The 144,179-nt window shown below is 38.1% G+C and overlaps 4 protein-coding genes, 2 long non-coding RNA genes and 4 pseudogenes across 6 annotated transcripts; 7 read left to right on the forward strand and 3 right to left on the reverse strand.

Moving 5' to 3' along the window:
* The first annotated feature begins 8,079 nt into the window (after positions 1-8,079).
* On the forward strand, positions 8,080-10,690 carry LOC138306235 (uncharacterized; annotated as a pseudogene).
* Positions 10,691-17,580: 6,890 nt separating this feature from the next.
* On the reverse strand, positions 17,581-23,595 carry LOC138306213 (uncharacterized; annotated as a pseudogene).
* A 6,981-nt stretch (positions 23,596-30,576) lies between these two features.
* On the forward strand, positions 30,577-31,571 carry LOC138306558 (THAP domain-containing protein 2-like). Its single transcript, XM_069247003.1, has 2 exons — positions 30,577-30,852; positions 31,395-31,571. The coding sequence occupies exons 1-2, from the start codon at positions 30,577-30,579 to the stop codon at positions 31,569-31,571; spliced, it is 453 nt and encodes a 150-aa protein (XP_069103104.1).
* A 16,096-nt stretch (positions 31,572-47,667) lies between these two features.
* On the forward strand, positions 47,668-48,691 carry LOC138306560 (uncharacterized; annotated as a pseudogene).
* Positions 48,692-55,120: 6,429 nt separating this feature from the next.
* Positions 55,121-56,047, reverse strand: LOC138306561 (uncharacterized). Its single transcript, XM_069247004.1, has 2 exons — positions 55,779-56,047; positions 55,121-55,421 (listed from the first exon to the last, which is right to left on the reverse strand). The coding sequence occupies exons 1-2, from the start codon at positions 56,045-56,047 to the stop codon at positions 55,121-55,123; spliced, it is 570 nt and encodes a 189-aa protein (XP_069103105.1).
* Positions 56,048-72,215: 16,168 nt separating this feature from the next.
* LOC138306563 (hepatitis A virus cellular receptor 1-like) lies at positions 72,216-75,638 on the forward strand. The gene is made up of 3 exons (XM_069247006.1): positions 72,216-72,488; positions 74,672-74,750; positions 75,349-75,638. Exons 1-3 carry the CDS (start codon positions 72,216-72,218, stop codon positions 75,636-75,638), a joined length of 642 nt encoding a protein of 213 aa, XP_069103107.1.
* Positions 75,639-75,752: 114 nt separating this feature from the next.
* On the forward strand, positions 75,753-76,387 carry LOC138306564 (uncharacterized; annotated as a pseudogene).
* Positions 76,388-89,038: 12,651 nt separating this feature from the next.
* On the forward strand, positions 89,039-92,751 carry LOC138306231 (uncharacterized). The gene is made up of 3 exons (XR_011205814.1): positions 89,039-89,311; positions 90,436-90,636; positions 91,278-92,751. It is a non-coding gene; the product is annotated as an uncharacterized lncRNA (long non-coding RNA).
* Positions 92,752-94,212: 1,461 nt separating this feature from the next.
* LOC138305973 (uncharacterized) lies at positions 94,213-102,762 on the reverse strand. Its single transcript, XR_011205746.1, has 2 exons — positions 102,096-102,762; positions 94,213-96,436 (listed from the first exon to the last, which is right to left on the reverse strand). It is a non-coding gene; the product is annotated as an uncharacterized lncRNA (long non-coding RNA).
* Positions 102,763-115,511: 12,749 nt separating this feature from the next.
* LOC138306566 (angiopoietin-related protein 7-like) lies at positions 115,512-128,822 on the forward strand. Its single transcript, XM_069247007.1, has 3 exons — positions 115,512-115,572; positions 127,231-127,395; positions 128,566-128,822. The coding sequence occupies exons 1-3, from the start codon at positions 115,512-115,514 to the stop codon at positions 128,820-128,822; spliced, it is 483 nt and encodes a 160-aa protein (XP_069103108.1).
* Positions 128,823-144,179: the final 15,357 nt, after the last annotated feature.

The following is a 144,179-nucleotide window of genomic DNA, read 5'->3' on the forward strand; positions in this document are numbered from 1 at the left end:
CTAAATACCCATCTTCATTTTGCTGTAAATCAGTTCTGAAAAAAAGAAAATATAAAGTCATTCATTCTTGAAAATAGGGATTGCTTGAAATAACCAAAGAAACTGTCTACAATTTTTAGTAAGAACAGCAGCTACATATTATGAAAAGTCAATATATTCTTATGTTCCTGTTTTCATATGTGAAACACATATAGAAATATATATCAGACATCTATTGTCTCCTTCAGATTTCATTTAAGAGTTTTCCGATTCAGTAGTACTACTGAATCTTCATTCCTGCTCAATATCAGTAGTACTACTGAATCTTCATTCCTGCTCAATATAAAATAAAATTTGTCTTATGAATTTTGGAGAAATAAAAACTAGCAGCTGAAGGCAAGTTTGATGTTTTGTTGTTATGAACTACATAGAGAGAAATCCTACCCAATTATTTTCGAACTTAGCTGTTTAGCTAGTTGCTGAACTTCCCCATTGGTTCCATCACAAAAATCTCGCACCATGGAAGAAATCTGTTTTGCCATTCCAACAGCAAAGCAAACCTAAATTTGATTGAAAAGACAACCTTTATTCAAGTGGCCAAAAATTCCACACAACAATTTCCAAGATTTGTTTGTTTGTTTGAATATTATTACCGCCTATTAACAGCTATTGGCCATGGTTAATGACGGCCTCCATATAAGTGGGTGGTTGCGTGTAAGATTTGCGAGGTTGAAGTGTACGGGAGACTGCGAATGTTCGTGATGTGTCTTCTATGATATAGTGGAACTGTTGCCCATTTAATATTGCTATAACACTGAAGCATGCCGCGAAGACACCAAGCAACCCCAGTCACATTAACTGACAACGGGCCCCACCCCTCAGCCACTAGGGTTTCGGACCATGCTCATTATAAAAAAAATTATGATTGTTCCTTTCCCAAATGAAAGTTTCACTAAAGACACACCAAATATGGAAGTAATTCCTCTTAATGGGGATTAAGGAGGAGTAGGCTATGTATTAATATACTTGCGTCATGGCATGACGTATACGGCGCAGCACGACGAGGGACGAAACATCAATGACAATAGGCATATCCTTACCTTCGGTCAGAATACCTTAAAGATATATTTAATCTTAATAAAAATGAATACCTTTCAATGTGATTATCATGAGTACAAGTTGAAAATATAACAAAATATTTTTATTGTATTTAACTACAAGTATGAAGATACCACCAACATCTTCGAAAAGAATTACATGGATTTGATTATGGGCACTTTTAGGCCCCTCAAATAATGGATTCTGAAAGTGCGGAAATTTTAAAATATCGTACAAATAAATTTAAGACACATGTCGAATGAAACCATACAAGTACGATCTATTAAACAGCAAACTACTATATTTACTGGAGCATAATATGTAAGCACTTCTAAAAAATTTGATATCATGGATACAGGTTTATACTGATTTTCAAGCAAATGTCTAATTGAAAACATCCCCCCACTAACAACTACATCTTCCAATATAAGTTATATATTTAACTTACAGCAACAGCATTTCTTGAGGCTTCTTTAGCATCATTTGAAAATGAATCCTTAGTTTCTCATTACTGAATCATTTTTATAAGGGAAATAGCGATGGAGTGGATTTCCAATGGGAGTTTCACCCTCATCACAACATACAATACATGCATGTTTCCCCGTTAAACTGCTTCATATTGGATACCATAGCTCTTGCTGGTAAATCTAAACATGAAGCAATAAGATGGGCTTTGACTAGCATATTCCCATCACTTGTTTCAACCTGTATTCCTGAAAATATAAAATAAATTTATTATATTACACATAAATATCCTAACATATATTATTTGTTGATCAGCATAATCTTCTATGTTGAACAAGTACATAAACAATGATAACACATAATTATTGGTCTCTCTATTACTGCTATGAATAGTGAATACATAGTATATTAAGTCTGACTGACAAAAGTAAAAGAAAGAACACAAAAACTATAATACATTTTGAAAAAAAAAATATTTGCAAAAAAACAGTTGTTTTTTTTTCTTCTTCAAATTTTATATAGAACAAGAGGCCCAGAGGGCCTGTATCGCTCACCTGGTTGGTAATGCCAAGTAATGTTCTGAATACAAGTTCATTGTTTATTTTCTGAAGGAATTTGAATATTAACCTCTAATTCCCCTATTGGGCCCCACTTTTTTCTGCTCCAGGGGGTCAAAGCCAAAATTTATACGAATTCTGTTAACCCCAAGGATATTTCTGGCCAAATTTGGGTGGTACAATCCATGCAGAACTCTAGGACAAGTAGCGATTTTTAGGTCATCTGACCCGAAGGGTCAGGATGACCTATTGTCATCATGCACCGTCCGTCGTCGTGCGCCGTGCGTAAACTTTTTATTCAAACGACTTCTTCTCAATAACCAGAAGGCCCAGGGTACTCATATTTGGCCTGTAGGTTGCTGGGATGGAGGGCTACCAAGTTTGTTCAAATGAATGACCTTGACCTTCATTCAAGGTCACAGGGGTCAAAAAGGCTAAAATCTTTAAACAACTTCTTCTCAAGAACCAGAAGGCCCAGGGTACTGATATTTGGCCTGTAGGATGCTGGGATGAAGGGCTACCAAGTTTGTTCAAATAAATGACCTTGACCTTCATTCAAGGTCACAGGGGTCAAATAGGCTAAAATCCTTTAAACAACTTCTTGTGAATAACTAAGAGGCCTAGAGACCTGATATTAGGCCTGTGGCATGCTGGGATGAAGGGCTACCAAGTTTGTTCAAATAAATTACCTTGACCTTCATTCAAGGTCACGGGGGTCAAATAGGCTAAAATCTTTAAACAACTTCTTCTCAAGAACCAGAAGGCCCAGGGTACTGATATTTGGCCTGTAGGATGCTGGGATGAAGGGCTACCAAGTTTGTTCAAATAAATGACCTTGACCTTCATTCAAGGTCACCGGGGTCAAATAGGCTAAAATCCTTTAAACAACTTCTTGTGAATAACTAAGAGGCCTAGAGACCTGATATTAGGCCTGTGGCAAGCTGGGATGAAGGGCTACCAAGTTTGTTCAAATAAATGACCTTGACCTTCATTCAAGGTCACGAGGGTCAAAAAGGCTAAAATCCTTTAAACAACTTCTTGTGAATAACTAAGAGGCCTAGAGACCTGATATTAGGCCTGTGGCATGCTGGGATAAAGGGCTACCAAGTTTGTTCAAATGAATGACCTTGATCTTCATTCAAGGTCACAGGGGTCAAATAGGCTAAAATCTTTAAACAACTTCTTCTCAAGAACCAGAAGGCCCAGGGTACTGATATTTGGCCTGTAGGATGCTGGGATGAAGGGCTACCAAGTTTGTTCAAATAAATGACCTTGACCTTCATTCAAGGTCACAGGGGTCAAATAGGCTAAAATCCTTTAAACAACTTCTTGTGAATAACTAAGAGGCCTAGAGACCTGATATTAGGCCTGTGGCATGCTGGGATAAAGGGCTACCAAGTTTGTTCAAATGAATGACCTTGATCTTCATTCAAGGTCACAGGGGTCAAATAGGCTAAAATCTTTAAACAACTTCTTCTCAAGAACCAGAAGGCCCAGGGTACTGATATTTGGCCTGTAGGATGCTGGGATGAAGGGCTACCAAGTTTGTTCAAATAAATGACCTTGACCTTCATTCAAGGTCACAGGGGTCAAAAAGGCTAAAATCTTTAAACAACTTCTTCTCAAGAACCAGAAGGCCCAGGGTACTGATATTTGGCCTGTAGGATGCTGGGATGAAGGGCTACCAAGTTTGTTCAAATAAATGACCTTGACCTTCATTCAAGGTCACCGGGGTCAAATAGGCTAAAATCCTTTAAACAACTTCTTGTGAATAACTAAGAGGCCTAGAGACCTGATATTAGGCCTGTGGCATGCTGGGATGAAGGGCTACCAAGTTTGTTCAAATAAATGACCTTGACCTTCATTCAAGGTCACGAGGGTCAAAAAGGCTAAAATCTTTAAACAACTTCTTCTCAAGAACCAGAAGGCCCAGGGTACTGATATTTGGCCTGTAGGATGCTGGGATGAAGGGCTACCAAGTTTGTTCAAATAAATGACCTTGACCTTCATTCAAGGTCACAGGGGTCAAATAGGCTAAAATCCTTTAAACAACTTCTTGTGAATAACTAAGAGGCCTAGAGACCTGATATTAGGCCTGTGGCATGCTGGGATGAAGGGCTACCAAGTTTGTTCAAATAAATGACCTTAACCTTCATTCAAGGTCACGAGGGTCAGAAAGGCTAAAATATTTAAACAACTTCTTCTCAAGAACCAGAAGGCCCAGGGTACTGATATTTGGCCTGTAGGATGCTGGGATGAAGGTTTGTTCAAATAAATGATCTTGACCTTCATTCAAGGTCACAGGGGTCAAATAGGCTAAAATCCTTTAAACAACTTCTTGTGAATAACTAAGAGGCCTAGAGACCTGATATTAGGCCTGTGGCATGCTGGGATGAAGGGCTACCAAGTTTGTTCAAATAAATGACCTTGACCTTCATTCAAGGTCACGAGGGTCAAATAGGCTAAAATCTTTAAACGACTTCTTCTGAAGAACCAGAAGGCCCAGGGTACTTATATTGGGCCTGTGACATGCTTGGATGAAGGGCTACCAAGTTTGTTCAAATGAATGACCTTAACCTTCATTCAAGGTCACGGGGGTCAAAAAGGCTAAAATATTTAAATGACTTTTTCTCAAGAACGAGAAGGCCCAGGGTACTGATATTTGGCCTGTAGGATGCTGGGATGAAGGGCTACCAAGTTTGTTCAAATAAATGACCTTGACCTTCATTCAAGGTCACAGGGGTCAAATAAGGCTAAAATCATTTAATCAAATTCTTGTGAATAACGAAGAGGCCTAGAGACCTGATATTAGGCCTGTGGCATGCTGGGATAAAGGGCTACCAAGTTTGTTCAAATGAATGACCTTGATCTTCATTCAAGGTCACAGGGGTCAAATAGGCTAAAATCTTTAAATGACTTCTTCTTAAGAACCAGAAGGCCCAGGGTACTGATATTGGGCATGTAGCATGCTTGGATGAAGGGCTATCAAGTTTATTCAAATGAATGACCTTGATCTTCATTTAAGGTCACGGGCGGCAAATAGACTAAAATCTTTAAATGACGTCTTCTCAAGAACCAGAAGGCCCAGGGTACTGATATTGAGCATGTGGCATGCTGGTAGCATGCTGGGATGAAGGGCTACCAAGTTTGTTCAAATGAATTACCTTGACCTTCAATCAAGGTCACAGAGGTCAAATAGGCTAAAATCTTTAAACGACTATGTTGTATTGTACTAATAGTCAGATGACCGTTAAGGCCCATGGGCCTCTTGTTAGGACTTACCTCTATTTCCCTTATCGGGCCCCGCCCCTCCTGCCCTCCGGGGGTCAGATCCAAAATTTATACAAGTTCTGGTCCCCTTCCCCCAAGGATGTTTCTGGCCAAATTTGGTTACAATCCATGCAGAACTCTAGGACAAGTAGCGATTTATAGGATTTACCTCTATTTCCCCTATTGGGCCCCGCGCCTCCTGCCCCCGGGGGGGTCAGAGCCAAAATTTTATACAAGTTCTGTTCCCCTTCCCCCAAGGATGTTTCTGGCCAAATTTGGTTACAATCCATGCAGAACTCTAGGACAAGTAGCGATTTATAGAATTTACCTCTATTTCCCCTATTGGGCCCTGCCCCTCCTGCCCCCTTGGGGTCAGAGCCAAAATTTATACAAGTTCTGTTCCTTTCCTCCAAGGATGTTTCTGGCCAAATTTGGTTACAATCCATGCAGAACTCTAGGACAAGTAGCGATTTATAGGATTTACCTCTATTTCCCCTATTGGGCCCCGCCCCTCCTGCCCCCGGGGGGGTCAGAGCCAAAATTTATACAAGTTCTGGTCCCCTTCCCCCAAGGATGTTTCTGGCCAAATTTGGTTACAATCCATGCAGAACTCTAGGACAAGTAGCGATTTATAGGATTTACCTTTATTTCCCCTATTGGGCCCCGCCCCTCCTGCCCCCTTGGGGTCAGAGCCAAAATTTATTACAAGTTCTGTTCCCCTTCCCCCAAGGATGTTTCTGGCCAAATTTGGTTACAATCCATGCAGAACTCTAGGACAAGTAGCGATTTATAGGATTTACCTCCATTTCCCCTATTGGGCCCCGCCCCTCCTGCCCCCGAGGGGTCAGAGCCAAAATTTATACAAGTTCTGTTCCCCTTCCCCCAAGGATGTTTCTGGCCAAAATTTGGTTACAATCCATGCAGAACTCTAGGACAAGTAGCGATTTATAGGATTTACCTCTATTTCCCCTATTGGGCCCCCACCCCTCCTGCCCCCGGGGGGTCAGAGCCAAAATTTATACAAGTTCTGTTGCCCTTCCCCCAAGGATGTTTCTGGCCAAAATTGGTTTACAATCCATGCAGAACTCTAGGACAAGTAGCGATTTATAGGATTTACCTCCATTTCCCCTATTGGGCCCCGCCCCTCCTGCCCCTTGGGGTCAGAGCCAAAATTTATACAAGTTCTGTTCCCCTTCCCCCAAGGATGTTTCCGGCCAAATTTGGTTACAATCCATGCAGAACTCTAGGACAAGTAGCGATTTATAGGATTTACCTTTATTTCCCCTATTGGGCCCCACCCCTCCTGCCCCCGGGGGGTCAGAGCCAAAATTTATACAAGTTCTGTTCCCCTTCCCCCAAGGATGTTTCTGGCCAAATTTGGTTACAATGCATGCAGAACTCTAGGACAAGTAGCGATTTATAGGATTTACCTTTATTTCCCCTATTGGGCCCCGCCCCTCCTGCCCCCTTGGGGTCAGAGCCAAAATTTATACAAGTTCTGTTCCCCTTCCCCCAAGGATGTTTCTGGCCAAATTTGGTTACAATCCATGCAGAACTCTAGGACAAGTAGCGATTTATAGGATTTACCTCTATTTCCCCTATTGGGCCCGGCCCCTCCTGCCCCCGGGGGGTCAGAGCCAAAATTTATACAAGTTCTGTTCCCCTTCCCCCAAGGATGTTTGTGGCCAAATTTGGTTACAATCCATCCAGAACTCTATGACTAGTAGCAATTTAAAGGAAATGTTGACGGACGGACGGACAGACGGACGACGGACGCCGCGCCATGACATAAGCTCACCGGCCCTTCGGGCCAGGTGAGCTAAAAATTGTATCATACTTTTCAGTGGAAATACATTTCATTAATTCAACAGAAAAATACTTTCCTTGAATTTGAATTAAAGGAACCAATCCATGAACAAAACATGCATCTACAATTTTCAATAAAAGGGAAACAAAATATTACCACAAGAATGTAACATCTGTAAAATCTTCACTAGAGGATTCAAATAGGTGTTCATATTTGGTTATTCAACTTGGCAATGCAGATAGCACGGTATCAAGTATTTGCGACTGAACCTGAAATTCAATTGAAATTCATTACTGATGATCATTGATCAATATAATACCATGAAAAAAAATCTTTCAAAGAAATCAAAAGAAATAATATAAACTACAAAAACTTTAATATATACCAGGTAAGTATATAATGAAAGCAACAATGTTTGATGACACTGTTTATTTCACATCAATCGAATACCTATAACTAGAAAGAGGTGGTGTCAACTGTAATTTGCAGCTGATGTGTCAATTGAATGTCATACATGTAAATTTACTGCCACATTCCAGTAATAGCAATTATAGACAGGAAACAAGTTTTAAAAATAATCTGTTATACATAAGGTTTCCTGCAGAGCATACTACATATATATAAAACACACACTCCAGGTATATAGGTGTCAAGGAGGGTGCCAACCCTCCCCTCTGGGGCTAAAGGGAAGTTTGAACTCCCACTGTGACCATATGACACATATACACACTCCAGGTATTAAGATGTCAAGGAAGGTGCCACCCCCTGAAGCTGAAGGTGAAGTTTGAACCCTCACTGTGCACATACAGGAAGTCTGCCCAATCGGATCCCCTCGGAGAAATTTCCGGTAATCTTCGGAAATATAACACCTCGGGAGTGTGTGCCGAAGCCGCCATGCCGTGAATCACGACATAGTTCGAAAACCCTCGGACTTTATTAATCTAGATGTTCCGAAAAGACAAATATGGCTGCCTTTAATCAATGTTTAGAATTTGCGAAAGGACAGCTTGGAATAACTTATGAATTGAAGGAAAAGCAGATTGAGACACTGAAATATGCTTTTGATTTGAGAGACTGTATATCTGTCCTGCCAACTGGGTATGGGAAAAGTCTTATTTTTCAACTTTTGCCAGCATTTATGCAGAAAAAACATGGCATGGGACAGCGCTATGATTACTTTCATTGTAACGCCGCTTAACTCTATTATGGAAGACCAAGTGATGAGCCTTCAGAAAGTGGGAATCAATGCATGTTTCTTAGATTATGATGGAAAGAAGGGGACTCGATATAATTTTAGTTCACAAGTAAGTGATGATGAGGAAGGACCTGATGATGTTGATGATAACGAAGGTTCTATTATTGCAAAGGATGTGAACATAATGGATGTATTGAAGGGGAAATACCAGCTGATTTATGCCCACCCAGAGACCCTTGTTAAGAGTAAGAGAGTTACCAGCATGTTGAGGTCAAAACTTTACCAGGAGAAGACTGGTGCAGTTGTTATTGATGAAGTCCACATGGTGACAGAATGGTATGTACCCTTTACTATACATAGGCCTATATGTTAGAAATTATTAATTTATTAGTCAAAACTTATATGTTGTGTAGCTACATGTATAAAGGTGCAGCACTGCTGAAGTAATGTCAAGGAGAAATTTGAAAAATATCATTTGATAATCATATGAAAAGTATTCAATTTGATTGAAAATATTTTACATATATTTCCTCAAGATTGTATGGGTTTATAATTATCATATAAATGGAAGCAGAGTTACTTGTTACTTATGTAATGCATCATTGATTACTGTTAACTTACCTTATAAAAATAGTACAAAAATAAGTCACAGGAGCATAAATATATATTTAGTGGTTGTTGTTAATTATTATTTAGATTATTGTCAATCTCAAAATATCAATCATTGAAATTAAAGGGACAATTCACTCAGGCTAATTCTTTTACAAAAGCGTGAAGCAAAATATGGCATAAATGTATTGTCCTACATTTCTTATGAAACATATAACATGAAATATTGACAAATTCCACGTCATTGTTTAGTATTTTGATTACTATCGTTGAAATATCAAATCGTTGATCAATACGATTAAGCAGGTACAATATGGACGCTGTACCCATACCCAAGCCAAAGTCACACACGTTAAACAAATAAACTACATAACCACTGAGAAGGTGTTAAAATGATTTTTATGCAAGACAATTCACCTAATAAGGTAAACACACTACTCTCAGAGCAATTTGAGCAGTTCTCGACAAAAGTTGCATTACTCTACGAGCAAGGGACTGGGTTCGGCATACAAGAAGTTCGACCACAATGTGTAATGGCGGACAGCGAGCGAGTTTGAACATCTACACACATGTCACAACCATGGGGTTTTCAGGCATATTACAGTAAAACCGACTGATCTGATTTACATTAGAACTGGATTTTTCCCGATATATGTACACATTTTAATGTTCTCTTAGACTGAATTGTCCCTTTAAGTTTTAAGTGGCCATGGGTAGAATGACTCAGTGATACATATCTTTTTTTACTTTTAGTTTCTGATTTATTTTTCAGATTCCAAAATATAGCTATTATTTTTTCTTTCCAGGGGTGAAGGATTCAGACCTGCATTTAAAGAGTTGGGAGAGCTGACATGTATCCTTCCCCATGTAGCACACTTAGCATTGACAGCAACAGCAACTTCTTCTAGAATAGCAGCATTAAGTGAAATTCTGATGTACAAGAACCTTGCAGTAGTGAAGGTAAACCCAGATCGACCAAATATTTACATAGGTATTCAAACAAGACTCCCCAATAACAGGAAATTTGAGAAATATGATGAGATCTTAAAACCAACAATTGCAGAATTAGAACAAAAGCTGGATAAGTTTTCATTGACTATTATGTATGTGGAAAACCTGGAAGCCCTGGGATATTTCTACAGATACAGCTCACATCACCTAGGAGAAAAGCAATATTCACCTGTTGGAGCTACATTGCCAGAAAATAGGATCATAGCACAGTACCACAAAGACTACACAAAAGACATGAAGAAATTTATAGTGAGTGAGCTTTCCAAGGAAACTTCAAAAATCAGACTTGTTTTCGCAACTGTTGCATTAGGAATGGGATTAAATGCACCATCCATTGAACGTATTGTTCACTGCAGACCACCAACAACATTGGAAAGCTACTTTCAGGAGATAGGGAGAGCAGGCAGAAAAGGTCAACCTGCAGAAGCAATACTACACTACAATAATAATGATCTTGCAAAGTCTCGAAAAGGCTTAACTCAAGAAATGATAGATTTTTGTCGAAATGAGAGCACCTGTCTGAGACATCAACTAATTAAATACTTTGGTTATGATGAAGTTTTGTGCAATGACAGAAACAATTGTTGTAGTAATTGTAGGTGGAATTAAAACTAAAATATAAACCATTGCAGATATTCTGTTAAATTTAAGCTTCAAAATGGTCATCATGTCAGTGTGGTAGGTGGCGTGCTCACCCGTGATAGTCTTCTGTATGTACTGTCATTTCGTGTCATTTGTCATCATGTCCCTGTGTCAGTGTGGTATGGAGTACTGCCGCTCACCCATGATATAGTCTTCTGTATGTGTTGTCATTTCCATGTCCCTGTGTCAGTGTGGTAGGTGGCGTGCTGCCGCTCACCCCTAATATAGTCTTCTGTGCTGTCATTCCATGTCACTTTTGCTCGGATTGTGTCAAGAATACTTTGTTTTTGAGGGTTATTTTCTCTACTACATTTGACTTGTGTACTTATGGACAGGTATGGTTATTCAGTGATTGATAATGTAGCTGATATATATAAACAAGAAGCATCTGAAATGTAGATATACATGGCTTTTTCTCACTGCTTTGGGAATGGGGCCTGTGGCTTTGAATTTGGGGAAATGGTGCACAAAAACCAAGATTTGGGAAAACTATAAAATATGAAATCAAGCATTACAATTAAAAATTTTTATTTCCAGTGTAGTTTATATACTTTTTGAAGCCAATTTACAAATATTTAAAGCCTTAACCAACTAAGTTCATGCAATATTTTGGACAGTTTTCAAGAAACTTTGATTTTGGGAAATTTTAGGGTTGAATTGGAAAAAATTAACAGGTTTTGCCATGGGGAATGGGGCTGATTTTCGGCCCCAAATCATGCTGGAAAAAAGCCCTGATATAGGTCAAAAGATGAAATAAAGGTCAAATTGACCTTGTCTTGATCCGCAAAAGGCCATGTCACCTGACTTAACTTATATTCCATGTGCATCTGTCAAGAGCATACATGGCCAGAAATTACTCCGGGATGTCGCATTTGTGTATGTAATATGATTAATTTTCTCAAAATTTACGTTTTCTTATTTGATGCATTTTTAAAATTTGTGGTACATATATATTAAACCATACAGTACAACTGCACAAGTTTGTTCAGTCCCGAGACTCTTTGTGTATTATTAATTATACTATTCTCTTTTACCACATAATCCGCCTGATGTCCAGTGATTTTGCCCGTGTAATATTTTTGCATATGTCACTAGAGTAACATGACCTAGAGCGATTTTCATTGGCTGGAAATTCATTGTGATGTCAGACAGAAACAATAAAATGACGTCAAGATTACAAGGACGTGGAACAAAATGGCAGCCTCTGCTGGATTTTCGGGGTACATTTTGACTTGAAATTCTTTGTTATGTAGGTATTTGTAGATATGTGATGAAAAGAATCTTAAATTTGTCTTCCTTTCATATGATACCGATACTCTTGCCAAGGCTTGCAAAAATAAAAACTTCTTAGACTCGTTTCTGAAAATCTCATGAAATGAATACTCATGTAAGGTCCTATATATATTTATATACTTTTTTGTCACATATAATGAAATTCTGAAAATATAAGTCTTTTCATTCTCTAAATTTTTGTTAAATCTTGAATATTTGAGCGTGCCAGTGCACAAGCTATTAGAAGCTATCTAGGTATAGCGATTGTAATGTCATGTTTTTTTTTTTAGTAATTTGTACCCATAAAATAATGACATAACAATTGATACATAGAGGTACCGGCTGTATCCCTGAATGCCTATACATTTTAAAAACATATACCAGCAAGTATGTTATTACAACGATTATAGTCTGTTACCCATTAAGGTAACTTTACCTGTATGAGATCTACCTATACCTGCAAGGGAAATCAGGAATGAAATTGGGATTTTTTCTAAAATGATTTTTGTGTTATCAAGGAAAATTATGACAAATGAAAAGATTTGAACCGGGCCATACTTTCAATTTATGAATAAACATGACATTAGTTATACTTTTTTTAATCTGAATTTAAGGATAATCGGAACCTGGAAACTGCCCCACATGGGATTTGAACTTGCAAAACCAGAGGTGAAGGACTTGTGAATATATATAGAGAAATCTTGACAACTCATATCAGTTAAATGTTGTATGGTGTAAACCAAAACAATGGTCAAATCTCTTTTTTTCCCCCACTGAATTTCATTAAGGTATGGAAATGTTATTTTTACATGACACTATGCAAAGAAGCATATTCTTTGAATGAATCACTAGAAATAGGAAAGTTATATTTCAGTCCGACGACTGTCAAGGCACATCAACTTTTTTTCCTAGTCAATTCAATGCACCGGTTGCCGGTTTGCACAAACTTTTCATTGTAAGAAACTTGTTTTCAATAAGTAATTGGCTCATGATCAGGGTATTGGTATTGAGTCTGTAGCATGCTGGTGTAAAGGACTACAAATTAAGTTTGTTCAAATCCATGACCTTAGCTTTAATTCAAGGTCTTAGGGATCAAATAGACTAAATTGTTATGTAACGTCTTGTCAGTCCTTGAGACCAAATATAGGGTACATTGTTTGTGTATTTAATATGTTGGATTAAAGGACTACTCTATGTCTCTGAGGTCAAATACATGTATAGAAAATAATCTTTGTATTCGGACATTGGGACTTAAGCATGCTGGATGAAGCACTTCAAATTTGTTCACTAGAATGACCTTGACCAACTTGGTTAAATATATTGTATGCAACAAGTTCACCTGAAAAGTTCTTAAGCATACACTGTCATAATTAAAGAAAAGGAGAGCATTTTTAGTCAATTTATTTTTAGTGTTTTGTATTTAATCATTTTTTTTTTCTATTACTGTGTGGTACTTCTACTTGTTTTGTGGTCAGATTACTGCTTAGGCCCATTGGACCTATTGTTTTGATTGACTGTTACATACGTAACTAGTTCAATAATTTATTAAAAGTAATAACATTTCTCAAATTTGGAGTCTTCATACTGATTATACTGGCAAAATAAAAGCAGTTGAAATGGACATTTGATATTTTCAATGTCTGTAGGAGTAGTATTCAACTGTTCTTCTCCAGGAACTCTCAAAATATCACAAGAATACATTTTGTACATGATAACTGTTCATGTTTTAAAGATAATGATATAGCTTTAAAGGCACACTACCATTCCTAAACAGGTTTTTAGTTTTAAATTTATAGGAATGTAAAGCGAGATTGTTGTAGAGTCACAAAATTTATCAGCTTACTGTTAATATAAAAATATACTTATCATCACCTTCTGAACAACTTAACTAAAATAGATTAAATATTAATTTTCATAACGCGAGTCGTCTTATGTTTCCCGTTGTGTTTCCTAATGTGTTAGTTGACTATCACTGTGCCAGAATGCAACACAGCGAAATGAATCTTCACTGATTATGCAGGTGTGTGTGTGTTTTTATGAAGCTATAGAGAAATGTTTATCCTCAAGCACAGTTTTCAGACACTTTTCATTTATCTGTTTACTTGGAGTGATATAAAGCGAATGGTTTTGGAATTAGCTTCAGTTTCCTATTTTCTTAACATTCTATCTGTAATATACCCCCAAAAGCATAAATTAGTCTTTTAATATCATTACACTATACGACAACCTCAAAATTATTTATATGAAATGCAAATGTATAACATAGGCTTATATTGACACTTATTTCATGTAGTAAAAAAGAAAAGGAAAAAATAAACAAAGTTGTCAGTGCATAACTGTATTTCACTTTGTTGGTCATAGAATGAGATAGCACAAATTAATTTTATTCTCATTAATCATAAGCCAATCGATTTGAGAAATCGGGCCAGCTGCATTCTTAAATGAAGGGTTCTACATTAACTCAATGGAATTACCTTGAATTTCATTGAAGGTCAAATACATGTGTATGTGGCTTCTTTCTATTAATTAAGAAGTACACAAAATACTGATACTAATGCGCCTGTGGAATGTTGGGATGATATATGCTTCATTCAAAGTCACCAGAGTCAAATATACATGTTCCCAGGCTATGTATACGTATTGGTAATTGGATTGCAGGCACTTCAGTTTAATTGAAAAGTTATGCTAAGATCTACAAAAATGACTTTTGCAATGACCAAGAGACATAATACTTAGTATTCAGTGGAATATTTATCATAATGACATTAACCTCATTCACATGAAGGTTACATATATAGGATTACAAATGATGTAAATCATCATGCAATCAGCAGACCTTGTTCAAGGGTTAGAAAAAGCATACATGTACAAATGTTATTTAATGACTCCACAGAAGATTATATCAGGGGTGAGCGGCAGCACGCCACCTACCACACTGACACAGGGACATGATGACAAATGACATGGAAATGACAGCACAGAAGACTATATCAGGGGTGAGCGGCAGCACGCCACCTACCACACTGACACAGGGACATAGAAATGACAACACATACAGAAGACTATAATCAGGGGTGAGCGGCAGTACTCCACCTACCACACTGACACAGGGACATGGAAATGACAACACATACAGAAGACTATATCAGGGGTGAGCGGCAGCACGCCACCTACCACACTGACACAGGGACATGGAAATGACAACACATACAGAAGACTATATCAGGGGTGAGCGGCAGCACGCCACCTACCACACTGACACAGGGACATGGAAATGACAACACATACAGAAGACTATATCAGGGGTGAGCGGCAGCACGCCACCTACCACACTGACACAGGGACATAGAAATGACAACACATACAGAAGACTATATCAGGGGTGAGCGGCAGCACGCCACCTACCACACTGACACAGGGACATGGAAATGACAACACATACAGAAGACTATATCAGGGGTGAGCGGCAGCACGCCACCTACCACACTGACACAGGGACATGGAAATGACAACACATACAGAAGACTATATCAGGGGTGAGCGGCAGCACGCCACCTACCACACTGACACAGGGACATGGAAATGACAACACATACAGAAGACTATATCAGGGGTGAGCGGCAGCACGCCACCTACCACACTGACACAGGGACATGGAAATGACAACACATACAGAAGACTATATCAGGGGTGAGCGGCAGCACGCCACCTACCACACTGACACAGGGACATGGAAATGACAACACATACAGAAGACTATATCAGGGGTGAGCGGCAGCACGCCACCTACCACACTGACACAGGGACATGGAAATGACAACACATACAGAAGACTATATCAGGGGTGAGCGGCAGCACGCCACCTACCACACTGACACAGGGACATGGAAATGACAACACATACAGAAGACTATCAGGGGTGAGCGGCAGCACGCCACCTACCACACTGACACAGGGACATAGAAATGACAACTCATACAGAAGACTATATCAGGGGTGAGCGGCAGCACGCCACCTACCACACTGACACAGGGACATGATGACAAATGACATGGAAATGACAGCACAGAAGACTATATCAGGGGTGAGCGGCAGCACGCCACCTACCACACTGACACAGGGACATAGAAATGACAACACATACAGAAGACTATATCAGGGGTGAGCGGCAGTACTCCACCTACCACACTGACACAGGGACATGGAAATGACAAACACATACAGAAGACTATATCAGGGGTGAGCGGCAGCACGCCACCTACCACACTGACACAGGGACATGATGACAAATGACATGGAAATGACAGCACAGAAGACTATATCAGGGGTGAGCGGCAGCACGCCACCTACCACACTGACACAGGGACATAGAAATGACAACACATACAGAAGACTATATCAGGGGTGAGCGGCAGTACTCCACCTACCACACTGACACAGGGACATGGAAATGACAACACATACAGAAGACTATATCAGGGGTGAGCGGCAGCACGCCACCTACCACACTGACACAGGGACATAGAAATGACAACACATACAGAAGACTATATCAGGGGTGAGCGGCAGTACTCCACCTACCACACTGACACAGGGACATGGAAATGACAACACATACAGAAGACTATATCAGGGGTGAGCGGCAGCACGCCACCTACCACACTGACACAGGGACATAGAAATGACAACACATACAGAAGACTATATCAGGGGTGAGCGGCAGCACGCCACCTACCACACTGACACAGGGACATAGAAATGACAACACATACAGAAGACTATATCAGGGGTGAGCGGCAGCACGCCACCTACCACACTGACACAGGGACATGGAAATGACAACACATACAGAAGACTATATCAGGGGTGAGCGGCAGCACGCCACCTACCACACTGACACAGGGACATGGAAATGACAACACATACAGAAGACTATATCAGGGGTGAGCGGCAGCACGCCACCTACCACACTGACACAGGGACATGGAAATGACAACACATACTGAAGACTATATCAGGGGTGAGCGGCAGCACGCCACCTACCACACTGACACAGGGACATGGAAATGACAACACATACAGAAGACTATATCAGGGGTGAGCGGCAGCACGCCACCTACCACACTGACACAGGGACATGGAAATGACAACACATACAGAAGACTATATCAGGGGTGAGCGGCAGCACGCCACCTACCACACTGACACAGGGACATGGAAATGACAACACATACAGAAGACTATATCAGGGGTGAGCGGCAGCACGCCACCTACCACACTGACACAGGGACATGGAAATGACAACACATACAGAAGACTATCAGGGGTGAGCGGCAGCACGCCACCTACCACACTGACACAGGGACATAGAAATGACAACACATACAGAAGACTATATCAGGGGTGAGCGGCAGCACGCCACCTACCACACTGACACAGGGACATGGAAATGACAACACATACTGAAGACTATATCAGGGGTGAGCGGCAGCACACCACCTACCACACTGACACAAGGACATGGAAATGACAACACATACAGAAGACTATCAGGGGTGAGCGGCAGCACGCCACCTACCACACTGACACAGGGACATGGAAATGACAACACATACAGAAGACTATATCAGGGGTGAGCGCGGCAGCACGCCACCTACCACACTGACACAGGGACATGGAAATGACAACACATACAGAAGACTATCAGGGGTGAGCGGCAGCACGCCACCTACCACACTGACACAGGGACATAGAAATGACAACACATACAGAAGACTATATCAGGGGTGAGCGGCAGCACGCCACCTACCACACTGACACAGGGACATAGAAATGACAACACATACAGAAGACTATATCAGGGGTGAGCGGCAGCACGCCACCTACCACACTGACACAGGGACATGGAGATGACAGCACAGAAGACTATATCAGGGGTGAGCGGCAGCACGCCACCTACCACTCTATTTACTGTTCATTGTTATCACTATCTTCAGCTTCATTGTTGTCTACAGGCAAATCCTGCATTAAGCGTTCCACTGTATTAGTGACAGTATTTAAAAGCCTAGCTGTGTCAAAGGAGAAAGGTGTAGGCAGCACCTTTACAGATATTTCCCTTTTCTGTTGAATCCATGCTTTGTTTTTCTGAAGATATTTCACGACAGTCGACACATAATCTTCATCACTTTTTACTTTATGAGTTGTTCTGATATGTTTGAATTCAGTCATGTGATCAAAGTTATCAATGACTTGCTGAACAACTGGTGCTGCTTTGGTAAGATTTACAATGGCATGTTCTGTTTTATTTGCTCCCAAAGACTTGATCAGAGACTTAAGGAATTTAACTTGGTTTTCCTTCTCTAGGTCCGCTGCTTTGTTTCGACCAACTCCACCAAAGGGATTGACAAATGATGCAGCTCGCACTTTTAATGCGAGTTGTGGAGATAGTGTGTGTTCTGTCTTCATGATGTAGTCAATTAATTCAGTTAGGTACTTTGATAGGACGGAGTGGCTGTAGAAGAAAGGGATCATGTGCTTCAAAATACAGTTCAGGCGAAAAATATCTCCTTCATGCACAATATCCTTAAACTGTATGATGACAAAATACCACTGAAGGTAGTTGTACATGTAATCCTGAAGTTGGTCCTGTGGTACCGCTACTTTTTCAAAAAGAACACGCATTGGGGGATTAATGAGTTGGAGAGAGCAAGGTCGTTCAAGAGATGACAAGGGGATCTTGATGACCATGTCTTTTCCATCTACAGTTAGTGGGACTGTTGCTGCACCTTCTTTAATGTTTGCTGTTATTGAGCAGGACACTCCCATACCAACTGTCACTTTAATGGGGACCTTTTTTGAAACTCTTTCCTGCAAAAAGAAATGCAAACTGACCTATAGTAATTAAAAGCATTTTCCGTTATTTATAGTGAATACTGGCATAGTACAATTCATGATGAAAACATTTAAATTGGCTTTTTCTCAAACTCTTTGATATTGCTTTCTCAAGTTGTTTAAATTAATTAATACTACCTAAGAGCCAAGTCAAGACAATACTTCAATGGAACAGTTTTCTTTTTATATTACAAAATCACAGGCAGGAGTCTTCCACTGTATACTATAGTGAGTCATAATATATGAGAGGGTATCTTCCTGTGACAGTTCCCTGTGTAAGAAATTGACAACAGAAATACTATTTTCTATGGCTGCTTTTCTCTTACAAGACATTTAAAAGAATCACACACCTTTTCTGGAAATCCAATTAGTAGCTCATCCAGAATTTCATCCATTATTAGATGAAACACACGCTGCTTCTCTGTTAGCACTGAATTGGGCAATGTCTCCTGTATACTTGGATGGCATGGGGCATCTTTGACATCTTGCATCTTGAAGTGCTTAAAGATAAATGCCAAAAAGTAAGCCTTCCCACATGTTAAAGAAAAATCTTCATGGGCCTGGAAAACACAAACACATTTACATGATAGCAGTAAGTTAGGGGACAGAGATTTAGGTCAAATATCAAACATAGGTCACAGTAATTTACTTTTGGTAAACCTATACATTAACCTATGACCAACAAAATAAGTACATATGTGTATGAAAGATCCAGACAGAATAAACATACCATACAAGAAAATGTAAATACTCAAAAGCTCTTTGTACTGTTTAATTTTAATCTATGACAGAAATTAAGATTAATATGAAATAAATATTTACATTTCACTAATTTTAATTGCATCTTAGGGATAATTAATTAAAGATATACCTCAATATCTTAAGATTTATCTATAAACATAAAGAGTTGGAAATGTACAAGTATATTAAAACAATTACATTTACCTTAAACCTGGATTTGACATTTCCATTCACATTAATCCTTTTGATGTGGTGCTTAATGTGTGCCATTGTTCCAATCTCTCTGCCTTTCTTTGAAAAGTACAGTCTCTTATACATCTTCTAAAAATTAAAATATCCTGATTTAGCTACATTTGAATTATTTTAAATAAATAGGCTTATTTTACAAAATCAAAAATATCTGTAATGCTGAAAATACTCATAAAAGCAAAGTCTGAATGCCAAAATCACTTTTTTACCTCAAGAAAGTCCTGAATTGTATGGAACATCTCGATGATGACTGGATATAGCACATCAAATCTCTCAGTCCGAGTGTGTGCACCATCTCGCAATGCCTTAGCCCCTTCCAGACGTACTCTTGTCAGTTGGTCACCTCCGAATGGTACATACATGTCTTCAAGATCACCAGCTGTTGTATAAGAACATTCAATTCAATAATCATTAACATTAATTACTGTCTATATTAGTAATGGTTACAGCCTCTACTTATTTATGTGATTGATTTCTCGATATCCTTACTAACTTGATGAATGTTTGGGTTCTGGGTTTTATTAGTTTAAAATCCTATTAACAGCCAGGTATCGTGTAAGGACATGCCAGATTTGTTGGTGGAGGAAAGCCGGAGTTCCTGGAAAACCACTGACCAGCGGTCAGTACCTGGTAACTGCCCAACTTGGGATTCGAACTCTCGACCCAGAGGTGGAGGGCATGTGGTAATATGTCAAGACATCTTAAACGGGGCAGCGGTGGCCGTTAAAGTACACAAATTAACATGACATAATGTACATTCTATGGATGAGCATTAAATGCTCTACTTGCATCATGGTATTACATTTAATGCAAATCTATATAATTTATCATTTGACAGATGTTAATAAATGTATGAGTACAAATCTATATATTTACCTCTGCCTGCTTTTGTATACCACTGACCCAGTTGTTGAGTTGCATCTTCCATAATGTGAATGCAATCAGCATAGGAGGCCTCATTATGAAGAGATACCGGTAGGATATGAATGTTGGAAGCCTTTGCCATCTCATCTTGCAACTCATGTGGAATATGGTCAGGCAGAACACTTTTCATCCATGAGAAACCATTCAAACCACAGAGTATTCTTCCCAATATAATTTTCAAACTGCTTCTGTATTGTGTTTGGTCCATCTGGCTGGGAAGGAAGACTTCAGCTGGTATCTTATCAATGACAGGTTTCTTTGGTGACAAATCCTTCGTTAAAACTCTGTCCATAGTGAAGTCTGTTGCAAAGAAGTGGTAGTCCTTGTTTTGACTGTCCATACGCATGTCATTTGTTGTCACACGAATATCTAAATTGTCACCATTAAATTTCCCATCTCTACCCTCAGAAATATCCTTGACAATGCGATCCTCCGCTTCCTCTCCAAATCCGCTGATGATGTCTCTTTTCGAGCTTTCAGTTAAAGTTAAATGTATGTCATTTAGCTTTGTCAGGAGCTGAAAAAAATATAATATATATATATATTAAGCATCTGGTTAATTTTCATGCACAAATAATTGTATATCAAATTACATACAGTTTAGAAAATTAATATTAAAATGTTTAACATAAAATCCAACCACCAACATATAATAATTATATTGGCAGATACACATGTATATTAGAAATGTTAAATATAGACAAGCATGTAAAGGTTTTCATAGTAAAGAGCTTGTTTTTGTTTAATTCATATCATTTCAAGATGAAAAGTAATCAGTTTACATTTAATTTTTGCTTATATTTATTAATCATGTACGTATGTATAATCCATCAATTAAAAAGATAAATGTCATATCTGAATTTGTTCAAATCTTAAAAGCACAATGTTTGAAACATAAAATTCAAATTCAACTGAAAATAACATAATCATCTGAAAGTGTTCTCTGCATTTTGAAGTGGTGTTTAGCTTTCAATACATAAATGTTGAATTTATACTTTTATGAAATGGCCAGATACATGAAAGCAATGATTTTACTGCGAGAGTAAAACCAAAGCAAGGTGTTCTGAATTTCTCTTTTGAGTTTACAAGTGCATACAGTTGATAAAAAAGAAATAACATGAAGATAACACTCAAAGTTCAAAATATAACAACTTAACAAGACAGTGATTTTTATTTTATTTTCCAAATGTTTACTGTTGATGATTTAGAGCAACCTCAAAAATACTGCTTTTTGAATAATATAAGATGTATTTGGATGTAGATGAAACAAATCTCATTCCTTTAGAGTATATACCTTCAGTCTGAATACACTTAATTTTAAGACTAAATTTAGGTTTTCATGCCTAACAAAATCACTGTTAAAGGAAAACTGTACCTGAACAGTTATAGAGAACTATAGAAGAATTTGTGCCTTTTGTTCATAATAATTAAACAAAAAATTGACCACTTAAATACCAGCACAGATTTCTAGTGTTCTCACCATGTAATTTTTTAATGCTAAAAAGCAATAACTCAAAATTGAAATAAACAATGTTGAAACAGCATGCAATGTTGATTATACTTTGTTAGAGGCATGGTGCCTCATGGCCAGGCATGTATATATTCTCTGTATTGCAGAGTTTTGATTATATCTGAAATAGATGTCAATATAAACAAGCAAATTGAAATAATGTTTTGAACGGTTTGATTTGTAAAAAAAAGAAAAATATTGCAAATAACTATTATACATTTACACTGTTATATGATACTACTCATAAGCATACAGCCATATAGTTTCTTTATGACTTTACTAATTCATGTGAAATGAAAGACAATGAAAAGGGTTTCTAACCTGCTATGCATCATCATTCCATACATTGTGGCAATAGTTGCTTTCTTAGATGTTGCTGTCACCTTTTCCCCCACGGCAGTATTCAATACATTCAGTATTTGTGGACATTCCTTGCTCATTTCCAGTATAAGCAAGGTCAAACACATTTTCGTTTGCCAAAAACCTTGCAGATTTGTTGTATGTAACACTTTTCCTGGGTCCTGACAGTTTCTTCAATTCTTTATCAATTTCGGAAATTTTGTCACAGCTTGCGAGAACGTCATCGGCAGAGGATTCCGACACGCTGGAAGACGCAGATAACGACTTCTCCTTTATTTTTGAATAGTCGTGATCACCCAAAGGAACATGTACACTACTAGTACTAGTGTCGGTGGTTTGTTTGTTTGTTTGTTTGATTTATTAACGTCCTATTAACAGCTATGGTCATGTAAGGACGGCCTCCCATGTATGCGTAGTGTTGCGTGTATGTTGTGCGAGGTGCGTGTTTTGGGAGACTGCGGTATATTCGTGTTGAGTCTTCTTGTATAGTGGAACTTTTGCCCTTTTTATAGTGCTATATCACTGAAGCATGCTGCCGAAGACATAGTGTCGGTGGATACATTAGATTCATGACCAAAGTTTATTGTTCTCCTGCTCTTCTTTGGCTTATCGCTAATTCGCAAGTTTTGTAATTTCTCTTCTGAGTCACGAATCATTGAGTTCAATACAGAAGGAGGTGTTTTTGCACCACGTTTAACTCTGCCAGAATCAGACTCGAAAGAACTAGCCTTGATATTTTCCATGTTACTCCAACATGTAGTCAGCATTCCTTCCCATTTACACAAAAAATTCAAACATGGATCGCACATATTCACATGTTTCACGTTGTCTTCGGAAATGCATGTCCCTAAAAACTTCTCTAACTTGTCACAAATGTCTTCAGATTTGCATTTTTGGTTCAATAAATTGTATAGGCGCTTTGTTGTGCTAGAGCACATCAAACACAAAGGTATTGCTTTTTTTGGTGTTGATTTCATGGGCGCAGCCATTTTGGAATATGACGTACACACCACGTGAACATACCACGTGCCCCTCCATGCATGCACTCGAGGTGATATATTTCCGAAGATTCACTGCTGCCCCTATTGCATGATCGTAAAAGGCGACTAAATTTAGGATCTTATCTTTTCTCTTCTTCCTAACTGACTTTATCTTTCCTAATGCCTCCCTTGGCACCGCCTCACTTTTGGCCTTGAGTTGAGCGTTCGCCCCTGTGAGGAAGGCTCTGGGTTCTGTCCCCTGGCCGAGACACATCAAAGTCTTTAAAAGTGGTAGTTTCTGCTCCTGCTTAGCATACAGGGAGTGGGACGACTGGTTCGCCCGTTGTCAGTATAATGTGACCGGGTGGGGTGTGTTGCTTGGTGTCTTCGGCGGCATGCTTCAGTGATATAGCACTATAAAAAGGGCAATAGTTCCACTATACAAGAAGACACAACATGAATATACCGCAGTCTCCCAAAACACGCACCTCGCACAACATACACGCAACACACCACATACATGGGAGGCCGTCCTTACATGACTATAGCTGTTAATAGGACGTTAATTAATCAAACAAACAAACAAATCACGGAAATTACTCCGAGATGTCGCGATTGCTCTAGGACAAGTAGCGATTTATAGGATTTACCTCTATTTCCCCTATTGGGCCCCGCCCCTCCTGCCCCGGGGGGGGGGGACAGAGCCAAAAAATTTATACAAGTTCTGTTCCCCCTCCCCCAAGGATGTTTGTGGCCAAATTTGGTTACAATCCGTGCAGAACTCTATGACTAGTAGCGATTTAAAGGAAATGTTGACGGACGGACGGACGGACGACGGACGCCGCGCCATGACATAAGCTCACCGGCCCTTCGGGCCAGGTGGAGCTAAAAAAAAATTGCAGGTCATAGCACATCAAACTAGTAAGAAATGTATGTCTGTATTATGATGACGTTTTATTATCCCCTCCATTTGTATAATTGTTTTTGTATTTATTGCAGTTATCCAATGTACAAGGCCAGAAATCAGTTAGCAGTGATTGATTACATGATGCACAAAGACAGGCCTCAAGCTGTTGACAAAAAAGGAGAAAAAATGTAAATATGTAAAATATGTAAATTAAAATGTTTAGTTGAAGAGAGAAAATGTTGTTTATAGTTAGAAGGAGGATGGCATGTGTACCAATGTGATATAATTTTATACATAAATTTGATTGATGATAGTGTATGTATTGAATGTTTTCTTCTATGCTGCAGGTATGCTCGTAAGTACTCCAAGAGGAACAACAATTGGAGTGCTGTACCTGTAAAGAAGCTGCTATTACAATGTGTCGAGCAGCTGAATCCACAAAAGAACGTATGAAAGATTTGGCCGATGATCATAAAGAAACCCCAGTCCATGCTGTCAAACCAAAAACAAATCAAAAAAGAACTTTCAGTTCAACAAAGGTGGACATGTACAAAACAAACCAAAACACAAGAACAGAAAACAAAATCCGAACTGTTTTAGGCGTGGTGCAAAACACAAACCAGCCTGTCCAGTCTGTAAAAAAAAAGATCATTTTGGTACAATGTGTTTCTACAAAAACAAAAAGGTACATGACATTAACTCTACGAACACCGACTCCGAAGATGAATTCTTCGTCGATTCGATAAATACCGACAACAAAGAGGAATGGCGTACAAATGTTGAGACAAACGGTGTTAACATATCATTCAAATTAGACACCGGACAAGTTCAAGAAACTTCACACAAAACCAAAGCTTCACTCGACAAATGTCAAACTCATGTCGTACAGTGGTTATCGAATTCAGGTCGCAGGTGCATGTGTCCTAAGTGTTAGCATGAAAGACAAAATGACAAAAATGCATTTTCATGTCGCGAATGTAACCCGTACACCGATATTAGGTATCAAAGCTTGCGAAAAGCTCAAGTTGATCAAACGTGTCCTCAACGTCGAAACGCAAACTCTGAAAACAGCACAACAAATAATTGATGATTGTAGCGATGTGTTCAAAGGTCTTGGTTGTATTCCAGGAGAGCACAAGATCAAAGTCATCCGAAAGTCGACCCGGTTATTCATCCATGACGTAAAGTTCCGTTTGCTGTTCAGGACTGTCTGAAAAAAGAACTCGAACGAATGGAGAAACTCGGTGTAATAATTAGAGAAGACCAACCGACAAAATGGGTTAATTCGATGGTAATAGTTGAAAAGAAAAATGGATCGCTCAGAATATGCTTAGATCCGCGAGATCTAAACCGCGCAATTCTTCGAGAACATTTTAAGTTACCTACCCGCGTAGAGATAATGGCTCAGCTTAAAGACGCCGCTTATTTCACAAAGCTCGAGGCATCATCTGGATTTTGGCAGATGAAATTAGAGGAAGAATCATCAAAGCTGACATGTTTCAATACTCCTTTAGGTCGATTTAGATTTTTGAGACTACCTTTCGGCATTTCATCAGCTCCTGAAGTCTACCACAAAGCAATCCATATGATATACAAACATATAGAGGGTGCTTCGTCAACAACGGATGACATTATTGTTTGGGGTAGAACACTAGAGGAACATAATGAAAGACTCACAAAGATACTCCAGGCTACAAAACAGGGCTAACCTCAAGCTCAACAAGTACAAATGTCAGTGCTGTGTAACTTCTCTAACATTCATTGGCGATGTCATCTCTTCCGAGGGTATGCGCCCTGATCCGATCAAGGTCAAGGCCATTGAGAACTTCAAACGACCCGGGTCGAAAAAGGACATTCAACGATTCCTCGGTATGGTTAATTACCAAGGACGGTTCATATCCGATCTGTCAACGAAAACAAACAAATATCAAAGACATTCTCAGTACAGAACCTATTGAAATTCTACGATCCAGATCGCGAGATCAAGATATCGTCGGATGCTTCGAAATCTGGGTTGGGAGCCATGTTACTACAAAAACATGATGAATTGTGGGCTGCTGTTGCTTATGCTTCGCGAGTCATGACATCAGCCGAGACGCGGTACACGCAAATTGTAAAGGAAATGTTAGCCATCACCTTTGCGTGTATACGATTTCATCAGTACATCCATGGACAAGATGTCGCTGTGGAAACCGACCACAAGCCACTCATCACGCTCTTCAAAATACCCTTAAATGACTGTCCTATGAGAATACAGAGACTCATGTTAAGACTACAAAAGTACAGTCTTGATGTGTCGTACACGCCAGGAAAATTCATGTATACGTCGGATGCGTTGTCACAAGTGTATGACACCACTACAATTCCGTCTGACAAAACTGGTAAGGAAGAAATCGAGACCTATGTCGACTTCATCATGTCAAACGTCCAAGTCTCAGACAGAAAACTGGAGGAAATTCAACTCGAAACTCAAAACGATGAGGAGATGAACGTCTTGGCAGAAACCATCTTAAATGGATTTCCCGACAAAAGATCCGATTGTTCACCGAAAATCTATGATTACTGGAATGTACGTAACAAATTAAGTGTCATGAATGGAATCGTCATGCGAAACAACAAAGTCGTGATTCTGAGGAAACTACGGCATGATATGCTCAATAAAATCCATGTGGGGCATTTAGGTATAGAGAAATGTCGTAAAAGAGCTCGTCAAGTAATGTATTGGCCCGGAATGAATCAAAGCATCTCAAATGTTGTGTCATCGTGTCAAACGTGCTCGAAATATTGACAGAAACAAGCGGCCGAACCGCTTAAACCACACCCTGTATCTACTTATCCATGGGAAAAAGTTGGTGCAGATATCTGTTCATACAAGGGAGACAACTACCTTGTTCTGTGTGATTATCATTCAAATTATCCGGAAGTGTGTAGGTTGAAAAGCCTAAGTTCCAATTCTGTGATAAATGCAATGAAATATGTGTTTGCGGGTCAAGGAATTCCAAAAGTCATTTTCAGTGATAATGGCCCTCAATTCGTATGTGGTGAATTTAAGAAATTCTCGAAAGAATATGATTTCAGTCACAAAACATCAAGTCCCAATTATCCGCAATCGAACGGATTAGTGGAAAAATCTGAGAGCATCATGAAAAATCTCATCAAAAAGTCAAAGGAAGATGGAAGTGATTTCTACCTAGGGTTACTAAGCTATAGGTCAACACCTATTATCAACGGAAAATCTCCTGCCGAGATTCTATATGGCCGTACGATCCGTTCAAATCTCCCTATGAACGACCAGATGTTGAGAACACCAGTAAAGGTGAATCCTGATGAGTATCTGAAAAACAAAATGCTTGTCAATGAAAAACAAAAACAATACTATGACAAAACTAAGCTATAGGTCAACACCTATTATCAACGGAAAATCTCCTGCCGAGCTTCTATATGGCCGTACGATCCGTTCAAATCTCCCTATCAACGACCAGATGTTGAGAACACCAGTAAAGGTGAATCCTGATGAGTATCTGAAAAACAAAATGCTTGTCAAGGAAAAACAAAAACAATACTATGACAAAACTGTGTGCGCGAGTTACCTCCCCAACGCCAAGAAGATTCAGTTAGAATCTGTGACGTCAGAGACACTGCCTGGACAACCCCTGCAGTCGTAAAAAACTGAGGTTGCTCCAAGATCATACCTCATCAAAACTAAAACTGGTTCCGAACTTCGTCGAAATCGAAAAGACTTGTTAAAATGTAAATCCCCCGTCAATATTAACGAAGAACTTGATCATGTTGACGATGAACAATTCTACGATTGCAAAGACGAACTGATTCCGCAATCTACTCAGGAAACATACGTCAACCAGACGATATGTGAAAAAACAAATGTTCAATGTTAACTTGAAATATCAACATTTCGAAATTGACCCTTAATCTTTGTTTGTTTGATTTATTAACGTCCTATTAACAGCTATGGTCATGTAAGGACGGCCTCCCATGTATGCGGTGTTTTGTGTGTATGTTGTGCGAGGTGCGTGTTTTGGGAGACTGCGGTTTGTTAGTGTTGTGTCTTCTTGTATAGTGGAACTGTTGCCCTTTTTATAGTGCTATATCACTGAAGCATGCCGCCGAAGACACCAAGCAACACACCCCACCCGGTCACATTATACTGACAACGGGCGAACCAGTCGTCCCACTCCCTGTATGCTGAGCGCTAAGCAGGAGCAGAAACTACCACTTTTATAGACTTTGGTGTGTCTCGGCCAGGGGACAGAACCCAGAGCCTTCCTCACAGGGGCGAACGCTCAACCCTTAATCTCAAATGACCTTAATTGGTAAACATTTCACTCCTCAATGACTGTATAAAGTGTACATAATGATTATTGACATTTCAGTTTCAAGTCAAGTTTAAAGACATTTAACATCATTAAGTTTAATGGACAATGTGATTCATGATTACAATCATACAAAGTAATGAAGGTATTATTTACAACATGCATAACATCATTTGGGTATTTTCTAATATATAATGCTTAATTCAGTAATAATATCATATAATGATTTATCAAGAAAATTAATTCCCTACAGTCTTTAAGTTTAATTTTCTTTTTAAGAAAGGGAAGATGTAATGATAACGTAATATCCGGACGGTTCCGTATCGTACCTGTTTCTAACTATTAGTGTAACCGGATATGTGTATGTAATTGTATGAGCATGTGCAGTTATAATAAACAAGAAGAATCAAGCATGGTGGTCTCGTCCTGTTGTAAGGATACGCCTACAGGCCTATATCTGTAACAAATAACACAAATATTACATATAGCGGCTATATTGCTGCAACCTTTATATTTCTATCAGGGTTGCGTGTATGTTGTGCGAGGTGCGTGTTTTAGGAGACTGCGGTATATTCATGTTGTGTCTTCTTGTATAGTGGAACTGTTGCCCTTTTTACCTGGTGCTATATCACTGAAGCATGCTGCCAAAGACACCAAGCAACACATTACACCCCACCGGTCACATTATATCTGACAACAGGCAAACCAGTCGTCCCACTCCCTGTATGACATATTCCATGTGTAGGCGTACCATTGTCTGTCAAAATACATAATGTGGTATAAATAAAAAAATGATGCATTATTGTATGACTTCATGTGTTTATTGTGGTGAAAAATGGTTTCTCAATCAACAAAATAAAAAATAACGATAATTATTGTTATTTTTTACCAAAATAAATAAATATATTCAGGGTTGCTAACGTCACTTTTCGACGATTTCAACTCCCGACTTTGTGATATGCAAACTTTGAACTTTATTACACCTAAAGCAATTGGACTTGTGGTACGGAATTTCTGCACAACATAATAAAGGATATGCATTGTTTATACTCTACATAATGTTTATGTTGAAAAGAGCGGGTTTGGGGACTTTTTGTACACTTTTTTAGCTGTAACGATTTTCACATGCCGTTGGTTAAACTATATTACGTTAGCAATCGTGCACAACAAATGAAAGGTCTCCAACATAACAGAGTGTAAAGTGACCAAAATCAAACTTATTACGTGGAAATCATAGAATTTAATCGACCCAAGTCACAAAATATATTACAAAGTATTTGAAAATATTTAAAAACCATAATCACAAACCCTGCTAACGTCGTTTCTGTCAACTCAAATCCTAAATAAAATGAACGTTCGCAAAGTCTTGAAGTTTCGCTTGGAGTTACATCCCCTCCCATTACGCAAGAATACGCCGCTAGATCACTACGTCGCACTAGCGATCGATGTTCAGAACACCAAAATGGCGCAGAAGAAAAAGCCGGCTGGTGAATCATCGAGTAAGTTATCGTGTTTTAAAATAGTGTACGTCAACAAATGTTACGTTAGCAATAGGCGACGTTAGCAAAAGGGAAATTGAAAAAATTCAATTCTGTGCCATTTGACTACGGAAATGACAACGAAACTGTCCATACTTGAATTGTTGACTTCATGACTGTAAAATCTGTCGTCGGAATAGTCTGTTTCGGCTTAACTGCGGGATAGTTGCTGGCGCATGCGCACAAACGGCTTAGGGGGACAACCGTTGCAATTTGTTTACATTGACGACACGATTCAAGATGGTGAAGGGCTGCAGCAATCGAATCAGAGAAACAGGTGTGAAATTTTTCAAATTTCCCATGGACAGACATAAAAGAAGATCCTGGATAAAAGCTTTGAATCGCAAGGACTGGGAACCGACTGCTAATTCATTCTTATGCTCGGACCATTTCGTCAGCGGCCGGCACGCCTACGACAGATCAGAGCTTGACTATACTCCAACTGTTTTTCACTATAAACAGAAAGCAACCAATCTGGCTAGAACAAATCGGGCATTCAAACGCAATTTAAGTAAAGTAAGTCAATTAACTTTAAAAATTAAATCGAATATTGGTGTATTATATCCCTGAATGCCGATATACTGTACAGTAATATTGATGTAAAAAATACACGTGGGTTTCTAGAATTAGTGTACATTTGAGTCATACCATTCAGCAAAATAGAGCGCATGCTGTTATTATTAAGTAAACACAGCTATTTAACCTTAAAATGGGTAACTGTTACTCATATGCAGGGTTATGCCCAACCTGATACAGATACAGTACGTGGACAAAAGTACTTTGACACCATTTTTTTTTTACTACATGTACAATGTATTTTACCCGTTTTCTTTGAAGATTTTAACCAAATTTGACATCTACTTATAGCAAATTATCTACACTTTCAGCAAATAATATTTTCATATTTTTCCTGATGTTTTTGGTTGAAATCTGCCAATAGATTAGATCAGTACAATTCAAACTAAAATAAAAAGTAGGCCTAAAAATAAATTAAATGTATATTAAACTTATGAATTATAACTTTGATGTTTAATTGCCATATTTTGTTCAAATTGTAGACATTCGAGGAGGCAGCTCAGATTCAAAAGGAGCAAGAAGAAGGAATGTTGAGGCAATCCATGGCCCAACATGACTATGTCATCTCCACCGATACTGACAATACAGAATGTACAGACAAGTCTTACTCAACAACAGGTATGCAGTCGGAATGGGACCCGTCTTGGAAGAGAATGTAAGTTTGAGAGAAGTCCGACAAGACAATGCGCAACCCTTCTCTTCGAAAAAAAACAGAATATAAAATCACCAGCAAAGTGAAGAAGGCGTTACCAAAATCATCTAAAAAATTTTCAAAAATAGTACAGAACCTCGTACAGAACGCATCACCAAAGAAAACAAGAGGCCCAGAGGGCCTGTATCGCTCACCTGGTTCATTGTTTCTTTTCTGAAGGAATTTTAATATTAACCTCTAAATCCCCTATTGGGCCCCACCCCTCCCGCCCCCAGGGGGTCAGAGCCAAAATTTATACAAGTTCTGTTCCCCTTCCCCCAATGATGTTTGTGGCCAAATTTGGTTAATATTCATGTAGAGCTGTAGGACAAGTAGAAATTTGAAGGATTTACCTCTATTTCCCCTATTGGGCCCCGCCCATCCTGCCCCCGGGGAGTCAGAGCCAAAATTTATACAAGGTCTGTTCCCCCTCCCCCAAGGATGTTTGTGGCCAAATTTGGTTACATTCCATTCAGAACAGAATTTGGTTACAATTCATGTAGAACTCTATTACAAGTAGCGATATAAATGATTTACCTCTATTTCCCCTATTGGGCCCCGCCCCTCCTGACCCGGGGGATCAGAGCCAAAATTTAAACAAATTCTGTTCCCCTTCCCCAAAGGATGTTTGTGGCCAAATTTAGTCACATTCCATTCAGAACTCTATGATTAGTAGCGATTTAAAGGATTTACCTCTCTTTCCCCTATTGGGCCCCGCCCCTCCTGCCCCGGGGGGGGACAGAGCCAAAATTTATACAAGTTCTGTTCCCCTCACCCAAGGATGTTTGTGGTCAAATTTGGTTACAATCCATGCAGAACTCTATGACTAGTAGCGATTTAAAGGAAACGTTGACTGACGGACGGACGGACGGACGACGGATATGACATATCACCGGCCCTTCGGGCCAGGTGAGCTAACAAACAAATCCTCACAGGGGCGAACGCTCAAACTCAAGGCCAAAAATAAGGCGGTGTCAAGAGAGGCATTAGGAAACATAAAGTCAGCTAGGAAGAAGAGAAAAGATACGCTCACTTATAAATGCTTGCTGAAGCATAATCTTTAAATGTTTTGGGACGATTTGACACTGATTCGTGACAAGTTGTTAGGGTAGTAACTTAGCGGGTCACTTTGCATCAATCTGATTGAAATACAGATCTTTATAACAGCTCCGGCCAAAAGATCCAATGAGGGGTCATGATCGGATGACCTTTACACCACGTGTACTTCAGATCAAATGCATTATTACACAGGGCTACCATAGTTGAAAACGCCATTTCGTCCCAATACACAAATACAATTACCTTTGTTGTGCTTTTTGGGCGAGATGACTAAGTATACGGAAAATAATTCTGACATATTTTCAGACTATTTCGTCCCCGGAAATTCATTGTCAAGATAACGCAAACAGCGATATGCCATTTCCAAAGGTCACCTGGACATGATCCCTAAGGTGATTTTGAATCCCAGTTAAAACGGCCCGTCACAATATAAATATATGGTATTAGATTTATAAATTTGTATGATAACTCGAGACACGAGGTAACCGGGCGACATTATTCAACTACAGCACAAACTCGTGACGTCACCGAAATCGGTGTACACATACAAAGTTGATATTACGCAGCACACGCATAGCGCATACATATGGATTATCAAGCGACCCCATGTAGGATGGAAGGAAATAGAAATGAAATTTAAATTTAAGTTTAAGGCTTTGGTAAAAAAATCATCACATGAACAGTCTCTAGAATTTGATGACACATTAAAAAGTCTCTAGAAATACCTTGATGAAATTAAACATTACAAAGTCTCTAGCACTAACTTGTTGCACTCTAACACAATATAGAACACAGTCAATAAAGTTCAATCGTGATAACTGTCTATTTAAATGTCTATTTACACACATGATGCATGTCCATGACCTGACGCGACACGGCACGAAAGAGTCTATAAGTCCAGCTTCACTGGCACTTTTAACTATCCTACATGTACCACTGGGTGTGGTGGCAGTACTAGTATGCCTTGGTGAGTTCATGATTATCTCTCGTCTGGGCTGTTTCGGGGTGTTGGTAGTCATGCTCATGCGACTCTCCGAAACGGGCACAATTGGTGGCACGGTTACGATTACGCCGATAGCGTTGCCCACCGACATTGACGACATAACTCCCCTGGCCACAAATGTCTACACCCTGTCCATATCTCCATTTCTTCTCCGTTGGCAACGGTGCCATTCGGACCAACTGTCCGATTTGGAGTTCTGGAAGTTCTTTCCCGTGCTTGTTGTACTGATGTTTTCACGTTCTGTTTTTCGTGGATGTCTGTGATGACGCTTGGCTGTAAGAGTAGTGTCCCTTCAGTACGTGGCGACATAAGTTGTTGTGCTGAACTGCTGTCCATTCCCACGGTAGAGGTTTTCCTCCAATCAAGAATAGCTTTCCATGGATCCTGGTCATCGCGCTTGTTATTTTTCAAGATTGTTTTCGCGATCGTGACAGCACATTCTATTATGCCATTCAACTGACTATGTTAAGGTGATGAGGTGGTGTGGTCAAACTCCCTCTCTCATGTAATTCTGCAAATTCCGAACTGCTGAATTGGTGTCCTTTCCCGGCTGTAGATTCTCCATGGAATCCCATGGATTTTCGCCATGAAAATCCATGGAAATTTTTCCATGGAGTATTGGAACCTAATAAATATTGGAATTTTCAAATAATGAACATGGATATTTTCCAAACGGACTCCTTTGAGGATAAAATCATCACTGTCAAACAATTTTTTCCATTCTTCGTGCAGCAATGGCCCATTTATTGAGATTTCCTTCTACGTGAGTATCCGGGCACGATCCCTGGGCCACAACTAATTTTTTGCAGATACCTGGTGTTTTGTAGCTGGGTGATTGGGGACAACAAAGGCTAGAGTTATGAGCCATCTTACAGTTGAACTTCTCTCTATCGCAAATCTCAACATTAAAGTGACGACATATCTCCTCCCCTCATCTGTAGTCCGCGTGGGCTCCTCCAATAAAAAGTCAACAACCTTGAAAGCTTTACCAGTACCCTTCTTATACTAAGTCTCCCCATTAGCCTTTCTTTATCAAAGAAGATTTTAATCATTTTGGATCATGCTGTACTCTCAGACTTTCCACTGTTCTTCGGGTTAACTGTTTCTGGATCCTCGCTGACAGCTCCGAAACGATATTGAGAAATACGCTCACTAGCTAGTTTTCAGAATTTCTGCTTGCGATCGTAATTTCAACTTTTTTCTTTAGCCTGAAGTTCCTCCAATTCTGCCGTTTATCTGTCTACTTCGTGTTGGTTATTGAGTTCTTGAAATTAAGACACTCTGTCAGCGAAAAATCAATCTGACTAAAATACAGATCCTTATAACCAATCCGTTAAATAGAACAATTTGATTCGCCATTTTCTAATGGGATTTTCTCAGATTCTTTTCAAACGTAGTGATAATAAGGATTTGTATTTTAATCAAATAGTGATATGCGTTGGTAGATTTCAAGAGCACTTTTGATACCTAATGGTAGGCGTAGCCATCAATATCGACCTGGGCAATTTGCGACCACTTCCTCCATTGTTCTCATTGTTCAAGTTTTATCACCTTGTCAGACTCTGACCTTTGCATTCGGGTCAATCTTTCTTGTGTAGAAACCAGGTAGAGTCACAGTCGTTTTAGTAGTTGTTTGACTAGGTACTCTCGATAGAAGTCCAAACTTTTCCACAGTATCACCACTAAGAACATTCTCCTGAACAATGTCCACAATTCCAAAGTCAACATTATCAATGCCTTCAATTTGGAGTGAGCTACTGGTAGTGTGACCGTAAACAATGGGTGTATTTGCTGATTAGAAAATGTTCTAGGTATTTTGCCTGACTTTACCATTCAGCTCCTGGATGTTGCCTCCATTTTCTCTGCGTAAGCATGTGCTATCGGTCTGGCGCTTGACCATATCGAAGAGCACCGCATTGAAAAGGCAATCAGCTGTTCCGACTCTCTTCAGTTCTTCAGGCTTTGAAATCAAGAAACCCTAGAAACACATTAATCCAAAATTTTTTGATCTGAACATTTGATTTGTCTGGATTCCCAGCCATGTGGGTATAAAGGGAAATGAAAAGGCCGATAAAGCAGCTAAGTCTGCTCTTCGCCTATCACAAACACATTTGAAACTACCTTACACCGACATAAAACCTTACATTCAGTCTGCCATTAAACACCATTGGCAACAAAGGTGGTCTACTGAAACAAACAATAAAATGTTTAAATTACAACCTACACTTAATCCTAATCTGTCCATTCGGAGAGACCGCAGAGAGGAAGTTGTTCTCTCTCGGCTTAAATCCACATTTACAATTTTGTTTTAGTTTTTGCTTCCCTTTTCTTATCCTGATCTTCTGGTACTAATGCCTGCCCTGTAGTTTGGCCCTAAATGACCTTAGATGTCGATGGGCCGTAAAACTCAAACAAACAAATCATAAAATACCTTCGCTTTCAGCTGTTTAACGGCACCCATCGGAGCACTATCAAATGTCCGCTGTCTGTTGAGAACTAAATAATTAAATAAGTCTTTCTCTAAAAACCCAGGTATTTGTTTAATATCGTTGGTCCAGTTTCTCAAAGATGAAGGATGTGGTAAAATTTCACCCAAAGGGGACACAAACTTCGAGCTTGGTCGATATTTGACTGTCTTTGATCGTTCCGCTAAAGTGTTTCTGTCTGCTTAATGCCGAGGTTCAGCCCAGCTTTCCCGCGTTTTTTTAGTTCATTTGATAGTCCACTGACTGGCTGGCCATGCTGTCGTAAAAAGATCTTCAGTTCTTTCACAGTTAGCCGATCAATTGCCTCCGGTGTTACTTCATAATTCTCTTTGTTTGCTTGTTTCGCCATTGTTTACTGAACAATCCGGAAGTAGTAAGCGGCTTAGCTCCCTCTAGCGTGATATAAGGGAGATAATAACCGTGATACAGTCTATATAACTCTATCAACAGTATGGAAATAAAGATTTACATCTACAAACAATCATTGTTCAACAAACAGGTAAACTTGCTCCTATTGCCGTTACAGGCAACAAAGGAGAACACAAGTTTGATACCTCTGATCTGTGTAATCCGTTCAACATGATCAGAAAAAAGTAAATATTCCTGAATCCAAGACAAAACCTCACTGTGTTGGTCTTTGCAAAGAAGTTATCCCAGTTTGTTAATTACTCGATAACCCCATGCCGTACTCAAAACTCTTTCTATGCACTGGCTTTTGTTGATGCAATATATTGTTTTTGTTTGTTTGAAGATGGTTCCAGCCGAGGCAATTTTTGAAAAATCTTCGTCTCCGGCATGAACTTTTATTAATCTGTAGCTGTCTCTGCTCCATACAACTGTTCTGGACCCCATATAAGAGATTTATTTTTGCACCAATGTACATTGTACATCCAAAATTGATCTAAATTTGAATTTAAAATTAAGTTCAAGTAAGGCGTGTCTCTTATCTAGCAATCATTGATATAATAGCCACATCTGGGGAAACTTTTTTTAACTGAATAGGAGATTGGGAGGAAGTGGAGAGGAAAAAGAATAGTGAAAGTGTGCAAAAACACCATCCTATTGACTAGTTGTGCAATGGTTTGGGTTGCGAAAAAAACTAAACTACCATCCTTGTAAAGTAATAGATTTAATTGTTGGAAATGCAGTTCCACAGGTTTTCTTCTAATAAGCAGAAATAATCTATAATTTGCGTAATATCAGATACTTCCAAATTATTTGACCATAGGACAACACTGGCAGAAATTGCACCGTCCCTTTGTAGTTGTTCCTAATATCTATTTTGATAAAACTAAAAAAGTTGTGGCTAATCAACAAACCAACTAATATTGGAACATAGAACCCTCCCATTAAGTTTTTATATTTTCAATATCCTATTAACAGCTGGATCAACTGTCTCAGTTTAATTCAGTGCAAATCATCTCAATCACCTAAAATTTATTTGCGTTTGCAATTAAGAGTTTAGCTAGACATAAACAATTGTGAAATATGATTCATGAAACACATATAATCAGATTCACAAATAAATAAATATGTTACAGTACCTGTCGTATATGTTAATAAGGATATGACATGAGCACAGGTAAAATGATAAACATGTTTTAAATAAGATGCCTATTGTCTTGGACAACATGCTCAGAATAAAGATCTTGAAACTGATAACTTTATAAATCAAACTGATCCAGCAAAAACTATATCATAATTAATATGCACATTGTAGGTTTTCATGGTCATCATTCTTCATATGTAAAACTTGATGTTAAAGATGATAGAAAAAGCTGTTCATCATAGCAAAAACAAATTTATACATGAAAGAAGTAGCAATAGGAAGCGGCGGGGCCTCCAACTTCAACTTTATTGAGACAAGAAGTTAACAGTGAAATGGTTAATGTACAGTGCGTCGCACACAGGCTCGAGCTGGTTTTCAGGGCAATCTGATTGAAATACAGATCCTTGTTATCACTACGATTGATAAGAGGATCTGAGAAAATCCATTATGGGTCATGTCCAGGTGACCTTTGGAAATGGCCAATCAAATTTCTGCCTGTACTGGTTTATTAATTTATATTAAAAAGAAACTAAAACACTGAACGAACATTTGTTTTGTTATTGCCTTTGTAATTCTTCTTTGGTTTGTGAAAAGTTTAAATTGTTCTTTGCAGCTTCACTGAATAGCAAGTTAACCAGTTTCAATAATCTGAACACGGACTAGCAGTATGGCTGTGACATGCCTGCATGTACCTTATGGACTTTAACCAGCTGGATACTCTCAATCCGTATTTATGACTAAGCCATTTGGGCCGATTCTAATTTTGTAGTTGTAAGAAATCTGTAAAAAGTAAACCCTACCTTAGCGACCACCTCTGTATAAAGACCACTTCACACTGACAGAATATTGACTTGCTGGTGAGAGACGGAGTCTAGGAGTCATGTCGGTGATAAATCTCAAATTAAAATTAAGACCACTCTTTTAAGTTCTAAAATGACCAATTTTAACACAATTCAATCTGTGTATGATGACCACTTGGCTATAATTACAATTTTCACTTTGTAATGTTTGCCAGATTAGTCAAATTGAAGGAAATAAGTACATGTAGCAGTTCGTGTCAACTCATCAATCCAAAACGGTACGTGTTTACTCACCCTTTCGTAAAACCAAAGAATTAACCATGAACATGTTGTTTTCTGCCAGAAAGGTTAGATGTGCAATTGAATGTAGACAATAACAAATAGATAATATCACATTTACAGCGAATGGCCCCGTCTAAACACAGAAAACGTACGAAAAGTGTATGTTCGTGTATACTACCAATTCTACTACGAGCAAAATCGCTCCAATTCAAAACTTTGGTCAGAATGTTAGAGAAAAGCACAGAGCGTTGCAACACAACTAAGGTATCGGTTTGTCTAGAATTATGTATAGCATATGCTCGTCACTATAAAAAAAATTCCGTAACCATGGAAACATTGCTGAAAATGGCAGATTTTTGTGTAAGAATCGTTTACGAGCACAACTCTAAAACCAGCAGAGATATTTCTATGAAACTTCATAGACACATTGTTCTTATGGTCTAGTAGTGCCTTTTTCTATTTTTAGGTTTTCATTTTTTGCACTTTTTCCGTAACCATGTAAACATTGCTGAAAATATCATATTTTTGTACCAGGTTCGTTTCCGCAGCATAACTGGAAAACCGGTTGAGATATATGCACGGAACTCCATAGGCACATTAGTCTTATGGTCTAGTAGTGACTTTGCTATTTTAAGGTTTTCACTTTTTGTACTTTTTTCTGTAACTATGGAAACATTGCTGAAAATGGCAGACTTTTGTGTAAGAATCGTTTCCGGAGCACAACTCTAAAACCAGCAGAGATATTTCCATGAAACTTCATAGACACATTGTTCTTATGGTCTAGTAGTGCCTTTTGCTATTTTTAGGTCATCTGACCCAAAGGGTCAGGATGACCTATAGTCATCATGCACCGTCCATCGTCGTCCGCCGTGCGTAAACTTTTTCATTCAAACAACTTCTTCTCAATAACCGTCCGTTTACGCACGGCGTAAACTTTTCATTCAAACAACTTCTTCTCAATAACCGTAAGGCCCAAAGTACTCATATTTGGCCTGTAGCATACTTGGATGAAGGGCTATCAAAGTTGTGAAAATAAATGACCTTGACCTACTTTCAAGGTCACAGGGGTCAAATAGGCTAAAATCTTTGAACGACTTCTTCTAACTAACCGAAAGGTCCAGGGTACTCATATTTGGCCTGTAGCATGCTGGGATGAAGGGCTACCAAAGTTGTGAAACTTAATGACCTTGACTTATTGGCCCTGCAGGTAGGGCGTTAGAATTGTACCTGCTGTCCCTATTGCATGATCGTAAAAGGCGACTAAATTTAGGATCTTATCTTTTCTCTTCTTCCTAACTGACTTTATCTTTCCTAATGCTTCCCTTGGCACCGCCTCACTTTTGGCCTTTAGTTGAGCGTTCGCCCCTGTGAGGAAGGCTCTGGGTTCTGTCCCCTGGCCGACACACCAAAGTCTATAAAAGTGGTAGTTTCTGCTCCTGCTTAGCGTTAACCATACAGGGAGTGGGGCGACTGGTTCGCCCGTTGTCAGTATAATGTGACCGGGTGGGGTGTGTTGCTTGGTGTCTTCGGCGGCATGCTTCAGTGATATAGCACTATAAAAGGGCAACAGTTCCACTATACAAGAAGACACAACATGAATATACCGCAGTCTCCCACAACATGCACCTCGCACAACATGCACGCAACACACCGCATACATGGGAGGCCGTCCTTACATGACCATTGCTGTTAATAGGACGTTAATTAATCAAACAAACAAACAAACATTATTGTCAAGGTCACAGGGGTCAAATAGGCTAAAATCTTTGAACGACTTCTTCTAACTAACCGAAAGGTCCAGGGTACTCATATTTGGCCTGTAGCATGCTTGGATGAAGGGCTACCAACGTTGTGAAACTTAATGACCTTGACTTATTGTCAAGGTCACAGGGGTCAAATAGGCTAAAATCTTTGAACGACTTCTTCTAACTAACCGAAATATCCAGGGTACTCATATTTGGCCTGTAGCATGCTGGGATGAAGGACTACCTAAGTTGTGAAATTAATGACCTTGACCTACTTTTAAGGTCACAGGGGTCAAATAGGCTAAAATCTTTGAACGACTTCTTCTAACTAACCAAAGGGTCCAGGGTACTCATATTTGGCCTGTAGCATGATGGGATGAAGGGCTACAAGAGTTGTGAAAATTAATGACCTTGACGTACTGTCAAGGTCACTGGAGGTCAAAATAGGCTAAAATCTTTGAACGTCTGAAAGTATTCAAAATGGCAAAGTAAATGCCCGCGAAAGTTTAAAAACGATTTAATTTACAACACAACTTTGACCGTCTAATTTCAGATGATTTATCCATGTTGTTCTTTGAAATATTGAGATAAGTAACGAGACTTAGATTATGCAATAACCTAACTCATCTTGCATTGTACTTACATAAAGGTGGTTTTATTTAGATGCACATTAACCTGTAAATCTAAACCTACGTTTTTAATTACGCCCGCCAAAAGTAGTGACACACGTAAGATTTGAGACAATTTTTTTGTGTTCATCTTTGGTCAACTTATTGTCGGAACAACAAGTGATTTTTAATTATATCTCATTGATTTATTCAATCGCAAAAAGTCTGGCAAGACTTGGTGCCTGAGCAAAAAGGCATTTTTTTTGTATGAAGTGGAAATCCTCCCATGATGGTGCCCGATATTTTGTCCCGCCACAATTTTGACCTGAATAAACCCTGATCTCGATGATATTGGCTTTTTTATTTTTTTTTCGGTTAAATCTTGTTGGTTGTGAGCTAGAGTGCTAATTTTTTGTACAAAGATAGACAATTGCAAGCTGCACCACGAATCCTAGTCACATTTGCGAAAATTTCAAAAATGGCCGATATTTTGACCGACAAAGATTTTTGTGAAAAATGCTTTTTTGTGAGCTAGAGCGCTAATTTTTTGTACAACGATAGATGGTAAAAAAATGATGACAATTCCACAAAGTCCGGGTTGCATAACTTTAAAAATGGCCAAAATTCGGCTCCGTAAAGTTCGTCACGTATGAGACGCGTCTCTGCACATCACTTTGCCGGCTTTCTGTTTAAAGAGGTTTTTGATATATCACTCTGATGTTTTTGCATATTTGTAGTCGGTATAAAAGTCTACAACACTGCCAATTTTCAGGGGCATATCTTTCAAAAATGGCTGAGTTATTTTCCCGCCAAATATGACAGAATCTTAATAAGTCGGTTTTGCCGCTTAAAAAGGTTTCCGACTTCCGGTACAAAGCGGTTTAAAGTTATGGTTATGATTTTTTGTACATTTATTGTCCGTAATATGATCTACAAAATGGCGGATTTTCAGGTGCGAAGTATTCAAAATGGCAAAGTAAATGCCCGCGAAAGTTTAAAACGAATTTAATTTACAACACAACTTTGACCGTCTAATTTCAGACGATTTATCCAAGTTGTTTTGAAATATTGATACGATTTTTTGCATAACCGTACACACGTGCATGTACTACATAATGGTGGTTTTATAGATGCACATAACTGTAAATTAACCTAAGTTTTTACCCGCCAAAAGTTGGACACGGTAAGATTTGAAACATTTTTGTGCGTTCAACTTTGGCCACTTCCGGTACAAAGTGGTCATGTTTCGTTCGTCGTCGTGCGCCGTGCGTCGTGCGTAAGAACTATTTTATACAAAAGCCTACTCCTCCTTAACCCTTGAGCGATTACATCCATATTTGGGTGTGAAACATCATTGGGGAAGGGCAATCATATTTTATATAAATGAGCCTGGTCCCAACCCCTTGGGGCTGAGGGGTGGGGCCCCAAAAGGGCAAATTTTCTTAATTTTAGCTTTAAAATCCTACTCCTCCTTCATCCTTGAATGGATTTCATCCATAATTTGGTGTGAAACATCATTGGGGATGGACAATCATATTTTATTATAAATGAGCCTTGTCCGACCCCTAGGGGCTGAGGGGTGGGGCCCAAAAGAGAGCAAATTTTCTTAATTTAAGCTTTAAAATCCTACTCCTCTGTCATCCTTGGATGGATTTCATCCATATTTGGTGTGAAACATCATTGGGAAGGACATTCATATTTTATATAAATGAGTCTGGTCTGACCCTAGGGGCTGAGGGATGGGGCCCCAAAAAAGGGCAAATTTTCTTAATTTAAGCTTTAAAATCCATACTCCTCCTTCATCCTTGAATGGATTTCATCTATATTTGGTGTAAAACATCGTTGGGGAAGGACAATCATATTTTATATAAATGAGCCTGGTCCGACCCCTTGGGGCTGAGGGGTGGGGCCCCAAAAGGGCAAATTTTCTTAATTTTAGCTTTAAAATCCTACTCCTCCTTCATCCTTGGATGGATTTCATCCATATTTGGTGTGTAAACATCATTGGGGATGGACAATCATATTTTATATAAATGAGCCTTGTCCGACCCCTAGAGGCTGAGGGGTGGGGCCCCAAAAGGGCAAAATTTTCTTAATTTAAGCTTTAAAATCCTACTCCTCCTTTCATCCTTGGATGGATTTCATCCATATTTGCGTGTGTAAATAATCATTGGGGATGGACATTCATATTTTTATATAAATCGAGCCTGTTCGACCCCTAGGGGCTGAGGGGTGGGGGGGCCCATAAAAAAAGGGCAAATTTTCTTAATTTAAAAGCTTTAAAATTTTTGCCTTACTCAATCCTTCATTCATCCTTGTGATGGATTTCATTTTTAATTTGGTGGTAAAATATCATTGGTGGGAAGGACATTTCATATTTTATATATATGAGCCTGGTTCGAAACCCTAATGGGCTGAGGGGTGGCGGACCACGAAAAAAGGCATATTTTTCTTAATTTGAGCATTAAAAATCCTACTACTCCTACTCCTCTTCAATCCTGGAAAGGAATTTCATCTAATATATTAGGTATGACCAAACTGAACATTGGGGAGGAAGGACAAACACTAAATATTATAAATAGAGCCTTGTCCCGAACCCCTAGGGGCTGTGGGTGGGAGCCCCGAAAAGAAAGGCAAATTTTCTTACTTACATCTTTAAATTCCTTCTATCTCCTTCATCCTTTGATGGTTATCCACTCCATATATGGAGTGAAACACTCATTGGGAATTGACATTCATATTTTATTAAAATGTCAGTCTGGTACACGCCCCCAAGGGGCTGAGGTTGTGGTGCGCCCCCAAAAGGGCAAATTTTCTTAATTAATAAGCTTTAAAATCATACTCCTCTTTCATCCTTGGATGGATATTCATCCATTTATTGGTGTGAAACATCCGTTGGGGAAGGACTATTCAATATTTTATTTAAATGAGTCTGGTCCGACCCCTAGGGGCTGAGGATTGGGGCCAAAAAAGGGCAAATTTTCTTAATTTAAGCTTTAAAAATCCTACACCTCCTTCATCCTTGGATGGATTTCATCTATATTTTGGTGTAAAACATCGTTGGGGAAGGACAATCATATTTATATAAATGAGCCTGGTCCGAACCCCTTGGGGCTGAGGGGTGGGGCCCCAAAAGGGCAAATTTTCTTAATTTTAGCTTTAAAATCCTACTCCTCCTTCATCCTTGGATGGATTTCATCCATATTTGGTGTGTAACATCATTGGGGATGGACAATCATATTTTATATAAATGAGCCTTGTCCGACCCCTAGAGGCTGAGGGGTGGGGCCCCAAAAGGGCAAATTTTCTTAATTTAAGCTTTAAAAATCCTACTCCTCTTTCATCCTTGGATGGATTTCATCCATATTTGGTGTGAAATATCATTAGGGAAGAACATTCATATTTTATATAAATGAGCCTGGTCCGAGCCCTAGGGGCTGAGGGATGGGCCCAAAAAAGGGCAAATTTTCTTAATTTTAGCTTTAAAATCCTACTCCTCCTTCATCCTTGAATGGATTTCATCTATATTTGGTGTAAAATATCATTGGGGGAAGGACAATCATATTTTATATAAATGAGCCTGGTCCGAACCCTAGGGGCTGAGGGGTGGGGCCCCGAAAAGGCAAATTTTCTTAATTTTAGCTTTAAAATCCTACTTCTCCTTCATCCTTGGATGGATTTCATCCATATTTGGTGTGAAACATCGTTGGGGAAGGACAATCATATTTTTATATAAATGAGCCTGGTGACCCCTAGGGGCAGAGGGGCGGGGCTCCAAAAGAGGAAATCTTCTTAATTTAAGCTTTAAATCCTTACTTCTCCTTCATCCTTGAATGGATTTCATCCTCATATTTGGTGTGTAACATCATTGGGGAAGGACAATCATATTTTATATAAATGAGCCTGGTCCGACCCCTAGGGGCAGAGGGGCGGGGCTCCAAAAGGGGAAATTTTCTTAATTTAAGCTTTAAAATCCTACTCCTCCTTCATCCTTGAATGGATTTCATCCACATTTGGTGTGAAATATCAGTGGGGAAGGACAATCATATTTTATATAAATGAAATAGATCCGACCACTATGGGCAGAGGGGCATGGCTCCAAAAGGTCAAATTTTCTTAATTTAAGCTAGATCCTACTCCTCCTTCATCCTTGGATGGATTTCATCCATATTTGGTGTGAAACATCATTGGGGAAGGAAAATCATATTTTATATAAATGAGCCTGGTCCGACCCCTAGGGGCAGAGGGACGGGGCCTAAAAAGGGGAAATTTTTCTTAATTTAAGCTTTAAAATCCTACTAGTCCTTCATCCCTTTGATGGATTTCATCCATTATTTGGTGTGAAAACATCATTGGGGAAGGACAATCGTATTTTAATATATATGAGTCTGGTCCGACCCCTAGGGGCTGAGGTGTGGGGCCCCAAAAAGGCAAATTTTCTTAAATTTAGCTGGCCCACTTCCTGTTGTTCAGATTTCGGTCTCCAAATCTCAAGGAAAATTGGTCTATAGGGGTTTTAATTGATTCTGAAGGGGAACTTAAGGTGAGGACAATCATATTTTATAAAAGGACTTGAGCTAAGACCCAATGGGGATAGTTATGGCGGATGTCCAAATTGGAAGCTTGCTGAAATTTGGCTTTAGAATCCGTAAAATGGGTTACAACCAATATATGGATGAAGGGCTACCAAGTATTTGTTTCAACGAATGACATTTAATCTATTTTCAGAAACTGTACATATTCAACTAAGGAGTTCCTTGTATTGTTTATATTAATCGTTAAAAAACAATACTTTATACTGTGACTTTGTTGTTTTGTGCAATGAGTCAGATTGACCGTTAAGTGCCCATGGGCCTCTTGTTATATATCGCTTTGATTTTTCAATCGCAAAAAGTCTGGAAAATGCCTGACAATATGGCGTTTTTATGAAGTGGAAACCTCCCATAATGGCCGAGATTTTGCCCGCCAAATTTGACACGATTTATCAAGTTCCGTGTTAGGGCTATTTTTTCGGTAAATCTTGTTGTGAGCTAGAGCGCTAATTTTTTGTACAAAGATAGACAATTGCAAGCTGCACCACGAATCCTAGTCACATTTGCGAAAATTTCAAAAATGGCCGATATTTTGACCGACAAAGATTTTTGTGAAAAATGCTTTTGTGAGCTAGAGCGCTAATTTTTTGTACAACGATAGATGGTAAAAAATGATTGACAATTCCACAAAGTCCGCGTTGCATAACTTTAAAAATGGCCAAAATATGGCTCCGTAAAGTTCGTCACGTATGAGACGCGTCTCTGCACATCACTTTGCCGGCTTCCTGTTTAAAGGGGTTTTGATATATCACTCTGATGTTTTGCATATTTGTAGTCGGCATAAAAGTCTACAACACTGCCAATTTTCAGGGGCATATCTTTCAAAATGGCTGAGTATTTTCCCGCCAAATATGACAGAAAGACCGTAACAACTACAGCACCAACCTCAACAACAGTCTCAGCAACAATACCTAGCACTGTTGGAAATGCTTGTTTGTTTTGTTTGTTTTTGTTTGTTTTATTAACGTCCTATTAACAGCTATGGTCATGTAAGGACGGCCTCCCATGTATGCGCTGTGTTGCGTGTATGTTGTGCGAGGTGCGTGTTTTCGGGAGACTGCGGTATATATTCATGTTGTGTCTTCTTGTATAGTGGAACTGTTGCCCTTTTTATAGTGCTATATCACTGGAGCATGCCGCCAAAGACACCAAGCAACACACCCCACCCGGTCACATTATACTGACAACGGGCGAACCAGTCGTCCCACTCCCTGTATGCTGAGCGCTAAGCAGGAGCAGAAACTACCACTTTTATAGACTTTGGTGTGTCTCGGCCAGGGGACACAACTCAGAGCCTTCCTCACAGGGGCGAACGCTCAACTCAAGGCCAAAAGTGAGGCGGTGCCAAGGGAGGCATTAGGAAGGATAAAGTCAGTTAGGAACAATAGAAAAGATAAGATCCTAAATTTAGTTGCCTGTTACGATCATGCAATAAGGGCAGCAGGTACAATTCTTACGCCCTACCTGCAGGGTCTGTTGTAAATGCATCCATAGGAGTTTCAACAAATGTTTCGGAAGCAAATTTTCCATCAACAGCCAACATTGCTGCTGAACTACTGAGACAAATAGAGGCAAAAGGCTATGTGACAATGCCCACAACTCCAAATGCTGGACATATGAATGTAATCACTTCTCCTATGGACAGAGGCTCCAGTCTTGCAGAAAATGCTAGACTTCAACCTGCGGCAGCAACTGGAACTCCACCGATTCCGGCCACAAACATTGACTTTGTGCCTCACGTTACTACCACTAACATCGAATCTGTGCCACACGTTACTGCCACACACATCCAATCTGTGCCACACGTTACTGCCACACATTACTGAACTTATACGAATTTGGGACTTCCACATCCCAGGACCTGTTCCAGATCCTTCAGCAGGCTTGCAACAACCATTAATTAATAACTTTAGTGGTGAGAATGTGCATGTTGCTGTATTTCCCGACCTCTAGACATGCTTTTGGATGCAAAAATTAAAGGCAAAATATTGGCTAACGAGTTTATTGAATTTAGTGCTTTACTTCAAAAATCACCCGCCCATTATCAGTTTAAGATTCAGATTCAGGGCTCTGAATTAGCCATTGTCCCTCAACAAAAGTAATTTTCAATTAAACATTTTTGTTTCAATTTATGTTCAGGCCCATCCTCAGGCTATTTCATCTTTGATCTTTTATGAAATACGCCGACATCATCCATACGCTGACATCATCCAAACGCTTAACAGAAGGTCGGGCATTGCTGCAGCTTTATATTATGATTCAAACTACAGACAATGGCATCAGATGTACCCTAATGCATGCTGGGGAATATGCATTCTGAATTCTATTTGGAGGTCACAGCCATTGGTCTCCGCAATAGCTTTAAAACACAACAAAGCCAACAGCAGCCCTTTCTTGGCAAACCCAGCACAATGCCCAAAGGTGTGTGCTGGCCATACAATAAGACAGGGCTTTGTCGTAAAGGCGGGCGATGCAAATTTACCCACGTCTGCTCCACTTGCGTTCTCTACCCACCACTATTTGCCTCCCAGTCTTCCTCAGTTACTTGGAGGGTTTCTTTGTTGTTTGTTTGAGTTTTACGGCCCATCGACAAATAAGGTCATTTAGGGCCAAACTACAAGTCATGCATTAATATCAGGATAAAAGATCAGGGTAAGAAAAGGCAGGTAATGACTAAAACACAGATTGTAAACGTTTATTTGATAAAAAAAGGTTTGCATGGAATAAAATAGTTTTGGCTTAAACACATGTGAAAACTCATGCACACAGTTGATGAAACGATGAAATGTTGAGTTGATACGATGATATGATATGATGAGAAAACGTTCATATTTTGTTTAAAATACCGATTTCTTTGAGATAATTAAAAATACGATTATGTCTCACGGCATGAAACAAAGTGTACATGTCGGAGACATCGTAGTACTTAGGCCATAGTTGTGTTTTTTTCTGTTTTGCGTCCGCGTGCGGGTAGGTGTTGTGCTGTTGTGAGGCAAAAACAAACACAAGTTATTATTTTAAGATTTCGTTAAAAAGTCGACCGAAAATAAAAATTCCGGAAAAATGCCCATTTCCGGTTTCCAATTTAGTCAGTTGTGGCAAGCATCACACTACTCTTGCTATCGCTAAAGCGCTGCAAGGACTAGGAGAAGACATCTGGCAATCGAGATGTGATGCAGGGTGTTTTCGATCTATGAAGGGATGGGGATGGCTGAAAAGTTGTCAAATTCGGTCGTATGTTTTTCGTTCATTCAGAATAATGAAACGATGATATATCCATATGCATTCCAAGTATGCAAACCAAACTTATTCGCAGGTTCATCTTTGGCCAGTGGCCAAGATACAATCTTTAATCTATTTACAAGATTTTAAGGAACAATAGCTGTTTCGGAAAAAAACTCTGATCAAATGTTTTCTTTTCTCGAAAAATGACTCGCCTGTTGAGGTAAACTTAGGAATAAATTTTTAGATGGGTTTGGTTTGTTTGGTGCGTACTTTGAGTTCTAACTTCCAGATTATAAAAAATGAAAGTTTTCAAAAATTAATGCCTTTGACATGATGTCGACGAGTGAAATTGTGATACTAGAATATCCCAATCCAAGTGAGTGTACCAGAGGCTAAGGTTATTTAAGGTTATATTATTAGAAATCTGCTGAAATACATTTGATATCAAACATATTGAATCATTTTATTGAGTCTTTTTTTTTAAAATATAATATTAAAAATCCATGTCAATTCATTTGAGTGAACCAGAGACATCGCTGATTGAACACATGTACATGTATTTTTGCATTCTGATTCTTATAAATAGTATAATAGACATATTTTTTTCCTTTGGTTGAATTAAATTTCCAAATATTAAATATCATGTTGTAGTTTTTTTTAACAAACTGTATGTCGATTATGCAATTGTGGTAGTACAGTTATGACAGATTGGGTTTATGAAAGTACATGTGTATGAATCGCAATGGTCAGTGCTGACTTGCAGAGAATACCAAAGCAGGATTAAGTCAAAGTTTAAAGAATTGTTTGTACTGTTGTGAGGGTGATGCATGTATCAAAACAGAAAACAAGTTTACAATACAATGCATAAATAGGCTATTATTATTTTTTTTAATAAAGGTTATTATATGGAGCAACAGCATTTAATTTTATAACAGACACCATGAAAAACATAATTTTCTCAGACTTCAATCTGATAATACCTTTAATACTTTTGATGTTAAAATATGTCTGTTGCATTCAATTTTGTGATCCATACCAATGAATCAATGATAAGGAGATTATTTATGAAATATTGTCTATTCTATTCTACCACTTGCAAGAACAAAACTGGTCAAAGTGTAAGCATCCCAGACAAAGCGTGGGCTCCGTGTTTTTTTGTTCGTGTTTGGTTTTTTTCCTTGCTGGCTGGTTGGTTTTTGAGAATCCAAAGGACGCAAAACAGAAAAAAAACACAACTATGGCCTTATCTCGTATGTGCTTAAAATCAATACAGTGCACTAAAATGTTCCACTGTCAGAGGAGAATCACATGCATGGCATGTGGGAGGATCCTCCCCTCTCAATAGAGGGGAGGATATGGCCCATAGCTCCCTGGGGGGTGGGGCCCCGCCCCTCTGCCCCGAGGGGGTTGACCAGGACCAATGTAGTTATGATATTAAAATGTTATCTCAGGCTAATAATTCTAAACAAGTTTGACTCATTTCCTATGAAAATTGAGCAAAAAATGCTCATAAATGTGTTTTCCCTATATAAACTATAGTAAACTTGACCCCCTCCCCAGGGGGAAACGTGAGACCCCAGGGTCATATAATTCACAATTTTTGAAAAGGACCTCAAGACCTTTCCATCTATGAAGAGTTTGTGATTCTACCATTTCCAGAATTTCAGAAGAAGATTTTTGAAGTTATAGCCTATTTGACCCCTTTTGACCCCGCCCCTAAGGCCCCTGGGGGTCAATCATGGAAAATTGGTTAATAGGATTCAATGGCCATCTCATACTGATAATTCTGACAATATTTGACTCATTTCCTATTACAATGATCAAATAATACTCAAAAATGTGTTTTCCTATATAAACTATAGTAAACTTAACCCCCTTCCCAAGGGGGAAACGTGAGACCCCAGGGTCATATAATTCACAATTTTTGTAAAGGACCTTAGGACCTTTCTATCTATGAAGAGTATTTAATTCCATCACATCCGTGAGTGGAGCAGAAGATTTTTGAAATTTTAGTAAATTTTACCCCTTTTGGCCCCTCCCATAGCTCCCTGGGGGTGGGGACCATATAATTCACAATTTTGATTGGCCTAATGCCTTAGAAGGTTTGTGCAAATTTTCATTAAAATTGCTTCAGCAGTTTTGGAGAAGTTGAAAATGTAAATTGTTTACGGACATACGACGGACAAAAGGCGATTAGAATAGGTCACTTGAGACGAAATGTTGGGACGAAATATCGTTTACAATGGATGTGACAAGGTGTAGAAAATGTATCTTATATGAAGACCACGTGGTATAAAGGTCATCTGGACGTGACGGGATATTGTCAGATCTTTTACATAACGGAATGGTTATAAGGATCTGTATTGTATATACTGGGACGAAATGGCGATTTCAAATGATCTAGCAAGATAATCAAAATGCATTTGATCTGTACACGTGGTATAAATGTCATCCGAACGAAGGGTTAGAAACTGGTCTCGAGAAGAAGTACTAACCTATTTCTCGACTTGAAAACACAACCAACAATCAAATGATCTCGGGATCTGTATTTTAACTGAGCACATCTCTCGTACTCGGACATCAAATGTAACGGGGAAAGTATGGCTGTATTCGAACCCACAACCCCCGAACTGACATTCAGCTCTTTTAACACAACTATTAGACCAAATCGAGAACCGTCTCGCATAAACAAAATGGTGAAAAGCTCGTCATCGGTATGGAACCGAATTGGTTAGATAATTTGGGACGAAATTGTATTGGAATATGTTGCTACTGCAGTAGGCTGGCGTTGTGTAACGTACCGGCGGGGGTTGTTACCAAGGTATTACTTGGGTCCCTGTTATGAATCACCAACTATACTACAGCAGCCAATATATACAGATAAGCTAGGTTACAACCATCAACACTAGTCAATTTTCTATGTACAATACACGTTATCAATAAGCACAATACGACATACAGAGTACCTCTCTGAACTAAAGTACACCATGTGAAGGGAGACAACCCCTGTATGCGTATACAACCACTATAGGTACACAGGGCGCAACACACCTAGTGCTGATCACGGCCCTCTATAACACACATACGGGACAAACGAGACTGATGCTACGACCCTAACAGTACCGGACAGTACTAACACTACACACTGACCCAGAATGTGGTCACTACAACTCGGAGTCTGCTGACTGCGAGCATTGTCGCTAACACCAGTGTTGACGGTCCTACTCACGACCTACCTATGTCGTGAGTCGTGAGTGTTCACGATTATCTACAATAGTCGTGAGATGATGTTGCAAGTAACTCACGACCTATGTGCCTCAACGCACTTACTGAGGTTACAATATAATAGCTATGAACCACAATGCTCAGAACACGATAGCTACTTTTATTAATGGAAGTCCCTGGCCACGACACCGATCAAGGCAATGCTTATTCAGCAACTTCTGTCTTTCAGTGCCAATAACCAATAGATTATATGCAAGAGATCTTACCAAACGGACGACCAGTTCCCAGAATGAAATCACTCTCGTGTGCCTGCTGTATTTATACTCTGCGAGGGAAACAACGCCATCTATTGTTAATCAGGAAAACGAGTCACTAAAACGCTTTACTGATACCGTCCTTACATGACCATAGCTGTTAATAGGACGTTAATTAATCAACAAACAAATACTGATACCATTCTTAATGAAGCACCTGATCGGCATCGATCACCAAAACACTCGTACGGGGAAACACACACATTACACATGCGATGCAAAGGTGAGGCCTACTTTCGCCACAGTTGTATCGTTTGAGCTATTAATACTATGACTTTATGATGTCAACTAATCACCAGATATTCAATGTGGTGAACTATTGAATGACATTGAGAAGCTGGATGGCCATTCTCGGAACAATCTGGCTTTCTCGATTCAGTCCAATCCCCCTAACTTGTTTGTTTGTTTGATTTATTAACGTCCTATTAACAGCTATGGTCATGTAAGGACGGCCTCCCATGTATGCGGTGTGTTGCGTGTATGTTGTGTAGGTGAGTGTACTGGGAGACTGCGGTATGTTCGTGTCGTGTCTTCTTGTATAGTGGAACTGTTGCCCTTTTTATAGTGCTATATCACTGAAGCATGCCGCCGAAGACACCAAGCAACACACCCCACCCGGTCACATTATACTGACAACAGGCGAACCAGTCGTCCCACTCCCTGTATGCTGAACGCTAAACAGGAGCAGAAACTACCACTTTTATAGACTTTGGTGTGTCTCGGCCAGGGGATAGAGCCCAGAGCCTTCCTCACAGGGACGAACGCTCAACTCAAGGCTAAAAGTGAGGCGGTGCCAAGGGAGGCATTAGAAAAGATAAAGTCAGTTAGGCAGAAGAGAAAAGATAAGATCCTAAATTTAGTCGCCTATACGATCATGCAATAGGGGCAGCAGGTACATTTCTAACGCCCTACCTGCAGGGCCAGTCCCCCTAACTCCTAACGCCTTCCTTTATAGACATACATGGCCCTTCTGTTGTGTATATAGGTTGTTATGTGGGTCAAGGAAGTAATATCAACAGTTATTTTCCATATAGACATATGTATGTAGGATACGAATAAGTAGTAAATATTGTAGGACTGTCATGTGCTATTAACGGGATTCAACCCAAGACTTTAGACATGTATCACACAACACCATTGAAGGTTCTATCGCCATGCGATCTCTTTATTACCAAGTGCGCATGTTCAAGACATTTACATAGAACATGAATGATTCACGCCTCTCGCTTAGTCTCACACATTTAAGGATGCACACTCCCAATATTACAAACACTACATCCCTCCTTTTTAGGTCTTCTGACCCGAAGGTTCAGGATCACATATAGTCGTCATGTTTCGTGTGCCATGCGTTAACTTTTCACAGTGCGATTTAGCTGAAACTTACATGAAATGATCCTGACATGGTCCCGACAAAGAGTTGTTATTTTTGGGGTTGATCCAAAATCCAAGATGGCCGCCATTTTGAAAACACATTTTGAACTTCTTCTCAAGTTCTACCAGTGCGATTTGGCTGAAACATGCATGAAATAATCCTGACATGGTCCCGACAAAGTGTTGTTATTTTTTGGGTCGATCCGAAATCCAAGATGGCCGCCACAGCCGCCTCTTGAAAACACATTTTGAACTTCTTAAGCTCTACCGGTGCGATTTGGCTGAAACTTGCATGAAATGATCCTGACATGATCCCGACAAAGTGTTGTTATTATGGGTCGATACAAAATCCAAGATGGCCGCCTTGAAAACTCATTTTGAACTTCTTCTCAAGTTCTACTTGTGCGATTTGGCTAAAACTTGCATGAAGTAATCCTGACATGGTCCCGACAAAGTGTTGTTATTTTTAGGGTCGATCCGAAATCCAAGATGGCCGCCACAGCCGCCATCTTGAAAACACATTTTGAACTTCTTCTTAAGTTCTACCGGTGCGATTTGGCTGAAACTTGCATGAAATGATCCTGACATGGTCCTGACAAAGTGTTGTTATTTTTTGGGTCGATCCGAATTCCAAGATGGCCGCCATAGCCGCCATCTTGAAAACACATTTTGAACTTCTTCTCAAGTTCTACCATTGGGAATTGGCTGAAACTTGCATGAAATGATCTCGACATAGTCCCGACAAAGTATTGTTACATCTTTGGTTGATCCCAAATCGAAGATGGCTACCATGACACTATATCTAATTAATATTCTATATGTTAAGGCCCTTGGGCCTCTTGTTTGAAATAAAATTTGTTGAAAGAAATTGAAAATGATCCTGACATGGTACTGACAAAGTGACACCATATATGATTAATTTTACTATTGCCAAGGTAGTCGGATGACCGTTAAGGCCCTTTGGGCCTCTTGTTTCCGAACTTAACATTTCTCTATGAATACTAACATTCCAAATAGCACTTATAAAAATGAAAACAATTCTATCAACGCATTTACTTATTATATAACCAGTATTAACCACACAAAATATGAATTATGCATTTAAACAAAGTCTTGACTAGAGTCTCTGACTAGATGTCCATAGTATATAATGTCTTTCATTCGGAACTTCGTTTGTGAACTGGTTATACCTAATCATAAATATATAATAATAACTTTACATTTTTCATGTAACTTAACTGAAAATAAACACATTAATTCAACCTATAATGAAATTGTCAAATTTCTTTGGCAAAGATCGCTCTCTCGTTGGCCTCTCATACACTTGTATAGGTTTTGACCCTACCTCAGACTCACTTGGCATACATGGGATTGGGTCAACATCAGAATGTGGAGTCATATAGGATTTCTCATATATGTCAGCAGATTCAGCCATCGGATTTGTATTGTCGCGCGACTCGAACTTCTTGACACGAGTGCTATTTCGTTTATACTGAACGCCATCCAGCCACGATTCGACAACAACACTATTTCCCCTTTTCTCAACAATTTCCATAGGGCTAGGATTGAAAGTTGTAGAAAAATTATTCTCACGGTCCTGTTTAAGGAGAACTTTGCCGCCCTGCTTTAACTCGTTTTCCCTAGCACCCTGTTTTGCATCAGCGTATGCTCTACCTTTCTCTTTTCACTCCGAATCTCTATCTCGGACCTCAACATTAAGTCATCTGTACTATACTGATGAAGACCTGGAAGTTTTGTACGTAACTTCCGTCCATACAGAAGTTCCGCAGGACTTACACCTGTCGTGCTGTGTGGGTTAGCACGATACATCAAAAGGCAAGTATTTAGGTCGTCTTTCCATGATTGACCTTGGGCATAAGCAATACGAATACGCTTCATTATTGACAGATTTTCACGTTCGACTTTCACAATAAGCCTCAAAATGCTCACTGATAAATTGTGGACCGTTGTCTGTCTGCAAAGACTCTGGTAATCCAGGTGTCAGAAAAATTTTGTCTAACATCTGTGTAATCTTTTCCAACGTTGTAGACTTTGTGACCTCAACCTCAAACCAGCGACTGTAGTAATCTACGACTACAAATATATTTTCACCGGTTGGCAACAGACCTAACAGATCGGCAGCGAGATGTTGCCACGGTAACGATGGTAACTCGCGTCTTGTCATTGGTTTGGGTCTACTCGGCTGACTGACTAACTGAAAACCGTAACACTCCCTACAAAATTTCTCAGCTTCCCTATCTATTCCAGGCCACTTTACTGCTTCTAAGCCTCGCCTTCATACCAACTATGCCGGGATGACCTTCATGTGCTAACTCAAGGACGGGATTCATCAATGACCTTGGAATCACTAACCTAGTTCCTCGTAAGACTACTTGTCCTATGGCGCTAAGCTCATTTCTGACTGGTAAATAAGCTTTATTTTCAATTTTGTGCCATTGACCATTTAACAGGCACTCTCGAATCTCAATCAGTTCGTGATCGGTTTCAAACTCACGTTCAACCTCTCGGGTTGTCATAGCAACTAGTGTCGCTTCCTTAGCAACAAACCTTACATACTCTTCTGATTCATCTACTAACTTTAGACCAACGATTGGTTCCTCAGACTTCTTCAAAAGTCGCGACAGTGAATCAGTGATATTCCTCGGTCCCGGAATATATAGAACACGGTAACGGTATGGTTGTAATCGGAGAACCCACCTTTCTATCCTCGCACACGGTTTGGATCTAGTAGAGTAAATAAATACACTCCCAACGGTTTATGGTCAGTCAACAACTCAAACTCCATACCATACATGAAACCTCTCACAGGCCCATACAATGGCCAACGCCTCTTATAACCAGGACAGCTAAATATCTTTGATTTTTTTTGGACTCACCTATAATGAATTAAACCCTCCTCCAGCAGGTATCATTTAAAAGTCTAGTCAACTTAACACTTTGATTATACATAGTTGTACATGTGTGATATCGATAAGCAATCATACACGAAAAAATTTCCCCAATTATTTTTTATCATATAACAATATTCTGATAAATTTTAATAAAAAGCTGTCTTGAAAGAATTTTATGATTGTTTTAATACCAACATTGATAACAATTAAATACCAGTGGTCATTTGTATTGTCCTAATTATTTATTAGTTTAAACAGTGCACATGAGTGATAATCAAGAATATTAGTCAAAACCAATCATTGAACATTAATTAACTGAACCAACGTGCTACGAGGCCATTGGCCTCTTGTTTTATTTGTTCTTCTTGTGTCTTGACAAAGGGGCAGATTGCCTCGAAAATTTGACAATCTTTTGTCTACACTGTTAGAATTACTTCTCTGCCCTATATATGTTGTTATAGTGATAGTCAAAGGGAGATAATTTAGTTTGAATCTATTACGAGTTATTCCAGTTCAATGTGTTCTCTTGTAACATGTGTAGAGTTCAGACAAACATTTAGAACAGAGCAGACATGTTTTATGTACCTGCTCCAATATTTAGGCGAACTCAGGAGACTAATCACAACACAGCACGTGAGGTAAATGGAGGAAGTTGTAATGTTTTAGAGGACGAACTATTACGCGGAGCTGGCTTTGGTGCAAACCCTTTGACCCAAGACCGAGTGTTCGATATAGCTGCTCTCATGACCTTGGCATCATCACTGCCGTTAGGACGTTAATTAATCAAACAAACAATCATCACTAGCACATATTTCATCCAACAAAGAGTCTAGCGCCTGCAAGATCTCGGGTTTAGTTGAAGCGAGAGTCCTAGTGCGCAACTCGGTCCCCAACCTCTGCTTGACAAGATTAGGGAGTTCACGATTTATTAGTTTAAGCCATGTTAGTACAGCCAAGTTTTCAATTGTAAGGGATAGTTCTTTATCATCATCGACTTCCTGGCCGTGATAGGTGATGCCCATGTCCCGCCAAAGTAAGTTATCTTCGATGAACGCAGTTATTCTTTGAAATAGGTCTTCTGGCATTTCATTAGCTTCAAATTGAATAGCGGCGCAATCGATGAAATGAGCGCCTGTGGATTGAAATCCAAAATGAAGGCGTAGAGGGAAGTGAATTCTTAAAGATGGTACCGCGTGAAATTATAGGGCAAAAGTTAGCAATTTGTCCTAACAACATTTCTAGCACTATAACTTTCTGTCCACACGTTTTCCGTCGGGCTAAGGAGACCCCATCGGCGCCGTCAACAAAACCTCTATGGGTGTATCTCTGGACTTTTTCTGCCATTGTGTCCCTTCGACTGGGAATGGAGCGAAATTAGCATCTAGTGATAATGTGTAAATCAGATTCTGTGGAAGTTGTAATGGAGGCGACGGTGACAAACAGAGCCGAATCCGGACTTACATCCTATAACAAAACTGGCGCTGCATTATTACAAGATGTAAAAGGAGAGCGAGTTTCCCCTAGCCCTCTCACTACACTACTTATGGTGGAGAATCTTAAGCCGGGATTGTGAGTTTTTATGATAATATAACTTTTCAACTGTATGGCCTGTGTGGCTGGCAAGTTTTACTCGTCGTTGCGTGCCATGTGCTTTTGAGCGGGAATGACCTTTTGTTATTTTTAGCTCACCTGGCCCGAAGGGCCGGTGAGCTTATGTCATGGCACGGCGTCCGTCGTCTGTCCGTCCGTCCGTCCGTCGTCCGTCCGTCAACATTTCCTTTAAATGGCTACTAGTCATAGAGTTCTGGATGGATTGTAACCAAATTTGGCCAGAAATATCCTTGGGGGAAGGGGAACAGAACTTGTATAAATTTTGGCTCTGACCCTCAGGGGGCAGGAGGGGCGGGGCCCAATAGGGGTAATAGAGGTAAATCCTATAAATCGCTACTTGTCCTAGAGTTCTGCACGGATTGTAACCAAATTTGGCCAGAAACATCCTTGGGGGAAGGGGAACAGAACTTGTATAAATTTTGGCTCTGACCCCCAGGGGGCAGGAGGGGCGGGGCCCAATAGGGGTAATAGAGGTAAATCCTATAAATCGCTACTTGTCCTAGAGTTCTGCATGGATTGTGACCAAATTTGGCCAGAAACATCCTTGGGGGAAGGGGAACAGAACTTGTATAAATTTTGGCTCTGACTCCTCGGGGGCAGGAGGGGCGGGGCCCAATAGGGGAAATAGAGGTAAATCCTATAAATCGCTACTTGTCCTACAGTTCTGCATGGATTGTAACCAAATTTGGCCAGAAACATCCTTGGGGGAAGGGGAACAGAACTTGTATAAATTTTGGCTCTGACTCCTCGGGGGCAGGAGGGGCGGGGCCCAATAGGGGTAATAGAGGTAAATCCTATAAATCGCTACTTGTCCTAGAGTTCTGCATGGATTGTAACCAAATTTGGCCACAAACATCCTTGGGGGAAGGGGAACAGAACTTGTATAAATTTTGGCTCTGACCCCCAGGGGGCAGGAGGGGCGGGGCCCAATAGGGGTAATAGAGGTAAATCCTATAAATCGCTACTTGTCCTAGAGTTCTGCATGGATTGTGACCAAATTTGGCCAGAAACATCCTTGGGGGAAGGGGAACAGAACTTGTATAAATTTTGGCTCTGACCCCTCGGGGGCAGGAGGGGCGGGGCCCAATAGGGTTAATAGAGGTAAATCCTATAAATCGCTACTTGTCCTAGAGTTCTGCATGGATTGTAACCAAATTTGGCCAGAAACATCCTTGGGGGAAGGGGAACAGAACTTGTATAAATTTTAGCTCTGACCCCCTGGGGGCAGGAGGGGCGGGGCCCAATAGGGGTAATAGAGGTAAATCCTAAAAAATTCTATTTGTCTTAGAGTTCTGCATGGATTGTAACCAAATTTGGCCAGAAACATCCTTGGGGTTAACAGAATTCGTATAAATTTTGGCTTTGACCCCCCTGGAGGAGAAAGAGTGGGTCCCAATAGGGGAATAAGAGGTAAATATCCAAATTTCTTCAGAAAAGAAACAATGAACTTATATTCAGAACATTACTTGGCATTACAAACCAGGTGAGCGATACAGGCCCTCTGGGCCTCTTGTTCTCTGACTTGACAGTTGATTATTGCCCATTTTCGTCAATTTAAGTGATGTGATTAAAATTTACGTTTTGATTATCTGACATGTTACCTAGAACGTTAATATTATTGACTTTATGCTGTTTTAAGGAAAGGAATTCCTTGTACTGATTAGTTGCCGAGTGGACCTTTTTACATTACACAGGTGTTCACGTGTGTATTATAGAGTGTCTATTTTCCTAGTTTGAGTCCCTTTTCAAGTATTATACTGTGATATTCCTCCAATGGCTGCCCAGGATGCCATTTTAAACGGTGAAATGAAGCCGATTCAACTAATAAGGCACGATCAAGGGAATCTGTGACTATGTACTTCTCAGTTCCAATATACAAGACACAACACGAACATACTGCAGTCTCCCAAAACACGCACATCGCACTTCACACACATGACCCTAGCTATTAATAGGACGTTAAATTATCTAACAAACAAACATCTCACGAAACGCTCTCTCTAACTGTGTCCATGAGGACTTTGATGCTGAATCCAAAGCATGAAACCATATAGGTGCTGGTCCGATAAGGTGCATATGGAAAACTGCTATTTTCCTCTGTCGGGAGTGATCAAAGTGAAGTCCATTGAAGGCTATATAATTTGGTGCCTTCCTCATGTGTATAGCCTTCGAATTTCCGCATTGGGACCCTGTCAGATATTGGTGGAATAACCAAAGTGGAGAAGTAGATTGTCTAGGGTATCCCTGTTTTCATTGACATTAAAAAGTCTCGTGGACGATTTTTAATAAGTTAAGAAGGGATATTTTGTTATCATAATGTTTTTTTCTCTCTTTTTTTTTAGGTCACCTGAGACGAAGTCTCAAGTGACCTATTCTAATCGCCTTTTGTCCGTCGTTGTGCGTCGTCCGTCGTGTGTTCGTAAACAGTTTACATTTTCGACTTCTTCTCAAAAACCGCTGAAGCAATTTCAATAAAATTTTGCACAAACCTTCTAAGGCATAAAGCCAATCAAAATTGTGAATTGTATGACCCCCACCCCCCAGGGGGCTGTGGTTCGCCCGTTTTCAGAATAAAGTGTCCGGGTGACAACACTAACATACCGCAGTCTCCCAAAACACGCACTAAACACACGCTACACACTGCATACATGAGAGGCCGTCCTTACATGCCCCTTGCTGTTAATAGGTCGTTAAAATAATCAATCAAACAAATGATAATCCGATTAAGGGTCACGTTCGGACGACCTTTACTCCGCGTGTAATTCAGATCAAATGCATTTTCTGCACGTTGCTCTGTCAATTGACAACGCCATTTCGCCCCAAGATACAAATACGATTAGCTTTATTGTGCTCTTTGGGCGAGATGACTACCTACACTTTTTGTTTGTTTGTTTGATTAATTAACGTCCTATTAACAGCTATGGTCATGTAAGGACGGCCTCCCATGTATGCGGTGTGTTGCGTGTATGTTGTGCGAGGTGCGCGTTTTGGGAGACTGCGGTATATTCGTGTTGTGTCTTCTTGTATAGTGGAACTGTTGCCCTTTTTATAGTGCTATATCACTGAAGCATGCCGCCGAAGACACCAGGCAACACACCCCACCCGGTCACATTATACTGACAACGGGCAAACCAGTTGTCCCACTCCCGTTATGCTGAGTGCTAAGCAGGAGCAGAAACTACCACTTTTATAGACTTTGGTGTGTCTCGGCCAGGGGACAGAACCCAGAGCCTTCCTCACAGGGGCGAGCGCTTAACCAAAGGCCAAAAGTGAGGTGGTGTCAAGGGAGACTCTAGGAAGAACAAAGTAATTTAGGGAGAAAGAAAAGATCCTAAATTTAGTCGCCTTTTACGATCATGCAATAGGGGCAGCAGGTACAATTCTAACGCCCTACCTGCAGCAATTTTGCGCCACGCAGATACTGGCAGCAGCAATTGGATTAGACATTTAAAAGGACAATCTGGGTACAGATGTAATCTGATTAAAATACAGATCCTTATCATCACTGCGTTAGATAAAAGGATCCGACAACACGTTTTTAACAATCTGATCGAAATACAGATCTTTATAACCAATCCAACGCAGTGATAATAAGGATCTGTATTTTAATCAGATTATGACTGTCATAACCCCTGACATCACCTGAAATGCTCGTGTGGTGGGGTGGTGAAGAATTTCTTTTGTCTACCTATACCGGAAAAAAACCTGCTGAAGAGACTGACAAGTCACCGCATTTCTAGCAAGTCACTGTACATGTTGTGCTTTTTTAAACTACGGAATACTACCCACGCTATATATATTATATAATGTCTAGAGTGAATATATCAGTCTTGATCGTCTATGTTCATAAACGGTATTTATGTATAAGTACATAAATTTTGACTCAAACGCAAAAATATACCGCAAAAACTAAAAGAATTTATTTAAAAAATGGGCCTATGGGATATAACAGCTGTGATGTTGACTCTCAAGCAAATGACATAGCACCAAGATCATGAACTAGAATTTAGTTTTCACTTAGCCAATCATAAATGATGTAACAATTTAAGTCAAGATGTCCACAGCTGAAATACCCCCAGGAAGAAAGAAAAATATCAAATGAGTTAAATAGCTGGGTTACATAAGTATGGTACGTATGTACCTGATAATTTAACAAAAACATTCTTAACGTATATACATACAAAAAACTACCTTTTGTACCATAGGGACCAAAACAGATGATGCATGATGCTGATACACATATCAAACAAAATTATGTGACAAGACTACAGATAATTGTACAACTATGTGACAAGAATGAGTTACAGTAAAATTGATGACACATTGAGTAACTGCGGTTGCCACTAGACACTATTGAAGTGATGGAAACTGTGATTACCACAAGACATTATCAAAGGGCTGGAAACTTGGATTACCACAAAACACTATCAAGGGGCTGTCAACTACGGTTAACACTAGACACTATCAAAGGGCTGGCAACTGCGATTACCACTAGGCACTATCAAAGTGCTGGCAACTGATTACGACTAGGCACTATCAAAGGGCTGGCAACTGAGATTACCACTAGGCACTATCAAAGGGCTGGCAACTGCGATTACCACTAGGCACTATCAAAGGGCTGGCAACTGTGGTTACCACTAACACTATTGAAGGTCCAGCAACTGCGGTTACCACCAAGATACTAGTAAATGGCTGGCAACTGCGGTTACCACCAAGATAGTAGTAAATGGCTGGCAACTGCGGTTACTACTAACACTATCAAAGGTCTGGCAACTGCTAAACCATTAGATATTAACAACATGCTTGCAACTGCTTACCACTAGACATTTTCGAAAGGATGGCAACTGCAATCCATCACTACTCATTATTAAAGGGCTGGCAAGTGCGGTTACCACTAGTGATACTAACAAAGACTAGCAACTGTGGTTACCACTAGATTCCAGGAAATGGGTTGCAACCGCGGTTACCACTAGATATTAAACAAACAAAAAAAGACTGTCAACTATGGTTACCACTAGACACTAGAAAAGAGATTGGCAACTGCGGTTACGACTACACACTAGAAAATGGGTTGGCAACTGCGTTATTGTAACGTCGACCGCCTACATGTTAGCGACGACAAGACGTGTAAGTTCTTTTTGGGATGAAATGTGGTGCAATAAACTACAGTGGAACCTCTTAAAACCGAACCTTCTCAAAACCGATCACCTCTAGAAACCGAACATGATGTCATGTAAGGAATGAATTCCTCTGTATTAATAGTATATAAAACTTCCCAAAACCGATCCCTCCCAATTCCGAATACCGGACCGTTTTTGAGATCGGAATAGTCAAATGTAACTAAAATACACTTCTGAAAACCGGCCTTACCTGAGCGACACCAATAGATTGCATTGAGGTCTGATCAACCGACCGTGAAATACACACATACCTGTACCATAGTTGTTGCATGCCATGTCCTTGGCATGTATACCGATGAGAAGGCTATAGGTACACAGTAATTATACCCGAGATGGTGGTGTAATTATTTAATCATGACTATTGTTTAGATATCTAACGAAGGTTTACTATGTGCACGCAGTTTGTTTACTGCAGGAAAACAAACAGAGCTAGTAATAAAGAGAAAGTTTCGTATTCAAATCACACGTTTTTTTTATTTACATATGTAGTTGTCGGATAACGTAAATTATCTGTATGAAGAAGCCGAAGCCACGTATTGTTTAAGAAAATGACTGTCATATAATGACCGGCATCGACTGATCATCGTGTAATTAGACCATATAATTTGATTCTTGAGGTAACCGGAAGCGATTGGTCGTATGTAGGTTGCAGACGAGAACATCCCAAAGAACATTCACGCAACTAGGGACTGCGTCTGGCACTTGGAGCTTTTCGAACAACACCTGTGAAGAGTCTCCATGTGGAAGCTAATGAACCATCTCTAGACGATCGACGAAAGAAATTATCCTTACAGTATGCTGCTCAACTGAAATCCAATCCCAAAAACCCCGCATTCCATCTTGTATTTAATCCACAACACCAAGACATATTCAGACAAAATCAAAAGCTCATACCAACATTTGGCATCAGAATTTCAAAGTTTTTTCAGGAACTAAATATAAATTTCGACACCATTGACGAGTACACCATATCGGATGTACCACCATGGCTCATTCAAACACCTTATATCAATTTATCTTTGCATGAGAGGGCAAAGTCCAGTGCATTACCCAAAGTACATAAATCCCCCTTTCGGGAGTGCATCAGGACTTTCCCTGATCATGTCAAGATCTACACTGACGGCTCAAAAGATGGTGATAAAGTTGCGGCAGCATGCTGTACATCTAATCACTGTTCCTCTATCCGACTTCCAGATGTTGCCTCCATTTTCTCTTGCGGAATTTTTTTTCTCTGCGGAAGCTTGTGCTATCGGTCTGGCTCTTGACCACATCGAAGAACACCGCATTGAAAAGGCAATCATCTGTTCAGACTCTCTTTCGGTTCTTCAGGCTTTGAAATCAAGAAACCCTAGAAATACTCTAAATTCAAAATCTTTTAATCCGAACCTTTCGATTATCTTCTAAAACTCAAATTACTTATCTCTGGATTCCCAGTCATGTGGGTATTACCCTAGTGTTCCACTATACAAGAAGACACAACATAAATATACCGCAGTCTCCCAAAACACTCACCTCGCACAATATACAAGCAACACACCGCATGCATGGGAGGCCGTCCTTACATGACCATAGCTGTTAATAGGACGTTAATTAATCAAACAAACAAGTATTACCCTAGTGGAAAAAAACACTGGTATTCCAGCGGTAAAATCTGCCGGTATTCCACTGGTATGCCATTGGTAATTCCACTGGTATGCCAATGGAATTCCACTGGTATGCCACTGGTAAATTCTGCCGGCATTCCAGTGGCATGCCAATGGTATTCCAGTGGCATACCAATGGTATTCCAGTGAAACCAATGGTATTCCAGTGGCATACCAATGAAATTCCAGTGGTATTATAACAACATTCCAGTAGATAAGAAGATATACCATCAACATCACAATGAAATACCACTGGTATATCAATGGTATACCAGTGAAGTGCCATGCATTTGTTAAACAGTGACAAACCACATATCCATGTCAACGTCATATTAACGTCCTATTAACAGCTATGGTCATGTAAGGACGGCCTCCCATGTATGCGGTGTGTTGCGTGTATGTTGTGCGAGGTGAGAGTACTGGGAGACTGCGGTATGTTCGTGTTGTGTCTTCTTGTATAGTGGAACTGTTGCCCTTTTTATAGTGCTATATAAGCATGCCGCCGAAGACACCAAGCAACACACCCCACCTGGTCACATTATACTGACAACGAGCGAACCAGTCGTCCCACTCCCTGTATGCTGAACGCTAAGCAGGAGCAGAAACTACCACTTTTATAGACTTTGGTGTGTCTCGGCCAGGGGACAGAACCCAGAGCCTTCCTCACAGGGGCGAACGCTCAACTCAAGGCCAAAAGTGAGGCAGTGCCAACGGAGGCATTAGGAAAGATAAAGTCAGTTAGGAAGAAGAGAAAAGATAAGATCCTAAATTTAGTCGCCTTTTACGATGGCAGCAGGTACAATTCTAACGCCCTACCTGCAGGGCCAAGCACGTTCTGGTGATCTTTCAAATTGGCCAATCAAATTACTGTTTCCAGGAAATTTTGGAAGTGAATTTCAGGAACCGAAATAGTTTGAAAGTCAGAATTATTTTCTTTAATAGTACATCTCAACGAAAGCTTGCTTCATGGACCTTACAGTAATTACACATTATACTATACCCGAAACAATGATCAAGTTCTAATTTTCTATGATGAAATTTTCAATGGTATTAGAGGATTTTATAAGATGAGAATCAGTATTTTGGTGATTTTAATAAATGATTATTGACCCTAAGCTTGATTGTTAATCTACAAAAACATAAATAATCGCAACTAAATAAAGTAATTAGAATGTTAAAAATGTATTTTGGTATAATGACACAATATGAGAAATGAATCCTGTACTAAAAGGTTCACCTGGCGTATAAAAGAACCCACATAAACTGGCTAGACTAGATTATATTCTTAAACATGATAGTTTTTACCAAGGTTCTCACATCTTCAGTCAATTGAAAACCAGGGTTTTACCGCTCGGATCACTCGCCTTCTCAGTAACCCATATGTTTTAAAAATTTTCGTGGTAAAGGTTTTGGAAGTTCAATAATTTTTTCATTGTAGTGGTCAATGGTTTAAAATCTGATTTTAACAATAGATAATATGAAACTACAGTATAATCCCATGGTTGTATCATGCTTTTTAAACTATCAATCAGACCTTGAAATTCTTATAAATTTGACATTAATGAAATTTTTTTTGGATAACCATCATGATAAAAATTAGGGGTAAAAAATTCAACTCGAGTCCAAATCCAAAATCTGATCTAACGACTTAATGGCAATTCTGGAGAAAATACCATTAATAAATCTAAATGATTAAACATTTTAGAAAACTCAATCAATAACTAAGACCATGTTCATTTTATATTTCACGGATCTGAGAAAAAAATTCAATTGAAGAAGAATTAAGAAAACATAAAAATAAATGGTAATAGTTATACTTTGGCCAAATGGATTAACTCCCTAGAAAAACCTAACTATTTTTTAATTTAGAATCCGTAATTATGACAATAAAAAATAATTATACAACCCTTAACCAAAAGATAATGTTTAACAATTGTTAATGATCAAAAGAAATTCTTACCAGAAACCTTAAAATTTTTTGAAAACTTGATAAGCAACAAATTACAAGTTACATGAACTTTGTTAATCTTTCAACTTTTATCCTGATTTTGTACCTAAATTATTCAGTCAAGCAACTGGAAATAACTCTATATCGATAGGTATTTTGTTCTTTAAAGGATAACTGAAAGATTTTCAAATACGCATTATGGTTAAAATGAAAAATAATAAAAAAATGGTTCGGATATTGTTTTACCCAATTCTTTAAAATATTTTTTAAATATTAGGACATAAATTCTTATATCTTTAAATTACACACATTTTTCACTGATAATCCGAACTTTTCAATAATAAAGAAATAACAAGTGGTATCATCTATTGAATTATTACACATTTTGAAGGTACAACAAGTTACGGACAAATAAAAGTATTCAAGACCTATAATCTTTTCCAACAATATTTATAATTATTAGCATCTAGTAAATACAATAGTACAGATATTAAAAAGTGCTAAATAAACTTTACCACAATAATTTATCTAAATTAATTGGCAACATTTCAAACTGGTTTTATTGATCGACCTACAATAGGTGAAAATACAAGGATTGATCTACGATATTATGTGCAATACACTGAGGAAAACAATATCTGGCCTCTTGACTTTTAATTGATTATCGAAAAAGTCAGAACTCGATTCTGTTACATGAACTTCGTTTTTAAATAGAACTCTTGATTATTTTAAATTTATTCTTAAAGTCCCAACATTATAAAATGGATTAATACCTTTTTCAAACCAATACATCAAATATCGGCTAAATAAAACATCTAAGCATATTTGTTATGTTGAAACAGATTCCTCTCATAATAGGTTTCATTTTACAATTTTAATCTTATGTGCTGAAATTTTATCAATCATACTTAGAACATAAAAATTGTAAACATAAAGTATATTACATTGAAAACAAATCACAAATTAAATTGCACATTTTGTGATCCACACATCTGTAATTTTAGATGGCTCTTGATAAAAAATCTTTTGATAAACAAACGCTAAACCTTTTTATAAACTTTTTTGGTGTATACTGTCATTTAACAAATGAATACTCCAAGACCCAAAATAGTATGGATTTCAATATGAAATAAGTTTAGTAATAACAATTTGTAATAATTTTTTTAGATTAAAAACTTTGACGCTTAACCTATTCCATTAATACGATGTAGAAATCCTGTCAAATAATTAAGTTAAATTCTGACAAGATTGGACTTGTAAAAAACTCAAATTTTGACATATTTCAGCCTGGATCAAACAAAAGAATCCTTAACCAATAGGATAAAATAGTTGTTATTAAATCTTTACTTATATCACATTAACCATTTATTTATCGCACTGACTTCCAATGCCAGACGATCGATATATCAACAATATTTGTTACGAATTTACCTTGGTGTGGAATAGTAAACCTGATCAAGTGAAATTTAGGACAACTTAATCTTACTTTTTACAATAAACAATATTTATTTTAACTGTAAATGTCTTGAAGCAGTATCCTTGCCTAATTGGTAAAATAAAACCACATCAAATTTGAACATAAAGCTCATAAAATTTTGATAATGTCAATAGTAACTTAAAAAATAAACAACAGGTTGACCTTGTATAAATATTTTGATAAACAGGCCCATATAACCTCTCGTCTAACCGGAGTCTGAAGCCAGAAGTAGGTGTGTTGCAGTAAAAAAAAGGAAGAAAAGAAGAGCAAAAAACCTATATTCAAGCCACCAGGACCTTCTCCCCCTGGATACGAGATGCAAACCCACGGCAGAACAGGTTTGCTTCAAATTGGAGCTACTGTGAAGTGGTGTGCATCCGCAAGAGACCAGTGCAACCCAGTCTCGGGACGTGGACCCAGCTTTCATGGAGACCTAAAAAATCACACTGTACATGTGCGTTGTAATATCTAAATATTTTGAAGTGTTTTGTTAATTGCTCTTATTTTGACATATTTTGGGATCTAGGCTGACATTATAATACTTCAATGAACACCTTGTCAGGTGAGTGCAGTATTTTATATTTAGTTTGACAATGTTATCTCCTATTAGAATATTCCTTGTCTGTTTACGTTATAGTCAAAATGGATCTCGCACGTGGAAAGAAAGTATTGAATTACATAGCATATACTTTTAATTTAACTGTATATATCCTTTATATGGTTTTCCTAGAAACTTTATTTGAGAAAACAGAAAGTACTAACCATTTTATTATCATTCACGTCTTGGGTATTTAATGCAGTAGATCTAGAGCCGGTGAAGTGTTAGTAATGTTACACCTTGAACAACGAGCGTTCGACTGATTGCACATATGTGTGGTTCACGCGCTTTATATAGGGGTCGGGTACCAAGCAGAGTTAAAACAAAATGGCGACTGTGAGGTTGTGCCATACTTTTTGTGGCATCAATAACCAAGTGTCCTTGAAGCCTAGTATTGGGCCTACATGTAGCATGCTCCAATGAAGGATTACAAAGTTTGTCAATGCTTGACCAATTCATCAAAGGTCACAGGTGTCAAACAGGCCAATAATTATTTGATAAATTCTCCTCAATAAATAGTGGACCTACATGGAGGGCTACCAAGTTTGCTCAAATGAATGACCTTTACAAATTTATAATGATAAAGATTGTGTATTGCATGAAAAACTGAACAAAAATATAATATAAAAAATACCTTTGAATCTTACATGTTACTCTATTATAACAATATGGACTGAAAGTACCAGGTAGTGTGCGTCTGATTCGGGCTCATGTTTGCACACTGAGATAAGCACAATTAATAAAACAGCTAAATAATCCCTGAAGTATGCTACACAAAAGCATGTAAAAGTTAGTTTGTAACATTTGTGTCGTGTAATAGTGTACTACCAATTATGGACTTTCAGCTCTCAGTCATAATTAAATTTTACCAAGGCTGTATAACACCATATGGACCGAATCAGAGATCTCATTTTAATATCAGATATGATCTGATCTAAATCTAAGATAACTAGATCTAAGATAACACTTTTATATCTAGATCTAAGATAACACTTTCTATGTATTCCATGTTACATTTGTTTCATTATAACGGTATTTCGTACGTACGTATACCTTGTAAGTACGCCGTACCGTAACGTTTAGCCTAGCCACTGTACTGTAAAGTTTTGACATATCATGATCTCGCAACGACCATCGGGTTAGTTGTAATCAATTCGCCGTAAACCATGTACCAACAGCGCGATTTCGCCAGATTGCAAGTGAAGTAAATGTTACCTAAAACATCTAAACAAATAATGACATCGGTATAATAGTGTGACCGACGTCCATTTATACAACAAACATTAGCCTACAGATCGTTTCGTGACAGTAACGTTACCCCGTTGGGGCCCCTTCGTGGGTATGTTGCGGAAAAGGCATACTTTCACGAATTTGTCAGTGGGTGACATATCTTTTTTCATAATTCCCAAATGATAAAGACATATAAAATATCATCTGAAGCTTGAATATCAAATAACATGTTTAAAAATATAAACTAACGTACCGTATCGCTTGTGTTACTTTCAGCCATCGTGGTTGTGTTTACTGATGAAACTGCCTCGATTTCAAATTGGTCACGTGATAATTTTAGCGCTAAATATAGGCGGGGTTTCCCAACTTTACCGAGTGGTCAAGCTGGACATTGGGATCGACTATAAATATGAGGATAACACAGAAATGTATCTGGGAATGTTAAAAACATGTACACTCAACGAAAAGAAGAACAGTTTCACTGTGATGTCCCTTTAAAGAATTTCACCTCTTATATATGTTCACTCTGTGAAATACATGCTTCTCTCAGATTTAAGCATCTAGTTGAAATCACTTGTATAATCCATTATTGAAATACCTATACTTTGAATTTTATTTCTAAATTTGTCATTCGAATGTAATTATGACAGGTCATTTATACTTTCACTTTAATAAGTAACATCATGACACCTTGTACAATGTTGCTATAGGTAATGTTTTGCATAGGGCCATATACTGTACCTTACATTTTGTTTTTTTCACATTTGTAGTTAAGGTGGCTTATGATATAATTATCTCCATTGGATAGTGTAACCATTTCATTCTATTACTTGTTTTTCTTCACTATTGTTCGTTATGTTCATTGATCATATCTACTTTGTACATCTTGTAAGTCCTCATTTTGAGTTTTCCACTCTCATGAACCCACGCTTAAAATTTTGATAAAATTTTAATATTTTTGGGGGCGGATGTTCTGTATTAGTGTATACGGGTGTCATGAGAGGGGAGATAACTCGTATGAGCATATAAAAAAAGTTTGTTATTACCTCCCTTTATGTGAACTCTCCAGAAGGAGATAGTTTTTGTAATGGAATGGAGAATAAATGTGACGCATAACAGATGGAGGAGTTTCTCGTCATTTTCCCGTCCGAATAAACCCTCACAGCAGCCAAGCGAGTCGCCGACACTGGGCACCTGATTACCCCCTTGCTGCAATACAATGATTAGTGTGGTTTTACACACACAGTGAGGCCGGCAAAACTGGTGGTTCCAAGGAGGTGTCTGCTTGTTGCTTGCGAAAAACCTCTATTAGGAGATCACCTGATCCCAAAGACTTAACAGATTTGACATCGCCGGCAATGCCTTTGATGCCCTTTCGCAATATTAAGGGTGATAAACCTACAGTGGTCTTGCTGCTCGGTGTAGAGGACATGACCAGAAACTGTGGAAATGTGTTTGTTGTACCGCTTTTTGTTTGTTGATTTGTGGTTGATTCCTTTTGGTGAGATTTTGGATGTAGTTCTTTTGTTTGTTTTGGGAAGCCATCTTTAAGAGTTTATACTATTCGCTAGCTGTGCCCCCACCCACCTCGGAGCCCAACAGGGGGACACTCATGATGACATGGATATCCAGTGTCAAAGTGCCAGGGTTACACTTATATCAAGTTTGGCTCTAAAAAACACAGATGTGTATACATATATACATTAATGAAAATACATTTCTTCTTCAATTATTTTTTTCCTACAGATGAAACAATGCCCCAGGTCACAAGGGATCTCCCCACTCCTAACACGGACTCAACAACCAATATCCTAACATCCACCAAGGCCAGTGACTCCAATGGACCTACCACCAAGGCCCTTGACCTGGTCATTTCACACCAGGTCACAATGGATCTCACCACCCCTAAAATGGACTCAACCACCAATATCCTTACCACTACCAAGGCCAGTGACTCCAATGGACCCACCACTAAGACCCTTGACCTGGTCACTTCACAGCACTATCCAGAATCCACATTTGATGGTGTAACTTTTGATATGCACATTAATCATAACCGATATAATCACAGCAATTGTCACATCGTTTGATATGACCCTTAATCAACCAAATAGCAATCCATTGTGTCTTTTAGTTCTAATTCCCTATACATAGCATTTTGATAAAATCAAAGTACTGAAAGTACTGGGACTTTAGCCTAAAAGAACCGTTACAAATCGAGAATTCTGATTTGATTGATAACATAAATGATAAATCTCAATGTACAACAGCATGGCCATCAATTGTTGTCAAGTTGCAATGGTAAAGAAATTTTATATATATAGAGTTGGGACCAAGGGGCGAACCAATCGTCCCACTTGTATTGATATAAGCAGGACAGACATTTAATCAGATAACCGACTATAGGTTTATGTGAGGTCACAGCATATTCACAGCAATTGTCACATCGTTTGATATGACCCTTAGTCAACCAAATAGCAATCCATTGTGTCTTTTAGTTCTAATTCCCTATACATAGCATTTTGATAAAATCAAAGTACTGAAAGTAACTGGGACTTTAGCCTAAAAAAACCGTTACAAATCAAGAATTCTGATTTGATTGATAACATAAATGATAAATCTCAATGTACAACAGCATGGCCATCAATTGTTGTCAAGTTGCAATGGTAAAGAAATTTTATATATAGTTTTTTAGAGTTAATTTTCTATTTCCTTCTACTCAAAACAAAGAACATGCGTTATGCGCAATCTGATTGAAATACAGATCCTTATTATCACTACGTTAGATAAGAGGATCTGAGAAAATCCCATTAGGGGTCATGTCCAGGTGACCTTTGGAAATGGCCAATCAAATTGCTACTTGCAAAATTTTGACAGTGAATTTCAGGGATGAAATAATTTGAAAAAACTGTCAGAATTATTTTCATTCAAGGTGTAGAAAATGTATCTTATATGAAGACCACGTGGTATAAAGGTCATCTGGACGTAACCTCCTACGGGATATTGTCAGATCCTTTATATAACGGAATGGTTATAAGGATAAGTATTTTAATCAGATTGGCGTTAAGCGATACAATAATCCAAAAACATTGCAATTCCTTAGATAAATGAATTTGATATTGGTGAACATCATATCATACACATCATGTAAATTCCCAGTTGGACAACTATAAATTCCAGGTAAAAGTGTTGTATTATAAATGCAAGCACTCTATCATAAGATGAAAATTTACTTCATTATTGATAAACAAATAACAAATCACAAAGTAGTGTCGACCATGAGTCAATGATTTATAAATATTTCCTTCTCTCTTTCTTTTGAGAAAATGGCAAAAAAATGTAATTTGTCACTCCAGATTTTGTTATGTGTACCTTGTATTTATCATATCCTTTAAATCCCTTTATGGCAATCTTCAATTTACTCTGACAACATTAATTGGATAGTATCCTATATATAACTTCTTCGTGCATCCGTCCTTAAATGATCATAGCTGTTAATAGGACGTTAATAAATCAAACAAATCTTCGTGCATATGCATATTATTTCTTTCATTCCTGCATATTTAATCGATATTGATTGAAAGGCTTTTTTGTATCATTAGCAATGTCCATGAAGCTAGAGCTTATCATGAAATTTGCCTCCCTCTAGTTGGTATTTATATTGACTATGAATGCCAACTGAAAGCCAATGCTTATATTAATATTTACAACCTGAACTCACTCAAGGTTATCTGTATTTTACACATTATCATAAGCCACCTATATATATATATTCAATTTTTTTTATATTCATATATGATTTTCATATGTATTTGAGGAAAAGGCAAAAAAGATGATTTCAAGGCCATTACAATAATCATAGAAATGATCATGCCGCACAAGTATATATGGATTTCATGATTTTAGTGACACCTCCAAAGTTGCATCTTTGTTAAGATAGCGAGATGCAAACAACATATTTCATTTTGAACATTAGTTTTCATAAATGTTAGAAGAAAGGAATTTGTAGACCATAATTTGACTTCATGGTCTGAATGTATGTACTTGTTTTACTTATAACCATAGATGTAAATGTTATATTTTTTACTGCCACAAATGCTAATATAATTCAAAATGATTTTTAGTTTTAATTTATGTTGATTATATGACATTACCATGGTGTAAGATACACCAAAGATACACCATTCTGTTTTTACTATTATCATTATAGCATTTTGAGACCGTAACAACTACAGCACCAACCTCAACAACAGTCTCAGCAACAATACCTAGCACTGTTGGAAATGCTTGTTTGTTTGTTTGTTTGTTTGTTTTATTAACGTCCTATTAACAGCTATGGTCATGTAAGGACGGCCTCCCATGTATGCGCTGTGTTGCGTGTATGTTGTGCGAGGTGCGTGTTTCGGGAGACTGCGGTATATTCATGTTGTGTCTTCTTGTATAGTGGAACTTTTGCCCTTTTTATAGTGCTATATCACTGGAGCATGCCGCCAAAGACACCAAGCAACACACCCCACCCGGTCACATTATACTGACAACGGGCGAACCAGTCGTCCCACTCCCTGTATGCTGAGCGCTAAGCAGGAGCAGAAACTACCACTTTTATAGACTTTGGTGTGTCTCGGCCAGGGGACACAACTCAGAGCCTTCCTCACAGGGGCGAACGCTCAACTCAAGGCCAAAAGTGAGGCGGTGCCAAGGGAGGCATTAGGAAGGATAAAGTCAGTTAGGAACAATAGAAAAGATAAGATCCTAAATTTAGTTGCCTGTTACGATCATGCAATAAGGGCAGCAGGTACAATTCTTACGCCCTACCTGCAGGGTCTGTTGTAAATGCATCCATAGGAGTTTCAACAAATGTTTCGGAAGCAAATTTTCCATCAACAGCCAACATTGCTGCTGAACTACTGAGACAAATAGAGGCAAAAGGCTATGTGACAATGCCCACAACTCCAAATGCTGGACATATGAATGTAATCACTTCTCCTATGGACAGAGGCTCCAGTCTTGCAGAAAATGCTAGACTTCAACCTGCGGCAGCAACTGGAACTCCACCGATTCCGGCCACAAACATTGACTTTGTGCCTCACGTTACTACCACTAACATCGAATCTGTGCCACACGTTACTGCCACACACATCCAATCTGTGCCACACGTTACTGCCACACATTACTGAACTTATACGAATTTGGGACTTCCACATCCCAGGACCTGTTCCAGATCCTTCAGCAGGCTTGCAACAACCATTAATTAATAACTTTAGTGGTGAGAATGTGCATGTTGCTGTATTTCCCGACCTCTAGACATGCTTTTGGATGCAAAAATTAAAGGCAAAATATTGGCTAACGAGTTTATTGAATTTAGTGCTTTACTTCAAAAATCACCCGCCCATTATCAGTTTAAGATTCAGATTCAGGGCTCTGAATTAGCCATTGTCCCTCAACAAAAGTAATTTTCAATTAAACATTTTTGTTTCAATTTATGTTCAGGCCCATCCTCAGGCTATTTCATCTTTGATCTTTTATGAAATACGCCGACATCATCCATACGCTGACATCATCCAAACGCTTAACAGAAGGTCGGGCATTGCTGCAGCTTTATATTATGATTCAAACTACAGACAATGGCATCAGATGTACCCTAATGCATGCTGGGGAATATGCATTCTGAATTCTATTTGGAGGTCACAGCCATTGGTCTCCGCAATAGCTTTAAAACACAACAAAGCCAACAGCAGCCCTTTCTTGGCAAACACCCAGCACAATGCCCAAAGGTGTGTGCTGGCCATACAATAAGACAGGGCTTTGTCGTAAAGGCGGGCGATGCAAATTTACCCACGTCTGCTCCACTTGCGTTCTCTACCCACCACTATTTGCCTCCCAGTCTTCCTCAGTTACTTGGAGGGTTTCTTTGTTGTTTGTTTGAGTTTTACGGCCCATCGACAAATAAGGTCATTTAGGGCCAAACTACAAGTCATGCATTAATATCAGGATAAAAGATCAGGGTAAGAAAAGGCAGGTAATGACTAAAACACAGATTGTAAACGTTTATTTGATAAAAAAAGGTTTGCATGGAATAAAATAGTTTTGGCTTAAACACATGTGAAAACTCATGCACACAGTTGATGAAACGATGAAATGTTGAGTTGATACGATGATATGATATGATGAGAAAACGTTCATATTTTGTTTAAAATACCGATTTCTTTGAGATAATTAAAAATACGATTATGTCTCACGGCATGAAACAAAGTGTACATGTCGGAGACATCGTAGTACTTAGGCCATAGTTGTGTTTTTTTCTGTTTTGCGTCCGCGTGCGGGTAGGTGTTGTGCTGTTGTGAGGCAAAAACAAACACAAGTTATTATTTTAAGATTTCGTTAAAAAGTCGACCGAAAATAAAAATTCCGGAAAAATGCCCATTTCCGGTTTCCAATTTAGTCAGTTGTGGCAAGCATCACACTACTCTTGCTATCGCTAAAGCGCTGCAAGGACTAGGAGAAGACATCTGGCAATCGAGATGTGATGCAGGGTGTTTTCGATCTATGAAGGGATGGGGATGGCTGAAAAGTTGTCAAATTCGGTCGTATGTTTTTCGTTCATTCAGAATAATGAAACGATGATATATCCATATGCATTCCAAGTATGCAAACCAAACTTATTCGCAGGTTCATCTTTGGCCAGTGGCCAAGATACAATCTTTAATCTATTTACAAGATTTTAAGGAACAATAGCTGTTTCGGAAAAAAAACTCTGATCAAATGTTTTCTTTTCTCGAAAAATGACTCGCCTGTTGAGGTAAACTTAGGAATAAATTTTTAGATGGGTTTGGTTTGTTTGGTGCGTACTTTGAGTTCTAACTTCCAGATTATAAAAAATGAAAGTTTTCAAAAATTAATGCCTTTGACATGATGTCGACGAGTGAAATTGTGATACTAGAATATCCCAATCCAAGTGAGTGTACCAGAGGCTAAGGTTATTTAAGGTTATATTATTAGAAATCTGCTGAAATACATTTGATATCAAACATATTGAATCATTTTATTGAGTCTTTTTTTTTTAAAATATAATATTAAAAATCCATGTCAATTCATTTGAGTGAACCAGAGACATCGCTGATTGAACACATGTACATGTATTTTTGCATTCTGATTCTTATAAATAGTATAATAGACATATTTTTTTCCTTTGGTTGAATTAAATTTCCAAATATTAAATATCATGTTGTAGTTTTTTTTAACAAAAACTGTATGTCGATTATGCAATTGTGGTAGTACAGTTATGACAGATTGGGTTTATGAAAGTACATGTGTATGAATCGCAATGGTCAGTGCTGACTTGCAGAGAATACCAAAGCAGGATTAAGTCAAAGTTTAAAGAATTGTTTGTACTGTTGTGAGGGTGATGCATGTATCAAAACAGAAAACAAGTTTACAATACAATGCATAAATAGGCTATTATTATTTTTTTTAATAAAGGTTATTATATGGAGCAACAGCATTTAATTTTATAACAGACACCATGAAAAACATAATTTTCTCAGACTTCAATCTGATAATACCTTTAATACTTTTGATGTTAAAATATGTCTGTTGCATTCAATTTTGTGATCCATACCAATGAATCAATGATAAGGAGATTATTTATGAAATATTGTCTATTCTACCACTTGCAAGAACAAAACTGGTCAAAGTGTAAGCATCCCAGACAAAGCGTGGGCTCCGTGTTTTTTTGTTCGTGTTTGGTTTTTTTCCTTGCTGGCTGGTTGGTTTTTGAGAATCCAAAGGACGCAAAACAGAAAAAAAACACAACTATGGCCTTATCTCGTATGTGCTTAAAATCAATACAGTGCACTAAAATGTTCCACTGTCAGAGGAGAATCACATGCATGGCATGTGGGAGGATCCTCCCCTCTCAATAGAGGGGAGGATATGGCCCATAGCTCCCTGGGGGGTGGGGCCCCGCCCCTCTGCCCCGAGGGGGTTGACCAGGACCAATGTAGTTATGATATTAAAATGTTATCTCAGGCTAATAATTCTAAACAAGTTTGACTCATTTCCTATGAAAATTGAGCAAAAATGCTCATAAATGTGTTTTCCCTATATAAACTATAGTAAACTTGACCCCCTCCCCAGGGGGAAACGTGAGACCCCAGGGTCATATAATTCACAATTTTTGAAAAGGACCTCAAGACCTTTCCATCTATGAAGAGTTTGTGATTCTACCATTTCCAGAATTTCAGAAGAAGATTTTTGAAGTTATAGCCTATTTGACCCCTTTTGACCCCGCCCCTAAGGCCCCTGGGGGTCAATCATGGAAAATTGGTTAATAGGATTCAATGGCCATCTCATACTGATAATTCTGACAATATTTGACTCATTTCCTATTACAATGATCAAATAATACTCAAAAATGTGTTTTCCTATATAAACTATAGTAAACTTAACCCCCTTCCCAAAGGGGAAACGTGAGACCCCAGGGTCATATAATTCACAATTTTTGTAAAGGACCTTAGGACCTTTCTATCTATGAAGAGTATTTAATTCCATCACATCCGTGAGTGGAGCAGAAGATTTTTGAAATTTTAGTAAATTTTACCCCTTTTGGCCCCTCCCATAGCTCCCTGGGGGTGGGGACCATATAATTCACAATTTTGATTGGCCTAATGCCTTAGAAGGTTTGTGCAAATTTTCATTAAAATTGCTTCAGCAGTTTTGGAGAAGTTGAAAATGTAAATTGTTTACGGACATACGACGGACAAAAGGCGATTAGAATAGGTCACTTGAGACGAAATGTTGGGACGAAATATCGTTTACAATGGATGTGACAAGGTGTAGAAAATGTATCTTATATGAAGACCACGTGGTATAAAGGTCATCTGGACGTGACGGGATATTGTCAGATCTTTTACATAACGGAATGGTTATAAGGATCTGTATTGTATATACTGGGACGAAATGGCGATTTCAAATGATCTAGCAAGATAATCAAAATGCATTTGATCTGTACACGTGGTATAAATGTCATCCGAACGAAGGGTTAGAAACTGGTCTCGAGAAGAAGTACTAACCTATTTCTCGACTTGAAAACACAACCAACAATCAAATGATCTCGGGATCTGTATTTTAACTGAGCACATCTCTCGTACTCGGACATCAAATGTAACGGGGAAAGTATGGCTGTATTCGAACCCACAACCCCCGAACTGACATTCAGCTCTTTTAACACAACTATTAGACCAAATCGAGAACCGTCTCGCATAAACAAAATGGTGAAAAGCTCGTCATCGGTATGGAACCGAATTGGTTAGATAATTTGGGACGAAATTGTATTGGAATATGTTGCTACTGCAGTAGGCTGGCGTTGTGTAACGTACCGGCGGGGGTTGTTACCAAGGTATTACTTGGGTCCCTGTTATGAATCACCAACTATACTACAGCAGCCAATATATACAGATAAGCTAGGTTACAACCATCAACACTAGTCAATTTTCTATGTACAATACACGTTATCAATAAGCACAATACGACATACAGAGTACCTCTCTGAACTAAAGTACACCATGTGAAGGGAGACAACCCTGTATGCGTTATACAACCACTATAGGTACACAGGGCGCAAACACACCTAGTGCTGATCACGGCCCTCTATAACACACATACGGGACAAACGAGACTGATGCTACGACCCTAACAGTACCGGACAGTACTAACACTACACACTGACCCAGAATGTGGTCACTACAACTCGGAGTCTGCTGACTGCGAGCATTGTCGCTAACACCAGTGTTGACGGTCCTACTCACGACCTACCTATGTCGTGAGTCGTGAGTGTTCACGATTATCTACAATAGTCGTGAGATGATGTTGCGAGTAACTCACGACCTATGTGCCTCAACGCACTTACTGAGGTTACAATATAATAGCTATGAACCACAATGCTCAGAACACGATAGCTACTTTTATTAATGGAAGTCCCTGGCCACGACACCGATCAAGGCAATGCTTATTCAGCAACTTCTGTCTTTCAGTGCCAATAACCAATAGATTATATGCAAGAGATCTTACCAAACGGACGACCAGTTCCCAGAATGAAATCACTCTCGTGTGCCTGCTGTATTTATACTCTGCGAGGGAAAACAACGCCATCTATTGTTAATCAGGAAAACGAGTCACTAAAACGCTTTACTGATACCGTCCTTACATGACCATAGCTGTTAATAGGACGTTAATTAATCAACAAACAAATACTGATACCATTCTTAATGAAGCACCTGATCGGCATCGATCACCAAAACACTCGTACGGGGAAACACACACATTACACATGCGATGCAAAGGTGAGGCCTACTTTCGCCACAGTTGTATCGTTTGAGCTATTAATACTATGACTTTATGATGTCAACTAATCACCAGATATTCAATGTGGTGAACTATTGAATGACATTGAGAAGCTGGATGGCCATTCTCGGAACAATCTGGCTTTCTCGATTCAGTCCAATCCCCCTAACTTGTTTGTTTGTTTGATTTATTAACGTCCTATTAACAGCTATGGTCATGTAAGGACGGCCTCCCATGTATGCGGTGTGTTGCGTGTATGTTGTGTAGGTGAGTGTACTGGGAGACTGCGGTATGTTCGTGTCGTGTCTTCTTGTATAGTGGAACTGTTGCCCTTTTTATAGTGCTATATCACTGAAGCATGCCCGCCGAAGACACCAAGCAAACACACCCCCCACCCGGTCACATTATACTGACAACAGGCGAACCAGTCGTCCCACTCCCTGTATGCTGAACGCTAAACAGGAGCAGAAAACTACCACTTTTATAGACTTTGGTGTGTCTCGGCCAGGGGATAGAGCCCAGAGCCTTCCTCACAGGGCGAACGCTCAACTCAAGGCTAAAAGTGAGGCGGTGCCAAGGGAGGCATTAGAAAAGATAAAGTCAGTTAGGCAGAAGAGAAAAGATAAGATCCTAAATTTAGTCGCCTATACGATCATGCAATAGGGGCAGCAGGTACATTTCTAACGCCCTACCTGCAGGGCCAGTCCCCCCCTAACTCCTAACGCCTTCCTTTAAAGACATACATGGCCCTTCTGTTGTGTATATAGGTTGTTATGTGGGTCAAGGAAGTAATATCAACAGTTATTTTCCATATAGACATATGTATGTAGGATACGAATAAGTAGTAAATATTGTAGGACTGTCATGTGCTATTAACGGGATTCAACCCAAGACTTTAGACATGTATCACACAACACCATTGAAGGTTCTATCGCCATGCGATCTCTTTATTACCAAGTGCGCATGTTCAAGACATTTACATAGAACATGAATGATTCACGCCTCTCGCTTAGTCTCACACATTTAAGGATGCACACTCCCAATATTACAAACACTACATCCCTCCTTTTTAGGTCTTCTGACCCGAAGGTTCAGGATCACATATAGTCGTCATGTTTCGTGTGCCATGCGTTAACTTTTCACAGTGCGATTTAGCTGAAACTTACATGAAATGATCCTGACATGGTCCCGACAAAGAGTTGTTATTTTTGGGGTTGATCCAAAATCCAAGATGGCCGCCATTTTGAAAACACATTTTGAACTTCTTCTCAAGTTCTACCAGTGCGATTTGGCTGAAACATGCATGAAATAATCCTGACATGGTCCCGACAAAGTGTTGTTATTTTTTGGGTCGATCCGAAATCCAAGATGGCCGCCACAGCCGCCTCTTGAAAACACATTTTGAACTTCTTAAGCTCTACCGGTGCGATTTGGCTGAAACTTGCATGAAATGATCCTGACATGATCCCGACAAAGTGTTGTTATTATGGGTCGATACAAAATCCAAGATGGCCGTCGTGTATTATCATTGGATCATGTGTAATAATTCCTCTCATCTGTAAATCAACATTCGTATCATATACTATGTGTTAATTGAGCCCCGCTAATTCCCCCATATCATGACGAACTACTACAACATCAATTCTAACGTGACCTGCCCAATCCGACCAGGGCTCCGGTCACAGTAACATAATCAAGAACATTTATACGTCCTTGATATAATAGTCATGCATATGTGGTTCCAAACATGACGGATATACAACGTACATGGATTATTATGTACATTTTATTGTGTTTAGTTATATATATATATGCAGTAATCGCGCAGAGATGCTCATTTATCAACGAGAGGTACATCAATATATGTTTGGTATAAATCCCTATTACATAGTGTATTCCAAACTCATATTTGTGATTGAAGATAATATTAAACATGTATCGGACCATCCTCGATACTCCAGGGGTTCCGATCACTTACGATCTCTACACCCCTGGACTATCTCATAGTGAAATTGAAGGCAGCTCAGCTGAAAATATTTGACGAATCACAGACCAGCAAAGATTTCCTTTGAAGACTACAGAGAGAGCGACGCCGAACTTCAAAGTCACATAGTCAACCACAGTGTACCGTTATACGGTTCTTTTGATGTACATCAAAGGACTAAATTACCTGTTCTGTTCTGTTGCCTCCAGTTTTACGATGAGATAGTCCAGGGGTGTAGAGATCGTAAGTGATCGGAACCCCTGGAGTATCGAGGATGGTATCGGACATGTACACAGGTATTTGTGCCTTCAAAATCGATATTTACAAACAGTTTATATTAGATGGCAGACACCGAAAATCGCCACTCTAACCGAGTAGAGTCGACATTCAGGAGTCCCGAATCGGGTCAATAGGTTGGGGCTGTGTTCTGAGAAAAGTTGCATTATCTTTAATTCTAAATTGTATCCAATGGAGCATTTTCAGGCTTGATATACCAAACCATTCCGTGTACACTTTGATAAAAGTTCATACGTTTCATGTAGAATATTTCAACACAAGACGATATATACATCATGAGAAAATATAACCAAACAGGTAGCGAGTTGTCCCAATATCAAAAGTGTGTATAACCAGAGACATAGATAATTTATTATATCTACGTATCTGTTATATTATGTCTACGTCTCAGGAATTACTCGCGGGAAAAATTACAACCATTGTAAACTAAATCACAACCTGTGCTAACTAAGCAAAGTACATGGCTGCGGGCAAAGCGTTACAAAGACAATAAATGGGGGGTCGCAACTCTTGATAGCATGGAAAGCCCACCTGTTATGTTTGATTGAAAGCCATCGGTACGCTAATTAGTAATTGATCCATGTCACTGCAACTCACAGGTAAGTGCCTGAGCATACGTACGTGTACAAATATTACTCCCAGAAATATCTTCTTCTTTAGTTAATCACCATCTGTCGTGTAGATTTAAGGTTGAAGTCGGCTTGCGAAGCGGTGCTGAGCCGTCACACGTACCTGGTTTTTTTGTTCATGTAGCGGGTGGAATTTGTTTAATAAACGACAAACCCGCTGGGTTCAGATTCCTTTATGATGTTTATTCCATTTTAAAAACATTATGTAAATATAATAAAACACAATTAGAATATTCAACTCTCAAATCATATATCATTCATTCAACAACGAATCACGCAAATAACTTTCAAAGACAAACTTTACATTTCACACAATACCGAAAATGTATTGTTGAAAAATAGATATGATATATGAAAGTAAAAACACACACTTACAACACGTATGGTGTATCAATGTAATTGATGTATACACTACAAGTATACTAGCTCCGTACGTCATGAGTACGACCATGCAATCACAACAGATTGAACTACAATATAAAAGAACACACAATTCTTACTTCATTTCAGAAATATATAATAATCACATTCAAACCATTTTCATACTGGGAGAATATAATAATGTATTAACCAAGATAAAGAACAAATAATATAACAACCGAAAAGCAAGACTTACCCAAATTAATGAATTTCTCGACCGAGTAAACGAAACGTCCAACCAAGCACAGGGACGAAATTCAAATCTCCCGAAATACAAAAAGATATATATCAAATACGTTTAACTGACCACACTGACCAATCAAACAACTTCGTCAATGTCCGTAACAGTCACATGTCCTGTCCGTCATAAAAGTCCGTCAATGAACACTACTAACGGGTACACAAACATATACGTACATACACATATAGACAAACGCAGCGCTCGCGAATATATACGATATATTACGCACGCGAGTAAAACACGGCACGGCATAGATACATATTAATAGTATTATTCACTGCAAATTATATATTTGCAAATATTGAAACATCTTTCAAATACACTTTTATACCACTTTTATTTATTACATAAATTCACATAAAATATGACCCTACTACATTCACACCAGAAATATATATGTTTATATGTTTCTGTTCACACATAAAAATCTATGTTGTGAAAAGGTTATGAATAGATAATTGATTTTAATGTGTCACGTTTCTGTAATACATGAAAAAGCTGTTCACAACAATATTTAATATAACGAAATGTGAATCACCTTGCCAGACCACGGCCGCTCGTGCATGGCATAGATAACCTCAGACCACAGCCCATAGCTGGGAAATAAAAAAAATATTGATATGCAATCACCAACACATATATATTTCGTTCTTTACCATGTATATCTTGTTTTAAATTAATGCTATATAAACCACTGTGTTACACGTACAAAAATGAAATAGTGAAATCGTTCAGTTTTCATGTTGTAGAGTTTAATATTTAAAAAATTTTAATCGCTTTTATCCTATGGGCTGTTATTTGGAGTCTCAAACTTAGTGATGTTACTTTTAAATAATTTGAATACATGTTAGTTGGTCTACATTTAGATTTATGAATACAGATCGTTGTACTGCCGACCAGGACGCGGCTTCGAGAATCCTAAAATACTCAGATTGTTTAAAAATGTGATAAAAAGTGATTATAAACTGACTCATTTGTACTGTTGTATGTCACAAACTAAATTCCAAAATTTCTGAAGAAAAAATATCTTGTCTGGCTAAAAATATCAACCGGTAATATTTTATAGAGATGAAAAAAGGATTTGTGCAGCCAAAATTTTTTTTTTGATAATACGTCAGGATATTGCTTTGGATGAATGAAAAATTAAGTCCCACCCAACGAATCGCCTAGCTTTTAGCGCTATCGGTTGGTTTTGGTCGTGATTTACGGGTAGTGTCGACTACGGTTCAGAGATAATTAGCTAGGCGGTCACGTGGTCTTGTGATGTCACAGTAGTCCGCGGCTACACAAGGTAAGCCTAGTACTATACATCTATACAGCACTTACACGTATACGTTAGATCTACAATTTGAGTTTTTCGAGTAAATGGTTATTCTAGCTTTACGATTAAGATATTTTCAGTTTCAAAACATTCCATTTACACCATTTCAAACATTCAAACAAGAATATATCTAACTTTAGATTAGATAATCAGTCCAATTCGATAGCGATATCGATATGATGTTCGGATCAGTCTGGACTGAGATTTAGATAGCATATTATGTAAATTTCTGTGTATTAAAAACAGTGTAATGTAACGCTATCTTTTTACGAGTAAAATCCTAAAATTTAGCATGAATATATCTAGAATCCATGTTTTTATTTCAAACTTCTGCCACAACGATGCAAACACGGCACAGTTTTTGAGTAAAAATAAAATTTGGACGGTTATCAGTTATGTGATATTGGAGTAACAGTACCGAACTTATACCGAAAATAATATGTATATCCATATTGTTGCCTTTGAAACTTTAACGTTTACTAAAAAGCAAAAATACATCAATGATATTTCTGATATATGTATCTTAATTACAGTATAAGTGTAGATTTAAATTCATTATTTCAAAATCATACTAAATCCTTAAAATAGTATATTCATTGTCGATCATTTTGTATATCATACCGAAATTTAATAGTATGATATATGAACATTTATCGTATAATCCAAAAAGTAACCACATATAGTGTTCAAATGAAAAATGAAATTACTTGTATACAGGCATTATAAATATATATAATATCTTGTACCTTTTCAAAAATATACTAAGTGATATTAAAATAAGTATATTTATAAATAATTAGTGTGTAATTATGCTGTAACCCTTCTTGTATGACTATACATGTAGATTCGAAACGGTGAAAATACATGCTTAGAAGTTTTACTAATACCTTAGAAATTACGGTAGATTGCTATATAGATATGTCACGATTCCGTAATTACAGTATTAGACTGGAATAATGTTTAAAGTTTAATCTTTAGTTGAAATAGTTCTTAGAACCATTTTTGTTTCTGAATAAGTCAACTTCCATTATTGTTTTACCTGTGTACGACATATATATATCCTAGGTATGATCAGGGATATTTTATTTCCATTTGATTTTACATCTTCATTTTAACAAGAGGCCCATTGGCCTTAGAGGTCACCTGAGTTCGGATACAGAATGAAACAAAGACACAAAAACACTATCTATTGGCCCACCAGGCCCTTGAAACCAGTTAGTGATTTTATAACTGACTTTTCAATTTATGAAGAGTATCTGGTTCCATCAAATCTGTGAATTCAGAAGGTTTTTTTTCTTATTTTAGTCATTTTGACCCCTTTTGGCCACGCCCATCTACCCCTGGAGGTTGGCCAGGACCAATATGGATATGATGCTAAAATGCTATCACAGGGTAATAATTCTAACCAAGTTTGACCTATTGAAAATTAAGCAAATAATGCTCATAAATGTATTTTTCCAATATCAATTAAAATAGATTTGACCCCTAATCAGGGGAAAGTCTGAGATGCCAGGGCCATGAAATTCACAATTTTTGTAGAGGGCCTTAAAAAGACCTTCCAATCTATTAAGAGTATTTGGATCCATCAAATTTGAAAATTCAGAAGGAGACTTTTGAAATTTTAGCCATTTTGACCAATTTTGGCCCCACCCTCTGGCCCCTGGGGGTCGGCCAGGACCAATATGGATATGATATTAAAATGCTATCTCAGGCTAATAATTCTAACTAAATTTGACTCATTTCCTATTACACATGACCAAATAATGCTCAAAAATATGTTTTCCCTATATAAACTATAGTAAACTTGACCCCCCCTCCCCAGGGGGGAACGTGAGACCTCAGGATTTATAATTCACAATTTTTGTAAAGGACCTCATGATCAAGACCTTTCAATCTATGAAGAGTATTTGATTCTGCCATTTCTGGAATTTCAGAAGAAGATTTTTGAAGTTTTAGCCTATTTGACCCCTTTTGGCCCAACCCCTCAGGCCCCTCGGGGGCTGGGAGCATATAATTCACAATTTTAGTTGACCTTTGGCTATGGAAGGTTTCTGCTAAATTTCAACAAATTTGGTTCAGTAGTTTTGGAGAAGAAGTCGAAAAAGTAAATTTTTTATCGCCATACGACGGCCGACGTACGACACACGACGACGGACAAAAGGCGATTAGAATAGGTCACTTGAGACTTCGTCTCAGGTGAAATGGAGGTGACAATAATAAACCTAGAGCATATATAGATGTACGAGGTTTCCATAATTCAAATCACAATCCAATTAAGAGTTGTCCCAACCTGATTGACAGTAAGACAATAGCAAATACCCGATATAATCCACCGAATAGCAAATTGCCCGCGGCCAGGTAATTACAGGTGAGTTCGATGAATGGCGTTGTGTACAGGTAAACAACATCCTGGTCCTGGTATTACATAACCATCAAACTAAATAAAGGCATGGCTAATTATATATCTATATCGGAGTATCTACTCGTATATCGATTAAAAATTAAAAGCGACCGCACGGTCTGAAAAAATAGTTTGTTTTGTTTATTATCTCAATATTTAGATCTTTTATAATATCAAAAATAAATTCTTTCTGCCATATGTTGAAACGTTTTAAGGTATTGTAATAAATGTCAGGGGCGTAGGAAGCAGGGGGGGGGGCAAACATGTCTTTTTGCCCCCCCCCCCCCCCCCATTTTCGCCGACTGAAATTTTCTAAAAATGCTTATTTGAAAGAAAAAAGGGTCCTCCTGCACATTTTTCGTACTTCATTCTAGAAAATTTTCCGCTGCGCGGCGCATTTCCTAAAACGTTCAAGCATATAATGTCAAACCTTAAATAGTGAAAATTCAATACACACGAATATTAGACTAAACATGTCCATCAAGGGATTCTATGTACTATTTCAAAAAATGTCTCTTAAAAGATCAATTTGTTTATGTCTTAGCGAGACAATTAATTCATTTAGTAGGGTTATATGACGACACAATTATAATTTCTAAATGCAGGTTATGGCATGTGAAACGTTGCAATATTCATTAAATTTATATTTTTGTTCTAAAAAATAAATATTTGTTCTTAAAAAAATAAATATTTGTTCAATAATACAAAATATATATTCAAAAAATAAATATATGTTCATAAAGAATAAATATTTATTCAAAAATTGAAATATATGTTCATAAAAAAATATATTTATTCAAAAAAATAAATATTTGTTCAAAAAAAATAAACATATGTTCATAAAAAATAAATATTTATTCAAAAAATTAAATATATGTTCATAAAAATAAATATATGTTCATAAAAAATAAATATATGGTCAAAAAAATAAATATCTGTTCATAAAAAGTAAATATATGGTCAAGAAAAATAAAAATATTTGTTCAATCTGTATTTAGGATTATTGAATATATATTTATACATTCAATGTGCCAAAATAAATATATGTTCATAAATGTTGCATTGTGGGACAGTATGTAATGACACCAAGGGCTTTCGTTACGGCGTATTTGATTGGATAAATGAAAACGAAAGTAGTCTTGATCATGGAAGTGTTTGTTTTCAAATGAAGGCTGCAGACGATTTGACGATGGAAGTGGAAATGCTATTTGTTTTGGTGAGTAAACTAAGTAATACCTACGTGTACATCTCAATTAAATGTAACTGTGTGACAGGGCACATCGTTTGCAATTGGCGTCCGACCAGAAACATATATAACGTTACGTAACCTCCCGTCAAGTAGTTCAATAAACCACAACATGTCGTGTAAGACCAAGACCGTTTTCGTTTATTCGGAACAACCAGTTCGACCGTTTGTTATTGTCATTATCTAAAATGTAAATCCTGACGGACCTGCAGTTTTTTTTCTGACCGAAGGGTCAGGATGACCTATAGTCATCATGCACCGTCCGTCGGCGTCCGCCGTGCGTTAACTATTCATTCAAACGACTTCTTCTCATTAACCGTAAGGCCAAAGTACTCATGTTTGGCCTGTAGCATGCTGGGATGAAGAACTACCAAAGTTGTGAAAATGAATGACCTTGACCTACTTTCAAGGTCAAAGGAGTCAAATAGGCTAAAATATTTGAACAACTTCTTCTCAATAACCGTAAGGCCCAGAGTACTCATATTTCTAAAATGAAGTATGGAAAATGTGCAGGAGGACCCATTTTTCTTTCAAATGTGCATTTTTAGAACATTTCAGTCGACTAAAATGGAGGGGGGGGGGCAAAAAGACATGTTTGGCCGTGTCCTGGGTAACGGGGGTGGGGAGGCGATTACCCCCCACCCCCCCCCCCACCCCCCACCCCCCCCGCCCCCCTCTTCCTACGTCCCTGCCAAGGACGTATACTTATAAATCCTTGTTATGACGGATTGAGGTCGGTGTCTAAAAAAGCGGTCTTTTTCGGCGATTCTGGCCAATGTCATAGCAAGTACCGTACAGTACAGTAGTCCCCCATTATACAGATTGGGGACACTTCCGTATATATACGCAGGATAGTCCTGCATTTGAGTAATAGTCCTGTGTTTGAGGGAGTGTCCCAACCTGTTATACCGCCCATTTCCACCCTGCTGATGTACCGCTAGCTCAACATATTGTCACAATCTGATTTGGAATGGATTCACTATACAGCTAGTATACAAGTAATTGATCATAGAGTTAAAACATTGTTTAGGATGTTGATGAAGTTTTAAGAGACTTTGTTATCCTACTATTTATGCTCCAATTTTATTTTACAGAAATAAACCCAGTATTCCTTCCAAAGGCATTAAAGCAGGTATAAACGAATTAAAAGGCAGGATCAACATGTTCGACAAACAAGAACTAACAGTAAAACTTAGAGACATTCTTGGTAGTACTACTGTTTTCAATGGTTTGCAAATTGTAGTAAAGTTCAGCGGAGAACTGGAGATGAACTACGGTGGACTTACATTGTTTAGGTATATATGGCATATCCCAATTGTAAAAAGCTTCATTTCATTTATCATTATTTTAGATATAATAAGTTTGCTTGATGAAGTTACTAAAATTAAATAGAAAGTTTCACAAATTTATTTTCGGGACAATAACTTGAGAACACAACAACAGAATTTGTTCAAACTTTGTTAAAAAAAATAAATTAAATTGATGGTAGGGTACATGTGTTGCTTGCAACACTTATTGTAAGCTTGTTTTGTGATAAATTTAATATAGTACTATAAAATGTTAAATAATTTTGCATAAAGTATTGGAGGTGAAGATTTAATACATGTAAGTTAGATAAAATATCTTTACGGTAGATGAGCATCTAAAAGCAATTATGTAATGACTATAGAAGCGTATACCAATACGGGGCTTACGAGACTTCAAAACAATGTGAGTAAAGTACAATTTACTGTGGATTAGTCCCAGCATCCGGTTATTATGATATCATGAGTTTCGCGATGTTGTGAGTAATGAACGTTAAATTGTACTTTACTCGGGTCGTTTTGGGATCTCGAAAACCCTGTATTAGCATGTTGGGTTAGTGTTGAGTGTTTATATTGAGAACCAGATTTATTTCCAATACATCCATTTTTGTATGATTTTGTTCCCATTTCAGTTGACATCACATTTGGAGAACTACTCACATTTATAACTGGAGCAGATGAGATACTTCCTGCAGGCTTCTCAACAAAATTCCACTACTTAGAACCACCTGTTTTCAGATTACCTTAAACATCAACTGACAACTTGCACATTGAACTTTCATATTCCCAGGGATTATGATGTAGATCAACTGAAACATCTTATGATGAGAGCATTGAAAGAATGCCAAGGATTTGGGAAAATTAAATCAGTTTGAGCATGTCATTCCTGTAACAAATAATACTTTTGTTATAAAATCAATTTTTAATAATGTGACACATTTCAAATGGACTGTTATAATAAAGTTTCATGAAGCAATACCATTTACATGAAATTTCATGAAATAAAAACAAAAATATAATATTTTTAATAAGGGTCAATTGAATCAATTTAGTAATATTTTCTTCATTCAGGGTCACAGGGGTCAAATAGGCTAAAATCTTTAAACAACTTCTTCTGAATAACTAAGAGGCCTAGAGTCCTGATATTGGGCCTGTGACATGCTGGGATGAAGAGCTACCAAGTCTGTTCAAATGAATGACCTAAACCTTCATTCAAGGTCACAGGGGTTAAATAGGCTTAAATCTTTAAACAACTTCTTGTGTATAGCTAAGAGTCCTTGAGACCTGTTATTGGACTTGTGGCTTGTTTGTATGAAGGGCTAACATGTATATTAAAGTTATAGACCTTGACCTTCATTCAAGGTCAAAAATTTCATCAAATATATCAGAAACTGAACTTCTTCTATTAAAGAGTTTGTTGCATTGCCTTGTTTGTCACTACTATATTCTTTGAGGTGTTGTATTGTGCCAATAGTCAGATGACCATCAAAGCCAAATTAGCCTCTTGTTTTAAATTAGTGACCTTGACCTTCATTCAAGGTCTAATTCATCAAATGTATCAGAAAATGAACTTCTTTTGTTAAAAGAGTGTTTTGTATTGCCTCAATTTGTTTGCCACTACTATATTCTTTGAGTTGTGGTTTATCCTGCCAATAGTCAGATAACCGTTAAGACCCATGGGCCTCTTGTTATATACAATGAGTCTTAATTGTAAATTGTAAGTTGCAGAAGAGGTAGGCATTGTACCAATAGTCACATGACCATTCAGCCCCTGTGCCTATAATTATTTACAGCACATCTTCATCCTCAAAGCAGCTTTCGTAGCATGGTAGATGTAATGTCATGAGGAGCAAAACTATAAATACATGTATAACTTGTTTTCTTATGACTTTGGATATTGAAAAAAATCAAAAGATCACAATATTTGGAGTAAATTCTGTTATGTTATAAATGGTATTATTTTGTGAGCACATGTATTCAAGTTGTTTAATGAAATGAGCTATGTACAACTGCATTTACTGTGTTATGGGTGTAGATTGGATTACAAAATAAGATTTATAATTACTTCCTTTGATTTCATAAATAAAGATTTTCATAGTCAGTTTAGACTTGTGTTTGCATTCCTTTATAAAACGATCTTTCTTAAAGTATGCAAATTACAAATTTTAGCTTAATACATAATTGTAACTATAAGAAAAGCATGTGCTGTAGTATGTCGTCCATCAATTGCAACATCTCCATAACTGTGACAGAAAAAATTGTGATATATGGCTAGTAGTATGCTGAATAATGCACTGCCTCACATTTGGCCTTTGGTAGATCTAGAGTGTTCGCCCTTGTGAGGAAGCTAGAATTTGGGTTCTGTCCCCTGTCAGAGACGTACCAATTTTTTAGTTTGATTAGCTAGTTTAACGTCCTATTAACAGCCAGGGTCTTTTAAGGACGTGCCAGGTTTGTTGGTGGAGGAAAGCCGGAGTACCTGGAGAAAAACCACCGACCAGCGGCCAGTACTTGGCAACTGCCCCACATGGGATTCGAACTCGCAACCCAGAGGTGGAGGGATGTGATGATATGACGGTACATCTTAACCACTCGGCCACCGCGGTACTAAAGTCTGTAAAACTGGTACTACTCCTTCTTAACGCTCAGCATAACAGGTGTTGCATGCAAGGCTTAAGGACTAAAAATGATATTAAATGATTGTGGAAAAATTTGTTTTAATGGAAAATATAAGGACACAGTTCTTACTATAATGTTGTTGATAAACATGTACCCTGGTACCTATACACCTCGCATAATCATGCAAAAATAAGTTCTTTTATATACATCTGTAATACAAAACTGTAATTTTAATACTGATATTAAATTATAAGTAAAATGATTTTTTTTTACAAATTTAGGGCACTTGCTTTTTTTAGCAAGTGACAAGAAAAATTACAATTCAAGCCCTGAATAAGCTAATGTGACTCTTCTGGTACATAAACCAGGGACAGAAGGTAACCTTCATATGAAATTTGAGAAAGATCAATAAAACATGAAAGGTGATAAACTGTCAATGTCAAAATTCAAAATGGTTGAGTGTCGGACATTTTGCTTAAAACTCCTGATCAGTCAATGAAGTGAATGGGCTTTCTAAAACTTGGAACAAAGAGAAAAACAAAATTGTATATTTCCTCCATTATTAAGGCAAATTCATAAATATAAAATAGTAGGCTAAAAATATCAGAAAACTTTCAAGTTAATGCAAACTTTAAATTTTCTCACACAACAGATGTGTCTATATCTGAAAATTGAAATATGAATCTGAAAAGATATGAATCTGAAAGGGTAAATGTTAGCAACAAACATTATTAACAGTCCTTTACTGTGTACTATTTCAAATTACTTAGATTGTTTATTCATTTAACATTTCACATGAAATTCTTTAATTATAGACTTTAGTAATGAATGCTTTGATAATTGATAAAACTTCATCAGGTATACTGCTGTCCACAGTTATAGTGTAACTGGGTTTGGTTAAGTCCCAGATGAAGGTGGGAGTGTTGGGATGTAATAGAGGACACAATCTGTCTTCTAAGTCATGATGGTTTATTGACAATACATGTAAGTGTGTATGTCTGTAACAAAATAAAACAAGCTCATTAAATACATGTTCACAATGCAATAATACATAATAAAATTCATACTAATCATACATCCATCCATACATACAAGATCCCTAAGTAGCCTACAGTAAATTAGCATCAGATGTGAAATATCTATTTAACATATACACAAAGTAATATTATAAGTAACTGTAGAGCAAGACATTTATGAACCATTTATAATAATAGATATTATGATAAATACAAGGGAGACAATATTTTCCCGAAGACAATGTCTTCTCTATATACTATACTATATCAGGGTGAGACAATTCGCCCCTTTACAACTATACAATAAAATACTCTAGTCTAAGGGGAGATAATCTACCCACTTAGACACTACAACATAATACACTATCAATGCATTACATACACTTTATCTGTTTCATTCGACCCAGGGTCCTATACATTGTACATGAATAAAATACATAATGTTACAAAAACACTAGTTTTCGATCTCTATACTAATAATGCTAGAGATCCAAATATATACTCCTTTACATCAAATGGTCCATATAAATAGACAATTACACTCAAATTCAAATATATACTTATACTTTTACACTTTCAAGTTAATTTAACTTGTTCAAAAATAGTTTATACATTCTGATAATTTTACCAAAATAAGACAAATAAATATACATAGTTTTCTTTATGAACATTGCACAGGATATACAATATTGGTAAGAAATATAAAAAGATGACTTACAGAAGTAGAACAATTATATTCCAATTCCACAAAACAGCCAAAAGGTCTAAGAGCTAGACCCAAAACACAACTGCTCTCATTAAAATCTTTCTGTGAACTGCCCACAGACAAAGGAAATTGCTCCAAAGATAGAAATTTGGAAGGAAAGTTTGACCAATAAAAAAACACATTATTATATCTATAACCCAATAAAATCAATCAGCTGACTAGCCAGGTGAGTCAACTGACTGGTACCTACCCTCACCTATAATTAAATAATGCACTCATGCATCCATCAATGCACTCACTCATTCCAGGTAACATACAGGTATACAGGTAAACAAGACGGTGTCATATAGACAGTACTGGGACAAGCAGGGGTGCATCTTAATTTATAACCATACATAAATACACTGATACTAATTACATAACTAATTAGTTACTGAATTAATTACATAATTAATTACCCTGCCACAATAGCTTTATTCCTGTTGTTTAAAAACATTATTTCCTTACAGTATTTCTCAAAAAAAGAGTAACAATTCTTCAGTACAACCAAACACTACAATTTTTGCAAGGCTATAAAAATAATCATTACACCAACTGCTGCAAAGAATGAAGATACTGTCTGACAATTAGGTAAATATCTATGCCAAACTCTGGACTGTTGCTCATTGGATTAACATTTGTTCTCAAGTCATTGAGGATTTCCTCTCTTTGTCTACCTGTAGGTAACTGTACTCCCACTTCTGGAAAATGTGGTGGAAGCATGTCTCCATTATTGGTGTACACTTCAAAGGGGTCTATTCCAAATGACTGAATGTTAGCTGACTTCATGACATCTCTTACAGCAACACTGTTCTGTCTATGTGAGTTTAATCAATATATTCATCCACATTCTGTACGGACTCCAACGTTACACCATGTTTTGTTCTAATACTATGTTGACTGTAGGCTTCAGAAAATTAACCGAGAGGCTGGAGCAGCATTAATCAATGGTAAGAAGACATAATGGAGACAGAAAAGATCATTTTCATTCTCGACATTCTAAAACATTTGCATATTCTAAAAACATTGTTATAAAAAAAGGCTAGTTTTTATCACTGAATAATAAACATCCCTCCATAGTCGTTTATTGCGACTGTTCAGTTGTGTACTGATCTTCCTCCAAAATAACTGCCTCGGTTCGATCCTCTTTAGTTTTCCATAAACTCTTCCACTAGCACATTTTCCACTCAATGATCACCTCTTACGTTGATATCCTTGATGGTAATCCATACCTCTCTACTGCTTCCGAAAATAAGCTGAGCGTAGTTTCTGCACGCTTGTCTCCAGAAACAGATAAGTGTTTCTGACAATCTCTAAAATCTTGATAGTTTTCTGCTTGCAAATTTAAGGAAAAGGTTCAGCCATTTTTCTGTGTTTTCTTTCATGTCTGTCACAATTTCTATTAGGAGATCTACAAAATATAGAATATCAACGCATATACTAATTTTGATAAATATACTCTACCAAATATATATGTCACGAGAGTGATAGTATGTGAGTTGGTTCACGAATATATAAATATAATCCAACAGCTATAAACAGTTGAAAGTTTATTTACACAAAAACGGAGACAGATAACCCTGAAATAAAAAGAACAATACCTGACAATATATAGGGACACATAAATGAACCGACTACTATATCTTCTATATTTATACTGTAAGGTATAAAATATAAACAGGTATCTATTTAATATATTATAATATTAAATTGTATTTTAATTTCCGAGTTACATATATTTACAAATAACATTTAATTTACAGTCACTTGACTCTATGCATTGCCCTAACCTCACCGACCACGTGCGGTCCTTTGTTATACATAATATAAAGCTTTATGGACAAGTTATTTAAAGAAGTTTTGATTATATAAAGTATATTAATTATATTGCATAGTGAAGAATAAGTTAATTCTTTATTTCTAGTTATACATTAAATAAACATACCTTTTAGTACTGTGGCCGTAAAGCACACATGTACAGTCCAGTGTCTATTTCCACGTAATGTGCGGACACGCTTCCTCAAGGGTGGGCGTGCACGTGCACGGACAGGGTCATGCAGGGTCAATGTGACACACTCAACCAATCCATTCACTCGCCTCTCATACGTCATCATAACAACTTACACACACAGATTTACATGTACAGGACATTACATGACACAGGGACATGTAAATTCAGACAGACACAGGGACATGTAAATTAAGACAATACATAGCGCATGTAGTTAAAACACCATATATAATACATATTATATATATGGTGAATTTAAACACCGCGACATTCTCCCCTGCAAAGGAAAATGACTCCTGGCATTTAAATCACCAAGTGTTAAACATCACAGTTAAAATATTCATAGGAAAATCAATGAGCAGTACAGTATCCAGTATCCAAGTGATTGGGGCAATCCCTACCTACAAGGATTAAAGGATCACTGCTCACTGAACAGAATTTTTTTTTACCAATATTAGAAATCAATATTTACAAAATTTATCACCTTGGCCAGTGTCCCAAGGTAATATCCAGCATCTATAGCTTAACTAGAATTTCTCCTCTGCCAAGTGAAACAAAACATTCCTGATGCGAATATAATCTAACATTTATTATAATTGAATGTAAATTGCAATTATGCTACAATTCTACTTAATAAATGGTAAACCATAAGGTAATACACATTAGTAGCTGTAGAGATTAAATATAATTTTCACAATCAGGAGTGGTCTTGCTCACTATGACATTCTCCCACTGCTCTAAATGTCTAAACGTAGACCTCAGACCCAGAATTTGATGGCACCAAGGTTTCCATGAGCCATTCTCCATACAACTTAGGAGGTTTACAGGCTCGTCTGGACCTTGTAGCTGGAACTGAGTCTTGTGTCTGACCAACACTGCGCATGCCTGCAGCGTTAGAATTTCGACACACACCCCTGGTACCCTGTTTCGGAGAATTCCCTGTACCAAAGGTATTTGGTTGCACTGGTCGTTGCGCGCCAGCGACTGTGCGCCTGGGTCTCCTCGCAGGAATGACGTACCTGGGTGATTGACTTCCATCATCATCTGAGCTATCAGAGTCAGTAGTGGAGGAGAAACTCTCGTCAAACTGTATCCCGGGATTCTGATTCCGAGTTGTCTCCCTTGGTTCATCAGCACCCTGTGTTCTAGGTAGCCACATGAAAGGGAGGAGCAGGTTCCTTATGCACAGTTTTAATAGGTCCCTGTCCTGACTCTTTCCGGATCTTATATACGGGCATATCAGCATTAGGTATACTAAGGATAATGTAGGGATCCTTAGCCCATTTATCAGCTAATTTCTGTTTGCCACATATACCTACGTTCCTCATCAGAACCCGGTCACCTACTTCTAGAGTAGCTTCCCTAACTCCCCTATCATACCTATCTTTGTACCTCTTACCCTTCCTATCGCTTTCAGCTGAGGCAGCTTTGTAGGCAAAGTCTAACCGACGCTTAAGCTTTTGGGCATAATTCTGGCGACTCCCTACAGTCTCAGAATCTGTATCGATGCCTAAAAATGCATCTACACTAAGTCTTGGGTGCCAACCAAACATTAGGTAATGAGGGGAATATCCAGTGGTCTCATGTTTTGTAGCATTGTATGCGTGAACAAGAGGAGCCACGTAAGATTTCCAATTGGATTTTTGTTCTTCCTCCATTGTACCTAACATTTTTAGCAAAGTTTGGTTGAACCGTTCGACCATGCCATTGCCCATAGGATGGTAAGGGGTAGTTCTCGTTTTATCCACTCCAGCTATCTTGCAAAGTATCAAGTATAGAGTGATCTCCCCCTGACCATGCTTTCCGGTCCTCTAGGCTCGTATCACGTGATCACCCACGTGGTAAACTATGGGTGTTACGTTGTACGCCGGGCACTGCCTCCGTCGAACTATTACGTTGGGCGCCAATGTCACGAGAGTGATAGTATGTGAGTTGGTTCACGAATATATAAATATAATCCAACAGCTATAAACAGTTGAAAGTTTATTTACACAAAAACGGAGACAGATAACCCTGAAATAAAAAGAACAATACCTGACAATATATAGGGACACATAAATGAACCGACTACTATATCTTCTATATTTATACTGTAAGGTATAAAATATAAACAGGTATCTATTTAATATATTATAATATTAAATTGTATTTTAATTTCCGAGTTACATATATTTACAAATAACATTTAATTTACAGTCACTTGACTCTATGCATTGCCCTAACCTCACCGACCACGTGCGGTCCTTTGTTATACATAATATAAAGCTTTATGGACAAGTTATTTAAAGAAGTTTTGATTATATAAAGTATATTAATTATATTGCATAGTGAAGAATAAGTTAATTACTTTATTTCTAGTTATACATTAAATAAACATACCTTTTAGTACTGTGGCCGTAAAGCACACATGTACAGTCCAGTGTCTATTTCCACGTAATGTGCGGACACGCTTCCTCAAGGGTGGGCGTGCACGTGCAAGGACAGGGTCATGCAGGGTCAATGTGACACACTCAACCAATCCATTCACTCGCCTCTCATACGTCATCATAACAACTTACACACACAGATTTACATGTACAGGACATTACATGACACAGGGACATGTAAATTCAGACAGACACAGGGACATGTAAATTAAGACAATACACAGCGCATGTAGTTAAAACACCATATATAATACATATTATATATATGGTGAATTTAAACACCGCGACATTTATTCAAAATGAAAGATTCAATAAATTTATTCAAAGTTGTATATTCGGATAATGCTAATATTACCACTATTTACAAAATATAATACTATAAAACAAATAGCAGTGATTTTTTATGTACATTTGGGGCTGAATCACAGGGCCTCGTTCCTAATGATGCGATATATATAGGATAGGTCACGTCTACTTACATACTAATGTAACAGGGTGAGAGTAGTGTGCCGCCAGATGGGCTCGAACCTTCGACCTCTGACTTACTGGTCCACCACTCTACCGACTGAGCTAAAGGGAAATTCCCCCTAGTGCTAACTAGAAGGCGACCGTATCACTATTTACAACACTACTCCCCCCTTCAAACGTGTTCACCCCCGAACACAGAACAACCAAGGTTCTCTCTCCAAAAAAGGCTCTCAATCTCATATGGAGTGGTCTACGGCACAAAATGTAACAGGGCGCAGAGTAGTGTGCCGCCAGCCAGACTCGAACCCGCGACCCCAGACTTACTGGTCCGCCACTCTTTTGACTGAGCTAAAGGGAAATTCACCCTAGCACGAAGCTAGAAGGCAACCGTAACACTATTTACAATTAAATCCTGCTACACTAAATAGACATGATCATGACTTATCTTATATATATCTCTAATCATTAGGATCAAGGTGTGTCTGTACTGTTGTAATTCAGGCCTAATATGACAGGGGTGTTTTCATTCAAGACACCTCACCTGTCGGGCGACTCCGTGCTAGGTATATGTCAACCTTGTTCTCTGTCCGGACACAGGGCCTCGTTCTTAATGATGATGATATATATATATATATAGATAGGTCACATCTATTCACATTTGTGTAATGTATGTAAATAGACGTGACCTATCTTATATATATATCTAATCATTAGAAACTAGGCTCTGTGGCTGAATATTTGCTGCATTTTCCCAATTTTATGTTAATATTTTCCCCGCATTAAGAAAAACTCTCAGAAATATAAGTTTTAGTTTAAGAAAGCTGCAGTGTATTGTTTTCTCAACTGTCAAAGGTACAAGCCCCTGAGTAGGGTTAAAAATCACAATACATGTACCTATGAACCTTCGAAGTCATTGGCCGTTTTCTATTATACAGTTTAATTGTTTGGACCTAGGCTATGTTCGTTTATGAATTTCAGACGGACCTGCTAATCTGATATTGTTTTCAGACGAGCCTTAACAAATTAAAGCCCTCACAGGCCTGTATAAAAACAAAAGGCCCAAGGGCCTTAACGGTCTTCTGACTACATTGGCAATAGTCGTATAGGAAATTAATAAGATATGGTGTCATGGTTAAAAAATAGAAACACTTTGTCGGGACAATGTAAGGATCATTTCATGCAAGTTTCAGCCAATCTTAGAACTATAGAAGTTCAAAATATATTTTCAAAATGGCAGGTGTGGCGGCCATCTTGGATTTCGGATCAACATTAAAATATAACAACACTTGGTCGGGACCATATCAGGCTCATTTTATGCAAGTGTCAGCTAAATTACACTGGCAAGAACTTGAGAAGAATTTCAAAATTCAAGATTTTAGAATATTTGACCCCCGTGTCCTTTATCTCAGCATGCTACTGGCTAAAGATGAATACACTGGGCCTTTCGGCTATTTTGAAGAAGTACTTAATAGATATTAGCCTAATAGACCCCTGTGACCTTGAAAGAAGGTCAAGGTCATTCATTTTCACAGCTTTGGTAGCCCTTCATTCCAGCATGCTACAGGCCAAATATGAGTACTCTGGGCCTTACGGTTATTGAGAAGAAGTTGTTCAAAGATTTTAGCCTATTTGACTCCTTTGACCTCGAAAGTAGGTCAAGGTCATTCATTTTCACAACTTTGGTAGTTCTTCATCCCAGCATGCTACAGGCCAAATATGAGTACTCTAGGCCTTACGGTTATTGAGAAGAAGTCGTTTGAATGAATAGTTTACGCACGGCGGACGCCGACGGACCAAAAAAAAAATAGCCAGAAATACATATAAAATATTTTATATGTATTTCTGGCTATTTTTTCATATAAAAACTATACATGGCCCTGTTGACGGACGGTGCATGATGACTATAGGTCATCCTGACCCTTCGGTCAGAAAAAAACTGCAGGTCCGTCAGGATTTACATTTTAGATAATGACAATAACAAACGGTCGAACTGGTTGTTCCGAATAAACGTCTTACATGACATGTTGTGGTTTATTGAACTACTTGACGGGAAGTTACGTAACGTTATATATGTTTCTGGTCGGACGCCAATTGCAAATGATGTGCCCTGTCACACAGTTACATTTAATTGAGATGTACACGTAGGTATTACTTAGTTTACTCACCAAAACAAATAGCATTTCCACTTCCATCGTCAAATCGTCTGCAGCCTTCACATGAAAACATTTGAAAGCACTATCTCAAGGTGGATTAAAACTGTTATGTCATCAAGTGGTATCGATACAGAAATACTCAAATCCCATAGCACCCGGTCGGCATCCACATCTGCTTCAGTGGCACAGGGTGTTCCAGTATCACAGATAATGGAAAAGGTGGGATGGCGATCTGCAAAAACTTTCCAAAAATTTTATAACAGATCGGATAATATTCTTTAAAAATCGTGGTGACTTTAAGCAATATACTGACATTGTCATGTTTTGGAATTTATTGTGGCTTTTATTGGTGTATAATATAATCATATTGACATTTATATGTCGGTTTTATCGTTATTTTTCTAATCTTATCAAATGAACGGGAACGGAGGAATCACATGCCCGCCCTTTATTTTTACAAAGGTGCATATATAATTTCATTTTCAGTTCCTTTTCATTGGATTATCTTATAATGTGGAATTATTCGGTGATTGTCAATTACTGGTGTTTTTCCCACCCATATACACGTGATTCATCTTCGACCATTTGATGTCAAATACTGAAGTCCAGCTAGCTAGCGCTATCTCATGTGATTCCTCCGTTCCCGACAGTGATGAAGTAGAATTCCAATCAAACTTCAACTTCCAGGTAAGTCTCGTTTAATTTATCAATTATACTCCATCTTTCTTTAGCTCAACTTCCTTTTTCCTGTTTTTTTTCCATACACAGAAGTCTCCACAATCAAACTTACTTCAGCTTTGATATCTCCATTGGCGGGGGATCTGAATGACTATGTCCTTGTCAATCGTATATTTCTAGCTATGGCTTGGTCTGGTATCGTAGTGAGTTTACTCACAATGCGATTATTGCAAGCCAACGTATCTGCTATCCGATTAATTGGTTTATGATCTCAAAGTCAAACATACTAAATACGAATTGTGACGATTTAAAGTGACTAGATTCTAATCTTTTCAAACACTGTCTTCTAATAACTATTCATGTGTAGTATCTCTAGACATTGAAATGTGCACAGAGTACGGTGGACCGCCGATGTTTTGGACAATCCGTCTCAGGTTACGGTGACTAATTTAAAAACAAAACAAAACAATGTGATTTTATTGTTATTTCCTCAAAATACACAATACTACTTCGCGAGATAATTTGATTTATTTCAAAATCGATCCTGTTCATCTCTTCAACAGTCATGCATCACGATGTTTCGTTTCTCTGAAATAGAACTAAAAACTTTAGCAAGGATTTATACGATCAACCAGCTGTTCGGTAAAAAATAAACAAGAGACAGACAGTGTATGTTGTATAATTTAATAGTTTTAAAATTAATCCTGTTCATCTCTTAAATAGTGAAAATTCAATACACACGAATATTAGACTAAACATGTCCATCAAGGGATTCTATGTACTATTTCAAAAAATGTCTCTTAAAAGGTAATTTTTTTATTTATGTCTTAGCGAGACAATTAATTCATTTAGTAGGGTTGCATAATGTTATGACGACACAATTATCATTTCTAAATGCAGGTAGCTTTAAATCGAAAAATTACCATGTTGAGAACGCTTTATAATCATTAAAATACATCGTAAAACTCATCTCAGCCATTCTAAATCGTAATTTTTTTCCCGGGGGAGACCCCCGAACCCCCTAACACCATATTCTCGCGCCTTTGGGCGCTCGCAAATTCATCAAAATGCATCGTAAAACTCGTTTAAGCCATTCTAAATGTTGTTTTTTTTTCACGGGGGAGACCCCCGGACCCACCAAACACCAAAATCTCGCGCTTTCGGGCGCTCGCAAATTCATCAAAACTCATTTAAGCTGTTCTAAATCGTAATATTTTTCCCGGGGGAGGCCCCGGACCCCCAAACACCAAATTCTCGCGCCTTTGGGCGCTCGCAAATTCATCAAAATGCATCGTAAAACTCATCTAAGCCATTCTAAATTACAATATTTTTCCCGGGGATCACCCTCAGACCCCTTAAACCCAAAAATTTGCGTATTCGTTAATTTCCTTTTAGCGACCCCACTGTCTATGATCAATCATCGGTGTGTACGTACGTCAATACACACAATCAAGGATTTCTTAAATTGTTACATGTACGTAAAATTTCATTTTACAGTCACAAACTTTGTAATTTACAATGTATCGAAGATACAGACTATAGGAAAATATTATCTAATTAAAGCTTATTCGTTGCTGAACTCCTCGACAAAAAATCCGAAACTTTTATTTCTGTGTGGATTTTTTTTCATAATTACATGAAGATACCTGCTATTAGCGCATACATTAGAGTATTTGAAACATCGAATTTCACTCTTTTAGTTATTTACATTCGAGCCAAAGTTATTATACGATTAACTTCACTCAAAAGTAATCATAAACAAGAGGCCCAGAAGGCCTGTATCGCTCACCTGGTTTGTAATGCCAAGTAATGTTCTGAATACAAGTTCATTGTTTCTTTTCTGAAGGAATTTGAATATTTACCTCTAATTCCCCTATTGGGACCCACTCTTTCTGCTCCAGGGGGTCAAAGCCAAAATTTATACAAATTCTGTTACCCCAAGGATGTTTCTGGGCCAAATTTGGTTACGATCCAAGCAGAACTATATGACTAGTAGCGATTTATAGGATTTGCCTCTAATTCCCCTATTGGGCCCCGCCCCTCCTGCCCCCGAGGGGTCAGAGCCAAAATTTATACAAGTTCTGTTCCCCTTCCGCCAAGGATGTTTGTGGCCAAATTTGGTTACAATCCATGCAGAACTCTTGGACAAGTAGCGATTTATAGGATTTACCTCTATTTCCCCTATTGGGCCCCTGCCCCCCTGCCCCCAGGGAGGTCAGAGCCAAAATTTATACAAGTTCTGTTCCCCTTTCCCCAAGGATGTTTGTGGCCAGATTTGGTTACAATCCATGCAGAACTCTATGACTAGTAGCGATTTATAGGATTTACCTCTATTTCCCCTATTGGGCCCCGCCCCTCCTGCCCCCGGGGTGACAGAGCCAAAATTTATACAAGTTCTGTTCCCCTCCCCCAAAGGATGTTTGTAGCCAAATTTGGTTACAATCCATGCAGAACTCTATGACTAGGAGAGATTTAAAGAAAATGTTGACGGACGGACGGACGGACGACGGACGACGGACGCCGCGCCATGACATAAGCTCACCGGCCCTTCGGGCCAGGTGAGCTAAAAATCGTTGATCGGCTTTTCCTGTGACCGTCGATGTAAGTGATAACACACCATGGCCAGTTTTAGTACAGCTATAAACCACGGACTATTGTGACGTCACACGGTTTAGAGCTAGAAAATATGCATAATCGGGCGGCCAGAATTTTGGACCTCGATATCGACTTCTTACGGGTTATTCCGGTCGCGCGCGGCACGGAGAAGTTTCTACACGTGCTAATAAAGCCATTTCCAGCATAAACTGAAATTATCATTTTTGACTGCTCAAATCCTGGAAATTTTAACGTTATAACTAGAAACGAACATGCAATTTTAATAGAAATGCATTATCCAATGTAACTCATGAAAGCTCCATGAATCTTTACCTGTAAATTTTTAGGGGAGAGAGTGTGTGTGTCGGCCAACTGTGATCATGAGTGACCATGATCCATATATCATCAACAATGAGTTTGAATCGACTTAATAAAAAAAGATTTTATTCTTGACATTGAATAAACATTGACTTGAATAAAGAATTATTATGTCATTATTTTAAATAATTTAAGGAATCTTCATATTTCTTGTAATGTTGCATATGAAACTCTGAAAGCAAATTTAGCTATGCTACTAGCCAGAAACATAAATGCATATGTATATATGTTTCTGTCCTAACATAGGAACCGCCATATCCCGGCTGCAGGCCGTGTGCAAAAAAGTCAAAACATGCGAGATTTATTAGATGCCTAAACTGACCTATAATGAGTGTTTTGCAATTAATTACTACATAATTAACAATCTAAACGGTTCTGCAAGGTTAGTGATATTTTCAAATACGAATTGTGATGATTTAAAGTGACTAGATCCTAATCTTTTCAAACACTGTCTTCGGAGTACGGTGGACCGCAGATGTTTTGGACAATCAGTTTCAGGTTACGGTGACTAATTTAAAAACAAAACAAAACAATGTGATTTTATTGTTATTTCCTCAAAATACACAATACTTCTTCGCGAAATAATTTGATTTATTTCAAAAATCGATCCTGTTCATCTCTCAATAGTCATGCATCACGATGTTTCGTTTCTCTGAAATAGAACTAAAAACTTAAGCAAGGATTTATACGATCAACCAGCTGTTCGGTAAAAAATAAACAAGAGACAGACAGTGTATGTTGTATAATTTAATAGTTTCAAAATTAATCCTGTTCATCTCTTCAACAGTTATGCATCGATATCGATCACGATTTTAATTTCGTAGTTTCTTCGATCTTCTCTGGTCCTACGATATCTGAAACGAGAACTGCAGGTTACGTTATTAAAACTGTTGTAACGGTAACACACATCACAAACGTAATAAAATACAAGAAATGGCTTCAAGATAGTAGCCCAGAAATGCCCACAGTAAGTATATTTGGACGTTGACCGACCAGTTAGCCGGCCGTACACAGGTAAATTTGCTGTGCCAGCGAGGCATGGTCTCACAGCGGGAGTCTTTACACCTCCCGGTGAAGAATATAGCCTCCGAGCAAGGCTTGAGAAAAATTGGTAATTAACTTGACCATTGGTAATTTAACTGTACAATGTTCGTAAAATAACGGGAAAGACGTAATTTTCACCAAATTTTGCTCATATTACCAATTTTACCAGTTAAATTACTAAATTTTGGTTAAATTACCAATTTTAGGCTTACCACATGTAGGTCCTGGAAAATTAAGTTTGATTGAAGGCTTTGCATATCTATCAGCAGTCTTATGTCTGGTGGTCAGGTGACCGACTTTAATATCAATAAATTCAAGAATGTGCAACTAATGTATATATTTTGTTTGACATTCTTCTTAATCAAAATTCCTACATAAATTAAACAATTTCAAAATAAAGAAAGCATTAAAGTCTTATATTCATTAAAAATGAGTTTTTGTCCTACACTCTTGACTCTTGTGTTGCAAAGTTATGTATTAAGTGAAACCATGCACACATGAAGGCAGCCTTATCAATATTCATTGACTATAATGTACACAGAAAGAAACTCAGATTAGTTTACTTTTAACTCTAAGATCTGTAAGCGTTAATGCTTGGTTTACACTATGTTCTCGGCGACCACGGTAGCCCCGTTTTCCCGAAACGTGGTGCGTCGTGGAATTTTGGCTATTTTTGTCTCTGTATTCAAGTTGAGCTAGGTCTTGTGAAGTTTTGCCACGGTCTTTTACGGATTACGTGGTGGACCGTGGATAAGTCTGATATTCATTAAAAAAAAGGAATTTTTGTCCTACACTCTTGACTCGTGTTGCACTCTTATGATGTGGGTAAAACCATGCCCACATGAGAGCAGCCTTATGGTTATCAAATAATCATTTTAAAGAATTATTATAATGTACACAGAAAGTAGCTCTGAACTGTTTACTTTTTAACTCTGAGGTCTATAAGTCTTATAGTAATTAATATTCCAATTTGTATTTTCATTAACAGTTTATGTAAGTTGGACAGAGGAGTCACAACCAGATGTAGATTGTATGTACATGTCTACACATGTAGACACAGTTAGGGAGTATGTGTGTGTGTATTCTACACAGCCTGTGCGAATTACACCAATCATAAGGCTAGCTTCCCATGACTATGTAACGAAGCTGCGGTGCGCTTCGTTGCTATATATTCCGGAAATTATATTAACCGAGACTTTGGCGGGAATTTGCTGTGCACGAGATCTCGGGACTGCGCCGAGGCTTTCAGTTTTCTACCGGGCCTTGAGAGGTGAGGGTTGTGTTTTTGAAACCTATGTAATTTTTATATATTTGTCGCCCATCCTTTCCCTAATTTGCTGTTATTGTATAGTATGGAAATGCATCAACATTACTGTGTGTGTATATTTTTCGCTGTCAGTCGATATTTTTGCTATATTTTTGAGGTTGAAATACTTGTGAAATTGTGCAATGTCGGACTTGGCATGTCTCGCTTTTAGACGGGTTTCGATAGTAAGTAAAAGTCTTCACTCTTGTGTTGAGAGCCGTTGGTAGGCTGGAAAAGAGTGGGAGCCTCCTGTGTTGAATTTCGGGGTTAACCGTTAAGGAGATATTTTGAGAATCTTCGCTGGAGAACGGTGTTTGTGAAATTGGAGGTTAAACTATCGATAATCGGCCCGGTGTGTAGCGCCACGTGCTCGGTCTTTCATTGATGGGTAGGAGTTAATTCTGGTAGCGAAAACGTGAGAATATTAGCAGCAAAATTGTCCATTTCACAGTACTTCCCACTGAGCCACGCGGGTATTTTCTTGTTGTCACCTTTACACATGTTAAATATTAATAAACTGTTAAATGAATTTGATGTCGTCCATTGTCCATACTCACTAGTACCTTTGAATATTGTAGCGAGACATAGGAATCTGCAAGCTAACGCGGCAGTCGAACCCAGAGCAAAACAAATTAATTGTATCATTCTTACTCTACGCTAATGACTACGGTCGTAGCGAAACAAGTCGTTACAATTTGGCGCCCAACGTGGGGCCCTAATTATCTAATTAATTAATTTGAATTTTTGATTGTTGACTTACTTGCTCGTTTATTTACTAGGCGTTGAGACAAATCCCTGTGTGTGAAATTTATACAGGTGTACTGTTTACGTTTCGGTTGAGTGGTTACGCTTGTGTGTATAATTTCTCAGGTGTGAGCTATTTATAGCTTGCACTGTGTTTCTCTTTTATATTCTGGACCTAGTCTTGTTGGCTTGATTAACGAAACTTGTGTAGGCGTTTCACATTACTGGTGAGAATATGGACAGTGCGGATTTTGGAAATGAAATATAGGCTTTACAATCCTGTGTAAAACTTCCATTGCGAATGCTCATGGGAGGTGTCGTGTAACAGGGTACAGGGGAAGGATGGGCGACAGCATTACTGGGGAGGCCGCTCATGGGTAAAGGGGACTAAGTAGGATTTATTGTGGTAACTGATATGGGGTTAGAGAGTTTAATTTCGAAACAGATAAGGCCAGTGCTGAAAATACAAACTTGTAATTTGGATATTTGAGGGGTTGTTATTTAATAGTATTGATATTACAAGCAGATAGAGAGGACTAACATTTGCTGTTCAATTTTTTTTTCATATCTGCTGTATACTGATGCCCCTGACCTGGGGGGAGGAACTAAGGAAGAGGACCCAGGCCCCTGTGTCGTTGCTGGTGCCACAACGTCAAAGCGGTTTGGGGAAAACTGCGGGCCCTGCCTGGACCCAGACGTCCTTATTGTTATTCCGGAGAGTGTGATATAAAGTGCCCGGAGGAACTTTGAGGTGATAAGTATCGGGACATTGGGGTGTTGCTGCTGGCCAGGGTAACAAAAACCCCCAGTACTTGATTCCAGGGAATTTCAGTGGTATACAAGGAGAACATTATAGTTTGGGCCCGATCGGGCAGGGTAATAACCCCGAACCGCGCAGCACAGGGGTCTGGAGGACACCGTGTCGACCCCTGAATATCCCTTCCCCCAGGGGGCATCAGAACTATTGGATAATGTGCATTAGTGAACATTCAAATTTCAATGTATTGATGTAAACCGGGGGGATTTAAACTCCATAGATTTATTGTGGGGGTTGTAGCCAATTGAAAACCACAAATTTTATATTGTGGGGGTAATGTTAATTGTAAATTTTGATTGTTAGGTAGTAATTGGGGGGGGTTGGGGATAGGGGGGGGTTTGGTTTTAGGGATGAAATTTTCAGGGGGTCAGACATGGTAAAATATTAGTTTTGAGATAGCATTTTAGGGGGTGGGGGGTGGAATTTCTTTTAACCAAATTTGACCAAAACAGGTTATTTTGATTTTGTTTTTTTTGTAATTTGGGTATGGGTATTTGGTTAACGTGGGGTTCATGGGGGGAGAAATTTTTGGGAAACAATATTTTGTATTGTTATAAAGTTTTTATGAATGGGGTAATTCATGTTTTTTTTTTTTTTTGGGTTGGTATAGTCGATAGGTTTGTTCAATTTTTGATTAAAGTATTAAATTTTTTTTTTTTTTAAGGGTTTTTTGGGGAAAGGCCCTGATTTAGGTGGAAAGGTGGGAAGTGAAATAGAAAAAAAAGGTTAATTGTTTGTAAATTTTTCTAAAGGTGGTTGGATGGGGTTTCTTTTTAGGGTTGGTTGCATACCAGGTTAAAAAACATACACTTTATCAGGGTTAAACCCTAAATGGTTTTTGTGACAGTCCATAAGATACTGACACTTTTTATCAAGGTTCCTGAAGGTTCCCTTGTAACCACTGATTTCAAAAATTAGGTTAACATCTTTAAATTTCTTACACTTTATCAAATGTAAAAACGGTATAAATTTTGTCATCTGACACTTTTTAGGTCAAAAACTATGTTATTCAGGTTAATAAATGACTTCGTAATTTTATCAAAATTAAACTTTGTTTTGTTACTGAATTCTGTAACCAATTGTTATCAGGGCTTAAACTACCAATTTTCGAACAAAAGGTTTTTTTAAAGTTTTTTTCCTGGACCAGGCCCCAATAATGATAAATTTAAAATAAAATAGGGTTAACTGAAGACCGATTTATAAATTTTTAAACTTTTTAGATTTTATGGGATATTTTTTTATCCTAGTTTTGAAACCAAAATTAATGGGGGGGAACATGGTTAAATTTTTGTTTTTTTTATCAGGTTTAAATTCACCAGGGTTAAATATATCTTAGGTTAAATTTTTCTGCATTGGATAAACTTTATTTTTAAATAAGTTTTTATCCAGTTACTGACATTGTCATTTAAATCCAGGTTTTTTGCACTGATTGTAAAATGACAAATTGGTTTTATTTTTCATTTTTAATTTGGGAATTGGGGGTGGGAATCAAATAAACTTAGGGTTACTGGCCCGTAACTTAAAATTAAACAAGGGGGTTATGGTACCGAATAGAAGAATTAAAAAGACCAGGGGCCTACTACAAATTTGCTATTTCCAGGTTTCTGACATCGAATTGTATTTCTGGCTGGACATCCAAGGGCACATTTTTTTTAAACCTTTGATGGAAAGGAAAAACCAGGAATTTGGACTGAGGAGCAATATATAGGTTTAAAGTGTGATTCAGGATTTTGTATACAATTAGGGTTTAAAGATACAGGTTTACTACAAAAGTATATGGGAATGAAAATATACCTGTCCCTAAGGTGATTTAATAAAATCGATTAAGATGTATTGATGTCTAGTGTACAGTAAAAACAGGACTAAAACTTACAATGGTGGGAGTATTAGAAATAGATATTTTTTCACAGTTAAATTAAAATTAGGTGTAAATTTTAAGACCCCCATGTGACAGGATAGTGGTTTAGCTTGTATTTTTTAATTGTCTCACAATACTCCATTTAAAAAGGAGAATTGTGTAGACTTTTTTGGCGAAATAGTTTTGTATGGAGTAATTTTTTTACATTACGGGTTAAGAATTAAAGACATTATGGTAGGCTGTGTAAGGTTTGAGTGGCCAATTAATTTTATGGAAGGGCTTACCATGGTTTGGAAAGATTCCTTGTGACTCATTTTAGTTTTTATGGTTGGATTTTTGGTTTTTTTTTTATATTTGGGGAAATGGGGAGCTGAAAAGGGGGAAAATTGGGGGGGTTGTCTTGGGGAAGGGGGGGCTATTTAGTTACAAATGGGGCCAATAGATAGGAAGTTAGGTAAATAAAAATGATTTTGGCTATATTAAGTATATTGGTTTTGTGAATAAAATGAATTTCAACCTGTGGATCATTTGGTACCTTTTAGAAAAAAGGGTTTGATTTTTTTAATTTTTTCAGTTTTTCCAAACGAAAAAGGAAATTTTGTAAAGATTTTTGAAAATATCACATGAAATTTTTAATATCAGCAGTTGGAGTTACCATGTTTGAATTAATTATAAACGTATTGGATAGGAAGTAAACAAATGTGTTTAATTTTCAATGGGAATTTAAGATGGAAATTGGATACGTGTAATTTTTTTTTATGGATTATGGTATCGGTTGGGGTTTAACCAAAATATGGGAAATGCCCAAGGTGAAGGTTTTTTTTTTTTGAGTTTGATTAGGTTTTGGGGTATTACAATACCATGGGGCAGAAGTTTGACTATTTTGTAACCTGGGTTAAGTAAATTTTTTTTGATTTGTACATTCAAGGAATGTTATAGACTAAATACTAGCAATGCCTGTATGTATTTTATAATTAACATATAGATAGGAAACCCGGGGTTTTTTTCACCCTGATTCTTTTAGCAAAAAAAGACCTATGGGGGGGATTGCTAGGTTTTTAGTTTTTGTCAAAATACTGGGGGAAATTTAATTCCATTTTGATGTGGAACTGTAACTTGGGGTGCTTTACAAAGGTTTTTACCATCGGGTTAATGTGTGTAAGGTTTTTTGGCAATAGGTAACGATTAAAAGGATACAGTAAGAAAGTGTGGGGCAATTATATTAATTTGATCAACATTAAGGGATTAGGCTTTTGCTGGGGATTTTTGTGTGTTTTTTTGAGGTATTTTTTAGCCCAGGTTCTCTGTGTAACTGATTTGAGTATCCAGAAATTTTGATAAAATTTAAAGATTTAGTCCAAGGGTGCAATGTGATTCTTATAAAATGGTCCTATTCGTTAATAATCCTGGATGGATCAGTGAAGACTGTATCCTGGATTCATTCAGAGGGGTTTTCTGGTAGTTAAAAATTCTACATCCGATAGCAACTGTAGTGGGATGGCTGGCAATGTGGAAATTGAGGGGGAAAGATTTCGGATTCAAGATTTTCGGAAATGTGGAGAATTACAGGATGGACTCTGGTAAGTAATTTTTATAAGCGAGAGATTTAGTTTTTTCATTTCAATATGATAAAATAGAGGATGTTTTTTGAAAATGAAAAAGTTAAGTTGTTGTGATTTATTTTTCAGACATAGATACCCCGGTGTTACTCACAGATTTTTATTAAACAAAGAGCTTTTTAGGCTTCCGAACATAAGCGCATTCGTAAGGTTAATATTGGGTTCGAGATTTGATCCTGATTGATAAGCAAGTCGGATTTTAGCCCCTGGGCTTTTTTTTTGTCTTTTTTTAGTGTATGTTAAAATTTTTTGAGTGATGGGTTTTGCGATTTTTGCATTGATTTATCGGAAATTGAACTTGGTGAACTAAGAAGGACACCATTTCTGGATTAACGCCGCGCATAGACCCTATAGTTTGGACGCATTGAAACCTTTCCATTTTGATTTTTTAACACTAGATTTGTCGGGGATTGTCAATTAGGGTTTGGGAACAGGCGAAATTGAAGAAGGTAAAAACATATAGGTAAAAAGGGTCTTTTTCATTTTAATGTTTTTTTTCCTTTGGCCTTGGAAAAGCCCAACCCCCGTTTTGAGCGTTTGATTGTTAGGGTCCCAACAGGTTATCATTTTGGGTTAAAATTTTTATAAATTAATGGTTTACATGTTAACAGAGTTTGTTTTTTTTTTTTATTGATGTACTTGCAGTTTTTTTAAAGCAACATTTAGTAATAGGTTACAGCAGGTATTAATCGTTTTGATTGTTTTGTGATAGTGCGCGGGTTTTACGCATTAAAGCCGCAGAAATGTAGACTATTTAGGACCGAGGTATTTGTAACCTCGGATTCGAGGTGTTTCGTGCAATGTGGGGGGCGTAAAGTCTGATCCCGAGAAGGTCAATAAAGTTAGAAATTTGCCAGTCCCTCGTTTCCAATGTGTGACCGAGTGGTGGAGGAGTTTCCTTAGGCCTCTGTTTACGTACTACAGAAAGTTTTGTGAAGGGTTTCTCTGAGATAGCTGTCCCATTATTTGACCTTACTAAGAAAGAAACATGCAAAGTTTAGTTGGGTGCGGAGTGTCAGGAGTCATTTTGATAGGTTAAAACAGACCTTGTGTGAGGCTGCTGTCCTGGGCTTATCCCGATATTTTGATAAACCCTTCATATTCTAGATACTGATGCTAGTGAACATAGCTGCGGGGCTTGTTTTGTCTCAAATTCAGAATGGGGAAGAAAAAGTCCTATCATACTTTAGCACGACCCATGCTCTCCTTCAGAGTTAAAGTACAGTACGACCCGTAAAGAATTATTGGCAGTCATTAAGGTCTGTTAAGGGGATTTTCAGACATTATCTCTATGGAAGGGAGTTCACTATTAGGGACTGATCATGAGCCTCCCTGAAATGGTTAGCTTCGTTCAAACAACCAGAAAGGCCAGGTTGCTCGTTGGGTTGAGTTCCTTGACACCTTTCAGTATAAAATTGAGCATCGGTAGGAAGTTGGTACTAAGCACACAAATGCGGAAGCCTTAAGCGTCGTAGGCCGGGGGGGTGTAGCAGTGTTGTGTTTTGGGATCAGTTGGAACCCATTCCGATGTAGAGCAAGCCCAGGGAGACGACCCTACAGTACCTTGTTAAGCAAGGTTTATACAGCTATTACAAGAGGATTACACGCAAAGCCCAAGGGTGCTAGACTAGCGGGGCTAACAGTCGCAGGTTAGATTATATATCAGTCATGGATCAACTCGAAATTGCACGGAGGGCCTATTGTATAGAAAAGTGGTATAATGTCAAGACCCGGGAAACTTTCTCCTTTTACAGGTAATTCCCCAGGGGGTGGGTCGTTGAGGTCCTTAGAAATGCCCATGACGCCCCATCTGGTGGTCACCTAGGTACCAAGAAAACCCTGGGTAAGTTACTGTTAAAATTTTACTGGGTATAGGGAATGCACCGGGACGTAAAACACTACGTACGCTCTTGTCGGATATGTGGGGCTAACAAAAACCCTGTAAGGAACCCCCGAGCCCCATTAGTGAAACATGGGGCAGTAGAACCTATGGAAAGGGTAGCTATAGATTTGTTGGGTCCTTTTCCCATTACTGACAGGGGAAATCGTTATATTCTGGTAGCAGGGGATTACTATTCAAAATGGAAGGAATGCTTACCCCCTCCCTAATCAAGAGGCTAAGACTGTGGCTGAGGTGCTTGTGAGTAAGTTTTTCAGTAGATTTGGGGTACCAGCGGACCCTCCACTCTGATCAGGGGCCCAAATTTTGAGTCTAGGCTTTTCCAGGAGATGTGCGATTTACTGGGTATGCGAAAAACTCGAACCCCCCCGTATCACCCTATGTGGTGATGGGTTAGTGGAAAGGTTCAATAGAACACTAGTAGCAATACTTCGCTCCTATGTCAGTTTAGATCAGTCAGATTGGGACTTGAGGTTGCCTTTGGTAACTATGGCTTATCGTTCCAGTTATTCCACAGGAAACTACTGGGTATTTTTCACCGTTTCTGCAGGTAGGGAGGTTAATATCCCGCTAACTCTAAATATTGAGCCCCCTTTTTAATGAACCCCCATGATTTGAAACAATGTTTTGAGGCTAAACGGATTTGGTGAACATAAAGTTTTGAAACTGTTCAGGTGCCCCTGTTCGGCCAGCAGGAGCATAAACAGAAAATATATTAAGGAAGGTACATGGGAGGCTTTGGGGGACCGAGGGATCAGGTATTTTTTCATGTTCATAATAGAGGAAAAAGGGGGTTAAGTTTGATAATGTTTTGGAGGGGTAATTCATTAAAAAATTGAGAAATTTTTGTCCGATCTCAAAATTTATGTCATTGTAAAGCCTGGGTGCAGGAACCAATAGGTGGTACACTTTAATCGGTTATTATGAAAGGGATAGGGGGGGGACCCAAAGCCCCCCCCGGGAGTTAACCCCACAAAACTGTTTTAGAGTTGCAGAAACATTGGGTAGACGTCGTGCTAGAAATGAGGAGCATCATAGATCCTTAGGGACAGCAGCCACCTTGGTATGAATATGGGAGTCTGAGGAACTGACGCCCAAGGTACGGAATGAGGGTAATCTAGAAACTGGTAACCCCTTGGGAGCTAGAAAATAGAGGGGGATTCTGGGGACCATAAACCAACCCCGATTATCTCGTGGTGGCGCCGTAGGCGGCCCCGCCGATTGCGATAAGGTCAGGTCTATATCTTTACTTACAATTGTATATAAGAGGTTATTATTGTTTAAGTAGGGGTAGGTAGTGTCGGAGTGAGAGAGGGGTCAGTTGGGGTGAGCTATTTGAATTTGATAGGACTAACATTTGTTGTTCAACTTGTTTTTTCATGTTTGCTGTATACTGGTGCCCCTGACCTGGGGGGAGGAACTAAGGAAGAGGACCCAGGCCCCTGTGTCGTTGCTGGTGCCACACACGTCAAAGCGGTTTGGGGAAATACGTACGGCCCTGCCTGGACCCCCCAGACGTCCTCCTTATTGTTATTTCCGGAGAGTGTGATATAAAGTGCCCCGGAGGAACTTTGAGGTGATAAGTATCGGGACATTGGGGTGTTGCTGCTGGCCAGGGTAACAAAAAACCCCAGTACTTGATTCCAGGGAATTTCAGTGTTACACAAGGGGAACATTATAGTTTGGGCCCGATCGGGCAGGGTAATAACCCCGAACCGCGCAGCACAGGGGTCTGGAGGACACCAGTGTCGACCCCTGAATCTCCCTTCCCCCCCAGGGGGCATCAGAACTTTAAGGAATACTACGCATAGTGAGGAACATTCCATGCATTCATACCTAGTATTGATGAGTAGTTCCGTAATGTTCATGTCTAGTCTGTGGATGTATTTATGACCTGTTTTTATATATATATATTTCCTTTGTATGTTTTGTAGGGATATAGAAGCAAACATGAAACGACTAGTATCAGGCCAGGTGGCAATTATTGGCCATAGTTACATAACAAAGACTTAGCAATCTTATCAATAACCCTAGGGAGGGGAGGTTTACTCGGGATCTGGGATTGACCGGGGGTGGGGGTTCGTATCTATGGTAAGTCGGGGGGGAAAATTTGGGATATTGTGGACTTGGTAGATCGAATGAAGAGGGAGGGATTTAGGCCGGGGGTAGTAATATTGCAGGTGGGGGGGAACGACCTAGATAGTAGGGAGGATAGGTTTCAACATTTCATGGGGGTCCTGCGTATGATACTAGATACATTAGATAGCTGGGGGGGTAGAGCGGGTGGCCCTTATGGCAGTATTTCCGCGGACCCGGCATCGTGGCGGTGACCGGGGCGGAGTATGCGGCTCGTCGAGCACGCATGTCTCTGGCTCTCTCCCTCGAGATGAGGGACCGGGGTCAGAGTTATGTGGCTCGGCGACGCCTCATGTCCCCCCGGCTGCTGAGCGATGGGGTTCATTTGAACCCCACGGGGATGCGGCGGTATTTTCATGAGTTGCGCCACCTCTCTATCCGGGAATTAAAGAAAATTTAGGTAGGTATATAGCCGGGGTTGTGGGGGGGGGACCCACATATACAATAGGGGGGGGAGGGGGGGAGGTTGTTATGTAGGTGAACTGGTGGTATGTAATGTTAAGTGTAATTGGTGGGGGCGACCAGGGGCATGTAAATAGGACGAAGTGTAATTGGTGGGGGCGACCAGGGGCATGTAAATAGGACGGTAGGTATAATTGTAGTTAGTTAGGGAGAAGGTCCAGGTGGTTAGGGGTGTCTCTGGTGGTAAGAGTTGATATGACCAACACCTCGAGATAACCCTAACAAGGACTTCTCCTATTCAAAATTGTTGGGGTGGGTGTTTTTTGGCTGTTAGGTATTCTGGCCACTGTGGGGACTATGGTTCTGGTGGTTAGAGTTGATACGACCAACACTGGGGTCTTGTACTCACGTGGTCAGACTTAATTAGTTTGGGAGGGAGCTATATAAGTAACGGGAAAAGTCTCTGGTCGACCCCAAATTTTCATTTGAGTTGGGTTAAGTGAAATCATAAGAGTGGCTTCCCCAGTCTTGTAGGATCGTTTAGGGCCCGGTGGAAAACTTTGTTTTGTTAATTGTATGTTTTTGTATTTGTGTATTTTTTTTTTTTCCGATAATGTCATATTTTTTTCCTTTTGTTCTAAAGTCGTGTAAAAAGGAGGTGGTGTCCAAGGCAGAAAGAAAAATTATCTAAGGGTACTTTTCTGATTTTGGAATAGTCTTAAAGTATTAAGGAAATTTTAACTTGGTTAAAAGACTCTTGGGACATTGTTCTGGTTTTTTTTTATGTAAATGCTGGAATCTTGTGAAACCCACAAGGTTAATGACAGCAAGGGATTATTACGTTTATCTATAATCTTAAAGTTTTCGTGTACAGAGTTCCGGGGCATGGAGCTTAAACTTTTTCTGCCTTGGAAAATTATTCAACTCTCTAAGTTATGTTGGGTGATGTCTAACTTTGCACAGCGGAAAGTGTAACGCGTGCAAATATATATGTTAGGGGTAAAATCAATTGCTGATTGATGTCCATTTCACAATAACAATTATTATGGTCTCACCATTGTAATACTCGACAACATCTTCTAATATACATTTATTGCAAAAGTAAGCAAGGGTGCCTGTTACAATTCTTTTAGCACCCATTTCTGCGCTGAAATTATCCAGTCTGCTCCGAGGTCACTTGGCATTGTACATATGTCAGATGGTAGTACAATATATATATACGAGGCATCTGCAGTTGATTGCTAGGGCTGTAAAACAGGTATACAAAGAGAAAGAAATACAAAAGAAAAGGAATGAAAAACAACCATGCCCTAAGCTATATTATATATATATAATTGCTACTAAGCAGATGTGATTGATGTACTCGTAGAGAAAATAAGTGATATTACAGGTGAGCTGAGTATTGAAGTTTGCTAGCCACCAGCTACTACCTATACCAAGGGCACATAACTCATGTGACTCTCTGAGCTGTCTGGGGGTTTCATAGCTTGTCTCTGACAATACTTACATTTAAAGTGGAGGTTTTCGGGTACGTACCAGTGGTGTTACGAAATAAAGATATAATAATTGAATATCTGGAAAAAAAAAAAAAACCTTAAAGATAAATAAAAGATAAGGAAATACTTGTGTAATTGGTTTGAAAATGAAAATACGTAGATTTGTACAGGATTGCTTGATGAAATATAATACTTTCATTGTCTTAACCTCTGATGCCTAGCATTGTGGTTATTTAGCAAGAATATCAATGTTGAACATCTTAGGGATAATTAATCGGTGATACTTGTACATGTTCTATACTTGTGATGTGATATAATTAATATTGTGTACTGGCATTGGGATGATTGTTATCTTTTAAAATCCCAATTCCACTTCAGGATAATTGTTATATAGAGAGTCCACCTCCTTTGATTTTTTTGGTACCTTGTTGTACAATTGTTTTGTTTTGTTTTTTTGTTGTTGTACATGTTTATGATGGAGATTTTGGCCAGTGAGGAAAAATTTAAGGATAATCATTAATGACATGTTCTATCTCCTGTTTAGAATGGCCGCGGTATGTTGATGCAGTTCTCACATTATTTTTTTTTCGTGTAGTAAATTGTTAGTGGCTGCAGGTCGCATCCTGTCTAGGTGGTTGGGGGGGGACAATATAGGTAGGTTTTTTTTTCTTTTTCTTTTTCCTTAGCTGACGTTTTCCTTATTAGGCATGTTTGTATTTGTGCAAAGTTTTGGGGTTTATTTTTTTTTTCCTTGGATTACCTCCCTGTATTAAGAGATGTTTGACTCTGTATACTTAAGGTTTTTCTTTCCTTAAATTACCTCCCCTTGATGGGTTCTTTAAAATTTAGTTTGGTTTTTTCCATTCTATTTTTATTCTAGTTCGAGTTCGTGAACAGGATAGATAGGTTTCTTTAAAATTTAGTTTGGTTTTCTCCGTTCTATTTTTTATTCTAGTTCGAGTTCGTGAACTGGATACTTCCAAATTCGAAATTTGTGCATCTTGCTTTTGGCTTTAAATGTTTCAACTTTTGTTAGGAACTTTTTGGGTTATTTTTTTTTTCCAAATTATCTCCCTTGGATCAGTTTTACGGCTACGGGTCGCAGCCTGTCTAGGTGGTTGGGGGTATGTAACGAAGCTGCGGTGCGCTTCGTTGCTATATATTCCGGAAATTATATTAACCGAGACTTTGGCGGGAATTTGCTGTGCACGAGATCTCGGGACTGCGCCGAGGCTTTCAGTTTTCTGCCGGGCCTTGAGAGGTGAGGGTTGTGTTTTTGAAACCTATGTAATTTTTATATATTTGTCGCCCATCCTTTCCCTAATTTGCTGTTATCGTATAATATGGAAATGCATCAACATTACTGTGTGTGTATTTTTCGCTGTCAGTAGATATTTTTGCTATATTTTTGAGGTTGAAATACTTGTGAAATTGTGCAATGTCGGACTTAGCATGTCTCGCTTTTAGACGGGTTTCGATAGTAAGTAAAAGTCTTCACTCTTGTGTTGAGAGCCGTTGGTAGGCTGGAAAAGAGTGGGAGCCTCCTGTGTTGTTTCAGGGTTAACCGTTAAGGAGATATTTTGAGAATCTTCGCTGGAGAACGGTGTTTGTGAAATTGGAGGTTAAGCTATCGATAATCGGCCCGGTGTGTAGCGCCACGTGCTCGGTCTTTCATTGATGGGTAGGAGTTAACTCTGATAGCGAAAACGTGAGAATATTTAGCAGCAAAATTGTCCATTTCACAGTACTTCCCACTGAGCCACGCGGGTATTTTTCTTGTTGTCACCTTTACACATGTTAAATATTAATAAACTGTTAAATGAATTTGATGTCGTCCATTGTCCATACTCCCTAGTACCTTTGAATATTGTAGCGAGACATAGGAATCTGCAAGCTAACGCGGCAGTCGAACCCAGAGCAAAACAAATTAATTGTATCATTCTTACTCTACGCTAATGACTGCGGTCGTAGCGAAACAAGTCGTTACATATCTTATATGAAGACCACGTGGTATAAAGGTCATCTGGACGTGAAACCCCCTACGGGATATTGTCAGATCCTTTATATAACGGAGTGGTTATAAGGATCTGTATTTTAATCAGATTGTAATTAATAGCTACAACTAAATCAATCAGTTATATCCAATCTGTTAAAACTTGTTTTAATCTTTTTTGTGCAAAATATACTTACGTGTTTGATTTTGAATAATAACAGTCAAGTAAGCCACAGTTTTAAAGCTGCATGATATGCTTTAAATCATCTGGTAAATCTGAAAAGTATTATAATAAACCAATTTACACACAAATGAGATTATTCTATCAATATATTGACAGCATGTAAACTTCGATGCCTCTTGACGTTTATTTTAAATTTAAGGAGGTACATGTATGAATACATTTTAGGAAATACAGTATACTGTACAAACTTTAAGAAACATGTGGACATTGTTGGTTTTTTGTATGGTATGCGTATTTCATAAATCACTGAAATGTTATAAGGATATCTTCAAACCTGGTACTATTTGTCTAGCTATTGTCTAAATCTATCTATATATATATGTTCATCCATTAACTTTGATTATTTTGATTTCATTATTTCATAATGTACATGTATGTAAACAGATCAGATTTAGATTGAGACGCCAATCCTGTCTTAATCTGTGATATAAGTGAGTTTGATTTCATGGTCAACTGTTATGGTCATTTGGCTACAGTGTCTATATAAATTTAGAATATTTCTAGATGAAAAGCTTGTAAGGACATATTGATACCATAAGTCAAGGCCATTTGAATTACATTTTCCTTTTAACAAAATTTCCTCAAAACATATAACTATGAGGTCTAAACAGATATATACATATCTCTATATAATCAATTAATACGAGGCTTACAGCCCTGTCTGTGAACTTATAACATGCTGGGATGAATGACTGCAAAACTGGTTCAAATGAATAAATTTTACCTTAACTAAATGTCACATGAATCAAATAGCCAAATACATGTACTTTAACTGACCTATCGTCATTAGTTCAGATGACCTTATACATTATTAGAACTGTAGTATTGAATTTAATACAAAATATAGGGCTTCAATGTATGTCCAAATAATTTAATCAATTGCAGCTAAGAGTACTGATGATTAACTAGTAGGCGTCAGAATTGTACCTGCTGCCCCTATTTGCATGATCGTAAAAGGCGACTAAATTTAGGATCTTATCTTTTCTCTTCTTCCTAACTGACTTTATCTTTCCTAATGCCTCCCTTGGCACCGCCTCACTTTTAGCCTTGAGTTGAGCGTTTTGCCCTGTGAGGAAGGCTCTAGGTTCTGTCCCCTGGCCGAGACACACCAAAGTCTATAAAAGTGGTAGTTTCTGCTCCTGCTTAGCGCTCAGCATACATGGAGTGGGACGACTAGTTCGCCCGTTGTCAGTATAATGTGACCTGGTGGGGTGTGTTGCTTGGTGTCTTCGGCGGCATGCTTCAGTGATATAGCACTATAAAAAGGGCAAAGGTTCCACTATACAAGAAGACACTACATGACTATACCGCAGTCTCCCAAAACACGTACCTCGCACAACATACACGCAACACACCGCATACATGGGAGGCCGTCCTTACATGACCATAGCTGTTAATAGGACGTTAATTAATCAAACAAACAAACAACTACATTGACCAATTTTAAGAATATTTTCATTTCGTGACCTCTTGAACATATGAAGGAATAAGTACGTTGTGATACTATTGAATCTGACCAAAGTTTCGTACAAGACGTTTGTACAAGTTAGGTTATAAATGTTTTGTCAATTCCATGGTATTAATATCAGAACAAATAGTTAAGATTTAAATTGCAGGTGATACAGAACAGACAGGATGGTAAAGGCGATTTTTATCGTAACTGGGACGACTATAAAACCGGCTTCGGTTCTGGGCCGGTAATTTTCATCAATAGATGAAGTGTGATTATCATCGTCTTTGTGTTGTGTTCAATGTATTTTGCCGCATCATATATACGCATGTGTAGTAGCTAATGTATATAACCCTGTACGCCAGATATAGCAACTGCTGGGTCACAGAAAAAGAAAATTTGACATTTACCATTGTACTAGAGTCTTGGCTCTGACTTTGTTGAACAACTTTAAGGCCCAATATCTATCTGAAACGACTTTAAGGTAATAGCCTGTCCGTCGTTGTCAGTCAGCCGTGGCGCAACCATAAACTTTTTTTAAAAACATTTTCGACTTCTCCAAACCACTGAACCAAATTCGTTGAAATTTTGCAGAAACTTTCCATGACCAAAGTTCGACCAAAATGATAATTATATGGTCCCAGCGTCCCAGGAGCCTGGGGGACGTGGCAAAATGGAGTCAAATAGGCTAAAACTTCAAAATCATCCTGAAAGTCTAAAAATGGTAGAATCAAATAGTCTTCATAAATGGAAAGATCTTAAGGTCCTTTACAAAAATAGTGAATTATATGACCCTTGGGTCTCAAATTACCCCATGGGAAGGGGGTCAAGTTTACTACAGCTTTTATAGGGAAATCACATTTTGAGCTTTATTTGGTCATTGCATCAGTATGAGATGGATGTTGATGTCTGAGGGACGGGACCCAAATGGACCAAATACGCCGTAGGTAATGTACGTCACAGACATTACTAAGAATAACCTGTTGGGCTGCCGTTAACCCCACCTAACACTAAGTTTACTTAGGTTTGTTTCTTTATCGATCAGCTTATCAATTATCTAGGTTGTCTAAAGTTCTTTTTATTACATTCAAGACTCATTTGCTATCTGATTAAAATACTGATCCTTATTATCACTATGTTATGAACGTATAGGTTATATGGATCTGTATTTTTAGGTCACCTGAGACGAAGTCTCAAGTTACCTATTCTAATCGCCTTTTGTTCGTCGTATGTCCGTAAACAATTTACATTTTCGACTTCTTCTCCAAAACTGCTGAAGCAATTTCAATGAAATTTTGCACAAACCTTCTAAGGCATAAGGCCAATCAAACTTGTGAATTATATTGTCCCCGCCCCCAGGGAGCTATGGGAGGGGCTAAAAGGGGTAAAATTGACTAAAATTTCAAAAATCTTCTTCTCCACTCACAGATGTGATGGAATTAAATAATCTTCATAGATAGAAAGGTCTCAAGGTCCTTTACAAAAATGTGAATTATATGACCCTGGGGTCTCAGGTTTCCCCCTGGGGAGGGGATTAAGTTTACTACAGTTTATGAAGAGAAAACACATTTTTTAGTATTATTTGATCATTTGTAATAGGAAATGAGTCAAATATTGTCAGAATTATCAGTATGAGATGGTCATTGAATCCTATTAACCAAGTTTACATGACTTACCCCAGGGGCCTTAGGGGCGGGGTCAAAAGGGGTCAAATAGGCTATAACTTCAAAAATCATCTTCTGAAATTCTGGAAATGGTAGAATCACGTACTCTTCATAGATGAAAAGGTCTTGAGGTCCTTTACAAAAATTGAGAATTATATGACCCTGGGGGAGGGGGTCAAGTTTACTATAGTTTTATATAGGGAAAACACATTTATGAGCATTTTTTTGCTCAATTTTCATAGGAAATGAGTCAAACTTGTTAGAATTATTAGCCTGAGATAACATTTTAATATCATATCTATATTGGTCCTGGTCAACCCCCTCGGGGCTAAGGGGCGGGGCCAAAAGGGGCAAATAGGCTCAAACTTAAAAAAAATCTTCTTAAATACTGGAAATGGTAAAATCAAATACTCTTCATAGATGGACAGGTCTTAAGGTGTTTTTATGAAAATTGTGAAATACATGACCCTGGGGTCTCACGTTTCCCCCTGGGGAGGGGGTCAAGTTTACTAAAGTTTATATAGAGAAAACATATTTATGAGCATATTTATGAGCATTTTTTGGTCAATTTTCATAGGAAATGAGTCAAACTTATTTAGAATCATTAGCCTGAGATAACATTTTAATATCATATCTATATTGGTCCTGATCAAACCCCTCGGGGCAGAGGGGCGGGGCCAAAAGGGGCAAATAGGCTTAAACTTTATAAATCTTAAATACTGGAAATGGTAGATTCAAATACTATTCATAGATGGACAGGTCTTAAGGTATTTTATGAAAATTGTGAAATACATGACCCTGGGGTCTCACGTTTCCCCCTGGGGAGGGGGTCAAGTTTACTAAAGTTTATATAGAGAAAAACACATTTATGAACATTTTTTAGTCAATTTTCATAGGAAATGAGTCAAACTTATTTAGAATCATTAGCCTGAGATAACATTTTAATATCATATCTATATTGGTCCTGATCAAACCCCTCGGGGCAGAGGGGCGGGGCCAAAAGGGGCAAATAGGCTTAAACTTTATAAATCTTCTTAAATACTGGAAATGGTAGATTCAAATACTATTCATAGATGGACAGGTCTTAAGGTATTTTATGAAAATTGTGAAATACATGACCCTGGGGTCTCACGTTTCCCCCTGGGGAGGGGGTCAAGTTTACTAAAGTTTATATAGAGAAAACACATTTATGAGCATTTTTTGGTCAATTTTCATAGGAAATGAGTCAAACTTATTTAGAATCATTAGCCTGAGATAACATTTTAATATCATATCTATATTGGTCCTGATCAAACCCCTCGGGGCAGAGGGGCGGGGCCAAAAGGGGCAAATAGGCTTAAACTTTATAAATCTTCTTAAATACTGGAAATGGTAGATTGAAATACTATTCATAGATGGACAGGTCTTAAGGTATTTTATGAAAATTTTTAATTATATGACCCTTGAGTCTCTGGTTTCCCCCTGGGGAGGGGGTCAAGTTTACTATAGTTTAGATAGGGAAAACACATTTTTGAGCATTATTTAGTCATTTTAATAGGAAATTAGTCAAAGGGGCGGGGCCAAAACGGATCAAATAGGATAGCTTAAACTTCAAAAATCTTCTGAAATTCTGGAACTGGTAGAATCAAATTCTCTACATAGATGGAAAGGTCTTAAAGTCCTTTACAAAAATTGTGAATTTAATGGCCCTGGGATCTCAAATTTTTCCCTGGGGAGGGGGTCAAATTTACTATAGTTTATATAGGAAAAACACATTTAGGAACAACATTATTTGCTTAGTTTTCATAGGAAATTAGTCAATCTGGGTTAGAATTATTAGCCTGAGATAGTGTTTTAACATCATATCCATATTGGTCCTGACCGACCCCCCAGGGGCCAGAGGGATGGGGCCAAAAGGGGTCAAAATGGGTAACATATTTCAAACATCTTATGTCAATCTGTTAGAAATACAGATCCTTATACCTACTATAGGAATCCTCTTATCAAACGTAGTGATGATCAATATTTATATCAAATACACACTAAAATAATGTTTAACGCAGAACTTGCTACTTAAAATGTTAACAAATATAAACATGTAATTATGTACCATTCCATTAAAATTTAATGAGATTAGCTTACTTTTTTCCATTTAAATAATAGAAAAAAACACCTTGTTTACAAAGAAAATAAAACAAAAAACTACGTCTTAACCGGGACGAACGCTCAACTCAAGGCCAAAAGTGAGGCGGTGCCAAGGGAGGCATTAGGAAAGATAAAGTCAGTTAGGAAGAGGAGAAAAGATAAGATCCTAAATTTAGTCGCCTTTTTACGATCATGCAATAGGGGCAGCAGGTACAATTCTAACGCCCTACCTGCAGGGCCAGAGGAAGGCTCTGGGTTCTGTCCCCTGGCCGAGACACACCAAAGTCTATATAAAAGTGGTAGTTTCTGCTCCTGCTTAGCGCTCAGCATACAGGGAGTGGGACGACTGGTTCGCCCGTTGTCAGTATAATGTGACCGGGTGGGGTGTGTTGCTTGGTGTCTTCGGCGGCATGCTTCAGTGATATAGCACTATAAAAAGGGCAACAGTTCCACTATACAAGAAGACACAACACGAATATACCGCAGTCTCCCAGTACACTCACCTCGCACAACATACACGCAACACACCGCATACATGGGAGGCCGTCCTTACATGACCATAGCTGTTAATAGGACGTTAATAAATAAAACAAACAAACAAACAAACGTCTTAACCACAAGTTTTCCTCAGGTCTCGCTGAAAGATGAGAGTTCATTTGTTTCCATTTACTTGATCTGACGTAAATGTCTTCTGTTTAGGGCTTGACATAATACATCTCCTAACACAAACTGGCCTCACCCTCCGTATAGAACTGACGACCTGGTTCAACGATACTGCATACGCCCAGTATTCGTACTTCAAGGTGGGAGACGAATCCTCAAAATGGCGACTGTCGATATCGGGAAACTCTGGAAATGTTAACTGTAAGTTTATGGTTTTATCTTTTTTATGGATTTCAAATTCAAAATTTCTATTGCGAGCGTTTTAGTATTGTTATTATTCCTCTTCTTTATGTCGTTTTAAGCAAGACAACGACTGTCATATTTTAACATGTTTAACTAATGGAAGCGAAAAACAACCAAAAGCACTGTCGTTTTTAGGTCGTTTGACCTGTCATGTTTCGTCCGTCCTCGTCCGCGGTGCGTAATTTTTTCACATTTTGAACTTACATGAAATGATCCTGACTTGGTCACGACCAAGTGTTGTTATTTTTAGGGTCGATCCGAAATCCAAGATGGCCGCCACAGCCGCCATCTTGAAGACACATTTTGAACTTCTTCTCAACTTCTACCGCTGCGATTTGGCTAAAACCTGCATGAAATGATCCTGACATGGTCCCGACCAAGTGTTGTTATTTTTCGGGTCGATCCGAAATTCAAGATGGCCGCCACCTTGAAAACACATTTTGATTTTCTTCTCAAGTTCTACCCGTGCGATTTGGCTGAAACTTGCATGAAATGATCCTGACATGGTCCGATAAAGTGTTGTTACATTTCTGGTTGATCCAAATCGAAGATGGCTACCATGGCACTATATCTAATTAATTTCCTATATGATTATTGCCAAGTTAGTCAGGTGACCGTTAAGGCCTTTGGGCCACTTTTAATCAAAAGTATCATTAAATGCTTTTTTCAACTTATTTGTCTACACATGTAATATATCAACGTGAAAGAATTGAAAATCCATCTACAAACGTCGTGTCAATACAAATATGCTATACCTTTCGGTCATGTCTGACCCGTTATTAACCGATTTTCATGGTATTTTCTCCGCCGTCGTTCCTATAAAATTTATGTGTAAATTCCAAGGGCTGTATGCTTTGAAAACTTTCGCTTCACTAAGAAGGATTCCAATCGAAGGTATATTACACTACAGTCTGGTTAAAATACATATCCTTACAAGCACTCGTTCAATAGAAATTGATTAAATGTAGTTGGTTGATTAAATGAACGTCATAATAACAGCCAGGCTTTCCATGTATGCGGTGTGTGTAATGTGCGGGACAGGTTTAGGGAGACTGGTATATTCATGAGTGTAATACATAATCGGCGACCATTTCGTATAATCATGAATAACTGACTCTGTTTTGTCAGATGATGCCATGGCAAGAAGCAACGGTGAACTGTTCAGTACATACGACAATGACAATGATAGTTGGGGAGACAATTGTGCTCAGAATAGGCATGGCGCCTGGTGGTACAACTGGTGTGGACGCTGTAACTTAAACGGGGAGTACACAAAGGATAACGGAGATGACAAGGCATCTATGTCATGGTTCAGATTCTACAGTGGCCGGTATTTCGTACCTATCATGAAGTCAAGAATAATGGTTAAACACCAGGGTGTTTAACGCAGACACATTCACAAACCCACGGACTATAAACCGAGTATCTCATCAAATTACACCTTATAGATAATCAAATTGCCACTCATAGATTCTGTGAATAAAGGACTCAAACAAAGGAATAAAGATGTTGGTTTTTCATTTAAATATTGAATTTAGTATACTAAGTGTGCAGGGTTGAATTTCGGTGTTTAACAAACTATATGTACGGTATACAATAAGTTGAGTAACTGAAATAACTGTAATAAATTTTATATCTAAATTATTTCTGAAATAACGATTACAACACGAATGAAACCGTTCAGAATCTGAGTATCATGTTTTTATAATTCGTTATTAATTACTAAATTATCAATTTCATCAATGTCTCTTCAAAGACAAAAAAAATAAGAAGTAAACATATCCGTATATTTATATCCACTTAAAATTGAAGAATATTTTTTGAAAAATATAACATTAGAATTATTACCATTTCCGGATATGTTTTTGTTTCCTTTTTAGAAAACTAACATGGGTTGTTTCGACGACTTTTGATTAATTAGTCATGGCCAGATACTTTTGCAAAATAAAAGGTACATTATTTCATTTCGTATATCACTCAGATCTTTTTTAAATTCACAAGAACGCTAGCCGTTAAAGCGAATAGTCGGGCAAGTGACTGTAAAATCGGTAAAAATGGTATTAATATATCCGGTATAATTTCTTATGAATTAGAAAAATAAAACTTTCCGTCAAAATCGCTGTACATGCGAAGAAAATAATAATATCTATGGGAATCCTAAAAGTCCTCCCGGACGGCTAAGAGTGCAGTTCAATCTTAACGCATGCGCAACACCCCACCACTCTCCGTAGTAAACAAAACATGGCTACCGTAGTTTTGAACCAAAATGTTTCCGCCAAAACAACCAACTGACTCACCTAAAATGCGAAAGGAAAGGCAATGGAGCAGCGACAATCCCAACAACTGACTCGGTACACATTACGACGCAATACAACTTGTTATAGTGAAGAGAACAGTTCAAACGAGCACGCGGCTCCGGACCGCTACTGTACGTACCTAGGCCTACTACGTACCCGGTACTCCCTGCTCAGCTGATTGTGAGTGAGTCTTCGTATTTTGATCATTATGTAAATAGTCCCTAGCAGTATTTTTTTCATAAATGAGTGGTCACATATGGTCACATGTTTCATACCTGTTCCCCAATCGCGTAAAACGTAACCCTGGGGTAAATAGCGTTCTTTAGTGGGGCCTCTTTAGGGGTAATGAATGCCCTGTATGCTACCGGTCAATTCATACAGTTCTGATGTATATATTTATAGATTTTTAATTTGTAAGTTTTTGTTCTGTACATGTTTCTGGTAGTGTTATACACATACATTGTATATAGGATTTACATTGTAGTTTAATTGGTAAAATTGTATTGTATATGTTCTGATATACACATATACATATGTACATGTAGGTTTTTAGCTTGTTCTTTAGATATATTTGGAGGACACATACAATATTATTTCTGGTCATAATAATAAATAGTGTTTGTATATTTATTACAACTGTACCTGGTTCATGTGTATATGACAAACTTTACAGAGTTGAAATGTACTGCAGCCATGTATCATTTTATAATTATTCTGAATTTTTGTTGGAACTATAGATAATGAATTTTGTATCTTTTTTGAAAACAATATTTGATTCTATCAAATGCATCAGTGACACATTCACAACTTATAAAATGTTTTCTCTAAAATAAAAAAAAAACCTGTAGAATGAACCTACATTTATTCATTTATATATATTTGAAATTGATCTTTTCAATTTTTGTCATATTCAACAGATATAAAAAAATTGCTGGTTCTTTTTTTCAGGCACCATGCATGCATAGTGACATGAAATACAGAAAGTTCATCCCTTGGACCTGTATACAAGTGTATGTATACAACATACAATTAGCATCAAATGAAGACTGAAGAATGTTGATTTGAGTGCTCTTGAAAGTAAACTTTTCCAATATGGACCTAGAAGATCATGAACAGAACATTTAAACAGTATTAATTTATAAAATGTTCCTTTCAACTGTAATCATTAAATAAAATTATGATGCAATACTTTTTCATTGTTTAACTTTGTAGAAATATTTGTTTATATTAGTCCTCTAGATCCAGTGATTATAATTCTTGCATCCATATGCCTGCCCATTTGTTTGTCAGGGCTTGTGAGATAGCTTTTCAATTACTTTTAAAATATAAGGATTTTTTTTACATATAGCAATATAGATAACATTGTCTTAGGATTGTCTAAATTCTACTTTACAAGAGAGTAGACTCAACATATAAATAAGACCATAAAACTAGCAAGTTATCTGAAATGTTAAAAATCTTTTTGTCTGAACCAAATTTCACATTTATTGTCTATGTGTAACTTGTACATAGACCATTTATGTATTAATACTGTAGTAACAGTGATTACAAACACATAGACTAAAAATGTAGTATGTAGTACTATGTACATCTGTCTTTGATTTGAGTTCTAAACAAAAAAGTGGTACCTATTGGGAAGTTGTGACTTGGGCGGAGGGTGAAATACAGAAGAAATAGCTACACATGGAAAAAAGAAAGATATACAGTACCATATGGATTCAAAGTTACTCCAAAATCAATGAGACTAAATAACCAAAAAAAAGCCATGTAAACCCCAAATATGCAATGACCAGATCAATGATAAAGCACCCTTCCACTTCCAGTTATCTGTAGCTATTTCTTCTATATTTCAACCCCCCACTCAAGTTACAACTTCCCAACCTCATGATTCTTCTGTCTTTTAGCCCCCCCACCCCCACCCCCCAACACACACATACCTGATTGATTGTCATGTTATTTCAGGTTCCTATTCAGGTATTATTCCTAAAAACCAAAAAGGGTATACACACTGTGTACTCTCAAAGGAGGGGAACCACTTCATTCAAAAATGGAATTTACAATTTCATCTTAATTTTGAAATTTTCAATTTAATTATTAATTACTGGACTATTAAAACAGTATAGAACCCCTCGGCTACAGACAAAGTACTGTGGTACACATTTCTCTTAATTAATTACTTTTCTTCAACTCAATCATCTTTTTCTCCAAGAGCACAAAAAAAGAACAGGAAACAACAGAAAAGGAAAGTAACATACATGTAGGCCTATATGTTTTCTGGAAATATATATGATGTGTTAATTCTCACAGCATAGGCCTACATGAATGTGAAGAATTAAAATATTATCAATGTTTGAGAGAATTTCCTAGTTGTAATTCTATAGCAGCTACATGGAATGTACGTTTACATATATACATTGTGTACGATACATATACATCATAAAAGTTTCTTTCCTTCCAGCTGGACATTCATGTCATCTCTCTCCAGAACTCAAATATTGTTTACAAAAAAAAAACCAACCAGAGACATAGATAATTTAATTAAATCTCTGCAAAAAACTACAGGAATAATTGAACACATATATTGTACTTGTACAATATCTATGTATGAGCTAATTTATTTTCACATCTTTGACAGCTACATGCACGGACGTTCTATGGAACGTTTTCGTGTGGTTTTAAATGGGAAATTATGTTACGATTATTTGTATTTAACCTTCATGATTCGGTTGATGTAAAATACGACGAATGCTATGCTGCAATAATTGCCCCTTGCCGGGGCCCCATCTCTGCATCGGCCGAATATTTGTGTCGATTTCCATGTACAAGATGCTTTTATCGAAAAATGATTACAAAGCATTGTCATTAATGTAAGAATACTTCATTTGCATCAAATGTATCATCTCAAAACAACAATTTGCATACCGCATTAGTGGTTTATCACACGAAACGAAACCGACACGACTGAGAAAACACATGTCCATGTTGACATTTCCACGCAGCCTCGTTTTCAAAGAGTTTGGAGAATTTATATTTAGAACTGTGCTAAATTTACACGGGGCTTCCCCAAAATTTCAATGGTCAAAACTGGACACCGTAAGCAGAACTTGACCATCATTATGGTATACAATGACTTTTGGAAGGCCAAAGAACGCATTTAGACTGGTTTCCTTTGCAAGAACGCTAGCCGTTAACATCAAGAAAACTCCATGCAATGTATCGGACTTTAGCAAGTCTTCGTAAGCCTAACAGTGCACTATACACAATCAAAGTACTGAAGGTACTGCTGCGGTAAAACTAATGGATGATAGGAGTTGATTCGAGTGGTAAAGATTGATAAGTTAATGGTTATATTATCAGTATAACTGCAAATTGGAAACCGATCCAAAGAAGACAGGACTTAAACAAAGGCTGAAAAACTAATACAAGTCATTGGTTTTTTTTATTTGGTCGTAATAATTTATCACATTGATTTATTTTCTCACATTTTGTACAGGTCCAGTTATTCTATATACACATAATGCATTTCAATGCAGAACCTTCAATCAAAGAGGAATAATTTATGTTGTCAAGTTTATATAAAGAATAGTTTCAGCATTAATATGGTGACTTGTAATGTTTAATTAAATTGATTTTTTTGTTAAAAACTAAACAGGCATATATATTAAGTGTAGGATCAGAGATTCTTCATCAATTAAGAAAACACTTACTGGTTATATTATATAAAATCTCATATAATGTTTAAGCAATACCATACATGTATTTGACCTTTAATGACTAATATGAATGACATCAAGGATTTCCTTTTTAACAAAAATGTATCTTGCAAGTTTAAGAACACAATACTATCTATAACTACAAAAATTAATGTTTGTCAGACCGTGTAACATATATAACTAACGTTTATTGTCATAAAGGGTAACCTTCATGCTTCATAACTTCACTAATACTACTTTGGCAACATATCAGGGAGAGAGAGGGGGAAGAGAGGGAAAGAGAGAAAAAAATCTCTGTCAGCTATCAGCTGTTTACCGGTATATGCTTTATCAAGTTTCAAGTATGAATGTATATCTATTAACTATAAAACTAAATAACCTGAGTTAATTAACTAAACGACATGTAAATGGCACGAAGGATGATTTTTTTCAAAAAATGTTAATATTTTTTTCTCTATGTCTATCAAGTTTGTAGTACATCACAACATATATCCTAGCAAATGGTAACGGCCAGAATTAACTAAATGACAGATATTGTCATCAGTGTCCTTTACTAACTGCAATTTGTAAATATCTTCTTATTAAACATTATGGAAAGTTGTTCAGCAACATTTGGAGCAAGGACAGGTCCAAATTGTTATCGCAAATTCACTCGGAAATTTTACTTTGACATGATAATTTACTTTGAAATTTGACTACTGGAAGCAAAACTGTTCTTATAATGCTTGGTTCAAGAAAAACATGATTGTAGTATTTGATTTAATGAAGGATAGTGACACGCTTACTTTTTACTGTTTTGATGAATTGATGCAAATCTATCAAATTAGTACTGATTTTGTGGAATATCACGGTTTTATTATCTGCTATCAGAGAACACAGGAATTAAGCTGAATCTGAAATATGTCAAATTTTATTCCTACTAACATTAAATAGTTCATAATATAACTCCTACCAATAGGAGAAGATGGGAAGACTTAGTTCAGTCGAATCATTTGGAATGGGTTGATATTTCTAAAAATTCCTTCACAGTAACGAAAATTGTAAGCTTCAGTGGTTTCAATATATATTAAAGCAGATTCGCTCAGCAATTTTACTTTGACATGCTAATCTACTTTGAAAAAAACCAATGTGTTATAAATTAAATTAAATAAGTACATTTACCTAGTACAGAATATTACGTACATGTATTACAATTTCATTTATATTTTAAACACCTCCGAATGTTTTCATTTAATTTGCATAAACAACCAAACGTTAAGATTTCGTTATAAAATGACATTTAATCCTCTAAACAATAGAACATGAGAAACTATGTGTTTTAAAATTGGTATTGATCTGTGTAAATTATTATTAAATATTTACGTAAATCGATTTCAATTATCCCGCCACGTGCAATGATTGGTCAAATAATAACTTACGATCACAATCGGTAAAGTGTTTGAAAGACTACTGCGCAATAGTCAAGCGTACTAAAATTTTAACTAATGCAAAACACCGATTGTTAGACATATGTTTACCGCAACAAAATAGATGACACATCTATTGAAATGAGATAATTGAAGAACGGTACTTCATAAATATCTGAAATAAGATCAAAATATCTCATACATTAAAGAATTTTAATTCCATTGGCGTTACACGTATGAGCAAGAACTGCCTAAATCGTTTGATCTCGCCACCAGGGCTATCGAAAGAACGTTGCATTACTTGTGGTTTCGATCACGTCAACTGCCAGTCACAAGTATGCAAAAGACTGACTGATGTACCTGCTGGCAGTTGTTCACGGGTTGATGCGTGCGGGAAGGTGAAGCACAGCGAGGTGTGAAGTCACAAGTGCCTGTGGTCATAATCAAAGGGTCAATTAGTGTTATTATCCCCCGCCCAACGAAGTTGGCGGGGGATATACAAATGGGGTCCGTCCGTCCGTCCGTCTGTCCGTCCGTCCGTCCGTACGAATGGTTTCCGGAGCATAACTCTAAAACCAGTAGAAATATTTCCACGAAACTTCATACACACATTGGTCTTATGGTCTAGTAGTGCCTTTTGCTATTTTTAGGTTTTCATTGTCTGCATTTTACCGTAACCATGGAAACATTGCTGAAAATATCATATTTTGCACCAGGTTCGTTTCCGCAGCATAACTGGAAAACCGGTTGAGATATATGCACGGAACTCCATAGGCACATTAGTCTTATGGTCTAGTAGTGCCTTTTGCTATTTTAAGGTTTTTACTTTTTGTACTTTTTTCTGTAACCATGGAAACATTGCTATAGAGAGCAACCAACTAAATGATTTTACATAGACCACAGTGTTAAACTTTGTTAAAGTTTTGTACTGTATTATTAAAACAAAGAAATATTAGTTAGGTATTGTGTTCTATAATTAAAGTCTATGTTCTCATATAACACTAGATAGAAAAAAAAGTTTGGGTCCTTCTGCTCAAACTCCAACCAGGGTAGCTTTATTGAAATCAGGCGCATTTTGCACTAAAATATCCGGAAATTCTAATGTTTTTACCTATTCATTATCAAAATTGATATTTTGAACCTAAATCTCAATATGAATTTCCAAATTGATATCATGGTTATCTAGGAATAATTACCTGTCAGAAAACATTTTTACTTTTGAAATTCATAATTAGCCAGCCAATCAGCGGCCGGGTTAAAATTCTATCCTGGGCTCAATCTTGTATACACGGGGGCCATTTCGAAGGTCTTTTTTTATTTAGTTGGTTGATCCCTATATATAGCAGAAATTTAAATTCTAATACTCACCTATGATGTAAAGTGTATTTCGGCTGTATGTCAAATCTGTAATATGAACTTAATCGGTCAAGTGGTTTGTCCAGGACAGGGCTTCACCTTCGGACAGTCACCCGCGGAGTAATTCTGAAAACATGAAATGTTGAACTTACACACTGTGTTGATTAATTGCAAATTATGTATTAAATATTGAAATAGTATTAATGTTGTTTAAGTTAATTATTGGTTAAACTTTCTGAATATAATGAAAAAATAGGAAAAGTCCCAAGCCAAGGGGAGATAATCCATTACATAATCAGGTACCCCTATAATATAGAAAATGTCAAGATTTTGGAAGAAACCAGATATACCAAACCTTTTACATATTCAAATTTACCAGGAACATGGTTCCAGAGCCTTTCTGTTTAAAATAAACAAATTAAACAAAGATCAAACCTGTAATGAGTACAAAAGATGCATGTCTTTGTCCATGACTGGAATCTGTGCAACCAACACATATTTCCGGAAATCTTGAATGACCCTGAAACACCATTAATATGTTTCATTAAAGGAAAAAATATTCACAAAATGGTATTTTTCATCATTATAACATAAAATGCATACTTTTAATAAATTAATAAACTAATTTGCCCTAATAATACAATTAATCAGTACAATTAGTTAAATTAGCTTACCTGAGATGACCACCCATGTGATCGTACCCATCTGATGTTAAACGCACATGTCACACGTTTACAGCCGTGCTAATTACCTGAATCTACGTTATATGTACCATTAACTTACTGGCCAATTCTAAATAAACTGCATGCATAGTCACAGTGACACATATTATTCTAAAACTTGGCGACTTACCTTTGTATCCATGGACTCACTCGGCTCCAGTGACTGACTCTTATACTTCCGGTTGCGTTCGCTATAGAGAGCAACCAACTAAATGATTTTACATAGACCACAGTGTTAAACTTTGTTAAAGTTTTGTACTGTATTATTAAAACAAAGAAATATTAGTTAGGTATTGTGTTCTATAATTAAAGTCTAGGTTCTCATATAACACTAGATAGAAAAAACGTTTGGGTCCTTCTGCTCAAACTCCAACCAGGGTAGCTTTATTGAAATCAGGCGCATTTTGCACTAAAATATCCGGAAATTCTAATGTTTTTTACCTATTCATTATCAAAATTGATATTTTGAACCTAAATCTCAATATGAATTTCCAAATTGATATCATGGTTATCTAGGAATAATTACCTGTCAGAAAACATTTTTACTTTTGAAATTCATAATTAGCCAGCCAATCAGGGTTAAAATTCTATCCTGGGCTCAATCTTGTATACACAGGGGCCATTTCGAAGGTCTTTTTTTTATTTAGTTGGTTGATCCCTGAAAATGGCAGATTTTTTGCGTAAGAATCGTTTCCGGAGCACAACTCTGAAACCAGCAGAGATATTTCTATGAAACTTCATAGATACATTGTTCTTATGGTCTAGTAGTGCCTTTTGCTATTTTTAGATTTTCACTTTTCGTGCTTTTTTCTGTAACCATAGAAACATTGCTGAAAATATCATATTTTTGTAGCAGGTTCATTTCTGGAGCATAACTCTAAAACCAGCAGAGATATTTCCACGAAACTTCATAGACACATTCTTTTTATGGTCTAGTTGTACCTTTTGCTATTTTTAGGTTTTCATTTTTTGCACTTTTTCCGTTACCATGGAAACATTGCTGAAAATATCATAGTAAATGGTAAATGTTACTTTGCAAAACTGCACCCATCTTTGTGTATATAGTCTAATATAAATGTCAAGGCTGTATACCTGATTCAACAATTGCAGCCCCAATCTACTTGAATTATACACCATCTTTCTTTAGCTCAACTTCCTTTTTCCTGGTTTTTTTCATACACATAAGTCTCAACTATCAAACTTACTTCAGCTTTGATATCTCCATTGGCGGGGGGGTCTGAATGACTATGTCCTTGTTTTAGTGGTCGTTGGGACTATGAAAACTGGTCGTAAAACGGAATAGCGGTGTGATTGTATTTCTGAAACGACCAATACAAAGACAAAAAAATCGGGACTGAAAATAAGTGGCCGTAATAGCGGGATGTTCGTAATTTAGTGTATATGCTATTGGAATAAACTTTTGGAAAATAAAATAAAGACAAAATAAAAGAATATTTTCAAGCATGGTGAAATAACAACAAATAAAAATATGATGTGCCGACGGTAAGGGTTGAACCCAGGCCGCCAGTATAGAAAGCTCAAGACTTACCACGACACCACTTGGACCTGTAGATTTTCCTATGAATATCATTTACTTAATAATGAAATGCAGTTCACTATATTTTCTTATTTTCTTCACAATCAACTTAAAATGATATTGATGCTGCTGAATAAGTTTACAGAATGATTCTAAACTAGTTTATATTGTATCTGGGTGCAAATTACTACTACATGTACCATAATTGTGTGGTTATTCAGTTTATTCTTCACAAATCTGATTTAAAATACAGATCCTTAACACCAGCTGGGGGAGGGGGGGTAAAAAGCTTGTTCCGGAATTGCGATCACAAGAGCTGGTAAAACCAGTTTTACCGCTAAAAACTCCAACAACAGGTGGCCGCGCATCAGGTGGTGTGGCGGTGGCGGTGTATAAAAATGTCCTTCACAGACACATTCAGCTAAATACCACCTTACAAGCTGTTGCTATAAGCGCAACTTTTTCACCGAAATATAAGTCTATTCTATATATTTACCTCCAAAATTTTGCTAAAATTCATCCGTCAAAAATCATTAAAAAAATTCCAAAGTTTAAAAAAGAAAAGGAATAGAGACGTCTTAATTTTAAACCCTCCAATACTGAAAGTTACACTGAAACGCCACTGTATACGCCCGGGGCCCCCAGGATAGAAGGTGACTCCTGCAGCACCGGATGTACATTTAGGCGCATCCTCGATATTCCAGGGGTTCTGATCACTTACGATCTCTACACACCTGGACTATCTCATAGTAAAACTGGAGACAATAGATCAGAACAGGTAATTTAGTCAGTTGATGTACATCAAAAGAGCCGTATAACGGTACACTGTGGTTGACTGTGACTTTGATGTTAGGCGTCGCTTTCTCTGCAGTCATCAAATGCATGTGATTGGTCAAATGTTTTGCGCTGAGATGCCTTCAATATCACTATGAGATAGTCCAGGGGTGTAGAGGGATCAAGTGATCGGAACCCATGGAATATCGAGGATGATCGGCGTGTGGTTGCGCGGGTTATGACGCCTAAAATGTTCGAGTGAATTACAAAAGATTATAAAGGAATCATTAAAATGAGCCTCCTATTATTTGATTTAAAAGCAATTTCTCAACTACTTTCTTAACAATGCCCACCCTCTAACATCTTCCCTATACCCTTTTCCTTCTACCTCCGTCCCCAACCCTTTACCCTCTCTCCGCTACCCTCTACCCCCTTCCCTTTACCATCTCTCCGCTACCCTTTTCCCTCTACTCTCTATCCCCTTTCCTCTACCGCCTACCCATTATCAACTAACCTCTTCCCCACCCTCTATTCCCTACTCCCTACTCCCTACCCCTTCCCTCTACCCTCTACCCTCTTCCCCTCTACTCTCTATTCCCTATCCCCTTCCCTCTACCACCTACCCTTTTCCCTCTACTCTCTGCTCTATATCCCCTCTACCTTCTACCTCCTACCCCCTACTCTCTATTCTCCTTGCATATCCTATATAACATATACAACATTTTATATGTAGTTAAATTGTCAGTCTTTAAGTGTGACCCATTAAGCTTTCAATTATATATGCCTTTTGCCTTATTATTTCAACACTAGATTCACTACTGGATATCAAAGTCCATTTCCTGTCTTCCAATTGATATAAATGTTCAGTCTTTTGTTGTGGGATAAAAACACTTTTTCCAACAAGACTTGTCATCCTAACAAGTTGGTTTCATTGAAAATTGCTTTTCAAATTAAGCTGTTTTCTTGTCAATGCCAGTTCAAGTTCCCATGATCAACTTTCTGGATGCTGAACTGAGCCATTGATGACATATGAACCATCTGCATTCTACCTATTATTTATCAATAAATGCTGTAACTTGCATAACACAGCTTCACAATTTTGCAGTTTTTTCAGCTTCCAGTTGCTTGCCTCTTTTCATGTTTCTTTTCACTGTAAAAATCAAAATGGTAAAATATTTCAAAGGGTATTATACAATAATCTATAAATTTTCACGGATGAACAATAATTACCGGTAACACAAAGGCATTATAAGCACATGAATGTACATGCACTCTAACTTAAGCAGGGCCCCTTGATATATGTCAGTTGTTTATAAGTTTGGCCTAAAATAAAATATTGTTTATTTGCCTAAACCTGACAGACCCGCTTGAAAACCACTTACTCAAACTATTTATGTAAGTTTCAATTTTATGTTATTGAAATATTTTTAACCTGTTTTCATAGATTTCAGTCAGATCTTCCTTTTTGGTTGGTATGCTTGCCTCATTAAGGATGTATTCTTCTGAGGTTTCAGTCCCGTTGAAGTCTCGTTTCGACAAAGATCAAAGAAGTTATGAGATTTTCAAATACAATTTATCAATATCTGTAGCAAGTTGCCAGTTGCAAATTTTGTCAAAAAGTCACAGTTCTAACTTAAGCATATTCTTTTTATACGGGGATTTTAAGAAATGGCCCATTTGGCGGCCATTTTGAAATTGTGTCTTTTTTCGCTTCAAGTAGAGCCACAGTTTTACCATTTTTTACTGAAATTGTTATTACTTAAATCATCACTGCACCAGCATTTTTAGCTGTATTGAGCTAATTTTTGCTGTAAATCTTGACTTGGTTCGTGATAATTAAAATATTGAGCATAAATGTATGAAATGATTAACTATTTTCACTTTATTTTTAGCTCACCTGGCCCGAAGAGCCGGTGAGCTTATGTCATGGCGCGGCGTCTGGCGTCCGTCAACATTTCCTTTAAATCGCTACTAGTCATAGAGTTCTGCATGGATTGTAACCAAATTTGGCCACAAACATCCTTGGGGGAGGGGGAACAGAACTTGTATAAATTTTGGCTCTGGTCCCCCGGGGGCAGAAGGGGCGGGGCCCAATGGGGGAAATAGAGGTAAATCCTTTAAATCTCTACTTGTCCTAGAGCTCTACATGAATTATAACCAAATTTGGCCACAAACATCCTTGAAGGAAGGGGAACAGAACTTGTATAAATTTTGGCTCTAATCCCATAGGGACAGGAGGGGCGGGGCCCAATAAGGGTAATAGAGGTAAATCCTTTAAATCGCTACTAGTAATAGAGTTCTGAATGAAATGTAACCAAATTTGGCCACAAACATCCTTTGGGGAAGGGGAACAGAACTTGTATAAATTTTGGCTCTTGTCCCCCTGGGGGCAGGGGCGGGGCCCAATAGGGGAAATAGAGGTAAATCCTTTAAATCGCTACTAGTCATAGAGTTCTGCATGGATTGTAACCAAATTTGGCCAGAAACATCCTTGGGGGAAGGGGAACAGAACTTGTATAAATTTTGGCTCTGACCCCCCGGGGACAGTAGGGGCGGGGCCCAATAGGGGAAATAGAGGTAAATCCTATAAATCGCTACTTGTCCTAGAGTTCTGCATAGATTGTAACCAAATTTGGCCAGAAACAACCTTGGGGGAAGGGGAATAGAACTTGTATAAATTTTGGCTCTGACCCCCCGGGGACAGGAGAGGCGGGCCCAATAGGGGAAATTTAGGTAAATCCTATAAATTGCTACTTGTTCTAGAGTTCAGCATGGATTGAAACCAAATTTGGCCAGGACCATCCTAGGGGGAAGGGGAACAGAACTTGTTTAAATTTTTGCTCTGACCCCCTGGGGACAGGAGGGGCGGGGCCCAATAGAGGAAATACAGGTAAATCCTATAAATCGCTACTTGTCCTAGAGTTCTGCATGGATTGAAACCAAATTTGGCCAGAAACTTTCTTAGGGGGAATAGGAACAGAACTTATATAAATTTTGGCTCTGACCCCCCAGGGCAGGAGGGGCGGGCCCAATAGGGAAATAGAGGTAAATCCTATAAATCGCTACTTGTCCTAGAGTTCAGCATGGATTGAAACCAAATTTGGCCAGAAACATTCTTGGGGGAAGGGGAATAGAACTTGTATAAATTTTGGATCTGACCCCCTGGGGGCAGGAGGGGCGGGGCCCAATAGGGAAATTTAGGTAAATCCTATAAATCGCTACTAGTCTTAGAGTTCTGCTTGGATTTTAACCAAATTTGGCCCAGAAACATCCTTGGGGTAAACAGAATTCCTATAATTTTTGGCTCTAACCCTCTTGAGCAGAAAGAGTGGGGCCCAATAGGGGAATTAGAGGTAAATATTCAAATTCCTTCAGAAAAGAAACAATGAACCTTACTAGGCATTACAAACCAGGTGAGCGATACAGGCCCTCTGGGCCTCTTGTTAAAATAGGAATGTAAAACGAGATCAATAATTTTGTAGAGTCGCAGAAGTTATTAACTATACGTTTACTAGCACACTTATCATCACCTTCAGAACTGTTTAATTAGAATAAATAAAATGTTTATTTTCATAACGCGGGTCGTTTTATGTTTCCCGCCGTCGTCCTAAATGCCGCGCGGTAGTTGACTATCACTGCGCCAGACGGCAAAACAGCGAAATGCATCTCCACTTTTATCATACATTAGACAGGAAATCTTGCATATGTTTGGTGTTGTAACCTCATCTTAAGCCATCGATATATATTTTCTTTTGTTATTAATGTTTTTAAGAAACCTTTAAATTTTGCTCCGGAAAGGTAGTGGCCCTTTAATCCTTTTTAATTATTATATACATAAAAACCGAATAGTAAGTTGGCATCCAGAAGATATAGAAGGATTTATTAAAATGATTAACGGCTAGTTTGGTCCATTCTCTATCACCCAAACCTATACTTAGCATTCAACCTGTATATGAACTTTATTTATTTTAAAAGAAGGATGATCTTTGACCGTTATTTTGTATTATATTCATACCAATGGGTAGCATTCAGCAGCGAAAAAAAAATATATCAAAATGTTTTAGCTTAGGGCAAAAATCACCATTCGTTGTTCAAATAGATAAGTCTATTGTTTCTCAAAAGTTATTCAACACTTGCACACCAGCGTGACGTGAACCTTGATTAACATGGCTGGCTGAATGTATGATGTGTACAGTCACACACGGATGGTTTTCAGAACGTTTGATGTACGACTATCTGATTGGTCTAATTTACTGCTATCTGATAGGTCCAATTTGCTTGAAAACATGTTCTAACGAACCGGTTATTTCATAATTGCATCAGTAGACCAGCCTGTGTTGAATTCGGATATTGTTCGTGGAAGTTCTAATCCTTTGTTACTTGATTTACTACACAGTTGATATACAATATAAAAATTTGGTGGAATATAAAGCTATAATAACGTATTTACAACGCAGATATCGCATCAGATTTTTTATATTACTTTCATACTGAGATTTATCCGCCTACAATTCTCAGACATGAATGTGTACATGATTCTGATATGTTGGTATACAGTTGACGCGACAATAACATTTTCATCGTTCAAACGTGTACACAATGTGTCCCACTCCGAATACGAAGGCCAGGAGTTTGGATGAGGAGAAAAACGTGTACAACCCGATCGAATGTTCATCTAAATGTCAGACGGACTGTCTGTCATATTCCTACAACAAGGAGACAAAAGAGTGTAAGACGTATACCAAAGCTGTGTGTGATGGCAACAGTGTGAACCTGTCCCCGGTCATACAGATATATACAAAGAAGAGTGACGACTCCGCTTGTAGTGAGTTGTAATTGTAATATTTGTCACACGAAGTGCTTGTTTCCACAGTTAACAATTGTAGTAAGTACATGTATCTGTCACACACGAAGTGTTTGTTTCTACAGTTCACACT

Source organism: Argopecten irradians, chromosome 13 (genome assembly GCF_041381155.1).
Source record: "Argopecten irradians isolate NY chromosome 13, Ai_NY, whole genome shotgun sequence".
Lineage (NCBI taxonomy): Eukaryota > Metazoa > Mollusca > Bivalvia > Pectinida > Pectinidae > Argopecten > Argopecten irradians.

Excerpts from the sequence above, each read along its gene's own strand:
- LOC138306566 (XM_069247007.1), top strand. The coding sequence starts at position 115,512 with ATGGCTTATCGTTCCAGTTATTCCACAGGAAACTACTGGGTATTTTTC. Across the intron at positions 115,573-127,230 it reads ATTTTTCACCGTTTCTGCAG|GGCTTGACATAATACATCTC; the intron begins GTAGGGAGGTTA and ends TCTTCTGTTTAG. Across the intron at positions 127,396-128,565 it reads AAACTCTGGAAATGTTAACT|ATGATGCCATGGCAAGAAGC; the intron begins GTAAGTTTATGG and ends CTGTTTTGTCAG.
- LOC138306561 (XM_069247004.1), bottom strand. The coding sequence starts at position 56,047 with ATGACAAGACGCGAGTTACCATCGTTACCGTGGCAACATCTCGCTGCC. Across the intron at positions 55,422-55,778 it reads GCTTATTGTGAAAGTCGAAC|CCCTATGGAAATTGTTGAGA; the intron begins GTGAAAATCTGT and ends TTTCAATCCTAG.
- LOC138306563 (XM_069247006.1), top strand. The coding sequence starts at position 72,216 with ATGCCCCAGGTCACAAGGGATCTCCCCACTCCTAACACGGACTCAACA. Across the intron at positions 72,489-74,671 it reads CAGAATCCACATTTGATGGT|CATTTTGAGACCGTAACAAC; the intron begins GTAACTTTTGAT and ends TTATCATTATAG. Across the intron at positions 74,751-75,348 it reads TAGCACTGTTGGAAATGCTT|CCAACATTGCTGCTGAACTA; the intron begins GTTTGTTTGTTT and ends TTCCATCAACAG.
- LOC138306558 (XM_069247003.1), top strand. The coding sequence starts at position 30,577 with ATGGTGAAGGGCTGCAGCAATCGAATCAGAGAAACAGGTGTGAAATTT. Across the intron at positions 30,853-31,394 it reads TCAAACGCAATTTAAGTAAA|ACATTCGAGGAGGCAGCTCA; the intron begins GTAAGTCAATTA and ends TTCAAATTGTAG.